Here is a 102210-nt window from a genome sequence, read left to right as displayed (position 1 = left end):
TTCTTGCGTGCTCTACAGACAGACCATACCATTCATAGAGAAGGAAATGATGAGAGAGTGCAGAATGTAGTGTTACAGTCACAGCTAGGTGTAGAGAAAGATCAACTTAATATGAGGTCTGATGGCAGCAGGGGAGAAGCTGTTCTTGAGTGGGTTGGTACGTGACCTCAGATTTTTGTATCTTTTTCCTCACGAAAGAAGGTGGAAGAGAGAACGTCCGGGGTGTGTGGGATCCTTAATTATGCTGGCTGTTTTGCTGAGGCAGCGGGAAGTGGAGACAGAGTCAATGGATGGGAGGCTGGTTTGCGTGATGGATTCGGCTACATTCACAACCTTTTGTGCTTTCTTGCAGTCTTGGGCAGAGCAGGAGCCAGACCAAGCTGTGATACAACCAGAAAGAATGCTTTCTATGATGCATCTGTAAAAGTTGGTGAGAGTCAAATTTCCTTAGTCTTCTGAGATATTATGATTTTGGGGAAATTATTGGGATTGAAGGCAGATAAATCTCCAGGGTTTGATAATTTTATCCCAGGTGATTAAGGAAATAGCCCTAGAAATAGCAAATTTTTTTGGTGGTCATTTTCCAAAATTCTGGTCCTTGGAATGGTTCCCGCAGATTGGAGGGTAGCTAATGTAAGCCCATTGTTTAAAAAGGGCAGTAGAGAGAAAACAAGGAACTATAGACCAATTAGCCTAATGTCAGTAGTGGGGAAGTTACTAGTGTCCATTATCAAGGATTTTATAGTACATCATTAGGAAAGTAGTGGTATAATCAGATAAAGTCAGCATGGATTTACAAAAGGGAAATCATGCTTGAAAAACCCACTGGAATTCTTTGAGGATGTAACTTGCAGAGTTGATCAGGGAGAACCGATGGATGTGGTTTATTTAGACTTTCAGAAGGCTTTCAACAAGATCTCACATAGCAGATTATTATGAAAAGTTAAAGCACACGGGATTGCGGGTAGTGTCTTGGGATGGATAGAAAGCTGGTTAACCAACAGGAAGCAAAGAGTCGGCATAAATTGGTCTTTTCCCAGTTGGCAGATAGTGACCAGTGGGGTATCACAGGGATTTGTGCCAGAACGCATACCTGTTTAGATTATATATTAATGATTTCAACGAGGGAACTAAATGTATTATCTCTAAATTTGCAGATGATACAGAGTTGGTTGGGAGGGCGAGCTGTGAGGAGGATGCAGAAATGCTTCAGTGTGATTTGGACAGGCTGAATGTGTGGGTATGTGCATGGCAGATGCAGTGTAATGTGGATAAATGTGAGGTTATCCACCTTGATAGCAAAAATAGGGAGGCAGGTTTTTATTTGAATGGGTGTAAATTGAGCGAGATGGATACTCAGCAAGACCTTGGAGTCCTCGTGCATCAATCAATTGAAAGTAAGTGCACAGGTACAGCAGACATGAATGAAGGAGAATGGTATTTTAACCTTCATAGTGAGAGGATTTGAGTACAATGATAGGAATATTTTGCTGCAATTGTGTAGGGTATTGGTGAGATCACACCTTGAGTATTGTGTGCAGTTTTGGTGTCCTTATCTGAGGAAGGGTGTCCTTGCTATAGAGGGAGCACAGGGAAGGTTTACCAGGGTGATTCCTGGGGTGGCAGGCCTGTCACATGAGGAGAGATTAAATCGGTTAGGATTATATTCACTGGAGTTTAGAAGAGTGAGAGGGGATCTCATAGAAACTTATAAAATTCTGACAGGATTAGACAGGGTAGATTCAGAAAGAATGTTTCTGATGGTGAGGCAGTCAAGAACTAGGGATCACAGTTTGAGGATAAGGAGTAAACTGTTTAGGACTGAGGTGAGGAGAAATTTCTTCACCCAAGAGAGTGGTGAATGTGTGGAATTCGCAACCACGGGAAGTAGTTGAGGCCAAAATGTTGTGTGACTGCAAGAAAAAATTAGATATAGCTCTTGGGGCTAAAGGGATCAAAGGATATGAGGAGAAAGCGGGATCAGGGTATTGAATTTGATGATCAGCTATGATCATAATGAATGGCGGAGCAGGCTCAAAGGGCCAAATGGCCTACTCCTGCTCCTATTTTCTGTGTTTGCTTCTACGTAAAGCAGATTTTGGTGCAAACAGCAATAGCCCAAACTTCCAAAATTATTGATCGCTCTTGGTTCATATAAGGACTCAAATATCTCTGAGCGCAAAGGCAAACAAACAAGATAGTTTACTTTCCTTTCATTGAAACATCCCAACATTGAGCAATTGAAAGATATTATCTTTTAGGTCAGCTTTAACTCCTCACTCCCATGAGGTTCAGAGCAGGTTCATCACCCTGTGCACTACCAAGCCATCTGGTGACAGCTACAGAATCTTTTAAGGAGTGAGTGGAGGCAATCAACGAGGGATTCCTACTCCTGATGACTAGTCAGTGACTGGTGCTGAAAATTACACTTGTGAGCTATAGAGAAGGGCAGGATTGGACTGCTGCCTTACACAGTTTGACAGCCTGGGAATGAAGTGGAGATGGTTAAGCGCTTCAGGTTTCTAGGTGTCCAGATCACCAACAAGTAACCTGGTCCCTCCACTCTGACACTATAGAGAGATTTTAGAGGGATATGGTCTCTGGAAGGGTAGGGGGTTTTATTTAAGTCAGGCAACATGGCCAGTGCGGGCTTGGATGGCTGAAGGGTATGTTCCTCTGTTGTAATTTTCTTTGTTCTTTGTGTAGTTGAGAAAACCCACCAACACCTCTACTTTCTCAGGAGGCTAGAGAATCTGAGCATGTCCATCACAACTCTCACTAATATTTACAGATGCACCATAGAAACCATTCTTTCTGGTTGTGTCACAGCTTGGTATGGCTCCTGCTCTGACCAAGGCCGCAAGAAGCTACAAAGAATGAAGCCCAGTCCATCACGCAAACCAACCTCCCATCCATTGACACTGTCTACACTTCCAACAGCCTCGGAAAAACAGCCAGCATAATCAAGGATCCCACACATCCTGGACATTCTCTCTTCCACCTTCTTCTGCTGGGAAAAAGATACAAAAGTCTGAGGTCACGTACCAACCGACTCAAGAACAGCTTCTTCCCTGCAGTTGTAAGACTTTTGAATGGGCCTACCTCACATTGAGCTGATCTTTCTCTACACCCTAGCGATGAATGTAACACTACATTCTGCACTCTCTCCTTTCTTCTCTATGTTCGGTGTGTTTTGTCAGTATAGCCCACAAGAAACAATACTTTTCACTGTATACTAACACATACGACAATAATAAATCAAATCAGTTCAAACTTTGAATTTCTCCTGTGAAGAATGGTCACCTCACTGAAGCATTGGGGTGATGTGTGGTCACACTACAGCAAGAGCGGATGGTTTCGAGAGGGAGAGAGAAAGAAAGGGAAGAATATCGGGAGGGAAACTCCCAAAGAGTGCAAAGAAAATCCAGTAAAAATTGCAGTTCAGCATCAAATATTGTGCAATGAAATTCATATGTATTTAATGGAACCGTGGATTGGATTCAATCCATCAAAACAATAAACTAAAGACTAATAAATGTTTGACCAGTGACTGTTCTGCTGGTGGATCCTCCATGGGGTAACACAATCAAGTTTTATCGTGGCACAGAGGCACTGCTGCCTCACAGTCCCAGGAAACCAGGTTCAATTCCCGGCTTAGGTCACTATCTATGTGGAATTTGTATGTTCTCCCCGTGTCTGAGTGGGTTCCCTCCGGGTACTCCGGTTTCCTCCCACAGTCCAAAGATGTGTGGATTAGATTGATTGGCCATGCTAAATTGAGCCTAGCGTCAGGGGGATTAGCAGGATAAAAATGTGGGGTTACGGGAATCGGGCCTGGATGGGATTGTGGTTGGTGCAGACTCGATGGGCCAAATGGCCTCCTTCTGCACTGTAGGGATTCTATGAATCTGTCCAACCAACACCATACACAATAAACAAATCTAGGGAGCACAGATTCATATTTTCTTTCCTTATTCTTCGTCCAGGCTAATATACCATCCAACCATTCCACCAACTGAGAGAAATGGTCAGCGGGATAAGATTAGAAGAATACCTACAGTAGGGTTCTGTACTGGTAGCTGTAGAACTGGATGGCTGTGTGTGATTCAGCCTTCAGGAGAAGAGTAGGCTTTCAAAAAGCACATCTTTTAATGGGTTACATCCACAAAGAGATAACTTCTTAGAATGGTTCCATTTTCCCTGTTGCTCTTCTGTGAAGGAGTTTGGAACTCTGAACTGTAAAGGCAGTTTTTAAAAAATTCATTTGTGGGATATGGGTGTTGCCGGCCAGCCAGCATTTATTACCCATCCCTAGTTGCCCTTGTTTAGAGGGCAGTTGAGAGTCACCCACTGTGGCTCTGTAAGCCAGACAAGGTAAGGACAGCAGATTTCCTTTCCTAAAGGACATTAGTGAACCAGATGGTTTTTTCCGACAGCCGACAATATTTCACAGTCATCAGTAGATTCTTAATTCCAGATTTTTTTAATTGAATTCAAATTTCATCAACTGCCATGGCAGGATTCGAACCCGGGTCCCCAGAACATGAGCTATGTTTTTGGATTAAAAGTCTAGCGATAATACCACTAGGCCATCACCTCTATATCATGCTAACTCAATTGTTAAATTTGAATCTGGAATTGATAGATTTTAAGGAATATAGGACAAAGGCAGACATCTGGAGTTAGGTCACGGATCAGCCACAATTGCACTGAATGGTGGGATTGGCAGACTGGTTAAACAGCTTCCTTCTGTTCCTCTGCTCTAGGAAGCAAATATCTCAGAGGTAGAGGTGGTCTCATGGTCCACCCAGTGGCACTGAAAGGAAAAGCAACTCTAATATCAAACTTCAAACTTGTGCCCCTCAACACTCGTCGTACTGTCAGATCATAAACAGACTCTCCCGTACGTCTTACAGTGCAGAAGGAGGCCATTTGGCCCATCGAGCCCGCACCAACGACAATCACACCCTATCCCCATAATCTCACTTATTTACCTTACTCATTGCCCTGACACTAAGGGGCAATTTAGCATGGCCAATCCACGTAATCTGCACATTTTTGGATTGTGGGAGGAAACCAGAGCATCTGGAGGAAACCCACACAGACATAGAGAGTTAATTTATTAGTCAATAATAGGCTTACATTAACACTGCAGTGAAGTTACTGTGAAAATCCCTTAGTTGCCACGCTCTGGCACCTGCTCAGGTACACTGAGGGAGAATTTAGCATGGCTAATTCACCTAATCTGCACATAGAACATAGAACACTACAGCACAAACAGGCCCTTCGTCCCACGAGTTGCGCCAATCACATCAACACCTACCAATCCATAGACCTATCTATAACCCCCAATCCCATATACTCATCCAGAAGTCTTTTAAAAGACCCCAGCGAGTTCGCCTCCACCACCACTGACGGCAGCCGATTCCATTCACTCACCACCCTCTGAGTGAAAAACTTACCCCTAACATCACTTCTGTACTTTCCTCCCCGCACCTTAAATCTGTGTCCTCTCGTAGCGACCATTTCAACCCAGGGAAATAGCCTCTGAGAATCCACCCTATCTATTCCTCTCAACATTTTATAAACCTCTATCAGGTCGCCTCTCAACCTTCGTCTCTCCAGGGAGGAGTCCCAGCTCCCTCAACCTATCTTCATAAGGCATGCCTCCCAAGCCAGGCAACATCCTTGTAAATCTCCTCTGTACCCTTTCAATAGCTTCTACATCCTTCCTATAGTGAGGCGACCAGAACTGCGCACAGTACTCCAAGTGAGGCCTGACAAGGGTCTTATAAAGTTGCAGCATTACCTCCCAATTCCTAAACTCAAATCCTCGATTAATGAAGGCCAGTACACCATACGCCTTCTTGACCACATCCTCCACCTGCGAGGCCGATTGAAGAGTCCTGTGGACCCGGACCCCAAGATCCTTCTGCTCTTCAACACTACTCAGACTTCTGCCCTTGATAGTGTACTCGTTCATCCCATTGGTCCTGCCAAAATGGACCACTACACATTTATCCGCGTTGAAGTCCATCTGCCACTTCTCCGCCCAGTCCTGCATCCTATTTATGTCCTGCTGCAACTTCTGACATCCTTCCAGACCATCCACAACACCACCGACCTTCGTGTCATCGGCGAACTTACTAACCCATCCCTCCACTTCCTCATCAAGGTCATTTATGAAAATGACAAACAGCAAGGGTCCTAGAACAGATCCCTGGGGCACTCCACTGGTGACTGACCTCCATGCAGAAAAATTTTGGGAAGAAACCGGAGCATCCGGGGGAAACCCACGCAAACACGAGGAAAGCATGCAAACAGACAGTCATCCAAGGCTGAAATTGAATCTGGGTTCCTGGTGCTGAGATAGCAGCACTAACCACTGCATCACCATGCTGCCACATTTTTACAGTGTGTCCTTGCTCAATGGATCGAAACAACAAAGTAATTAGTATTGAACTGATCATTCTTATTCACTGATGCCCAAGATGTAAACATCACTGGCATTTATTGGCCATCCCTAAATGCCCTTGACCAGTGATCCATTTAAAACTGAATGGGTTACGAGGCCATTTAAGAGTCAACCACATTGTTGTGGGTCTGGAGTCACATGTTGGTTAGTCTGGGTAAAGACAGCAGATTTACCTCCCCGGGGGATGGCGGGGGGGCATTTTTAAAATTCATTGATGGGATGTGGGCATCGCTCATCCCTAATTGTCCTTGAACACAGTGGCTGGCTTAGGCCATTTCAGAGGGCACTTAAGAGTCAACCACATTGCTCCAGTCACCTGGAGCCACATGTAGGCCAGGCCAAGTAAGGACGGCAGATTTCCTTCCCTAAAGGACACAGTGAACTCCATGCATTTTTTGTTACAACAATTGGCAATGGTTTCATGGTCAGCAGTATTTTTTTTAATTGAATTCACAACTTCACCATCTGCCGTGGTGGGATTCGAACCGACAGCATTAGCTGGGGCTCTGGATTATAAGTCCAGCGATTTTGTGATTGTTGTTAATGAGACCAACATTTTATTCCAGATTTGTTGACTGAATTTAAAACTCTTAAGCTGCCGCAGTGGGAATTGAATTCATATCTGTGGAGCATTCAGAGGATGATTAGTCCATTAACATTAGCTCTCTGCCTACATCCAGTAATCAGGTAGAATTAGCAATCCGGTTACATTTCTAGAAACACAGCAGAATGGAAAGGCTGATTATAAACTCACTACTTCCAATTGACGAGTGCAATATTTTTATACAAATAGGTTGATGTTATAGCTGTATGAAACTTTAGTTAGGCTGCATTTGGAATATTGTGTGCGGTTCTGGTCGCAACACTACCAGAAGAACATAGATGCTTTGGAAACAGTGCAAAGGTCTACCAGGATTTTGCCTGGAAGGTTTTAGGTACGAGGAGAGGGTGGATAAACTAGGATTGTTTTCACTGGAAAGACGGAGGCTGAGGGGGTGACCTGATAGAGGTTTACAAAATTCTGAGAGGTATAGACACTGTAAATAGTCAGAGGCTTTCTCCCCTAGAGTGGAAGCGTCGACTACGAGGGGGCACAGTTTTAAGGTGAGAGGTGTAAGTTTTGGGGAGACACGCGGGGAAAGTTTTTCATGCTGAGGATGGTGAGTGCCTGGAACACATTGCCAGTGGAGGTGGTGGAAGCAGGCGCCTTAGCAACATTCAAGGAGTATCTTGATAGACATATAAATGGGAGACTAACAGAGGGATAGAAACCATGGATTGGTGCAGGCTTGTTGGGCCAAAGGGCCTGTTCCTGTGCTGCAGTGTACTTTGCATACACACATAGATTAGAAGGGAGAATTGATTTCAAACCAATAAGAATAATTAAAACCTTTACCCTGCTAGATTCACAATGTCATAGGGATGCACAAACAGCATAAATTCATGTAGAGGGTACAAGACATCTTTCAGGTCACTAATGTATATCTTCAAGGCGTGCCCACTGTCAAAAATGCCCAAATAAAAAGACACAAGATTCTAGACAGAGTATAGAGGTTCATCTCCAAACTGAGCTGGAGATCCTACCTTGAGTCAAGCCTATTCACTAAGGATGGGTCATTATGGAAACTGAACCCAGTACTCGCCGAGGGGGAGGTGGTTATGGTTGTGGATGTGGTACCCGCTATGGCCCTGTAGGGTTCAGGTGTTGATAACCCTCCTCTACACACTGGGCTTATACTGTATCCATTATTAATGCACGTCTGGCCTTTTGCTTCAGGTAAGTTCTCCCAGGTGGGCCTTTGCACAATCCTGTGCTCACTTGCCACCAAATATTTGTAACACTTTAAATGCCAAAGCTATTGGTGGCCTGGAGACAAGTTGGGCGGAGGATTGTACATCCTTATTCCCAGGAAACGCACGAGACTGTTGTCCCCTGCTGTCCACTTCCCTCATCTGCCCATTACGAATCTGACAAACTTTATTGATGTGGCTCTGGTCAGTTTCATTCTGGTGTTGGTATTTTTGTAGTTTCTCTGCCTGAGCTTTCTCTTGTGAGTTACTGTTGTCCTGATACTGGATAGTCAGACCCATGACTGTAACCATCTCTCCCTTGGTGAGTACTGGCTCCAGTTTCCATAGTGACCCATCCTCAGTGAGGAGGTTTGACTCAAGGTCTCCAGCTAAGTTTGGAGATGAACTTTTGTACTTGGTCCAGAATCTTCTTGTGTCTTTTAATGGTGAGATATTCCAACTGGCTGTTTGTTGGGATAGTTTAATATGTAGTCTGCAAACACCTTTTTGCTTTAATTCTTGATGGTGGGCGCATGTCCTTTTTTTTAAAGGAGATGGCAAACACAACCTTTGGTAGGTTCTGGGACCATTAATAATGCAGAATGGATTCCCAGTTCCTAGCACCTTTGTAGGTAACACACCACGTTTGGCAACATTCAGGCTTAGTATTAGACATCTTATACTCTGACTCCAACACCATGGCCCCTTTCCTCAGTTATAGCACATTGTGGAGTAAGTCCCAACATGGAGAAGCTATGATAATACACAGATGGGCAACACACATTGTGCAAAATATAGTAACATTGTTGGACATCCTTCCTGTTGTCGAAGATAGAATCCCTACAGCACAGAAGGAGGCCATTTGGCCCATCGGGTTTGTACCGAGCACAATCCCACCCAGGCCTGATTCCTGTAAACCCACACATTTACTCTGCTAATCCCCTTGACACTACGGGAACAATTTAGCATGGCCAATCATCCTAACCTGCACATCTTTTGACTGTGGGAGGAAACCGGAGCATCTGGAGGAAACCCACAGAGACACAAGGAGAATGTGCAAACTCCACGCAGTCACCTGAGGCTGGAATTGAACCCGGGTCCCTGGCACTGTGAGACAGCACTGCTAACCACTGTGTCACCATGCCGCCAAAATGACAGAGTTCCAAAATGGCAGTGCTGGTGTCAAATCAATATTATTGCTGACATTAAAATCTACCCATGCTGCATAGTCCTGGCAGGTATTCACTGTGCACACTAAAGCCTTTACCAAAAAAGTACCAGCCCAGCTTGCACCAAAAGTGTGTACGCATGTGTGTCATGGATGCCATTTTGGAGTCACCACGGCACCTGAAACACCAAAAAAGAACTGCACCTTAATGAGCAGTCCAAGTGCTCTAACTAATCGTAGAAAAGGGCAGCACGATTGCACAGTGGTTAGCACTGCTACCTTGCAGCGCCAGGGACCCATGTTCAATTCTGGCCTTGGGTGACTGTTTGTGCAGACTCCACACATTCTCCCAGTATCTGCGTGGGTTTCCTCCAGGGGCTCCTGTTTCCTCCCACAGTCTAAAAATGTTCCGGTTAGGTGGATTGGGTATGCTAAAATGCCCCTTAGTGTCCCAAGGTGTGTAGATTAGATCAATTAGCTATGGTAAATGTGTGGGGCTATGGCAATGGGGCAGGGGAGTTATTCCGTGAGAGAGTCAGTGCAGACTTGAGGGGCCAAATGGTATCCTTTTGCATTTAAGGGATTGTATGCCTTTCCCTTTCTCCATGTTGGGGAAAGAGATCTTCAAGTGTCCAGCAAGACTGATGTCAGCACCAGGACAAGTGGCCAATCATATTGACAGATAAACAGGACATTAAAAGCACGGATTATCCTTCACTTTTTATTTAAAATTTCAGCAAAATAAATTATGAATGGATTAAGACAGGAGCTAAAATATCATAAATTTTAAAATACTATTTTTAAAATATGAAATGCATCATGGCAGAGACATTTGGCATTCCACCAACATAAAATTAGTTTTCAGGGCCAGAGAGGGTGTGTATCAGTAACTATGAAGTTGGGATGCTACGCTGTTAAAAATCCAGTTACATTTCAAGTCAAAAAGGTGCAACTTTTTCATCATGAGACTAAAAGCCCAAGTATGGGTGGAAGTTCTCAGCAATTCACCGATTGCTTAGAGATTGTACTCTGGGCATACACTGCAGCATACCCTCTGAAGAAGCATAGAATCACCGACAGAAACGTTTGCATTTCTCTATCCTTCTGTGAGGACTCCCAAAGTTCAGTGGAGTAATGACTGCAAACTCGGTGACGGTTTCCCTGTCACTGCCACCACTTAATGTGCTGTGACTGTGACCTCGCACTCACGTAGCTTTGCCCAGCTAAACAGGTCTCTCTAAATAAAAGCAAATTATACCGGTCGCTGGAATCTGAACCAAAAGAGCAAATCTCAGCAGGTCCAGCAGCATCTGTGAGGAGAGAAAAGAGCTGACGTTTCAAGCTCAGGTGACCTCTGGACCTCATCGAGTTCTGATGAGCTTCGACAAAGGGTCATCTGGATTCGAAACATCAGCTCTTTCCCGTCCTAGAAGCTGCCAGACCTGCTGAGATTTTCCAGGTTTTTCTAATGTTGGGCGAGTGGCCATCCTGTAGAATGTTTATGGAGTAAATAATATCCCAATTTTCTTTCAGAAGGAAAACCAGATTCAGATAAGATGCCAAAAGAGAAAGATGCCTTGGATCCTTTTGGGCTGTCAAGTGGGATGACAGACGTGTAGGTTTTGCATAGGTGGGTGAAAGGGTTTATCCGGTTTGTCTCTTACAAGCTGACAGTATATCTGTGGGAAAAAAAATCTCCCTGCGTCTCACAAGTCTGCAGCCCTAAAAACCAAGGATGCTTTTGAGTGGCTGCTGGAAGTCAAAGGTTGGGATTGATCAATTGTGGATAGGTGGGTCTCCGCCGGTGCTGACACCCACACCTCAGACGCTGGGTCTACAAACGTAAAATGGGATCAGCAACCATCACACAGGTGCAGAATACATCAGTGAAACTTCCAGCGACTGCGGGGCTCCTGTGAGAAAACGCAAATCACTTCTTGCTGAATATAAATCAGGTCTTTGAGAGATCGGAAGCCAGGTCGAAGCCCGCTTAAATGCACAGCATTTCCTTTTTTAAAATCTTTTCCTGTTCTCCAAGTTACAAAGCCGATGCCCAGAGTGGACCAGGTAAAACCCAAATCCATTCCTTGCTTGTCCCAAAACCCAAATTCAAAAGCCAATTGAATCCAATTCGTCGTCCCCCAAAAGGGGTACAAACGAGGTCCAAGCTGACAGGATGAGGCACTGCACCCCCATCTCAGGCTAGGATCTGACGCTTGGTCTTAGCCAAAAGGCTGAGAAGCCATAAACAGCATTCCTGGTTTCAAACCGGCTAATGTCTACGATGTGAATGAAATTGAAAATGTGCTTCTGAATAACAGCGCTGGAGCAAAAGTAAAACCCTGGGACAAATGAGCTCTCTCCCTGTAACTTAAGGGAGATTCATGCTCAGTTCCCTTTGTGGAATGATCTTATTCCAAGTCTCTTGTGGGTCCAATCAATATTCAACCAATCTCTGAGAAAGGAAATGCCTCCAGCCTTCTGTGACAATGAGATTGTTCTGTCGATGGAGGGAGGGCAGTGGAAGTGTTGCTGCTACAAGGGTTTAGAAAAAAAAGATTGCAAACAGAAATGCTCCACTGATCTACAGTCTGAGAGTAATCAGTATAGTCATGAGATACATGACAAAGATATTCCACTCTATGGCATTGCCACCCACTTGCACTGAATATACTGTGGTGTCTCCGTGGCATTTCAGTTTATTCAATATTCCACCCACACTTTCAACAAAAAAACATTTGCCAAATAAAGGATGTTGGTGTTGAAGAACGTTGCCCTTTCCATCTCAGGCACCCTGCGTCACCGCGGGGCACTGCCATCTCAGCTAGGACACAAAGTGATATTCCCTTTGCTCTGTTTGCAACTCCACAAGAACAGCTCCCGACTGCACCCACTGTGATACCTGTCAATTTCTCACACCGGCCCCTCTCAATGATGAGTGGGGGAATTCAGGGTGGTTTTAACTTGATAAGGGGCCCAACGCCCACAGGCACTCAGTTTAAAGTTGCAAAGACCCCAGGATCCTTGGTGCCCATAGGCAGATGTGGATTTCAATCTACCAGCCTGCACTAAATAATAAAATCCCTACAACACAGGAGGCCATTCGGCCCATCGAGTCTGCACCGACCCGAATCCCACCCTGGCCTTATTCCCACAACACCACTTACTTACACTACTAGCCCCAGCCTGCCACAGCACCCCACCCCACCCCACCCCCTCCCCCTCCCCCAACACTAAGGGGCAATTTAGCATTTAACCTAGCCAATTAACCTAATCTGCACATCTTTGGACTGATGTGGAGTTGCTGGCGTTGGACTGGGGTGGGCACAGTAAGTAGTCTCCCAACACCAGGTCCAACAGGTTTATTTGGTAGCACGAACTTTCGAAGCTTTTCCCCTTCATTAGGTGAGTCTGATGAGGGGGCAAAGCTCCGAAAGCTCGTGATACCAAATAAACCTGTTGGAGTTTAACCTGGTGTTGCGCGACTTACTTACTGTCTCTACCCCTGTCCAACGCCAACAACTCCACATCTGCATCTTTGGACTGTGGGAGGAAACCGGGGCACCCAGGGGAAACCCACATTGACACGGGGAGAATGTGCAAACTCCACACAGACAGTGACCCGAGGCAGGAATCAAACCCGGGTTTCCAGCGCTGTGAGGCAGCAGTGCCTCACAGTGCCTCTGCCACTGTGCCACCCTAAATGCCACCCCTGGATCTCAGAGGCGGAAGGCAAGTGTCGGAAGCACGGTAACACTCAGTCCCTAGCACAGCCTGCCAACTTGAAATAAGCAGCATTAAGCACAGCGGACAGAGCTGTTGAAATATTCCTAAGCAGTGACATGCAGGGATGGGTATGCTCCTTCACACACAGCTCTTCATTCCTGGGTGTCTTTCAGAGCACTCTGCAGTTCTGTGGATTCAGTGCAATGTTCCAAGATCTGGTCCAGATATTTGACAACCAGCTCTTTTTCGTCCACCGGCACTTCCTGGAGGCTTTGGACATGTTGAAAAGCCCTTTCCAACATCCTGACCCTGTCCTGGGGGCCAGCCTGAGTCGCCGCTTCATCAGCCTCCACCCCCGAGGTCACAAAGCGCTGGATAAAGGTTCGCATCAGGTTGCCTTTCTCCGCAATGCTCTTGCTGATGCAGGAGTGGTCTTCGGCAGTGATAAGTTGGAGGAGGTGCAGAAGGGTCTGGCAGATCTGTGTCCTCAGGCTGGCGCAGTACTTGAACTCCAGGAAGTCCTCTGTCTCCTCGCTCTTCTCCAGGGCCAGCACCAAGGCGTTCCAAATCTCACTGAACTGCTTCCTGTCCCCGTAGCGCTCACGGCTGTTGGGGATGGAAAGCGCCGTGGCCGATTTGATCCGCACTTTGAAGTTCTTGCAGGTTTTCACCACCGAGGTCAGGGCGCTGAAGGCCTGCGCTGCCCAGGGAGCTGCGTCTGCAAATAATAATCACAGTCAGACACATGGAGCTGGGCCAAGATGACACATCCTCATTTCACTGGAGACTATTTGCTGAAAGATACCTTTGGGCAATCTAGAATATGGGCTCCAAAACTGCAGGATTCCCAGCTTTAAGCTGCAGCCTGCTGCCTATTCATTAAAAATCTTGATACCAAGACACCCTCTCAGCAAAACGTTAAACTGCTAAAACACGCAGCAATGGCATGTGGATCTTATCATAGAATACCTATAGTGCAGGAGGCCATTCGGCCCATTGAGTCTGCACTATCTCCCTGACAGAGCATCTCATCCAGGCCCTATCCCTGTAACCCCACATATTTACTCCTGCTAATCCCCCTAACCTATGCATCTTTGGACACTAAGAGACAATTTAGCATGGCCAATCCACCTAACAATGTAGCTTTGGACACTAGGGGACAATTTAGCATGGCCAATCCACCTAACCTACACATCTTTGGACACTAAGAGACAATTTAGCATGGCCAATCCACCTAACCTACACATCTTTGGACACTAAGACAATTTAGCATGGCCAATCCATGTAACCTATGCATTTTTGGACTGTGGGAGGAAACCGGAGCACCTGGGGGAAACCCACAAGACCTTCAGCCACTATTCCTTGCATAGATGCTTGATTCACTCATGCATTTCTGAGCAGTTGGTGATGCAAATATAGTATTTGAAAGAAAGGAAAACGTGTGAGTGTCGGAGGTCTGAAATCTATGAATCCTCTCTCTTTAACAGGCTGCTTTTAATTGTGAGCAGACACTAGCCAACCAGCAAGACCATTGGTTCTAGACAAGAGATGTCACTTCAAACAGGAAAGGCCGATGGTTTTTGCGTGTACCACCAGGTGGTGCAGCTCACGCTTGCCAACTCCGAGCAAGGAAACTCTGCTTTTTAAATGCTGCAGAGGCTGGAATCGGAAACAAAAACAGAAAATGCTGGAGATGAAGGGTCATCCAGACTCCAACCATTGGCTCCATTCTCTCTCCACTGAGGCTGAGATTTTCCAGCATTTTATGTTTTTGTTTCAAGCTCCAGTTTTTCCCTTTGGAAGTTCCAACTCTCTCAGAAAGCTACACATCTGGTTCGAATCAAATGAACCGTCAGTTCTGTAACATTTTTGCGTAGGGCAACAAACAACGACGCGATTAAAGTTAATATGATTGGCGATAGAATCATAGAATCCTTACAAGGGCAGGAAGAGGCCATTTGGCCCATCGAGCCTGCACCAACAATACTCCCAAGCAGACCCTACCCCTATGACTCCATGTATTTTACCCTGCTAATCCCCCTGACACTAAGAGGCAATTTAGCATGGCCAATCCGCCTAACCCGCAAATCTTTGGAGTGTGGGAGGAAACCAGAGCACCTGGAGGAAACCCACGCAGACACAGGGAGAATGTGCGGAGTTTGCACAGTCACCTGAGGCCAGAATCGAACCCGGGTCCCTGGCGCTGTGAGGTAGCAGCGCTAACCATTGTGCCACCCATTAAAGCTAGGTGGAGCTGGGAACGCCACAGAATTGTAGGAGGGTTAACTGCACGGGAGTGGGGGGGCGGGGGAGAGCTATCTGGGTCTGTGTGTTGGCACAAACATTGGGCGGTACCCCCTGTCCTCTGAATCATTACTATCCGGCACTGAACCGGCAGCAAGTGGTGTTTGATTAATGTCTCATCTGAAAGCTGTCACCTCTGATACTGCAGCTCACTCTCGATCTGAAGTGGTCAGGTTACATTATGTACTCCAATCCTGGAGTGGTGCTTGAACCCATGACTTCCTGACTCAGAGGTAAAGCGAGCTCCCAACTGAGCCAACGTGCCGTGCCAGAGGACTAGCAACGTGGCACGTTAAAGATAAAATCAGTTCGGGGGAGGTGGAATATTGCAGCTCAAAGGCTGCCCGCAGGCCACCTGGAATTAGAAGGCCCAAGGTTCGCATCCTGACCTTAAAATAAAATTAGAAAGGAAGAAAAATAACTTAAAAAGGGACAGAATGGTGATTTTAAAGTAAAATTCTACTTCTAATGGCTTAGTCAGTAAATGGTGAGATCATCTACAGTTGAACATTGTGTGTTAAAAACACTAGGAAGATGCCCAGTTTAACTCCGTTTGTTAGAATCATCAAATCATATAGCACAGCCCTTCGGCCCATCAAGTCTGCACCAACACATAGGATACACCTGAGCTCCCACTTAATCCCATTTACCAACACTTGTCCCACAGCCTTGAATGCTATGATGTGCCAAGTGCTCATCCAGGTACTTTTTACAGCATATGAGGCAACCCTCCTCTACCACCCTCCCAGACCATCACCACTGACTGGATAAAAAAGTTTTTGCTCACATCCTCCCCAGACCTCCTGCCCTTCGCCTTGAATCTATGTCTCCTCGTGACTGAACCTTCAAATAAGGGGAAGAGCTGCTCCAGCCTTGGGTGACTGTCTGTGCTGAATCTGCACATTCTCCCCACGTCTGCGTGGGTTTCCTCCGGGTGCTCCGCTTTCCGCCCACGGTGCAAAGATGTATGGGTCAGGTTGATTGGACAAGGTAAATTAATTTTAGTGTCGGGGGATTAGCAGGGTAAATACATGGGGTTACAGGGATGGGGTGGGATTGTTGTTGGTGCAGACTTGATGGGACAGATATTGGCCTCCTTCTGCACTGTAGGATTCTATGATTCTACCTCCACTCTGCCCACGTTCCTGTTCTGAATTTGTTAATCTCGATCTACCCAACAATGAAATGCAACAATCAGCCTGAAAGATTCTCAACCAGCAACGGAACACACATTGTTCAGTGACGCCCTGACAGAAAGAGGTTGGACAGGTTCGGCCTCTACCCGTTGGGAGTTTAAAAGGAGGGGTATTGGAACATATAACATCCTGAGGGGTGTTGACAGGGTGAATACCTGGAGAATATTTCCACTTGTGGGAGATTCTAGAACCAGGGAACACAGTTTAAGAGTAAAGAGCTCTGGCAAAAGGTCATCCAGATGCAAAACATTGGCTTTGTTCTCTCTCCATAGACACTGTCAGGCCTGCTGAGATTTTCTGTTTCAGATTCCAGCATCTGCAGTAATTTACCTTGATTTTTAAAATAAAAAGAGTTGGAGATGAGGAGAAATTTTTGCTCTCATGGGATCGTTAACCTATGGAACTTTCTTCCTCAGAAAGCATTGGAGACTGAGTCATGGAATTTAAGGCAGAGTTAAAACAGATTTCTGATGGACAAAGGAGTCAAGGCTTATGGGTGACAGACGGTGAAGTGGAGTTGAAACCACAACCAGATCAACCTTGATCTCATTGAATGGCGGAGCTGTTTCAAAGGACTGAATAGGCTGCTCCTATTCCCAAGTCCTACATTGCAAACACTCACTATCCAATCTGACGTATGAAGAACGACACTTGGATATTTGTTTCCTCTTCACTGTGAGTTGTTAAGATTCAGAATGCACTGCCCAAAAGGGCCAGTGGAAGCTAATGCAACACTAACTCTCAGAAAGAGAATTGGATATTTGGAGAAAAGCAAGAGAATGGAATCAGTTGGACAGTTCTTTCAATGAGTTAGTACAGGCATGATGGGCCGAATGGCCCCCTTTTGTGTTATATCACTCTATCCTTGATTCTATTTGCATCATAGAAAATTACAACACATGTCCTGGCTACAAGAGGCAAACCAACCCCAGAGCCAAATCCCACAGAAAACAACACAAGAAATTGTTACGAGCTCCAAGGGTCAGGTGAATGAACCTAGAAGCTGGTCAAGGTCAGTATAATTACGTACCGAGTGGAATAGCTGGGTTTTTGAACATATTTCCCAGCGCGTAGCATGCATTCCACCGCACCTTCATGGTCACCTCGCTCTGAACGGTGCGGATTAAAGCTTGGATTGACTCCTCAATTCCTGGCTTGAACTGCGGCTTGGAGATGTGGTGAGGCTGCAGGAAGTGTAGTAGGTTTCCTAGAGCTCGCACAGCATTGCTCTTCACCTGTGACATAGAGCAAGAAAGATGTTCAGCGTGACAACACGATTGGGATCAGCCTTAAAACTGGACACAGGGGGACAGAGTACTTTGAATCTTGTGCCCTGTGAGACAGAGTGGTGGGATGGAGTGGGAACATACCATGGGAAGGTGATGGCCTCGTAGCATTACTGCTAGGCCATTGAGTGGACCATCAGACCACCTCTACCTGCAAGATATTTGCTTCCTAGAGCAGATGAACAGAAGGAAGCCGTTTAACCATTCCGCCAATCCCACCATTCAGTGCAATTGTGGCTGATCCGTAACCTAACTCCAGATGCCAGCCTACGTTCCTTAAAATCTATCAATTCTAGATTCAAATTTAACAATTGACTTAGCATGATACAAAGGTGATAGCCTACTGGTATTATAGCTAGACTGTTAATCCAGAAACTCAGCTCATATTCTGGGGACCCGGGTTCAAATCCCACCATAGCAAATGGTGGAATTTGAATTCAATAAAAAAAAAATCTGGAATTAAGAGTCTACTGATGAACCCATTGCTGATTGTCGGAAAAAAACTCATCTGGTTCACTAATGTCCTTTAGGGAAGGAAATCTGCCCGTCCTTACCTGGTTTGAACATAAGAACATAAGAAATAGGAGCAGGAGTAGGCCATCTAGCCCTTCGAGCCTGCCCCGCCATTCAATAAGATCATGGCTGATCTGTCGTGGCTCAGTTCCACTTTCCCGTCCTCTCCCCATAACCCTTAATCCCCTCTCTTATCAAAAACCCATCAACCCACGTCTTAAAAATATTTAGCGAGGCAGCCTCCACCACTTCAACGGGCAGAGAATTCCAGAGATTCACCACCCTTTGAGTGAAGTAGTTCCTCCTCAACTCCGTTCTAAACCGCCCCCCCTTTATCTTGAGGCTGTGCCCCCTAGTCCTACTGTCTTTTTTGAGCGGGAAGAGTCTCTCCACCTCTATCCTATCCATCCCATTCATCATCTTATACGTCTCAATGAGATCTCCCCTCATTCTTCTAAACTCTAACGAGTACAAGCCTAGTTTATTCAGCCTCTCCTCATAGCTCAACCCCCTCAACTCCGGCATCAGCCTAGTAAACCTCCTCTGCACTCCCTCCAAGGCCAAAATATCTTTGCGCAGGTGCGGCGCCCAAAAATGCACACAGTACTCCAGCTGCGGCCTCACCAATGCCCTATACAGCCGCAGCAAGACCTCCCTACTTTTATATTCAATCCCCCTCGCTATGAAGGCCAGCATCCCATTCGCCTTCCTGACCACCTGCTGCACCTGCAAGCTGGGTTTTTGCAACTCATGCACAAGGACCCCTAGGTCCCTCTGCACCGTCGCCTGCTGCAGTTTTTCACCACGTAAGTAATAATCCTTCCTACCATTATTCCTACCAAAGTGGACCACCTCACACTTGCCAACATTAAATTCCATTTGCCATTTCCTGGCCCATTCGCCCAGCCTATCTAGATCCTTCTGCAGACTTTCCACACCCTCCGCACAATTTGCCGTTCCCCCAATCTTGGTGTCATCAGCAAATTTCGACACCCTACACTCGGTTCCCTCCTCCAGATCATCTATATAAATGGTAAAAAGCTGAGGCCCCAGCACCAACCCCTGGGGCACTCCACTAGTCACCAACCGCCAATCCGAATAGCACCCGTTGACCCCCACTCTCTGCCTCCTATTTGACAACCAATCCCCTATCCACGCTAACACCCTACCCCCAACTCCATGTCCCTCGACCTTCTGCAATAACCTGTGAGGTACTTTGTCAAACGCCTTCTGAAAATCTAGAAAGACCACATCCACCGGCTCTCCTCTATCCACTGCCCTAGACACATCCTCATAGAACTCCAGTAAATTTGTCAGACACGACTTCCTTTTAATGAAACCGTGCTGCGTCTGCTCTATCAAGCAATTCCCTTCAAGATGCCTCGCAATTTCCTCCTTAATGACAGATTCATAGTTTGGCCCACATGTGACTCCAGAGCCACAACAGTGTGGTTGACTCTCAATGGGCAATGGGCCATAGGGATGCCCTAGGGATGGACAATAAATGCTGGCCAGCCAGCTGTGCCCATGTCCCATGAATTAATTTTAAAAAAATGCTCTTCAGAAAGAAAGCCGAGATGGGAAGAATATCGAAGGTAAATTCACCCCCCTGGCCATTCTCATTCATTCCTGACACCCACTATTACAGCAATTGTGGCAGAGACCTTGAAGCAGAAGCCAACTGTAGGCAAGCGTCAGGTCATTGATTCATTCAGATACATCACAAAGCTTGCATTTTTGCAATGCTGTGGGACACAGGCAGCAAATGGGCGTTTCAATGTGGAAACCTGCAGGCTATCACCTCACGGCAAATCCCACCTTCCCTACAATGCACCACGCAGTGACACCCTATAAGAAAAGGAGGGCGGCACGGTAGCCCAGTGGTTAGCACTACCGTCTCACAGTGCCAGGGACCTGGGTTCAATTCCAGCTTCTGGTGACTCCTGTGTGCAGTTTGCACATTCTCCCCATGTCTGCGTGGCTTTCCTCTGGGCGCTCCAGTTTCCTCCCACAGTCCAAAGACGTGCAGATTAAGTGAATTGGCCACGCTAAATTGCCCATTAGTGTCCTAAGATATGTAGGTTAGAGGAATTAGTGGGGTAAATGCATGAATTTACAGGGATAGGGCAGGCGGGTGGGCCTGGTCGAGATGATGAGTTGTTGCAGACTCGATGGGCTGAATGGCCTCCTTCTGCACTGCAGGGATTCTATGAGACGTTGCCACACAGGCCAGACTAAGGGTCCATTCAAGGCACAGAGTGAGAAGCCGGGCTCAGCAGCGAGCCACTAAAAATTTTTAAAAATGACCATATCAGGTAACCCCATGGTCACAAAAAATTCATCCCTTAAGAAAAAAGCCCATAGTTGAAAATCTTGTTTAGAATGGCTAAGAGCTGTACGGTGAGAGGGAGCAGGAATAAATGACTCACAACTCCCATTTCTGCCACAGTGATTCTAAATGACCTGCACTGAAGAGACAAATGTCAGTCCAATACTCAAACAGTCTCTGCAGCATCAATGGCAATCTTCAAATTTAATCTACTGTGAAGTAAGCTGCATGAAAACCTGAAGAGACATTTTTCAAACGAGCTCAATTCCTTTGTTTCTGTGAATATTGCCAGCATTTTACAGATACTTATTGTAAATTGGTGCAGAATTTTCCTCTAGTCACTTCAGAGGTTCAACTGTTGTCATTTTGGAATCCTCAACATTCCCCTCCCCTTCCTACCTCTTAGATTCATACAGCAGTAGACACAGAAGGTGGCCATTCAGGCCATCATTCTTGTGCCAGCCTTTTGACAGGGCTTTCCAATTAGCCCCACTCCTTTGCTGTTGCCTCATTACCCTGCATATTTTTCCTTTCGAGTGTATACATCATTCCCTTTTCAAAAGGGTAGCACAGTGATTCACACTGCTGCCTCACCATGCCAGAGACCCAGGTTCGATTTCTGAGTCGGGTCACTGTCTGTGTGGAGTCTGCACGTTCTCCCCGCGTCTGCCCGAGTTTCCTCCGGGTGCTCCGGTTTCCTCCCGCAGTCCAAAAGATGTGCTGGTTAGGTGCGTTGGCCATGCCAAATTCTCTCTAAGTGTACCTGAACAGGCGCCAGAGTGTGTCGACTGGGAGATTTTCACAGCAACTTCATTGCAGTGTTAATGTAAGCCTACTTGTGATGCTAATAAAAAAACTTTAAAGTTACTATAGAATCTGTGGGTAGGCTCTTTCAGACGCTACATTCCAGATCATAACAGCTTGTGCATGAAATAAATTCTCATCTACCCCCTCCTCCTTTTTCTAATTGTCTTAATTCAGTGCCCTCTAGTTACCAACTTCCCTGCCAGTGGAAACATGTCCTCCCTACTCACCCTATCAAGACCCTCATGATTTTAAATACCTTTAGTAAAGCCTCTCTGATCCAAGGAGAACAATCCCAGCTTCTCCAGTCTCTGCATGCAACTCAAGTCCCTCAGCACTGGAACCATTCTCATAAACCTCCTTTGAATACGCTCCAAGGCTTATCATTCTATCTAAAGTGCGGCGCCAGAATTGGACAATGATTAAGTTGAGGCCTAACCAAGGATTTACCTGGGAATGGCATGCCGGCACAGTGGTTAGCACTGCTGCCTCACAGCAGCAGGGACCCGGGGTCAATTCCAGCCTTGGTGGCTGTCTGTGTGGAGTGTGCACATTCTCCCCATGACACCATGGGTTTCCTCCAGGTGCTCTGCTTTCTTCCCACAGGCCAAAGATGTGCAGATTAGGTGGATTGGCCATGATAAATTGCCCCTTCATGTCCAAAGATGCATACGTTAGAGGGGTTAACTGGGTAGATACATGGGGTTATGGAGATATAGCCTGGGTATGGTTCTCTGTCAGTCAGTACAGACTCCATGGGCCAATTGGCCTCTTTCTGCACTGAAGGGATTCTACGATTCTATGATACCACAACTTCCTTTCATTTTGTGCTCAATGCTTCTGTGTATAAAACCCAGAATCCATTTTTTAATGAACAACTTTATCAACTTATCTTGACGCTTTCAAATATTTGTGTATGTGAGCCTCTCTGTACCCAAACTCTCTTCCAACATTTTAATCCGTAGCTGCATTTTAGAATGCTAGTTCTAAATAAAGCAGCACTGGAATTTCCTGTTTCAGCTCATGTTATAAACAGATGCCCTGAATATCTAGACTATGTGCTCATTAAAGTTGTCCATATTCCAAACATATTGTATTCATGAGCTAGAATATCAGAAGAACATGATGAACAGTGACCAGAGATATTCAGATGGCTACATTTGATTCTATACTCTGCCCTGATGCCCCTGATAGATCTCTCTGTCCGCGGAATAGCTTCTTGTTGTTTTTAAGGCAGGCAACAAACATGGCTGCCTTACCATGTGACCTAGGACAAGTCCAAAAAAGGTAGATGGCTAGGCCTATTGTAAATCCTGGATTTCCACAACTCGAGAGTTTGAGGCAGCTTGTGTCTTTGTATCTGAATGACCCGGTCAACTTGAAATTCTCCTTTTTGAATTAGCTTCATGGAAGAGGCATTGGGCAGGATTTTCCAGTCACGCTTGCCCCAGGACTGGAAAATCCAGTCCAAGGTCGAGTGACCTTTGCATGGCTCTGCCCTGCCTGCTACAATTTCACAGAGAGCTCAAGGCAGTCTGCTTTGGGGATTTTTAGGGAGGGATTGCTTTCTCTGTATCTGTCGCTCTGTCCGAAGTGGAGATTGGAATCTGCCAAGGAATAAGCCTTTTTCTCTGAGATTCTAATGTTTGAAGGTGGAGCTTTCTCCGGAAGTTGCTGCATGAGTATGAGAAGACGTGCCTGTCTGGATCATTCTCCAGAAGTGTCAGAAGGACGGAAATTTAGTACCTACATAAGCATCTTTGCTTTTTGTGCTAATTGGTTCTAAAGAAAGGATTCACATCTGTGGGGGATACTGCTATATCGGAACAATAGAGATAGCTAGCTATTAAGAACTGTATTTTATCAAGTTTAAGTATTTTAATTAGTAAAAGATATACTAATTCTTTTCATTATATTCTAACTGTGCACCTAAATAAAGTTTGCTTTGACAAAAGATACCTAATGAATCACTTGAATCATATCTTATGCTCATCCTAATGCCAAAATCAAATGTAAAAGTAGATTCTAGGCTAATTTCATGAAATACGTTGGAGTTTCTGATCCAGCCCTTCATATTTGTGATAAATGTATATGGTCAGTTTCCGTTATAAACATGAACACAGAAATTTATGATGGATGTAAAATTTTAATATGTTAAAGATGGACATATAGATTACCAGAACTCTTAGGCATTGTTTCACGCAAAACCCATTGAGGGAGATGGTGGCACACTGGTCATCCAGAGGACCAGGTTAATGCTCTGGGGACATGGGTTTAAATCCCACCATGGCAGCTGGGGGAATTCAAAGTTAATTCTTAAACTCTGGAATTGAAACTCGTTCCAATAATGGTGAGCATGAATCTATCATCAATTATCGCAAAAACCCATCTGGCTTACAAAGGAAATCTGCTGTCCTTGCCAGTTCTGGCCTACATACAACTCCAGATCTCCAGCAATGTGGCTGATTCTCAATTGTCCCCTGAAATGACCTAGCAAGCCGCTCAGTTCAAGGGCAATTAGGGATGGACAATGAATTCTGGCCTTGACAGCAAAACCCATATCCCAAGAAATAATAAATAAAATCAGATGTAGTACTGCATTACAAAGGCAGAATTGTTCGAGTAAGAAGGTGCTACATCATCGCTTCTCAGCCTTTTGGCTCAGATTAAATGTCAGATCCGAGCCCAGGATGGGGGTGCAATGCCTCATCTTGTCAGCTTGGATCTTGGTTGTCTCTCTTATGAGGGCCTTGAATTAGATTTAATTGGATTTTGAACGCACCAAGGAATGAATTTGGGTTTTGCCAGTCCACTCTGAGCATTTTAACAATAGTGTAATTTTAACAATAGAATAAAATTAAAAAAAACACTATGGGCCTGATTTTACCATCACATTGCGCCTATTTTTGGCCACGGAAACTTAGTAAAGTCGGGCAGGAGGCAAGTAGCGTGATCTGCGCCCATCTCCACACCAGTTCCCCCTTTACCAAGGCCCCAAAATGGCCACAATGGGACCAGGCCCAAAACAGGTGCAACAGCCATTTAAATGCATTTAAATTGGCTTAATGGACTGCATGCCCAACTTTACCGGCATTCCCACTTTACCACCATGTTTGCCCATCCAGGATTGGCGTGAAACAGACATGCTCCATACAAGTCCGATTCGAGAACTCCAGTTAGTGAGGAGGTAAGTGTCCAATGGCTCTCTGCTTGAGATCAGTGGGAGGCAGAGGTGGGTTCCGCTGCCACTCTGCCTGGGAGCAGGGGTGGGGGGGGTGAATCACTCTGCCTGAGATCGGAGGAAGGGGCCTGCAATTGGTCTGGGTGACAGGGGGTGGGGGAATAAGGTGGTCAGTAATATTGTGGGAATGGGGTAATGTCCGTGGGGGCCAGGGGGAGACATTAAATGATCCGGGAGGGATGTGACAGGGGAGCAACATTCTATCATTTTTTTCTGCGCATGTGCAGTTGGAGGCACTGATCAGGGCTGCAGGGTTTCTGGCGTATTAAGCCCACCCAGAGGCTTGTACGGCGCAATTCGGAATGGCTGATAATTTTGCAGGCAGAGCGCATTTGGCGGTGCCTCAGAACGGGTCTAAAAGTCGGATCTGAAACATCTCCAGCACTTAGAATCAAAATGGTAAAATAGGGCCCAATATCCCTTTAAGGCAGCAAAGTCTAATGGTAAATAAAGCTTCAGATCATGCTGAGTTCAACTGTTGCTGCATCAGAAAATTTTCAAACATGTAACGTGCATGCTAGGTTCAGGCGACAGCTGAAAATCATACAGCATTTTAAGATTACTTTGCATCTATAACAAGGTATTGCAGGACATCTGTGGTTTAACCTCTGAACACTCGGCCAATGAATTTTAATGCATCACTGGCTGATTTCCCATGGCATGGGTCATGCAGAGTGGGAGAGAGCGCTGGTTTATAATAATCAGGATGATATCGAGAGTGCAATGAGAAATGTAAACAGGAAGCCCACACAATGCACTACATTTTCTTATAACTAATATCCAGAGAAACAGAGAGAGGAATTTAGAAAAATAAGATGAGATCAAATTGAGATATACAATATGATAAAAGTTATAAATAAAATGGACATGGAGCAGATGCTGCCGCTTGTGGGACATTCTAGGATGAGAGATCATAGTCTTAGGATAAGGGGTAGCAAATTTAGAACAGAGTTGAGAAGAAACTACTTCTCCCAAAGAGTTGTGAATCTGTAGAATTTGCTACTCCAAAGTGCGGTGGATGTTGGGACAGTGAGTAAATTTGAGGAGGAGTTAGACAAATTCTTAATTGATAATGGGTTCAAGGGCAGGTAAATGGGGATGAGGAGCATATCAGCCACGATCGAATGGTGGAACAGCTCGATGGGCTGAATGGCCTAATTCTGCTCCTATATCTTATGAGCTTTTGAAGAAGCAGAGACAGAGGTAAAAATTGATAAAGAAAGACCGTGAATGCAAAAAGGATGGAATGCCGCTGTGGATCAGACTCTCACCTTGTCTTTATCATTGGACGCATGTGTAGCTGACTTCAACATCTTGAGTAGAAGAACATCTGAGAACTCCTCCTGGAAGCCCAGGCCCATGGATTCCCTGAGAGGGTAAAAGATAACACAAGTGAATCTTTCGCCAATCGGTCGGAGCCTTAAATATCCTCCTACTTGATATCCATCAACTCAAAACCTCGCTGAAGTTGTAGCCTCACTTCACTGTTTGTTTTGCTCTATATTTCAATCTCCTTCCTTTGGCAATTAAGACTTTTTTTTATTACTTGTATTATACATTTGCCTTAATTTCCAATGTCTGGATCCTACATGAATGATCTAACTTTGATAAGGCCTGATTATCCACTGATATCCATTATCCATCAGCAAGGTCATGAAACTCCCACTCTACATCCCAGTCTCAAGCTTTCCTTGACTTCACATGACATCATTGCTTCACAGAATCCCGACATTGCAGGAACAGGCCATTCAGCCCATCAAGACTGCACCAACAGCAATCCTATCCAAGCCCTATCCCATAACCCATGCATTTACCCTGACACTAATGGACAAGTTAGCATGGCCAATCCACCTAAGCTGTACATCTTTGCTTAATTCAGCACTCGCTGATTTGGTATCATTAGAAGGAACCCACATCTGGTGATTAACATCTTTGAATTGCTCTATCATTGGTGGCCATGCTTTCAGCCACCTAGGCCCTAATCTCTGGAATACTCTTCCTACACCTCTCCGCCTCTATATCTCACTTTCCTCCTTTAAAACCTAACTCTTTGACCAAAATGTCAGTCATCTGACCTAATATCGCCTGATGTGGCTTGGCATCATATTTTGTTTTATGAATGAACCTGTGAAGCACCTTGGGAGGTTTTGTCATGTCAAAAGGTGCTTTAAAAAATTACTATTGTTATCTGCTGGCAGTGCCAACGTGCTGGCTTGATTCTTGGCTTGTCAACAAATCTCAGCAACTGATGCCAGCTTGGTGCAGTTACCAAAGATACGTACATGTTTGCGATTAAGGTGTCTGTGAGATTGCCCAGTGACCAGGCTGCCTTGGTACGGACGTTTAGGGACTTGTCATCCAAGGAAGTCAGGATGGCATTCGCAGTGTCAGCTACAAACATCACATCCTGTTACGTGAAGAAGAAAGATAAAAGTTCAGTGCTCCTTCAGGCAAATCTGGCGGAAACTCCAGCTAATAAAACCCACATCATTCAAAATGGAACCACTTCATTGAAAGGAGGATTCCATTTTCTTATTGAGTTTGCAGAAGCAGGTTCCTTTTTAAAACTCAGAAAGCATGACTGTATAAATTGTATTCACTAGCTTCTCTTAGTGAGGCTGCCATTGCATGACAACTTGTGGGTAGATTCATACGAGATAATAGCCACGGCGCATTGGCTCCTCTGAGTCAGAAGATTTTAAAGCTTATTTATTATTGTCACAAGTAGTCTTATATTAACACTGCAACGAAGTTACTGTGAAAATCCCCCAGTCGCCATACTCCGGCGCCTGTTCAGGTACACTGAGGGAGAATTTAGCATGGCCAATGCCCCTAACCAGCATGTCTTTCAGAAAGTGGGAGGAAACCGAAGCACCCAGAGGAAACCCACTCAGACATGGGGAGAACATGCAAGCTCCACACAGACAGAGAACCAAGCCAGGAATCGAACCCAGGTCCCTGGCACAAAGCTGCAGTGCTAACCACTGTGCCACAGGGAGAACACGCAGATTCTGCACAGACACTGGCCCAAGCCAGAAATCGAACCTGGGTCCCTAGTACGAAGAGGGAGAATTTTTTTCAAGCATGGCCAACACACCTAACCATCATGTCTTTCAGACTGTGGATTCAAGTTCCAAGAGCACAAAATTTCAGCTGATACTCCAGGGCAGTACTGAGGGAGTGCTGCATTGTGAGGACCTGCCTTTTGGATGACATGTTAAACAAGTTTCAAATAAGGTTAAAAACAATCCCTTAGTGCTATTCTGAAGAAGAGCCAGAGAGTTCTTTCCTAGACCCTGCCCAATATTTACTCTTCAACTAACAAGACCAAAACCAGTTACTGGTCATTACCAGATTGCCATTGTGCATGCACAGGTTTGATGCACATCTTCCAATTGTCACTACATTTCAGAAGCACTTCACTGGCTATAACTCACGTTAGGATAGCAAGATCTCAATAGTGCTATATAAATGCAAGGTTTTTTCTTTATTTGTTCTCAACCTCAAATCCAAAGGGATTCATAGAATCATAGAAACCCTACAGCGCAGGAGGAGACCATTTAGCCCATCGTGTCTGCGCCAACAACAATTCCACCCAGGCCCTATAACCCCACACATTTACCCCACTGATCCCTCTAATTTACACGTCCCAGGACACTATGGGCAATTTAGCATGGCCAATCAACCTAACCTGCACATCCTTAGACTGTGGGAGGAAATCAGAGCATCCGGAGGAAACCCACACAGACACGGGGAAAATGTACAAACTCCACACAGACAGTAACTCAAGCCAGGAATTGATCCCAGGTCTCCAGAGCTGTGAGGCAGCAGTGCTAACCACTGTGCTGCACTTTGGGATTTGGGTGTAGGATGCCCAAACTCACTTTCTGTAGAGAAGAGAGATTTTCATCGCACCCAAACCGAGAACACAGAGATAAATGTTCAGTGTCTAACCTACTGCACCATTTGTTCCCTCTGATCACTTCTGACAGCAAACTTGCAGCTCAAGTTATTCAAAATATATTACTGCAATCTTGTGCAAGACTGCACAGGACACAACCACACCCACCAAGGGCAGTCTCGTGGAATAAAGCTTTGCCTACTGACCAGGGAGTTTCCACAGAGAAGGTTAAGCTGGACAAAAGGGGCCACCAGCAAGCCTTCAGCAAGAATAGGGAGAAGGAATTATAATGAGACTAAGCACAGTGAGAATCTCATTTAAGCTCATACAGGTCAAAGATGGGTTCAGAGGCCAAAATATTGCAGTCAACTAAAGCTTAAAGTTTATTTATTAGTGTCACAAGTAAACTTACATTAACACCGCAATGAAGTTCCTGTGAAAATCCCCCAGTCCCAACATCTAATGCCTGTCCAGGTACACTGAGTGAGAATTTAGCACGGCTGATGCACCCAACTAGCACGTCTTTCGGACTGTGGGAGGAAACCTGAGCACTCAGAAGAAATCCATGCAGACTCCACACTAACAGTGACCCAAGCCGGGAATCGAACCCGGATCCCTGGTGCTGTGAGGCAGCTGTGCTAACTGATGTGTTACTGTGCTTTGGTGAAGTACTACACCCAGAAGTATAGTTCATAATAGAAACTGCATTATACAGCAGCAAGGGCGCTGTCAAATGTAGATAATTTACCAGGCCATAACTTACATCATTAGTAATATATTATGAAGAGGAAAAATTGTAAAACAGTATCCATAATTTCAAAGGCAAATGCAGCTCTCATTAATTCCCATCACAATATCAGCATGTGTGCTTGAAACACTGCTAGTTTCATTACTCAAACACACAGAATCACATTTAAAAGTCTAGCAATTGTGTGCTCGGAGGGATGTGGAATGCATAACTGAAATCTATTATTAGTCCCGGGTTTGAAGTTGATCACAAGCAGCCGCTCACCAGCAGGTATTTTGTGTAGAATTCCTGTTATATTCTTGGCTCACCACATTTCTGTTCATTTTTCAGGTACCCAGGCTTTTATTTTTAAACATTCTGCTCCAATTTTCCTCCCAAAGAACGAAGAGTAGTACAGCACCAGAACAGGCCTTTTAGTCCACTAAGTCGGTGCAGATGCCTCTCTAATCTAATATTTTCTTGCCTCTATTCAGTCCATATCCGTCTATTCCCTGCCTATCCAGACGCCTCTTGAACATTGTTATAGAATCTGCTTCCACCACTTCCTCCAGCAGTGCGTTCCAGGCATGCACCATCCTCTGTGTGAAAAACCTGCCCCTTACATCTCTTTTAAACTTTCCCTCTCTCACTTTCAACTTATGCTTCCAAGTAATTGACCCTTTAATCCTGGGAAAAAGACTCTGACTATCCACTGTATCCAAGCCTATCACAATCTTGTGAACCTCTATCAGGTCCTCCCTCATCCTCTGACGCTCCAATGAAAACAATCTAATTTGTTCAACCTTTCTGCATAGTTCACATCCTCCAAACCAGGCAACATCCTGGTAAATCTCTTCTGCACCTTTCCAATGCATCAACATCCTTCCGGTAGTGTGGTGACCAGAATTGTACACAATTCTCCAAATGCAGCCTAACCAAAGTTTTACACAGCTGCAACATGATTTTCCAATTCCTATGCTCAATGCTCCGATTGAAGTCCAGCATGCTATATGCCTTCATGACCATCTTATCCACCTGAGTTGCCACCCTCAGGGAACTGTAAATCAGCATGCCTAGATTCCTCTGTATGCTAATATTTTGAACGGTTCTACCATTTATTATATACTTCCCTTCTGCAGCAGACCTTCCAAATCAAATCACCTCACATTTGTCCAAGTTAAATTCTATCTGCCATTTTTCAGCCCAGGTCTCCAGCTGATTTATATCCTGCTGTATCCTCTGACAATCCTCCTCACTATCCTACTCCATCAAATTTTGTATCATCAGTAAATTTACTAATCAGACCACCTACTTTTTCCTCCAAATCATTTATATATCACAAACAGCAGAAGCCCCAGCATTAATCCTCGCAGAAAATTGCTTGACACAGGCCTCCAGTTAGAAAAGTACCCTTCCACTGCTACTCTCTGCTTTCTACGCCCAAGTCAGTTTTGTATCCATCTTACCAGCTCACTTCGGATCCCAATATGACTTCATCTTCTGTATCAGCCTGCCCTGAGGAACCTTATCGAAGGCTTTACTAAATTCCATGTAAACAACATCCACTGCCCTGCCCTAGTCAATTTTTCTTGTCACTTCCTCAAAGAACTCAATCACAAAATCATACTGCCTATCGCTAATAAGTCTATTCTCTTCCAGATGCGAGTACATCCTGTCTCTAAGAATCTTCTCTAATAATTTCCCCACCACTGATGTAAGGCTCATAGGCCTGTAATTTCCCAGATTGTCTCTTTTGCACTTTTTAAACAAAGGAACAATGTTAGCTACTCTCCAATCCTCTGGTACCTTGCTCATGGCTAAAGAGGATAGAAAGATTTTGGCCAAAGCCTCAGCAATTTCTTCCCTTGCCTCTCTCAGTACTCAGGAGTACACCCTATCTCGCCCACCTTAATGTTTTTCAAAACCTCCAATACCTCCTCCCTTTTTATCTCAACATGACTTAGGAATTCAACTTCCTCCTTTCTACACTCACCATCCAACACATCCTACTCCTTTGTGAAAACTGATGCCAAGTACTTGTTAAGGACCTCACCCACCTTCCCTTTTCCTAAAGTTCCATAAGCAGCAGTCTCTCCCAGTCCTTCACCCATTACGTATTATCGTGACCATCTCAATACCTCTATGAACATTTGCAGTTTTCCTTTTCTTGCCAGCCCCCCAGCCCAGGTCAGCCCACCAGTCCATTTGAATATCAAATAGCAATGAACAGAATTGATCCCATGCCATTTGGTGCCACATGGACACACAGCCCATCAGCTTGTAAAGAAAAATTCCCTGAAGGTAGTAAAGCAGACCGTGCATCTAGCAGTGTAACGAGAGGATGTACTGACCTGTCGAAGTGAGGGGAAGAGGATATAAACACCCAGTGCCCGTACGGCAGCTGCCTTGACCAGGGGATGTTCACTGTGATTGAGTCCGAGCAACATAGTTATACACAGAATCTGCTTTTCATTCTGCCAAAACAATTCCAAAATATCAATGTTGAAATTCACAACTGAACAGCATACTCAGTTACACACACCCGAACTTAGCTATAAGCCCTGCATTTCTTCATAATTCCTCTCACTACCAGAGGACCACGATTCTCTCGCTGCTTTTTTTCAGCGCAGCTTTGCCAATGTTCTCTTCCCTAAAGGTATTGGGTCACGCTGGGTTAATGCTCCATAGAGGCTGATTGTCCTTGCCCCAGGTGGTTGTTCCACATGTCAGTCTAGACAGTCAGTTCCAAAAGGCTCTTCAACCACAGGGAGCATTTCAAGACAATCTTGTCTTCCTGCCATGCACTTTTCTGTACGTTCCAGTAAAGAGTGACTAGGAATGCGAGCTGTCAGCTTCCCTTTTTGGTGCATGAGCACAACAGCCAATTGTAGCATGCCCAACATAGTGCTGCCAATTTGGACAGTAAATAGTCCAAGTGTAAGACTGATAAGTCTCCGGTACATGCTGCAGTGACAAAGTGAACAGTACTTAATTGTATTTCATTCTGTTGTTGGTCTTTTTATGGGTGGATGCTGCTAGCCTTGCAAGTACCCATAGTTGTAGACATAATCCTTCCCCTTCTTTCATCCATTCAGGTTCCTCTGTGCTGCACAGTAGGACAGGTGAGTAACATATTGTCAGATCATTGCTATGTCATTCTGGAAATAGCCACTATCGCATTGGTGTGCAAGCCGAGTACAGATTAGCGGTTCAGGGAAATTGCGTGAATTTTCCCAAAATAGCAAGATGTGGGGCGAGATTCACTGGCCTCCCAGTCGTGTGTTTCCCACAGGCGGGAGGTGGCGCATTGCTTGCTAGCAGCGGGATTCTCTGGTCCCTCCACTGTCAATGGAAATTCCCCCATCACCCCACGCCTGCGGGATGCCATGGACGGGGCTGAACTACCAGCGGGACTGGAGAATCCAGCCAGCATGAACAGAAAATTCCGGCCATGGAATTCCAAAACTTTGCACTGGCACGTTTTCATACTTCACCCATTTCACTGGAAGTTTAGTTAAGTGAGCAAAGACAAAGGCAAACTGAGCAATCATCTAAACCATCTACAGCTTACCCAGCCTTCTTTCTACTGGAGCTAAAAAAGATGTTTATTTCTTTGGGAGGGTAGAAGAATCAGCTGGGCACAGGTGGTAACAGTATTGCTCTTACAATCTAGGCTTTCAGTTTACGTCCCTTTCCGGGACTTGAACTCAACATTAGCTGGTACTCCAGTGAAGGCCCGAGAGAGGGCCACATGGTCATGGATAAATCCTCCAGATATGACCTTAAGCCAATGCTTCTGCTGCAGGTTCAGGTTTAAGATGAAATCTCAATTCTTCCAGTATCCTGACCGACATCCTTTCCTCAGTCAACACCACCAAATACACATTAATTCACCTCCTGCCCCGCTATGTAATACAGCTACACTATTTACCTCCATAACAACAGTCACTGCACATTTGACTTGTTTTTTGCCACATGTATTAGCATACAGTGAAAAGTATTGTTTCTTGGGCACAATATAGGCAAACCATACAGTTCATAGAAAAGGAAATGAGAGAGTGGAGAATGTAGTGTTACAGTCATAGCTAGGGTGTAGAGAAAGATCAGCTTAATATATGGTGGGTCCATTCAAAAGTCTGACAGCAGTAGGGAAGAAGCTGTTCTTGAGTTGATTGGTACATGACCTCAGACTTTTGTATCTTTTTCCCAACAGAAGAAGGTGAATGAAAGAATGTCTGGGGTGTGTGGGGTCCTTAATTATGCTGCCTGCTTTTCCAGGGCAGCCAGAAGGTAGTTAATTTACATTTTAGAGAGATTTGTCAACACTATAAATTCCACTTAATGGGGATAGAACAAAGCCTTTATCCCAACATAACAAGGACTAACTACAAGGAAGGAAATGTAGCTGATTATATTTCCCAGCCATTCTTACCGGAAGACTGGGAAATGCCTCTGGTAAAATTGAGGAAACAGCGTCGCAGGTGCTGGTCTGGAGTGTTGGATGTTCATCATTCTGTAATGCCCCTGGCAAAGGACCACTCAACATCCTGGACCAAAAGGACACGACCTGCATTGGGAGACATTATCCCACCTCAGTGTGACAAAAAAAGGCTCTTGATAGGGAAAGCTTACGCACAATCTAATCAACGGCTGGTTTGGAAAAGCCACAATTAATGAACAGTTTTAAGCTTCATTCATGGAATGTAAGTGTCGCTGGCTAGGCCAGCATTTATTGCCCATCAATAATCACCCTTGAACTGAGTGATTTGCTAGACCATTTCAGAGGACAGTTAAGAGTCAACCACATTGCTGTGGCTCTGGAGTCACATGCAGGCCAGACCGGCAGATTTTCTTTCCTAAAAAGGAAGGGACACAGATGGGTTTTTACAACAAAAAAAAACAATGTTTTCGTAGTCATCTTTCATGGATATCACAGAGCTTTCAATTGCAGATTTTGTTTTATTGAATACAAATTCACTACCTGCTGTGGTGGGATTCGAATCCAGGTCGTTAGACCCTGGGTCTCTGGATTACTAGTTCAGCGATAACACCACTTTGCCATTGCCTGTCCAGTTTTACCTGACAAAGAAACTCTGAATAAAGAATTCCTCTGCTGCTGCAAGATGGCATGATGAATCCACATGCATCCCTGAACATAAGTTGTGTTATGCAGATTCTGTTTAGGTTAGAACCCAACTACATTGTGTGCTCTCTTTTGCCTTCTTTTTCATACAGATTCTCTAAGCTTAAGTTTATTTATTAGTGTCACAGTAGGCTCACATTAATGCTACAATGCAGTTACCGTGAAAATCCCCTATTCGCCACACTCTGGCGCCTGTTTGGGTTACACTAAGGGAGAATTTAGTAAGGCCAGCGCACCTAACCAGCATATTTTTTGGACAGTGGAAGGAAACCAGAGCACCCAGAGAAAACCCATGCAGACACAGGGAGAACATGCAAACTCCGCACAGACAGTGACCTAAGCCGAGAATCGAACCTTGGCGCTGAGAGGCAGTACTGCTAACCACTGTGCTGACAACACTTTGCCAAAATCTCCCCAGTTTTACCTGAAGAAAAAACTGAATGAAGAACATTGATCCTCTTGTGTCTCTGATCACAAGTTGTGTTATGCGGATTCTGTTTGGGTTAGGGCCCAATTTACACGCTGCCTTCTTTTTCATACAGGTTCTACAATAAAAATGTCCGTTTTGTTTTCAGTCACCCTGTGCCACGCAGTGATTTCAGTCATGCCGTCTTGCAGCAGCAGCAGGCAGTAGCTGAGCACTGCCCCACTCTAACAGAGAATGACAGCACTAGACGCAGACGTATCCCAAGCTAATCCTGCACACCGCACAGGAGCTGCTTAAAGATCAATACTGTTTGGCTCAATCCATGATTGTTGCTGAGTTCACTGCTCTGGGATAGGTGCTGCAAGATACAGGAGCACATTCGAAAAAGGAAAATCAGCCAGAATTTCCAATCCTGATGATATCAAATGGAGGTGACCATTTACGTGGGTGTCAGGCTGAAACTGGATATTGAACGTCAACTAGACGTGCAACAATCCAGGCTATCAAATGAATAATATTCAGCAAGTGCTGACGTAGGGGGTTTGGGTCCCATGGCCCCTCCCCACCTTGAAGGGAAGGTAAGTAATCTCACAACACCAAGTTAAAGTCCAACAGGTTTATTTTGTAGCAAGAGCTTTCAGAGCATTGTCCCTTCATCAGGTGAGGCTCACTCACCTGATGAAGGGGCAGCACTCCAAAAGTTCGTACTACAAAATGAGTCTGTTGGACTTTAACCTGGTGTTGTGAGACTACTTACTGTGCCTATCTCAGTTCAACACCGGCAACTCCACACCTTTGAAGGAAAGTCGGTACAATAGGCGATGGCCTAGTGATATTATCACTAGACTATTAATCCAGAAACTTAGCTAGTGTTCCGGGGGCCCGGGTTCGAATCCTGCCAAGGCAGATGGTGGAATCTGAATTCAAGAAACAATATCTGGAATTAAGAATCAACTGATGACCATGAAACCATTGTCGATTGTCAGAAAAACCCATCTGGTTCCTTTAGGGAAGGAAATCTGCTGTCCTTACCTGGTCTGGCCTACATGTGACACCAGAGCCACAGCTAAGTGGTTGACCCTCAACTGCCGTCTAAAACGGCCAAGCAAGCCAGTCAGTTCAAGGGCGACCAAGGATGGGCAATAAATGCTAGTCCAGCCAGTGATGTCCATGTCCCACAAATGCATAAAAAAGACAATACGGGTGGGTCAGGAGACAATTAGTCCAGACAACTTAGGGAGAGGGTAGCAATATTATAAAGAGAACATGTTCAATGGGGAAAAATACATCTTAATCAGTTTCAATTTATCCTTTATAGTAATTCTCTGTTAAATTGCCACAGCAAATAATTAAGGCAAACTGTAGCAAATTCTAACAATTACGAAATGAACATGATAACAGAGGCGGCTAGAGAAAGAATAACAACCTACCTGGCTGACCGATACTCTTTGATTGAGGGGTGTGGGCGAGTCCGGCTTATGTTGCTGCACGATCCCTGAACCTATCTCCTCCAGCAGCTGAAAGTACACAATATATTTATCATCGGGTTACGTGACCCTCGCAGGGCAACCGAAAGCAGGACAGGGTGTTTGGAGGTGGCTATATCCCTCCTGGAATTTAAAAAGGAAAACTTGAAGCAGATGAAGCAATGGTGTAAGGGGGTGCAGAATGGGAGGAATTCAGTCCTGATTTGATCTTTAGCAGATGGGACTGAATTTGCCCGAAACCTGCCGGTTGAGATGGGCTGTTCCCACAAGCAACCCCCATCACCCACCTGACCACCCAAGACCGCAAGAAACTACAAAAGGTTGCGAATGTGGCCCTATCCATCACGCAAACCAGCCGCCCATCCATTAACTCTGTTTACACTTTCCGTTGCTTTGGCAAAGCAGCCAGCATAATTAAGGAGCCCACACACCCCTGACATTCTCTTTTCCATCTTCTTTCGTTGGGAAAAAAGATTAAAAAGTCTAACGCCACATACCCTGCTGCTGTCTTCCCTGCTGCTGTCAGACTTTTGAATGGACTTACCTCGCATTAAGTTAAACTTTCTCTACATCTTAGCTATGACTGTAACACTACATTCTGATATAGATTTGGGGGGTGCATAGACTGAGGGAGGCAGGATCAGGGAGTGAAAGATGGGGGCACACTTTGAGGAGAGGGTGTATTGTGCCTCTCCATTGTGGCCCTTTTACTCCCTAATTTTTTTTCTGGGGTCCTGGGGATGACAGTTCCTTTGCTGTGGCGCAGTTCATGAGCAGTGGTCCCTTTCCAGTATTTTGGTATTTTCATTGGCAATGTTCAACGGTTAGCCTTGACAGATATCTGACGAAGGAGGATATCACTGCTAAACCTGACACTGTCATCAACAGAATACACGTCCAAGAGTAGAGCCACTGCACAGCAATCAGAATTTTAGATCATTTCTCCTTCCCTAACCCAGGGTACCGTAATTAATTTTCCAATGATTTTCTGGGTTCGATTTATTATTGTCACACAATTTGGGAGACAGTGATAGGAATTGTTTCTTGCATGCTATTCAGTCAAGATTTACCATTCATAGAGTACATATAGAAGAAGGAAAGGAGAAGGTGCAGAATGTAGTCATAGAATCCCCACAGTGCAGAAGGAGGTTAACCCACTCAGCCCATCAAGTCTGCACCAATCACAATCCCACCCAGGCCCTAATCTCGTAACCCCACATATTTACCCTGCTAATCCCCTGATACTAAGGGACAATTTAGCATGGCCAATCAACTGAACCCACACATCTTTAGACTGTAAGAAACTGGAGCACCTGGAGGAAAACCCACGCAGACATGGGAAGAGTGTGCAAACTCCACACAGACAGACAGTGACCCCAGGCCAGAATTGAGCTCAGCGCTGTGAGGCAGAATGCTAACCACTGTGCCTTCATGTTACCGTCGTAGCTAGCGTGTAGAGAAAGATCAACTTAATATAAGATAGGTCCATTCAAAAGTCTGATGGCAGCAGGGAAGAAGCTGTTCGTGAATTAGTTGGTACGTGACCTCAGATTTTTGTATCTTTCTCCCGAGTAAAGGATTGGCCTTGTCAATGCAGCGCAGACCAGGTGTCAGATCTGAACCCTCCCTGCCGGCCCACTTTCAATCCAGACCCATCTCAACAGGCAGGTTTCAGGCAGATTCAGTCCCATCTGCTAAAGATCAAGTCAGGACTGAATTCCTCCCATTCTGTCTCCCTCACATCACTGCAATGCTCCATCTGCTTCAAGTTTTCCTTTTTAAATTCCAGCAATGCCCAGTGCGCACACACATGCATCATGCTGACAGAAGCTTTATAGAACATGAGCAGATCTGCTCCACTGTTCCTGACAAGTAAAATGATAGACTGTTTTATAACAACATGAACATTTTAACTGCATAATGCACATTTTGCACTGGGGGTGGGATTAACTTTCCTAATAGCAGTAAATAAACATAATTTCAATTCGTGCTGGTGAAGGAACTTTGTACATTGACAGCTGTTTTCCACAGTATCATTGAATCCCTACAAATCAGAAGGAGGCCATTCAGCCCATCAAGTCTACACCGACTCTCTGACAGAGTATCTTACCCAGGCCCTCTCCCCCATCCTATTCCCATATCCCCACACATTTAGCATGGCTAATTCATCTAACTTGCACACCTTAGGACACTAAAGAGAATTTCGCGTTGCCAACCCACCTAACCTGCATATCTTTGAAGTGTGGGAGGAAATTGGAGTATCCGGAGAAAACCCACCCAGACACAGGGAGAACGTGCAAATTTCACACAGGCACATAGTCACCTAAGGACAGAATTGAACCCGGGTCACTATCGCTGAGAGGCTTCAGTGCTAATTGCTGTGCCACCCCAATTTTAAATTCATACCCCAAGTCCATTGAAACTAGTATGAAAAGAGTGCTGTACTCTTTGCTAAATATATCTGACACTTTGACATCTCAAGTATGAAGGACGTACAATAAACGCACGACTAGATTATCGAAGAGTGCATGAGGCACATTCTTCAAAGTAGCTAATTGGCTGAGAGAGACCTGAAAAGAACCAAGTTCCATCGTTAATCTGTGCCTAATTGATCTCAACTAGAATAGCAACGGAAGCATTGCAATTCCCAACTGGTTTGGGAGCAAAATAAGTCAGGCAGTGGCCTGAATCCTCATCAATTCCAGCTGGAACATATGACTGGTGAAGACAAGGCCAGATTTATCGGTGATAGATTGGTCCTCAAAATGGTCGCTAGCAAGGATCATGCAGATGCAATGGCCACCATGTGAGGTAGTTATGCCAAAAAATGGATTAATGCCCTCTGCACAGGAAGGGAGGAAATTGGACTGGAGTGACATTTTAAAGATTGGAACATTGAAATAGGAGTAGACTATTCAGCTCCTGGAGACCGCTCTGCCATTCAATAAGATCATGGCTGATCTGTGGCCTAACTCCATTGTACCTGTCCTAGGCCCATATTCCTTGATACTCTTACTCAATAAAAGATTGCTTATCTCAAAATTTAAAGCTAACAATTGAACGATCATCCATCACAGTTTGAGGAAGAGTGTTCCAAACCTCCAATGCTCTCTGCGTGTAGAAGTGTTTTCTAACATCGCTCCTGAATAGCTTGGCCCTAATATTTTTAGAGCCTTCATCCAGTGGAAACAGTTTATCCTTAACAGCCCTGTTCTTCCCTGTAAATATTTTGTAGACCACTATCAGATCACCTTGTGAATGCCAGAGAATAAAGGCCTAATTTGCCTTCTCTGTCCTCATAACTTAACCCCATGAAGTTCAGGTATCATTTTTACAAACCCTCCAAAGCCAAAATATCCTTCCTAAAGTATGGTGCCCATACCCACTCCATTCAGGCTGTGTGTGCAGGCTCCTATTTTGAGACTGGATTGTCCCATGGAATCTCAGCACAAATAAGACATGGGGCTGAACTGCAGTAATAATACTGGGGTGAGAGCCACTTATTATCTGCAAGGATCCTGCATGAAATGAGAATTTAACCATCAGTTTGCAGTAGGCAAAGATGTTGCACAGCACTGCTTAATCTGGTGGTCTCATGCAAAGAGGCCACACAGACAGATTTGGCATTGGAAATACGAACCTGGAACGGGGGCAGGTTGTTGGGACATCTGACCCAGTAACAACCCCGAAAAGAAAGTAACACTGAATTTTCATGGAGACTTTCCTGATCGTCTGTAGCAAATTGGCACACGGAGAACCATTGCAAATGGCCATTCGTTTTTTAAGCTGCTTCTCGCCCGAGTTTCTATCCAACTCACAGGGGAAGCTTGGGAAAAGCCCTACAGAAATTCCAGGCAAGTATCCCACTTCCTAACTCCATTATCCCTCACCTTGTTAAGAACAAGAAGCGCCCACAAATAGTAATGACCATAACAAGCAAGACTAGCTTTGATGTTCTCTTTACCCTGGCTCCATGTAGTTGAATAGATGGATCTGGTTCTTCCATACATTTACAAGCTACTTCTCCCAGCTCCAACAAGCTGGTTTGTGCCATTGTGAAGTAGCCTTTGACAAGCAGTGCCAATACCTACAGGACAAACAGAAAGAAAGCAGTCAAACCCTATTCAGATTTTCCACCTAACAGAACCTCAGAGAAGGCAGAATTCACTCAATGGCACTGCAAAAACAACAAGTGTCATGCCTTCTCTGCAGGAAAGCGTTCTAGGCTCTGCTTCCATTCCTATCCTTATGAACTGCTATCAATTTCTTTTACCAAGTGATAACTTAACTTGTGTCAAAAAACTGTTATTTTTAAAAGAAAATGCGGCACGGTGGTTAACACTGCTGCCTCACAGTGCCAGGGACCTGAGTTCGATGCCAGCCTTGGGCGACTGCCTGTGTGGAGCCTGCGTGTTCTCCCCGCGGCTGTGTGGGTTTCCTCCCACAGTCCAAACATGTGTGGGTTTGATGGATCGGCCATGCTAAATTGACCCTTGGTGACCCAAGATGTCTAGGATTATCCATGGTAAATATGTGGATTACAGGGATAGAGCAGTGGGCCTGGGTAAGACACTCCGTCAGAGAGTTGGTGCATATGGACCCAATCCTGCTTCAACACTGTAGTTTTTTTCAAAAGTTTATTTATTTGTGTCACAAGAAGGCTTACACTGCAATGAAGTTACTGTGAAAATCCCCGAGTTGCCACACTTTGGCGCCTGTTCGGTAGAGAGAGGGAGAATTTAGCATGGCCAACGCACTTAACCAGCACGTCTTTTGGACTGTGGGAGGAAACCCATGCATACAGAGAAAGAACGTGCAAACTCCACACATACAGTGACCCAAGCCAAGAATCAAACACGAGTTTGTGGCACTGTGAGGCAGCAGTTATAACCACTGTGTCACCCATAGGGATTCTACTCTATATGTTTTCAGTCACAAAGTGGATTAATTGTGGAACAGGTTAGCAGAATAGCTTAATTCAATTCCATAAAAAAAAAACACTTTTCTATAAATTAAGAAATTAAATATGTCACAGAGGGATAGGATAGCACACAACCCATAATGTACCTCCCCAACACCATACCCCAACCAGTGAACAACCTGTCACAGCCCTAGATGGGCACTAGATACATTGATGCGCCAATTGTTTGCACTTCCAGCTTTTTAACAGTTGCACAACTAAAACAATGAAGTGCCCAATCAGTAATCAGAGGACTGGAGAGCAGCCACCTCAAGACTCCAACCTGAATGAGGCATCAAGACAGTCTTTGAGAACTCAAGTTGCTGTAGAGAGGCGCAGGAACAGACCTTCAATCTGCCTCTTCCTCAGAAAGTCCATGTGCCATAGTGACTACAGCAAGGGGATTTAGGAGAAGGTCAGCAAAGGCTAAATATATTATAAAAAGCTTAGATTTCAAAATGAAAGCCAGTTTTGTAACATATCAAGAAGTGAGGCCTCACCTGAAGTGCTTCTACTCGCACTGGGGAGGGTTCGTACAAACTACTTGCTGCCCCTGTGTTGGTGTCACTGTCTGAATACGGGTCTTGTTTTGGTAAGGTGACGATGGAAACACACAACTGTATCAGCCAGCCCAGCTCGCACTGTGGACTCTCCAAGTTCTCCTTGTCTCCGTCGCGGTGTGCTGTCTGTTGAGGTTTTCGCCAGGATTCGGAGTCACTGAGGCGGTGAGGCGTCCCGGAGCCGCTACTTGAGAGGCCTGAGGAGCTGGGCTGCTGCAAGAGCAGCTGTACCTCGGGCAGAGGAGCCTGGACAGAAATGATTGCCCCAAGCAGGGTCAGGGTGCACACACGCACATTGACATCTACAGTTTAAAGAAACAAAAAGCGCAACAGTTGTGGAGATTAAAATCAGCTTTACCACAATGAGAGGCAGAGTCAAGGTTTGGGACTGATCGTAAAACTAAAATTGTCTGGAATACAGATATCTCTATGTTGTGTGATTTCAAGAAGAAATTAGATTTAGCTCTTGGAGCTAAAGGGATTGAGGGATATGAGGGGAAGGGCAGATCAGGATATTGAATTTGATGATCAGCCATGATCACAGAGCAGTATTGAAGGGCTGAATGGCCTACTCATAGAATCACAGAAAGCCTACAGTGCAGAAGGATGCCATTCGGCTTTGCACTGACAACAATCTCACCGCAAGCCCTATCCCCACAACCCCACATATTTACCTTGCTAATCCCTCTAACCTAAACATCCTGAGACACTATGGGCAATTTAGCATGGCCAATCCACCTAAACCTTGTTTGGACTGTGAGAGGAAACCCACATAGACACGGGGAGAACGTGCAAACTCTGCACAGACAGTGACCCAAGCCAGGAATCGAACCCAGGTCCCTGGAGCTGTGAGGCAGCAGTGCTAACCACTGTGCCACCGTGCCAACCCCCTGCTTCTAGTTTCTATGATAAGTTGTGCATTGCCAGTTCTACCCTAGCTCAGCGGGTAAAAGAACTCTGCAGGCTTCAGGTCAAAACTCTGGTAATTCAATGTAAGAGGCCACTAACTGCGAGCAAATCTGGATATTTGTCCTTTTGATGAGGGAAAATCTGTCAAGACTGACCTGCACACATGCGCTTCCCTGAGGAAGTCATTACATAGCAGCAACTAACAGAATTCCTGACTGGTTTGTATTGGCTCCATAGTTCAGTCCAGGCAGCGAGGACGCAACATTCGCTGTATCTGAATCTCAGCTAGGAAGGACCTTAAACAAAATGAAAAATCTGCTGGGGATTCATATTCTAATCACAATCCTGGGGTCTGAAAAATGTGCGAGAGAGTGAGGAATGCAACTGTGAAAATCCCACACAATAAAATGAGCTGCGCAGCCTTCATGCCTCAATTCACATGAAAAATCATCAGATAGATCACACATCATACCATGGCAAGAGTCAGGAGGCCAGAAATTCAATAACATAGGAGCAGTAGGCCATTCAGCCCATCACGTCCTGCTCCACTATTCAAACAGGTCACTGCTGGTCATCTAACTCCCATCCCATTTCTCCCCCATTAACCATCTATTCCTTTTAGTTATTACTATCAATCCCTGTCATAAACATGCTCAATGACTGAGCTTCCACAGCCCTCTGGGGTAGAGTATTTCAAAGATTCTTTCTCACTGTCATCACATTTTGTATAATTCCCTAGTTGAGATAATGGCCATGTGATCTACTCCCAGTCCTCCACCAATCCCAACCTCCAACTAACTGACAGCGCCTTTTAGTCATTTTCTATTTTTAGCCTCCCTCTCTATCTATCTTCCATACAGCTCACACCAGCTTAATTCAAAGCAGCCTCATTTGAGTGAAGAAACTCCTCCATATCTCAGTCTTAAATGGCCTTATTCTGAGGCTGCCCCCCACCCTCCTCCTAGACTCACCAGCTATCTACACCTACTCTGTCATACCCTGTGGAAATCTTGTACAATGAGATCACCTTGCATGTTCCTGGCATTCAAGAGTTTTTACTTTATTTATTAGTACGCTTACATTAACACTGCAATGAAGTTACTGTGAAAATCCCCATTCCGGTGCCTGTTCAGGTACACTGAGGGAGAATTTAGCATGGCCAATGCACCTAACCAGCTTGTCTTTCAGACTGTGGGAGGAAACTGGAGCATCCGGAGAAAACCCATGCACACACAGGAAGAATGTGCAGACTCTGCACAGACAGTGACCCAAGCCAAGAACTGAACCCAGGTCCCTGGCACCGTGAGGCAGCAGTGCTAACCACTGCACCACTGTGCCACCAAAGTGCAAAACGAGAAGCCAAACTATCCAATGTGGTGGGACATATGTGCTCATTATCTGTTGGAATTGTACCCCCACCCCTCACCTCAGCCATATCGGTAAAGGCCAAACTGGAGATACCCAGTGCCCCTTCCTGAAAGAGGGTCCTATTTTATGTGAAAATATATAATCTTTTGCCAGTTTGAGGCTATTTTTCAAAATTAGGCTGCTTTGAATGAAGCTGTAATTCAATTAAGGTGCGAGCTGTATCGAAGAAAGATAGAGATGGGAACTAAAAATAGAAAATGACTGAAAGGTGCTGTGGATAAAGCAGCTAGTTGGAGGGTGGGATTGGTAGAGGACTGGGAGTAGATCACTTGCCCATTATCTCAATCAGGGAATTATATAAAATGTGATGATAGTGAGAAAGAGAATCAGGATTAAATCCAAATCACCAGCAAAAGATGCATATGATAGTTTGTGGTGATGGGCTGGGGACAGCAGCGGGGGGTGGGATCTACACTTCTTTATTTTGTCTGTTTACGTGATAGTATTTTTCTGCATCTAAACTGATTGGTTCACGTCTCTGATTTTCCCACTGCTACTGCTGCGATAAGCAACTGGATAATTGAGGATTTAAAAGAAAAACCTTCTAAACTCCCTCTCAACCATCATAAGGATTCCCGGTCACATCCAGGGAACAGAGAGAAACAGCAACATACACTAAAGATCCTGTTAATTTCACATCTGATTCGCAAACTCTTTCATTTACTAGTACAACAGCAACATCCATAAAGTATTTGGTTACATACATAGATAGGAAAGGATTAGAGGGATATGGGTCAAATGCGGGCAATTGAGACTACAGGGAGGGTACCATGGTTGGCACCATGACTGGCATGGACCAGTTGGTTCAAAGGGTCTGCTTCCATGCTGTATTGCTCTTGACTCTACTGTTTCTCCTCCTCATGCCATCATTTGCCTACACAACACGTGGCTACCTCGCCAACATTACAAAAAAGTGACTAAAACTTCAAAAGTACTTCATTGCCTGAAAAGCCCTGTGTGACACCCTGATCCCTGTGAAGAGCACTATACAATCAATAGCTTTTCCTTTCTTTCCAGCTCCAGCCCATCATTCCAGTTGCCTCTTTGCCACTTCTTCTTGACCCTCAAGCACCGAAAATAAGCATAGAGAGGCGATGGCCTAGTGGTATTATTGCAAGACTACTAATCCAGAAACTCAACTAATGTTCTGGGGACTCTGGTCTGAATCCCACCACTAGTGGCAGAATTTGAATTCAATACAAATAAACATCTGGCATTAAGACAACCACGGTGACGCAGTGGTTACCACTGCTGCCTTACAGCACCGGGAACTCGGGTTCGATTCCCAGCTTGGAGTCTGCACTTTCTTCTCTGTCTGCATGGGTTTCCTCTGGGTACTCCAGTTTCCTCCCACAGTCCAAAGGTGTGCAGGTGAGGTGGATTGACCATGTTAAATTGCCTTTTAGTGTCAGGGGGACTAGCTAGGGTAAATGGGGATACGGCCTGGGTGGAATTGTGATTGGTGCCGACTCAATAGGCCAAATTGCCTTCTTCAGCACTGTAGGATTCTATGATTCTATGACCATGAAACCATTGTTGATTGTCAGAAAAATCCATCTGGTTCACTGATGTCTCTTAGGGAAGGAAATCTGCCGTCCTTACCTGGTTTGGTCTACATGTGACTCCAGGGCCACAGCAATGTGATTGACCCTCAACTGCCCCCCAAGGGCAACTAGGGATAGGCAATAAATGCTGGCCAGCCAGTGATGCCCATGTCTCATGAATGAATTTTTAAAAAAGCAGATAAATGAATATATACACAAACCTTTGCGGCGGTTGTACGGTTTAATCTGGTTCCAAACACGGGTAAGGAGTCCTGGTTTGAGGCGATTATATGGCACATTGGTTACCAGGTTAGCAAGGCACTGATTCAAAAATAGAAAAACAAAACTGGATATTAAAACATTAAACAGCAATTGGAAGTTGGCATCTCCTGTAATTTGGCACTTTGGAACAGCAATGTATGTGACATTGCGCTTTCAAGTCCTGAAGTTATGTTTGAACCCACACCTGTTAATCCGGAGGTGAGCGTACTGCTACTGAGGTAAACCATTAATTATCCACCAAACAAAATACAGCCAAGTAAGTGGCTACGTATGTGTATATTTCCATTTCCCATTTTGACCATATTAAATAAAACAAAAACAAGATCATTTAGCAAAAGTCAATAAGCTTTGAAATCTAAAAGATCTTATTAGGAATAAATCCATTTGCAGAATTATACTAAACAATTGTAATAAATGTTTACACCATAAAATGAGTTTTAAAATTTTCAAGTTTGTATATATATATATATATATATATATATACACACACACACACTGGTCAGATGTGCAATTGCTAGTATCTCCATGAGGTTCTGTCATACGAAAATGCGAGCAGATAAGTGGAGTCTACTGGACCAAAACACAAACACTGGCCCACAATTGATAAAAATAAAGGCCTTTACATCACAGAGGCTTTCTGAAAGCCAAATGTTCCGAATGAGACATATGGGAATTTGTGAAGTCTGAGGTCACGAATGACCTAGTGCTCTTGGCTGTAGAATGATGTGGAGATACCAGCTTGATAGCCAAGTTCCATATGCATGAGGACACCCTCAACCGGAATCTTGAGTTCATGTCACGTTAAATGTGGCCTGGGCTTGTAAAATCCTACTAACTGTCCTGGTTTGAGACAATTCACACCACTTTAACCGGTAATTATCCCTCCCTCCACTCGCACTGTCTGTACCTGTAAAGACTTGATTACCTGCAAAGGCTCACATTCCAACCATTGTCTTGCAATTGTGTCTCCGTCTGTATATGACGTGTTTGTGAACCTACCTCTCCACTCACCTGATGAAGGAGCAGCGCTCCGAAAGCTCGTGATTCCGAATAAACCTGATGCACTTTAAGCTGGTGTTGTGAGAATTGTTACTTGTTTGAAGGCGGCATAAATCTGCTTTACCTTAATTATCTGTGTAAGTGTCTGAGGGGAAGATTCTGCCACTAGGGCAATCAGCAGGCTTCTGTGAAGCTCCCGGATGCTGGAAGCCAAGGTTGCAGAGAAAGGTGTGAAAGCTCTCCGATGATCATTGGTATCCTCTGCGACAGACAGGAACTGCTTAGATCCTTCCAAGATGGCCGATAAGACTTGGAGGGCAGCAGCACGGACCTGACACACACAAAAACAGCAGCTCATGAATAGTTCTGTGATTGTAGATTTGGCATAGAATATATCTATTGAACCCCTACAATGCAGAAGGCGGCCATCTGGCCTGTCCAGCCTGCGCCAACTCTCTCTGAGAGAGTACCTTACCCAGACCCTTTCACCCACCCTACCCACATAAATCGACATATCTACCGTGGCCAACTCACCTAATCTACACATCTTGGGACACTAATGAGCAATTTAGCATGGCCAATCCAAGTAACCTGCGTACCTTTGGAGTGTGGAAGGAAACCGGAACACCTAAAGGAAACCCAAGCAGACACGGGGAGAACGTGCAGACTCCACACAACAGTAACCCGAGGCTGGAATCAAACCTGGATCCCTGGCGCTGAGAGGCAGCAATGCTAACCACTGTGCCAGCGTGCTGCCCACATTCAAAGCTTTTACCAATTGTGACGTACCTCAAGAATCACAGGTAATGTGCCAAAATTTCTTTGGAGTGGTAATCACTGTTGGATTGCCACTCCATACCCACTTACCTGCGCTAAAATTCTTAAGTGCCTGTCCCACAGACCTTCCTGACTCAGCCCAGGTGAAGGTCAAGCACTGCAGAAGATCAGAATGCGTCAGAGTGCAAAAGAAGCAGAGTGAAGGAGGACACACTCCCTTTTATAAGACACAAGCTATCTTAAAACAGGCAAGTTTAAAAGTGCCGTTGAAAATAACATGTCAGGGGTTGGGGGTGTGCAGGTCAGTCAGGGGCAGCTGAGGGGGCAGTCTCACGTGGAGACCAGTCTGGGTCTTTAAGATGGTTATACTGAAGTAAGAAATGCTTTTATTCCTTTGAACCCTTTCAGAGTAATAAAGTAATGGTGTAATTGGGCGACACGGTGGCACAGTGGTTAGCATTGCTGCCTCACAACGCCAGGGACCTGGGTTCCCAGCTTGGGTCATTGTCTGTGTGGAGTCTGCACATTCTCCCTTTGTCTGTGTGGGTTTCCTCCAGATGCTTCAGTTTCCCCCCCACAGTCCGAAGGTGTGCGAGTTAGCGGATCGGCCATGATAAATTGCCCCCTAATGTCAGGGGAACAAGCTAGGGTAAATACATGGGTTTATGAGGATAGGGCCTGGGTGGGATTGTAGTCGGTACAGACTCAATGGGCTGAATGGCTTCCTTCTGCACTGTAGGATATGATTTTAATTGACAGGAATGTCTGAAGTTGGCCATTTCAATCGCTTTGTTGGATGGTTCCCAGCACAACGCAATTGTTCAGGAGAGGTTAGCGCTTCTGAACAATTGCCGGTTACACCCTTACCTGGGAACTTGCGGGAGGCATTACCCAGCACATCTTTGGGATACTCCCCAAATCCGATACTGGGAAGCCAGGACCAATATTGAATTTTCTTTTATTCTTTCCTGGGATGTGAGCATCACGAGCAAGGCCAGGATTTGTTCCTCAATCATTAAGTGCCCATGAGAAGGTAGTGGTGAGCTGCCTTCTTGAACCATCGCAGTCCCTGTGGTGTAGGTACACCACAAAGAAATCCCACAACACCAGTTTAAAGTCCAAACAGGTTTTTTTGTAGCAAAAGCCTCAAGCTTTCGGGACTGCTTGTCCCTTCGTCAGGTGGCTGGGAGTTCTGATCACACCCACAGAGCTGTTAGGGAGGGAGTTCCAGGATTTTAACTCAGCAACAGTGAAGGAACAGCAATGTATTTGCAAACCAGGATGGTGTTTTAAATCGACCTTTCCATCAGTTTGGATCTATATGACATTGTTGATGTGAACCAATTTTTGGATATTCTAATTTAGGATTTCTCCATCAATGAAGCAGCAGCACTAAATTAATCAATCTCAAATTTCCAAGATATACAAAATTCACAAGGGGCAAACCGGCAAGTAAGAAATGCAAGTACAGAAAGGATATTGAGCAGGCCACATTACCAAGGTTCAGGGGATGCAGACCAGAAATCTGCCAGTATAGGGGAATTTCACAGTAACTTCATTGCAGTGTTAATGGAAGCCTTACTTGCGACTAATGAATAAACATAGATGGAATTTTATCAACACGTCTGCCCAAGGTTCGTATGATCCCACCGAAGGCCAACAGAGAATGTCATTCTCCGACCTTGCCCACCCCTGGAATCGGGGCAGGCATGCTGGTAAAATTCCGGTCTTTGGGCGGGATTCTTATGGCCGTGTTCATCCGAGAAACCATAAAATCCTGCCCAAGGTCAATAGACCTTCCTATGGTCCACTCTTCACCCAATCTGATTCCCATGTCGGGCGGGGCAGTAAAATTTCAGCTATGTGAACATGAACGAGGTCGGTCAGGGTCAATGCTTGGTTTCCTAAATTAACTGATGTCTGTCGCTCAAGGAGAAAATCAAAGTTCCCCTCACTCCTGAGCATCATCCAGTGATCCCTGGCTTAGCCCTCAGGCTAGTACAGCAAGACAATTACTCCCTCACTGCTCTTCATAGCTTGGAATCTAACAACAGGATTTAAAGACAATACAGAAATTAAGAGAATAAATTCCAAAACATACGATATTGTTGTCCAACAGAAGGATATGCAGAGCCCTTACCTTTGGTGATGGATCTTTCAAAGCAATGGTCATCAAAGATACGGCTTGTGGACCTCCAATGCCAGGGGCATCTGCAATGAATGATGACCAGTATCCGTACAGAACTTTCTTCTCTACCGATTTTATTGTTGAAAGGAAACAGGCCAAAGCCCCCTGGCGGACCTTGGCTTGAAGTGATCTATAATCAGAATGGAAAGTTGTAGGAACACGCTTCTTATGTTTCTTCCTCCTCTCTTCCATAACTTCCCATGACCACTCCTCCCCACTAAAGATGCAGGAAACTCTATGGGGCACGCGCTGGACATTCAGCTGTACAATGCAGCAAATTGTCTGGCATGTGCTTTCAGCTGGCATGGCTCCTTGTCAGCAAGGCAAAGCCAAAAAATGGTCCCATTCATTTTAATGATTAGCTAAAGTAGCCCAGCAAATTCAGTGCTAGAGGGAGGAGGAAAAGCAACATGAATTCTCGCTTAGGATCCGGTCAAACCACAGCAGCAACAGAACAGACCAGACCAGCAACTTGTATTCATATAGCTTCTTAACGTATTAAAACATCATAAGGAGCTTCACAGGAGCAATATAAAATAAAGTATGACCCAAGTCATGTAAGGAGATAATAGGTCAGATGACTAATGCGGGTAATTGGGACTAGCTTTGGGGTTTAAAAAAGGACAGCATGGACAAGTTGGGCCGAAGGGCTGTTTCCATGCCGTAAACCTCTATGAATCTATAACTAAAAGCTTTGTCAGTGGCAGGTGTTAAGGAGGTCTCAACGAAGGAGAGCAAGGTGGAGGAAGGGTGTTCCAAAGGTTTTGATTCAATACCGAATATATGAAGAAAAAAAACTGACCTCAGTTTGCTCTGGATTCCTCCCTCAGTATCTGAATACTCGGAGTCAGAACTATTTATTTTTTTCCAACTGGGATAGAAGGAATTTGAGGGATCTTTTCCATCTAAAGAAGGCACCGTCTTGTCCGAATAGTTCTTTGGAAGCTGGAGGAGGCTGAAAGTTGAGTCGCCTCCTTTCTGCCTCCCACTCTCTGCTCCATGGAGTGGCTCTGGCTGTGCTGTCTCTCTGTGGTCTTCCCTTTGGTCCTCGGATTGTTCCTTCTTGCTTTTTGATCGGGATTTCTTTTTCTTCTGCTCCTCGGAAGAACAGGAAATTTAAAATTTATATTTAAAAAAACAAAGCAACACTTTCTGCGCCTCGTTAACCGCTCATTCTTAAGTATATTTCCTCATCAGAAAACATCATTTTTCAGCCAGATTGCAAACCCCCAGCTGTGTATTTTGTCTTTCTTGGAGGTGGAAAATGCTCACTAGGGTACAAACAATCCTCTGAGAGATCATTCTTCATTTATAAGACTTTACAATAAGCATTAGAGGCATGTTCAACTCTTATAGAATCATAGGACAGAATCATAGAATCCCTGCAGTGCAGAAGAGGCCATTCAGCCCATCAAAACTGCACTGACAATACCCATCTAGGCCCTATCCCCGTATCCCCACATACTTACCCTCTAACTCGCATTTATTGTCCATCCCAGAGGGCATTTAAGAGTAAACCACACTGCTGTGGCTCTGGAGTCACATATAGGCCAGACCAGATAAGGACAGGAGATTTCCTTCCCTAAAGAACATTAGTGAGCCAATGGGGTTTTCCAACAATTGACAATGGTTTCATGGTCATCACTAGACTTTTTTAATTCAAGATTTTTATTGAATTAAATTTTCACTATCTGCTGTGGTGGGATTTGAACCTGGGTCCCCAGATCATTACCTGTGTCTCTGGATTACTAGTCCAGTGATAACACCACTGCGCCACTGCCTCCCCTATAGGCCCCCCACCTCCCCAGATGTATGTCATGTAAAAACAGAGATGACATTGGTTGAAAAATGCAGGTCTAGGTTGTGGGATGCTGCTCTCCATTTAGGGACACCATAATACCCAAGATCGATCCTTCCCCCTCAGTTTCCACAGAACCCACCCGGGGCCCTGAAAACGCTGTTTGAGGGAAAAGAAATACTAATATTGATGTAGTGCCTTATTAATGTTTCTCAGAAAAGCCTCAAGCGTATTTCACATACAACATTTGACTAGTACAGTCAGCATGGTGCGCAGTGGTTAGCATTGCTGCCTCACAGTGCCAGTGATCCAGGTTCATTCCCAGCTCGGCTCACTGCCTGTGTGGTGTTTGCACACTCTCCCTATGTCTGCATGGGTTTCCTCTGGGTGCTTCAATTTCCTCCCACAGTCCAAAGATGTGCAGGTTAGGTGGATTGACCATTCTAAGTTGCCCCTTAGTCTCAGGGGGAGTGGTTAAGATAAATGCATGGGCTATGGCAATAGGGTCTGGGTGGGATTGCGGTCGGTGTGGACTCAATGGGCTGAATGGCTTTCTTCTGCACTGTAGGATTCTGTGACACACTGCCTGACGGTGTAGACATATAGGGGCAGCAAGGTCAGAAAGTCAGCAATGAGTGACCTATCTTTTCTTTCATGTCTTAGGCTGCACTCCTGTGATTTGAGATGTCAGCTGGACATTTTAGCTATAATTTCAACTATCAATGATGGTCTTATTGTATTAAGACACAGGAGCATGATAAAACAAAGCATGACACCAAATCATATAAGGAGATAATAGGTCAGATGATTAAAAGCTTAGTCAGAGGTAGGTATTAAGGAGGCCTCAAAGGGGGACAGCGAGGTGGAGGGGTGTAGGGAGGGTATTCCAAAGGTTAAGTTCTCAGTGACTGAAAACCAGATCACCATTAAAATCAGGGCAACACGGTGGCACAGTGGTTAGCACTGCTCCCTCACAGACAGTGATATCATGTTAACTACCCCTTACACATGGCATTCAATTCTCCTCTTTGTGAAGAAATGGGAAGAGAAAATTGGCACGAGTCTGTAACGGGGAGGCGGTTTAGAACGGAGTTGAGGAGGAACTTCTTCACTCAAAGGGTGGTGAATCTCTGGAATTCTCTGCCCGTTGAGGTGGTGGAGGCTGCCTCGCTAAATATTTTTAAGACGCGGGTTGATGGGTTTTTGATAAGCGAGGGGATTAAGGGTTATGGGGAGAGGGCGGGAAAGTGGAACTGAGCCACGACAGATCAGCTATGATCTTATTGAATGGCGGGGCAGGCTCGAAGGGCTAGGTGGCCTACTCCTGCTCCTATTTCTTATGTTCTTAAGTAACCAATTCAACACCGTCCATTACTTGCAGCTAAAATTATCACTGTTCATGAACTGCTGCTTTACAACAGGGAGATCCAATGCAACAGTCGCCACTTGCTAAGTCCAACAAAGATATCTCAAAATTTGTGGGATCTTTCATCCTTAATCATATTATCAAGAATGTGTTATTACCCCCACTTGCTTTGAAGAATTTGCAGCACCTTCTGCTTGCTCCTTCATGGGTGAGCTACCTTCATACTGCGGCAGAGGAGCTGGGTAAAGAATGACAGGAACTTCAATGTTCACACCTGGAAAACCATAGAACATGTATGTCTGGGAAGAAATAAACACAAGAAAAGTAAGACACATGGTTAGGAGATACAGTAACTATGGAGTGAACATCAAAACTAAACTTCATTTTGCAAACATTCAACAGAGTTTAAAGCTAAGATGGACATCTCTATATTCACACTCCCCCAGGATTCTGCACCCTTCAACGCTTCTGAACAGAAAGACATCAGGGATCCACCTTAACCTGGCTCACTCCAATAGGTCACCTCCACTAGGGCTACAAGGTTCTGTGGCCGAGTGGCCATTGGCTTGAACAATTAGGCCCAACATAAATTGGACATTTTAAATTAGAATAACCTGACTTAACCTCATTAGGCGCTGTGACCCCTGCCCTGTTGCCCCACTGACTGAAACCCACATTCCAGAAGGGCTCAGAGGGGGATAAAAACAGACATCTTAAGACAAACCCCAGCAAAGACTCAACTAGCCTACTGTGACTCATGACAGAAGAGGGTGTGCAAGATCCACCTTCGTACCAAGAAAGTCCTGAGTTCAGCTACCTCTGCCTTGGGAAAGCAGAGCATAGTCAGGGGCCCCACGCACACTGGACATTCTCTCTTCCGCCTTCTTCCGTCAGGAAAAGGATACAAAAGTCTGGGATCACGTACCAACCGATACAGCTTCTTCCCTGTTGTTGTCGTCAGACTTTTGAATGGACCTACCTTATATTAAGCTGATCTTTCTCTACACGCTAGCTTTGACTGTAACACTACATTCTGCACCCTTGTTCCCTTCTCCCCTATGCGTTCTATGAATGGTATGTTTTATCTGTATAGCAAGCAAGAAACAGTACTCTTCACCGTATCCCAAATGTATGTGACAATAATAAATCAAAATAAAGTTTTAAAGTTAAAGTTTATTTATTAGTCACAAGTTGGCTTACATTAACAGTTCAATGAAGTTACTGTGAAAATCCCCTACTCACCACACTCCAGCACCTGTTCGGGTACACCGAGGGAGAATTTAGCATGGTCAATGCACCTAACCTCCACGTCTTTTGGACTGTGGGAAGAAACTGGAGCACCCGGAGGAAATCCATGCAGACACGGGAAGATCGTTCAAACTCTACCCAGACAGTGACCCAAGCCAGGAATCGAACCCAGCCTCTGGCACTGTGAGGCAGCAGAGCTAACCACTCTGCTACCCATTCAAACCAAATCAAGTGTCGATTCGAGCTCCGTGAATTAAATCCAACAGCCCGATCAACTTCACTAAAACGGTTAGCATGTATGTGTTTTGCAGGCAATCAGCCTAGTTCAGAGAAAAGTTAGCTTAATCATAAAAATCATAAAATCCCTACAGTGCAAAAGGAGGCCATTCGGCCCATCAAGTCTGCACCGACCACAATCCCATCCAGACCCTATTTCCGTAACCCCACTTATTTACCCTCCTAATCTCCCTAACACTGGGTTCAATTTATCCTAATCAACCTAACCCACACACCACAGACAGTGACCTGAGGCCAGAATTGAATCAGGGTCCCTGGCACTGTGAGGCAGCAGTGCTAACCACTGTGCCACAATGCCACTCAGGAACCTGTCTAAGAGTTACATTTTTAACTTGCACGAGTTTTTAATAAAGCCAAGTTCAAACCACAGCCCATTGTCTGTCTCATAAAGTAAGACCAACTGGATAAAGGCATTTTGAGTAATAAACTGGTCAAAGTGTCTGTACAGCATATTTCACAGGGAACAGTTCTTGTTTAAATCATGCATTAAACAAAGTTCATGGTCCATGGATAAGTACTGGCCAGCAATGGTTCTTCACTAGATTTATCTTCTCTGTTGACAAAGAGGTTGTTCAATCATGAAAACAAAATTATACTGTTGTTAATTTACATCCATTTACCTTTAAAACTGCCAGCAGAGACCCCAGTTGATCAGTTTGTGTCAAGTTAATTCTCCCTACGTTCAGGACGGAATGGATGCCCTTCAGTGCATTTTGCAACAACTGAAACAAGAATTACAACCAAATAGTTTGTCCACTAAAGAATATATATGATTCAGAATCTTTACTTAGATACAAGAGGTGGAAAACAGTGGTATGGTGAGTTGCAGCACTAACACGCAAAGTTTAAGTTTATTTATTAGTGTCACAAGTAGGCTTACATTCACAGTGCAATGAAATTACTGTGGAAATAGCCCAGTCGCCACATTTCAGTGCCTGTTCGGGTTCACTGAAGGAGAATTTCACATGGCCAATGCACCTAACCAGCACTTCTTTTGGACTGTGGGAGGAAACCGGAGCACCTGGAGGAAACCCACACAGACATGAGGAGAATGTGCAGACTCTGCACAGACAGTTACCCAAGCCAGGGATCGAATCCAGGTCCCTGGCGCGATGAGGCAGTAGTGCTAACCATCATTCAAGTGCCAGGGCGCTGGGAAACATATAGTCAGTTCCAACAGTGCTACATTTCAAATCTTTAGCTACACTAAATGGGAAAGCCAAATGTCACTCATTGAGAGTGAAAACGTGGAGCAAAAATCACCAAGCCATCAATCTCCAGGAAAAAGAAGCAAATTACTGCCAATACTGGAATTTGAAACCAAAAGAGAAAACGCTGGAAAACCTCAGCAGGTCTGGCAGCATCTGTAAGGAGAGAAAAGAGCTGACGTTTCAAGTCTGGATGCCATTTGGCCGTTCACACCCTTTATTCTCTCTGTGGACAGCCATTAGCAATCTTTTCTCTTGGTTTCTGTGGCTGCAACTCATCTTTCATTCCCTCACCCTGCAGTGTAAATATCTCCCACTTTCTATCTCTTTTAACCTTGACAAAGGATCATCTGCACTCGAAACGTCAGCTATTCTCTCTCCTTACAGATGCTGCCAGATCTGCCAAGATTTTCCAGCGTTTTCTCTTTTGGTTTCAATCTCCATGAAACGTCAGAGACCCAAGGCCTGTGGAAGGAAACAAACCTGTGAGGCAAATTCACAAAAAAATTCCTGCTTACAAAGCCGCAGCGGAAGTCCTTTCAGGATCCCTTCAGTGGCTGGTTGGATAGATGCATCATATGGTGTAGGACCGGTCAATATAAACAGACTAAAGAGCAGCAACAAAAAAAAGCCAGGTTTCCACCTCCTGATCACTCTCCAATGGCCCCTCTTGGAAAATGCACACATTATGGTCATTGGACAAGGAAAGGATCAGGCTCACACAAGCTTTGGTAACCATTACTCTTTTTTAGAAGTTAAAATGACGTAAACCTGAGACTCCATTTTTAATCGCTTTAAATTTCCTGATTGCAAACTGGACATTCAGATCACAAAGTTTGTGGAGAGTGCCAGGGTTACTAAAAGCCCACCATTGACTTGGTTAAGTTTCCCTTTCTCTGCCCCTCTCCAGAAGAAACTGACTCTTTGCAGCTCAATTGGTATCAGATACCTTCCAGTTTCTTCTCCCAAGTTGCTATTCTCTGTGGGAGACACTCTCACTCTTGCTCTCTCTGGGCTTTCGCCACCTAACTGCCTTCTTATGTTTTAAGTATTAACCAACAATGACTTTGATGGAGCTCCACCAAGCTGCCCTTCACAAGTGTTGCCAAAATTTGGCATGCGTGCAGAAGAGATTCATGGCAGAGTTGTTGCTGAATTCTTTCACAGACTGAATTCTGCTCAACAGGTCAAGCGCACTTTCATCAACCGCAAGGAACAACTTAGCCCAGTCCTGGCGGCTCGCTCCTCAAAAAAGTTACTTTTTCTGTCAAGCCATACAGCATAACTTTGTTTAATAACAAATTCTGTCGTTCGAATCCTTGTGCATATCAGCATCCACATGATACACTTTGAAACATTATCATAGACTAAAGGCTTTTCATCACCTCATGGGCACTTCCCTCAATCTATGGGAACAGAAACACTGTGACCTGATTCAGAATGAATACAAAGTAAGGGAGTTAACTGAGGAAAGTGCTGGCTGTTGAGGCAGCAATTCTGAGAAACAGCAACACCAGCTCAAGCTACCAGTCTCTGCCCAAGACCACAAGAAACTACAAAGGGTCATGAACAAAGCCTAATCCATCACACAAACCAGCCTCCCATCCATTGACTCTGCCTACACTACCTGCTGCCTTGGAAAAGTAGCCGGCATAATTAAGGACCTCACACACTTTGGACATGCTCTCTTCCACCTTGGACATGTTCTCTTCCACCTTTTCCCATCAGAAAAAAGATACAAAAGTCTTGAGATCAAGTACTAAGATAAAGTGTAGCTGTGCTTGGTTGAAGTCATTAGGTTACATTTTAGCTTCATCTGAAGCAATTTTTAAAAGCGGCATCTAGGCCTTTTGGCTAAGATGCAAATGAGCTCAAGCCTTGGAGGAGGAGCTATGCCTACTGTAATCAGCTTGGATTGTGTAGATCAAGCCCAAGACAGGAGGTGAGAGCCTTGTCTTGTCAGCTTGGATCAGGAATGTCTCAACTCGGAGTTGATTTGATTGAAATGGAATAATGAACAAAAACAAAAATAGCTTCTTCCCTGCTGCCATCAGACTTTTGAATGGACCCACTTTATATTAAGCTGATCTCTCTCTACACCCTAGCTATGACTGTAATAATATAGTCTGCACCGTCTCCTTTCCTGCTGCTCTACGTACTCTATGAATGGTAGGCTTTGTATAGCGTGCAAGAAACAATACTTTTCACTGTATCCCAATACATGTGACAATAATAAATCAAATCAAATCAAAGCGATTTATCACACGGTGAGCTATCTTAGCAAAGCTATCGTAGTGAAGCAATGAGCAGAGTCAAGCAACATCTTTTAGAGGTCTACAAAATAATGAGGGGCACAGATTTGGTAGTCAATATCTTTTCCCAAAGGTATGGGAATCTAAAACTAGAAGGTATAGGTTTAAGGTGAGAGGGGAGAAATGCTGGTGGGTTCAAAGAGGCAATTTTTTCACAGACGGTGGCAAGTGGAACAATCTGCCAGAGACAGTAGTAAAGCCGGGTACAATTTTGACTTTTAAAAAGCATTTAGACAGTTATATGGGTAAGATGGGGTACAGAGGGATATGGGACAAACACGGGCAACTGGGAGTAAGTTGTTAAAAAAATGGGCAGGATGGACAAGTGCCGAAGAGCCTGTTTCCATGCTGTAAACCACTATGACTCTAACATCCCCACTGGAACATAGGTTCGGCCACCTACAAACAGTCAGCTACCTGGTGTGTCTGAGTGGCCTATGGGCAAGCTGTGGCACTGGGAGCATTGGAAGAAAGCACAGTTCACAAATTATTTCAAGAGGTTTAATCTTTTCTGCTGTGCTAATTGCCTGAAGCTGGTAGCTGTAGAATACAATTCACAGCAAACAATACCCTATGTTATACAGCAGGTTGTCCCCAATCATGAATCAGACTCTGGGGACTGTGAGATCCCTTTCTTGCCATTAAATTGTGAATGTTTTGAGAGGGCAGACACAAGCTTTCACACTCATTGCTGGCTCATGTCTGTGATTTCCCCAGATGGAGAGCTCACAATCTTTGGCATTAGGATAAAACAGAGACATGTATAAATATAGTGGCTTTCACAACCTCAGGACATCTCAAAGCACCTTACAACCAGTAAAGTATTTTTGAGGTCTACTTATTGTTGTGGCGGAGAAAGTGCATCAGCCATTTTGCACAAAGCAAAATCCCACAAAACAGCAACTAAACATGTGAGCAGTTTATTTGTCTTGCTTGCTCGTTGAGGGATAAATGGTAGCCAAGGGCACCATCTTGCTCTAGTTTGAATCACGCCATGAAATCCTTTACTCTAACCAAGGCCTTAGTTAATGTTACATTGACAGGTGGCAATTCCAACAGTGCTGCACCTCCTCAGTACTGCACAGGCGGTGCTCAGGTCTCTGGAGTGGGATTTAACCCCCACAACACTGCTGTCATGCTGAGGCATCAAATGGAAGCCAGGCACTTTCCTTCCAGGAAAGTTTATTTATTAGTGTCACAAGTAGGCTTATATTTACAGTGAAATGAAGTTACTGTGAAAATCCCCTAGTCGCCACATTCCGGCACCTGTTCGGGTACACTGAGGGAGAATTTAGCATGGTCAATGTGCCTAACAAGCACGTCTTTCGGACTAAGAGAGAAAACCAGAGCGCCCAGACGAAATCCACGCAGGCACAGGGAGAACATGCTGACTCCACACAGGCAGTGAGCCAAGCCAGGAATCGAACCCAGGTCCCTGGTGCTGCGAGGCTGCAGTCCTAACCACAGTGCCACCGAACAGAAGGAAAGGTGAGAAGGCAAGTGACCCTGGCTGTTTAATACATCTCCCAGCGATCAGCAACAGCAGCCAAACTCAACTGAGATTAAAAATACACGCGTAACAGCACCCTTAGATGTCTACTGGCATATCTCACATACATACCTTACAAACCGTAATATCATCGACCTCAGGAGACTTTGGGTTCTTCATCACAACAAGAAAGGTCTGCAGAGACACAGTTTTGTACTGTTCCTCCAGGTAAGGCTGTCCAGGTATACTAGCAGCAAGAAGCAGTTCATGATGATCATTATTGCTTGATATGCATTAATAGTTGGCATACATCACAGGTATACACGCTCAGTTTACAATAAACCTATGTTAGTGTGAATTTATTCCTTTCTTCCTAAAGTGGGAGAATGGTTTAAAGTGCTCTGATATTATGCTCTTGCTGATGAAGACACAGGTGGAAAGTGTATGTGCCTTAAAGGGATTGCAACAAAGATTCACAAGACTGACTCTTGGGACAGCGGGATTGCCCTAAGAGATTGAGATGGAGCCTGTAATCTCTAAAATTCAGAAGAACAGGAGGTGATCTGATTGAAGCAAACACAATTCTTAGAGCCTTGGCAAAATAGATGGAAGGATGGATGTTTCCCCTGGCTGGGGATCTAGAACCAGGGGACACAGTCTCAGAATAAGGGTTAGGAATGGGATGAAGAGGAATGTTTTCACTCTTAGGGCGGTGATGGACACAGAGGTTGACAGATTGCTACACATTAAATACATCAGGGGATATGGGGATGGTGCAGGAAAATGATATTGAAGTAGAATATTAGCCATGGTCTTGTTGGATGTAGGGTCAAGGGGCCAAATGGCCTACTCCTGCTCCTATTTCCTGTGTAATTTGCAATGACAGTAGAGATAAATCTGCCAAATTTACTATGGCCAGCTGCCAAGAACAATTAAGGCCCAAGTTTTCCCTAACCCTGAAGGGTGTTTCTACTGTGTATCAGATGGTGGTGGTAGCAGAGGAGCGAGGTCCATGAAGTTGGAATACAGGGCTCTGCCTGGCCTTCATCCACTACATAACGAAAATTGAACCAAACTGAAGGAATGACGATCAATGTTGATTGCAAAAGTGGATTTTCTAATCTCTATCAACACAAAGAATACTGGTGAACCCTCTTCCATCAATGGCTTAACATGGCAGCAGTGTGTAAGATCTATAAGGTGCACTGCAGTGACTTGCCAAGGCTCCTTCAACAGTACAGAACCTGTGACCTCCACAAAAAGTAAAATTTTATTGTCACAAGTAGGCTTACATTAACAGTGCAATGAAGTTACTGCAAGTGAAAATCCTCTAGTCGGCACACTCCAGCACCTGTTCGGGTACACTGAGGGAGAATGTAGCATGGCCAATGCACCTAACCAGCACATCTTTTGGACTGTGGGAGAGAACCGGAGCACCTGGAGGAAACCCACACAGTCATGGGGAGAATGTGCAGACTCTGCACAGACAGTAACTCAAGCCAGGAATCGAATCCAGGTCCCTGGCGCTGTGAGGCAGCAGTGCTAACCAGTGTGCCACCCAGTGCTCTTCACCACCATGAAGAGCAACAGCAGCAGGCACATAGGAGCACCGTCACTTCTCCAAGTAACACACCATCCAGACTTGGAAATTTAAGGCTGTCCCTTCATCGCCACTGGGTCAGAATCCTGGAATTCTCTCCCTAGCAGCACAATGGAAGAATTTTCACCACCATGGACTGCAGTGGACAACTCACCACCACTTTCTCAAGGCAGGTGGGGATGGACAATAAGTGCCGGCCTTTCCAGCAATGCCCAGATGATGGGAATTAAATTAAAATTGCAATGGCCTGCCAAGATACCGCAAAATTTCAACCTTTTGTCATCAAGCAATTCTCCACTTTGACCACTAGACAGGAAGCTGCATTTGAATAGGACTCTGTGATAAACAGATAGCTTCATTCTGCTACAGATTAATCCTCTGCAAACCGGGGAGATGCTTTGACGATGGTCTTTGGAGAAGAATTCCATTCCTCCTTCACTTTGCAAAAATAGCAGCGAGGAAAATGGTTGATATAGGGTGCGATAATTGCTACATCTTGAATTGATACGCGCCAAAATTGCTTAAGATTTGAAAGTCTACCCAAGACAAAGATTGGCCATGCAGTACACAGCAGCTCTCCGCAGGTCCACATCTGGCTGAGTCGGTGCGCTTAGCTGCAGCAAGATTCCTTTTTTCCCCAGTAGGTCTGGAAGGAACTGAAAGAAAGCACAAAAATAGAAAACACATCTCGAATGTGTCAGCATCCTGAACTGAATCAAGTTACCAACCTCAGCACTGACAGAAATTAAAGTACTTCAAACCACAGTACATGAGACACAAAACTGGGAATGCAGAAAGTAGGCACATTAGAATTTGCAAGGTGAAAGGTCACAGAAGACTACAGTGCAGAAGAGGCCCTTCGGCCCATCGAGTATGCACCAATGCATGAAAGGTCCTGACCTGCCCACCTAATCCGACTTAAAAGAACGTAAGAACCAGCAGCAGGGGTAGGCCACCTGGCCCCTCGAGTCTGCTCTGCCATTCAATAAGATCATGGCTGATCTTTTCGTGGACTTAGCTCCACTTAACCTCCCGCTCACTATAACCCTTAATTCCTTCAAAATTTATCTATCCTTGCCTTTAAAACACTCAACGGAGGTAGCCTCAGCTGCTTCACTGGGTAGGGAATTCCAGAGATCCACAACCGTTTGTGTGAAGAAGTTCCTCCTCAACTCAGTCCTAAATCTGCTCTGTCTTATTTCGAGGCCATGCTGCCTAGTTTTAGTTTCACCCGCCAGTGGAAACAACCTCCCTGCTTCTATCTTAACTATTCCCTTCATAATCTTATGTGTTGCTATAAGATATCCCCTCATTCTTCAAATTCCAGTCAGTATAGCCCAATCTACTCAGTCTATCCTCATAAGCCAACCCGCTCAACTCTGGAATCAAACAAGTGAATCTCCTCTGTACCCCCTCCAGTGCCAATATATCCTTTCTCAAGTAAGGAAACCCTTTCTCAAGTAAGGAATCTAGGAACAAAAGATATTCCCTGAGGGGTACGAGGCAAGGAACTCTGTCAAGACCTATGGAAGCATTTGAGACAGCCAATTCCATTGAGTTCCCACTGTATTTAATTTGTATAGAAAATCCAAATTTGGAACACAAATACTTCATCCCCTGTCTTTCTTCATGCCCTGGTAGCAGTTTTGGAAGAGTGTCCAAGACTCTCTGTGAGCACTATCAGGATTACCTTCAGATAGGCCCAGCCACAGGGTACCTGCTGAGAACTCCAGTATCGCTCCATTTCTCAACAGCCCTGTCTCTTCAGGGGAAAAATCGAACAGAAATTCCCAATGACCTGGTCCTAATGTTGCCCATCTCAGAGTACCATAATGTTTCTCTGGGTTTCTGCTATCTTCACAGAGCTAGGGACCCAGGAACCTGTCCTATTTTGGCTAAGCGACCCCAAGATCTGGAATAACATCACCATTGGAATTTAGCAGTGGATAGAGGTTCCACCTCAGCTCATTTCATACGGCACGACCACATCGTGAGATCTCTGGACATCTATGATTAGGCCAATTTCAGATAAATGGCTTCCTCCCAAAACATTAACCTGGCCTTCTTTTTGAATGCTGTGTATTTCCAGCATTTCCTGGGTGTTCAATTTCTTCTTCCATTTCCATGGCAACACAAAAACTGACTGAAAGGCAGTTCAACAACACTGCTTATTAACATGACCAGGTAAGCTAAAATCGCAGCATTCAAAATTTTCTCTTAACATTTTGTCAAATTTCCCCCGTTCTCCTCCTGTCCTAAATATGACCAAATGAACCATACAGCCCAGAACAAGGCCAATTGGCCCAATGAGCCTGTGTCAGCTCTTTGAAAGTACCGTCTGATTTGCCATGCCTATGCCCTGCACACACCCCCAACCCCTGGCAAACCCAGCTCATAACTCTCGCAATTTGTTTTCCTTTTTTAATTACGTATCCAATTCTTTTTTAAATATTATGACTTAAACTGCTTCAGATCTCCCGATCCAGATCCTGACCACTCACTGTTTAAGGTCGTAGAATCCCGACAGTGCAGAAGGAGGCCATTCGGCCCATCAAGCATGCACCAACTGTCCAACAGAGCATCCCACTCGGGCCCTATCCCTGTATCCTCACATACTAACCTCGTTAATCCCCCAACCCCACACATCTTGGGACACTAAGGGGCAATTTAGCATGGCCAATCCGCCTAACCTGCACATCTTTGGACCGTGGGAGGAAACTGGAGCACCCGGAAGAAACTCATACAGACACGGGAAAAATGTGTAAACTCCACACAGTCATCCAAGGGCAGAATTGAACCGGGGTCCCTGGTGCTGTGAGGCAGCAGTGCTAATCCCTGTGTCACCGTGCCACCTCATGGTCAATACACCTTATTGCCCCTCTTTGGCTCAACAGAGATCAGGAGTCAAACCTGCTATTCGCCTGATTTAAAATGTATTTATTAGTGTCACAAGTAGGCTTACATTAACATTGCAATGTTACCGTGAAAATCCCCTATTCATCACTTTCCAGCACCTATTCGGGTACACTGAGGGAGAATTTGGCATGGTCAATATACCTAACCAGCACGCTTTCGAATTGTGGGAGGAAACCAGAGCACCCAGAGGAAACTCATGCAGACAATGGCAAAACGTGCAGATTCCACACAGACAGTGATCCAAACCAGGAATCGAACCCGGGTCCCTGGCACTGTGAGGCAGCAGTGCTAACCACTGTGCCACCGTGCCACCCATGGTCTGCATGGTTCTGCTCCACACTGTCTAAACTAACAATGAAGGTCTGAAACACAACATGTCTCTTAAACAAATAGAAAACCCCAAACGTACCTTCTGGCACCGTGGCCCATTACCGTAGACGAGAGCAGCCACCGCCTGCAATATTTCTACATGAGTCCAGGAGTTGCACTGCTGCAGCGCTCGAATGCAGTAGGAGAGAAGGTGGTCCAAACTCTGCTCGTCCACTGTCACCTTAGGACACAGCAAGACTAATGAGTTCTCCAACATTTCTCCTGCAAACAACTGCTCTGAAAACAGACTTGCTGATCACCTGTCACACACATGGGCAGCTCTCTGGAAGAACTAGCCACTTAGTCCCTACTCCATACGTTGAAAGTGAAAAATCTTAAAAGACTTCCCCACTTCCCTTTTAAAAGTTACAAAGGAATATTAGTCCATCACGAGTTCTATTAGGACATTTCTTGCCTTAACAGCCAATTAAAGAAAAAAAATCTTCTGGCTTCTCCCCTTTAGGGAACTGATGTTCCCTAGTTACTATTATCACTAGGACAAATATGAGCTGATCAGAGAGAACCAGTAATGGTTGTAGTCACATCTAACTAGCTGAATTTTTTGACAAGGTTACTGAAGTCATCAGGCTAAGACACTATCCTTGGATGTTACTTATACTGACACCCAGAAGGCATTTGATAAGATTCCAACCAAAGAATGTTTGCAAAAATGAAAATGCACTAGAGACAACCTTTTGTCATGGATAGTGTAAAATGTACCATTTTTCTTCCAGTATTATTGTGGCATGTCCCATGTGTTGAACATCTGCCTCCTGAAAGCACTAACTTGTACTTGGAATATGCTTCTGCAGATACCCTCCTCATAGATACTTCTACCAAATAGAATCAACAATGCAGGATGTCATTCCACCCCTCAGGTCTGTACCAATTCTTGCCCCTCAACCTGCATATTTACCTCACTAATCCACATAACCTATATATCTGAGGGCAAATTTACCATGGCCAATGCACCTAACCTTTGGACTGTGGGAGGAAACCCCCACAGACACAGGGAGAACATGCAGACGCCACACAGTCACCCAAGGACGGATTCGAACCCAAGTCGCCAGCATTATGAGGCAGCAGTGCTAACCACTGTGCCACCAGCTGCTCCATTACGTCCTACCTAATATTCATACACACTCTCCACTAGGGTTCACTGGAGCAAATTTTTCCCCCTTCTCCTCAGTCCAGGGTCTAATTCTAACTTCAGCTGTCAGTGTGGTAGAAACTAGCCAACTCAACACAGTGGGAATTGGATCTCAGACTTTGCATTTCAAGATAGCTTAGTTCCACCAGCCATTCACCAACTAATCCATCATGGTAGCCTTCGATCTCCATTCATCATCACAGGAAGAGCTCCTTAAACTTATTCTGCCATTCAATGACAGATCAGCATCCAAACTCCATCCACCCACCTTGGCTCAATATCGCTTTGGTCCATTGGCTAACTCTGTCCATTCCATATTCACTCCTGTTAGCTGTGTAATATTGGCATTTACTAGGTCTCTGATACAATCATAAAATCAGAGAATCCTACAGTGCAGGAAGAGGCCATTTGGCCCATCAAGTCTGCACCAACCACAATCCCACCCAAGCCCTAACCCATAACCCCATGTATTTACCCTAAATAGTGCCCCTGACACAATGATGCAATTTACAAAGAACAACAAAGAACAACCCAGCACGGGAAACAGGCCCTTCGGCCCAACGAGCCCGCGCCGCCGCATCACCCTACACCTATTCTACCCTGCGTGTCTACGAATGGAACCCCTAACTTAGCCAGATTCAGGGGAGAATAGTGTCAATTTGGTAAAACCAATCAGCCTAACAGCACATCTTTGGGGTGTGGGAGGAAACCGGAGCGCCCGGAGGAAACCCACGCAACCACAGGGAGAATGCGCAAACTCCCACAGACACAGGCCCAAATCCATGTATCTGCACAGCTAGCAGCGCTAGTCACCGAGCTGTTGCGGCGCCCGTCTACCGGTCCAGGATCAAGCACACACACCAACACGAAGTACTAGGCCACTCCCGGAACTTCCAAGAGCAGCCCACGCACGACCCACTGTATGCATGCCCCTCGTTTGACACGAGGTGGACCTCCACCCGCGGAATTTAGCATGACCAATCCACCTAACCGGGTGGAGTGTGGGAGGAAACCCACGCAGACATGGGGAGAATGTGCAAACTCCACACAGACAGTGACCCAAGCCAGGAATCGAAGCCGGGTCCCTAGCGCTATGAGGTAGCAGTGCTGACCACAGCGCTACCCTAACGAAACAAATAGAATTTTTGTTTGTGTCAGCCAGTTCAAAAATGCATCCAACAATCAGTGACTGAGAAGAGGGTGATTGGCAGTGAATTATCAAACAGTTAAACATACAAAAAAGAGGGGGCTAGGTTTATAGTGTACTGGAAGTAGCAGTGACTGGTTTTATTTACGTTCGTACCTGTAATCGGTTGAGCAGATGGTGAATGAGTTGACACATTTTGCTTACGAGGTGCTCCTGGTTCAACTGGACAAGTCGACAAGCTTGGACGAGTAAGGAACATACATGCTGCAATTGGAAAGGAGACAAGGGAAAGATGAGATCACTGAAACTTCGCAAAGCTCGCAGTTCAGCTAATGGAGGTTTCAATTCATTCATTCTCACAGTCATTGGCTCATTTATAATTTGCACTGATATAGATTCGGAAACCTACCGCAATAAAGATCAGGCTTGATTAAACAGGCCTGTACATCAGTCCTGTTTAGGGCTTCTTGCACCTTCCAATTATATTTTTCTGGCAGCATATCGTGATAATTCACATTATTTGCCTTTCAGCAGCTTGCACCAATAATCTAAGGTCATAATTTAAACAATGGGGCGGCATGGTGGCATAGTGCTTAGCACTGCTGCCTCCCAGCGTCAGGGACCCGGGTTCAATTCCAGGGGTTGAGGACTGAGCAAAAAGTAACTGGTAAAGACAAAGTGATCTTTGTCCAATTGGAATGTTGTATATATAATATTAGCTGCAGTGCTGTCCATATATTCTTCACTCAGTTGTTTATTTCTGTCAGTCTCCCTTCTTTCCCACCCTGAATGTCATAGGGCAGCACGGTGGCACAGTACCTAGCACTGCTGCCTCACGCGCCAAGGACCTGGGTTTGATTCCTGGCTTAGGTCACAGTCTGTGCTGAGTCTGCACATTCGCCCTATCTCTACGTGGGGTCCCTGCAAGTGCTCCAGTTTCCTCCCACAGTCCAAAAGACGTGCTGGTTAGGTGCATTGGCCGTGTTAAATTCTCCCTCAGTGTACCGAATGGGTGCCGGTAGTGTGGCAACTAGGGGATTTTCACAGTAACTTCATTGCAGTGTTAATGTAAGCCTACTTGTGAGCCTAATAAATAAACTTTAAAACTAGTTCATAGTTTTCCAATTTAAAGCAAAAAACCAAGATACACCAAGTATCTTGTACCAAGTCCTCAAGATGCATTACCTACACTACAGAGGCACAGTTAGGTGAGGCCATTTACCAGGGGTTATTGATAGTTAAATCATTTACTTTTGTATTGGTTGCAGTGCTAATGCAATCTTGAAAGATGTAAAAGGAAGACAAGCAAGAACAAATTAAAATTTTAAATGTCTGAGATATAAAGAAAATTATTGATAGCTGCTATGATATCAGACTGACTGCATGGTAAAATCTCAGTACTGTTCTGCACTGCAACAAACAATAAGAAGCCTGAATCATATACCTCCCTCTGAGCAGTCACCAGCTCACCACCATCTGCTTATCAGAACACTGACTTAAAGACTTTAGTTAAAGTTTATTTATTTATCAGTGTCAGAAGTAGGCTTACATTAACACTACAATGAAGTCACTGTGAAAATCCTCTCATCACTACTCCCCAGCACCTATTCGGGTTCACTAAGGGAGAATTTAGCATGGCCAATCCACCTAACCAGCACGTACTTCAGACTGTGGGAGGAACCAGAGCACCCAGAGGAAACCCACGCAGACACGGGGAGAATGTGCAGACTTCGCACAGTGACCCAAGTCAGGAATTGAACCTGGGTCCCTGGCACTGTGAGACAGCAATGCTAACCAATGTGCCACCCATTAAAGCGCACTCAGATTTAAAGGCATACGGCAGGAAGGCACAATGGAATAGAGGGATAGTACGGTGAGTACAAAGGAGAAGGGAAGGGATTAGTGACTTCAATCCCAATGCTTATTTTGCCAATATTGAAAACCATCTGAAATCCTTATAAACGAAACTGTCCATACTTCAGAACACAGAAGTTACCTTCAGGAGAGCGAAAGGGGAAGGGAAAAGAAATTATGGCAGGTAAAATAAATAATAACGCCAGGTTTCCAATTCATTCTTCAGTTGGCTGTAATTATCCAAGGCTGAACTGCAGGCATCACGAGATAAAATAGTTCATTTTTTTTAAAAAAAATACATTCTAAAGCTGCAAATTTACTGTACCAATGTTAGCCAAATCCCAGATGTTATTCTCTGCAGAATGAGATCCTGTTTTTGCACCTGTAAGCTGAATTAATCGTATAAGCCAGCAAGTATGGGACATTATGATAAACTACATAAGACCCAGCACTGCACTGACTCAGTGAAATTTAAATAAGGCCTCCTGTCATGCTAGGTAATCTATAAGGACAGTACAAATTAGTACAGAGTTCTTACAGAAATAATGACAGGGTAATGATTCTACCTAATGGTAACCTAACTTTAAGGCTGATTTATTGCCACAAGAAGTAGTGACTGCTTGGGCAATGTCTAAATCCATTCATAAAAGTCATTAGGGATGAGACGTGGCAGTAAATCTGAGTAGTTAAAAATATCAGTTGAAATAATTATTCTTGGAGGTAGGCAATTAGTCATGTAGCCAATTCCAATGATTATATTATCATACTTTATTGGAGTTATAGCTCACAACTGGACCAGGATGGAAGTCATACCATCTCCGGTCTAACTACTTTCTTTTGGCATTCAATCGTACACCACCATCATCCTGGAACTCACCACTGACCAGAAGCTTAACTGGATCAGCCCCATAAATATTATGGCTACAAGAGTAAATCAGGGGTGAAGAATTCTGAGAAGAGTAACTCACCTCCTGGCTCTCTAAAGCCTGTCCACCATCTACAAGGCACAAGCCAGGAATGTGATAGAATAGTCCATACTTACCCGGATGAGTGCAGCTCCAACAACACTCAAGAAGCTCAATACCATCCAGGACAAAGCAGCCCACTTGATTAGTGCCCTACTCACCATCTTCAACATCCACTCCATCCACCAAGGGCCACCACATCTGCAATGTCTACCATCTGCATTAAGGCTCATTAAGGCTTCTTCAACATCACCTCCTAAACCTGCAATCTCTAGCATCTAGACGAACAAGGACAACAGATGTGTGGAAAGACCACCATCCACATAATGCCCTCCATGTCACACACTATTCTCATTTGGAACCATATCTCCGTTCCTTCACTGCCACTGGATCAAGACTTTGGAGCACTTGAATGAACAGCCCTGTTGAAACAGATGCATCACACAGACTGCAGCAGTTCAAGAAGGTAGCTCACCACTATCTTCTCAAGGGCAATTAGAGATTGGCAATAAATTCTCACCAGTCTCCAGTGACAAGCACATGCCACGAATGTATGAAAATAAAAACTGGCTTCCATTTAGGGATGTTTCACTGGGTGATGTTCTGGACTAAAACCAACACCATCACAAGATAAAACGAATGATGGCCCTACAGTCAGCTTGAAGGAAAGTCAAGAAGGAAGATCAAGAAGGATATCGTGGAGAGGTTGTCAGTTTTCCAATTGATTGGCACTCCAACAAACTCCATTAATTGTGCCTATTCCTGTATTATGTGGTTCAATTCTGTCAGCATTCTTGGACTGGGTGCTGGCACCAATACTGCTAGTGACCAGATTATACAAAACACATACTCCTCTGCAATAAATTTGGTATGTCAGCTACGACTCTCACCAACTTTTACAGATGCACCATAGAAAGCATTCTTTCTGGTTCTATCACAGCTTGGTATGGCTCCTGCTCTGCCCAAGGCTGCAAGGAACTACAAAAGGTCGTGAATGAAGCCCAATCCATCATGCAAACCAGCCTCCCACCCACTGACTCCGTCTACAGCTCCCGCTGCCTCGGCAAAGCAGCCAGCATAATTAAGGACCCCACGGACCCAAACATTCTCTCTTCCACCTTCTTCCTTCAGGAGAAAGACACAAAAGTCGGAGGTCACGTATCATCTGACTCAAATACAGTTTCCTCCCTGTTGCTGTCAGACTTTTGAATGGACTTATCTTGCATTAAGTTGATCTTTCTCTACACCCTGGCTATGACTGTAACATTACATTCTGTACTCTCTCCTTCTCTATGAATAGTAAGTTTTGACTTTATAGCGCGCAAAAACCAATACTTTTCACTGTAAATACATGTGACAATCATAAATCAAATCAAATATAGTGGTGAGCGTGGGGGAGGGGAGGAAACAGGATCTGCAGAGGCAGCACAATGGTTAAATGGTAAATCAGTTGGACTTAAACCTGGTGTTGTCAGACTTTTCACTGTGTTTACCGCAGTCCAACGCCAGCATATCCACATCATAGCACTGCTGCGCCAGGGACCCAAGTTCAATTCCGGCCTCGGGGTCACAGTTTGTATAGAGTTTGCACGTTCTCCCCGTCTCTGCGTGGGTTTCCTCTGGATGCTCCGGTTTCCTCCCACAGTCCAAACAAAATGTGCAGGTTAGGATAACTGGCCAAGCTAAATCGACCCTAGTGTCAGGGGAATTACCAGGGTAAATATGTGGGGTTACGGGAATAGGGTCTGGGTGGGACTGTGGTCGGTGCAGATGCGATGGGTCAAATGGCCTCCTTCTACACTGTAGGGATTCTATGATTCTATGGAGTAGTTATTGCTGCACTGCATACCATCATAAATGTTAAGAATTTGTTTTCATATTAACTCTGTGTCCTGTTCCCTGTACAATGACATTGCTCCATTCACAAAGGGACCAGTGGTGCTGTCATTAATATTTTGATGAAGTTTATTTAGCTAAAGAATCAGGAACGCCTCTGTTCATTAAAAACCTGAAACCGGCTAACAGCATAGGCATCAACCATATCCTTCTGAATTGAGCGCATGCAGAAATTCGGGAATTGGCATCCAAAATCCGATACTTTGATGAGAAAGACTCTTTCCGAACCAAAAGCACTCACCGACTACTGGAAAATTTGTATGCAGGAGAAATTAAGCCGTGTAAATTTTCAGTGCTCTGTTGTTCGAAAGGGTGGGGGGTACCTATTTTAGTGGACAAATTAATATCATGAGATGTCAGCACATCTTTTAACCCTGAAAACTGCTTTCCATCAATAAGGGTGCCACAATGGTTAGAGCTGCTGTCTCACAGCACAAGGGACCTGGGTTGGATTCCAACCTTAGGTGACTGTTAGTATGAAGTCTGCACATTCTCCCCATGTCTGCATGGGTTTCTTCTGCGCGCTCCTGTTTGCTCCCACAGTCCAAAAGGCATGCTGGTTAAGAGGATTGGCCAGGCTAAATGCCCCTTAGTGTGCAAAGATGTTCAGGTTCGGTGGATTGGCCATGACAAAATGCATGGGGTAACACGGCTAGGATGGGCGGTGGGGAGGGTGGACCTGGGTAAGGTGCTTATTCAGAGAGTTGGTGCAGACTTGATGGGCCAAATGGCCTCACTCTGCATTTCAGTGATTCTATAGTTCAATCCAAAAGTTCTGCACTGTATGATTCCAAGATTTATCATTGGGAAGGATTAGTCAAAGTGTGGTGCTGAGAAATAGTGAGACTCGCTGCTTGTCCCTGGGTCCATCACAGACTCTTCTTAATGGACAGCAATGGTTCAATTCTAATACAAAAACATAGGTTAAAATAAACTGTTTACCGAATTTAATACTGAATTTGATTTCAACTTGATGGATACTATAAATATCGCGATCATTTATTTCTAAAAATGAGAGTCTTACATCCAGCTGTTGCTTTTGAATTGAACCATAGAATCACTGAAGTGCAAAATGAAGTCAATTGGCCCAGCGAGTCCACACCAACACATTAGAAATACCTGAATTCCCACCTTTTCCCATCTGCCAGCACTTGATCCATAGTCCTGAATGTGCCAAGTGCTCATCCAAATACTTTTTAAAGGATGTGAGGCAATCCCCCTCTACCACCCTCCCAGGCAGCGCATTCCAGACTGTCACCACCCTCTGGATAAAAACATTTTCCTCACATTCCTCCCCCCTCCACAAACGTCCTGCCCCTCACCTTGAACCTATGTCCCTTTGTGACTGACCCTTCAACTAAGGGGAACAGTTGCTCCTTATCCACTCTGTCCATGTTCCTCATAATCTTGTAGATCTCAATCAGGTTTCCCCTCGGTCTTCTCTGCTCCAACAAAAACAACCCAAGTGTACATAACATCTGTTCATAACTTAAATGTTCCATCCCAGGCAGCATCCTGGTGAATCTCCTCTGCATCCCCGCCAGTGCAATAACATTCTTCCTATAATGTGGAGATCAGAACTGCACACAGTACTCTAGCTGTGGCCTCATCAAAGTTCTATACATCTCCAACATGACTTCCATATTTTTGTAATCTATGCCTCGATCGATAAAGGCCCATATGCCTTTTTCACCACCCTACCAGGGGAATTGTGTAACGTTATGAATGTCACACAAAAAGCTCTTCCGCTTTCAAAGATCTATGGTCAAATGGCCTCTTTCTTCCACAGAACTTCCCAGTTTCCTACCATTCAATGAGTACTTTCTTGTCAAGTTACACCTTCCAAAGTGTGTCACCTCACACTTTTCAGGGTTAAATTCCATCTGCCACTTATCTGCCCATTACATTTATATCTTCTTGTACCCAAGACACTCTGCCTCACCCTTAATCACCCGGCCAACTTTTGTGTCATCCACAGATATAGAATCCCTATAGTGCAGGAGGAGGCCATTTGGCCCATCGAGCCTGCACTGACAATCCCACCCAAGCCCAAATCGCTTCAACCCTATGCATTTCTCCTGCTAAGCTCCCTGATACTAAGGGGCAATTTATCATGGCCAATTAACCTAACCTGCATATCTTTGGTCGGTGGGAGGAAATTGGAGCTCACGGAGGAAACCCATGTTCAGTATAGCTGGATGACAGCAACTCACCTGAAGGGTGAAGAAACAATTTTCATCTTGAGATTGTACATGGAGGAAACCCACTGTGACTGCCCAATCAGAGGGAAGTATGTACAGGTCAAATGAAGTTGTTATATCTTCACAAGGGACACCCTCCATCTGCATTAGGTATTTTCATTACTTGGGGAAGTTTTTGTTGTGGTCGTGTCAATGGATGAATAATCAAGAGGGTCTGTCCAGTGAGCAGGATTACAAGTAGTTGAATTCAGTTTGAAAAATCTCAAAATCAGATATTTGGCATCAGAGAAAATCACCATAAGATTGTGGCATTGTCATCAAGACCCAAGTGGTTCAGTCACATCTGCTGGGGAGTGAAATCGATCAGCCTCACCTGGTCGGGCATGTATGACTGACTCTTACCTGCCCTCTCTGCAGTGACAGTACAAACAACCCAACTGTCTCAAACCTACCGACGTCAATCAGTGACAGACATTCAATGCCAGCCTCAGCTGTGAGGTTCATATCCCAACATAAAAATTACATTTTTTTTGAAAGAAAACATGATGGTTTTAGGGAACTGTTTTTAAATGTCACAAGTAGGCTTACATTAACACTGCAATGAAGTTACTATGAAAATCCCCGAGTCGCCACACTCTGACAGCACCTTTTCGGGCACACTGAGGGCACACTTAATTTTGGTGTTAATGACCAAAGGTTGTGGCTTACAAGGAAGATAGCAGAATGTGTCAGTGGCAAAACTTTTGCTTCAGGGCAACAGCAATCGGCAGCCTGGTGGCACAATGATTAACACTGCTGCTTCATGGTGCCAGGGACCAGTGATGGGGGAGGAGGGGGTGAAGGAGTGAAGGAGGGCAGTGACAGGGGTGGGGTGGAGTGAACAGGGGCAGGAGGACAGCAGAGTGGGGGTGGGCAGTGATGAGGGGAGAAGGGTGTGACTGGGAGAAGGGGCAGTAACCAGTCACTCGCACACTGAGGCTGGGGTGGGAAGGGATAGCAGTGACTGTGGGGAGGGGGGAGCAGAGGGCAGTGACTGTGGTGGTGGGGAGAAGGAGAAAGTGACTGGGGGAGGAGGGGGACAGAGGGCAGCAATTGGCAGGGTGGGGGTGGAGGGCAGAGGGCAGCGGCTGAGGGAGATGGAGGGCAGAGAGCAGCCACGGGGGGGGGCAGGGGGCAGCGACTGGTGGAGTGGAGGGCAGAGGGCAGTAACTGGGGGGTTGGAGAGCATGACTGGGGGGGTGGAGGACAGAGGGCAGTGACTGGGAGAAGAGGGGGGGGCAGTGACTGGGAGAAGAGGGGGGGGCAGTGACTGGGAGAAGAGGGGGGGGCAGTGACTGGGAGAAGAGGGGGGGGCAGTGACTGGGAGAAGAGGGGGGGGCAGTGACTGGGAGAAGAGGGGGGGGCAGTGACTGGGAGAAGAGGGGGGGGCAGTGACTGGGAGAAGAGGGGGGGGCAGTGACTGGGAGAAGAGGGGGGGGCAGTGACTGGGAGAAGAGGGGGGGGCAGTGACTGGGAGAAGAGGGGGGGGCAGTGACTGGGAGAAGAGGGGGGGGCAGTGACTGGGAGAAGAGGGGGGGGCAGTGACTGGGAGAAGAGGGGGGGGCAGTGACTGGGAGAAGAGGGGGGGGCAGTGACTGGGAGAAGAGGGGGGGGCAGTGACTGGGAGAAGAGGGGGGGGCAGTGACTGGGAGAAGAGGGGGGGGCAGTGACTGGGAGAAGAGGGGGGGGCAGTGACTGGGAGAAGAGGGGGGGGCAGTGACTGGGAGAAGAGGGGGGGGCAGTGACTGGGAGAAGAGGGGGGGGCAGTGACTGGGAGAAGAGGGGGGGGCAGTGACTGGGAGAAGAGGGGGGGGCAGTGACTGGGAGAAGAGGGGGGGGCAGTGACTGGGAGAAGAGGGGGGGGCAGTGACTGGGAGAAGAGGGGGGGGCAGTGACTGGGAGAAGAGGGGGGGGCAGTGACTGGGAGAAGGGGGGGGGCAGTGACTGGGAGAAGAGGGGGGGGCAGTGACTGGGAGAAGAGGGGGGGGCAGTGACTGGGAGAAGAGGGGGGGGCAGTGACTGGGAGAAGAGGGGGGGGCAGTGACTGGGAGAAGAGGGGGGGGCAGTGACTGGGAGAAGAGGGGGGGGCAGTGACTGGGAGAAGAGGGGGGGGCAGTGACTGGGAGAAGAGGGGGGGGCAGTGACTGGGAGAAGAGGGGGGGGCAGTGACTGGGAGAAGAGGGGGGGGCAGTGACTGGGAGAAGAGGGGGGGGCAGTGACTGGGAGAAGAGGGGGGGGCAGTGACTGGGAGAAGAGGGGGGGCAGTGACTGGGAGAAGAGGGGGGGGCAGTGACTGGGAGAAGGGGGGGGGCAGTGACTGGGAGAAGAGGGGGGGCAGTGACTGGGAGAAGAGGGGGGGCAGAGAGCAGAGACGGGGGTGTGGGGGGGGAGGGCAGAGACGGGGGTGTGGGGGGGGAGGGCAGAGACGGGGGTGTGGGGGGGGAGGGCAGAGACGGGGGTGTGGGGGGGGAGGGCAGAGACGGGGGTGTGGGGGGGGAGGGCAGAGACGGGGGTGTGGGGGGGGAGGGCAGAGACGGGGGTGTGGGGGGGGAGGGCAGAGACGGGGGTGTGGGGGGGGAGGGCAGAGACGGGGGTGTGGGGGGGGAGGGCAGAGACGGGGGTGTGGGGGGGGAGGGCAGAGACGGGGGTGTGGGGGGGGAGGGCAGAGACGGGGGTGTGGGGGGGGAGGGCAGAGACGGGGGTGTGGGGGGGGAGGGCAGAGACGGGGGTGTGGGGGGGGAGGGCAGAGACGGGGGTGTGGGGGGGGAGGGCAGAGACGGGGGTGTGGGGGGGGAGGGCAGAGACGGGGGTGTGGGGGGGGAGGGCAGAGACGGGGGTGTGGGGGGGGAGGGCAGAGACGGGGGTGTGGGGGGGGAGGGCAGAGACGGGGGTGTGGGGGGGGAGGGCAGAGACGGGGGTGTGGGGGGGGAGGGCAGAGACGGGGGTGTGGGGGGGGAGGGCAGAGACGGGGGTGTGGGGGGGGAGGGCAGAGACGGGGGTGTGGGGGGGGAGGGCAGAGACGGGGGTGTGGGGGGGGAGGGCAGAGACGGGGGTGTGGGGGGGGAGGGCAGAGACGGGGGTGTGGGGGGGGAGGGCAGAGACGGGGGTGTGGGGGGGGAGGGCAGAGACGGGGGTGTGGGGGGGGGAGGGCAGAGACGGGGGTGTGGGGGGGGGAGGGCAGAGACGGGGGTGTGGGGGGGGAGGGCAGAGACGGGGGTGTGGGGGGGGAGGGCAGAGACGGGGGTGTGGGGGGGGAGGGCAGTGACGGGGGTGTGGGGGGGGAGGGCAGTGACGGGGGGGTGGGGGGGGGGGCAGTGACGGGGGGGTGGGGGGGGGACGGCAGAGGGCAGTGACTGGTGGGGGAGGGCAGAGGGTAGTGGCTGAGAGGGTGCGGAGGCAGCGACTGGAAGGGGGGTAGTTGGGAGGGGGGTAGTTGGGAGGGGGTCAGTTTCTGGAGGGGAAGGGGGAAGGGGGCAGTTACCCTGAGGCTGGGGGGGGGTGGGCGGTGGTGGGAGGGCTGCTGCTTACCTCGCGGCCGACGCTGGAATCGTTGAGGTAGTTTTCCGAGATGAGCTGGTCAAAGACCAGGTTGACCTCGGTCCTGAAGCTCTCGTCATCCGACGGCCTGAGGGTGAAGAGCTTGTTGTAGAAGCGGTGGAAGTCGCAGCCTGGAGCATGGGGATCTCTCTCTCTCTGGCCTTCCTCAGCAGCAGCAGCCATGGCTCTTCCCCCATTGACTGACTCACTTCCTTCAAGCTGAGCTCCTCTCCATGGTAACCCTCCACACAAACAACTGCTTCCTCCGGGTAAAGGGCACAACAATGGGCTGGACAAGTCCTCTATATGTGTCGGGGGGGGGGGGGGGGAAGGCAGGAGCAATTCCATCCTTATAGTGCATTGAAAATAAATCCCCCCTCCCTGTCAGAGTGAATTACCAATTTGAGATTATTTATGGAGGTTTTTTTGACTATTTTCACAGCTTGTGACAAAGAGGATTTAATGTGAGTTTTCTAGTTTTAAGGTTGTGATGGTTTTGGAGTGTGTGAATAAGGACAGATTTTTTTTCCCTCTCTCTCTGGTTGGGAGCCAGTGGCAAAGGTTTATTCATTTTTAACTATTAGTGTTCTCAGCAGAACATGAAAAACTTCCCACGATATAAGTTTATTTATTAGTGTTACAAGTAGGCTTACATGAACGCTGCAATGAAGTTACATTTGATTTGATTTATTATTGTTACATGTATTAGTATACAGTGAAAAGTATCATTTCTTCAGCGCTATACAAAGCATATCGTTCATGGAGAAGAAAACAAACGAGTACAGAATGTAATGTTCCAGACATAGCTAGGATGTAGAGAAAAATCAACTTAATGCAAGGTAAGTCCATTCAAAAACCTGATGGCAGCAGGGAAGAAGCTGTCTTGAGACAGTTGGTATGTGACCTTAGACCTTTGTATCTTTTTCCTGATGGAAGAAGGTGGAAGAGAGAATGTCCGGGGTGTGTGGAGTCCTTCATTATGCTGCCTGTTTTGCCATGCTGACACTATAGTTAAGAAAGCCCACCAACACCTCTACTTTCTCAGAAGATTAAGGAAATTTGGCACGTCAACTACGACCCTCACCAACGTTTACACATGCACCATAGAAAACATTCTTTCTGGTTATCACAGTTTGATATTGCTTCTGCTATGCCCAAGACCACAAAAAACTACAAAGGTTGTGAATGTAGCCCAATCCATCACACAAGCCAACCTCCCATCCATTCACTCTGTCTACACTTCACTGTGAAAATTCCCTAATCGCCACACTCCAGCACCTGTTTAGGTACACTGAGGAAGAATTTAGCATGGCCAATGCACCCAACCAGCACATCTTTTGGACTGCGGGGGAAACTGGAGCACCTGGAGGAAACAGAACCAACAGCTGCTGATGGAAAACCATCACCCAGTAATTAGTTCAGTTGCCATATCGCTGGCTGAAAATAGTATAATACTGAATACTTCCATGGCTAAAAAAGAGAAAAATGAACAGCTGTCAAAATCCCAAAAGAAGAAATTGCAGACACGGGGAGAACATGCAGACTGCACAGACAGTGACCCGAGCCAGGAATCAAACGCAGATCCCTGGCACTGTGAAACAGCCATGCTAACTACTGGGCCACTGCGCCACCCTTTATTTCTATAGGTTTGAAACATTGGGAGTATTTTCACTGCAAGTGCCTTAGAGGATTTGATACGAGTTTTCTATTTTTAAGGTTGTGATGGTTTTGGAGTGTGTGAATGGGGCAGACTACTTTTCTTCTCTCTCTCTGGTTGGGAGCCAGTGACAAAGGTTTGATCATTTCTGACTATTACTGTTCTCAGCAGAACATGAAAAGTTTTCCACAATATAAAATAAGAGCAAATGATTGCAGATAAAAGCCAAATACTGTGGATGCTGGAAAACAGAAAATGCTGGAAAATCTCAGCAGGTCTGACAGCATCTGTGGAAAGAGAATAGAGACAACATCCGAGTCTGGAACAGACTCGAAATGTTGGCTCTATTCTCTCTCCAAATGACTGGGGATGCTAGAATCTGAACCAAAAACAGAGAATGCTAGAAAATCTCAGCTGGCCTGACAGTGTCTGTGGAGAGAGAATAGAGCTAATGGCTGGAATTTTCCAGCCGTTCACACCAGCAGGATTTTCTGGTCCTATTGCAGTCAACGGAGAGTTGGCTAAGTGCCAAATTCTCCAACCTTGCTTGCAGCAATGGCACGGTATGAATGTGAACGGGGCTAGTGTTTCAAGTCTGGATGACACTTCATCAGATGAAAAACTTTCTATTTGCATGATGGCAAACTGGTTCTCTTTTTTTCAAGTTTTAGTTCCACAAGTGTATTCTGTATTTTATAATTCCAACTGGTCACTGGTTACAACATTTCACTCCTAGTGTACATCATTGCCATATGTTACATCAAAGTGGCGTGTAAGTTTTACTGGGAGACTGGGGTTGTGGATATCTCTAGATGGAGACAGTGGTGTTATTGTGTATTGTGTTTGCTCACTGTTACAGTGTACCAGACCTGATAGAATTGGGTTACGCTTCCAGAGCTCTGACTGTTACTTTGTTGCAGCTGAGATGGAACGCGTCCAGGTGCTTGAGAAGTAATTTATGTTAATACTTTGATGTGTCAATAAACTATTGATCGTACATTGGAAGAAAGAGATCTGAATAATTGGCCCTGCTGGAAAATGCATTTTTTTCGCAGATTTGGCTTTTTTCCCTAGCTGCCTTAATCCAAGTTGCAAACTTGTTTTGGCTTCGAGGCCACTTCCTTACTTTTCACTTCACAATTCCAGCAAAGATGTACACCCAAAATGTTAGCATGTCTTTTCATAAAATAGCATCTACAGTGCAGCAGAAGACCACTTGAGCCTGCACCAAAGACAAGCCCAGCCAAGCCCCGTGTATATCTGCAACCTCACTTATTTATCCTGCTAATCCCCCCTGCAGAGTAAACCCATGCAGACACAGGGAGAATATGCAAACTCCACACAGTCACAAAAGGCCAGAGTTAAACCCACTTCCCTGCTATGAGGCAACAGTGCTAACCACTGTGCCACTGTACATTGGCATTTTTACAAATCCCGATAGACCATAAGACATAGGAGCAGAATTAGGCCACTCGGCCCATTGAGTCTGCTCCGCCATTCAATCATGGCTGACTTTCTTCTCATCCCCATTCTCCTGCCTTTTCCCCATACCCCCGATCCCCTTATCAATCAAGAACCTATCTATCTCTGTCTTAAAGACACTAAATGACCTGGCCTCCATCGCCTTCTGTGGCAAAGAGTTCTACAGATTCACCACTCTCTGGCTGAAGAAATTCCTCCTCGTCTCTGTTTTAAAAGACCATCCCTTTAGCCTGAGGCTGTGCCCTCTGGTTCTAGTTTTACCTACTAATGGAAACATCCTCTCTACGTCCACTCTATCCGGGCCTCGCAGTATCCTATAAGTTTCAATAAGATCCCCCCTCATCCTTCTAAATTCCAGCAAGTACAGACCCAGAATCCTCAACCATTCCTCATACGACATGCTCTTCATTCCAGGGATCATTCTTGTGAACCTCCTGTGGACCCTTTCCAAGGCCGGCACATCGTTCCTTAGATATGGGGCCCATCACTGCTCACAATACTCCAAATGGGGTCTCATTAACGCCTTATACAGCCTCAGAAGTACATCCCTGCTCCTGTATCCTAACCCTCCCGACATGAATGCTAACATTGCATTTGCCTTCCTAACTGCCAACTGAACCTGCACGTTAACCTTAAGAAAATCTTGAACAATGACTGGCATGTTTCAGATTTCCTAAGCACTTTCCCAATTAGAAAATAGTCCATGCCACATTCCTATTTCCAAAGTGCATAAGCTCGCACTTTTCCACATTGTATTCCATCTGTCACTTCTTTGCCCACTCTCCTAACCTGTCCAAGTCCTTCTGCAGTGCCCCCGCCCCCACTTCCTCAATACTACCCGTCTCTCTACATATCCTTGTAGATACAGATAGATTCTGTAATTCTAACAGTTTCTGTTGTTCCAAATCTCCAGAAATTTGAGCTTTTTCCCCCATTTTGTCAGCCTGCCTTTCATTAATGACACTAGTATGTAAGTTTTCATCATCTTAACTTGGGGATATCTATCACTCCTGCATTGTTGTTGGGCCAGCATCCTGGAACTACCAAAGTTAATGCCATCATGGGTACATCATCAGCGAAAGGACACCACTGACTCGAAACTGACGTTCATGAGGTGCTGGGAGCCATCAGCAGCAGAATTGGATTCCTCCAGAATCTGTAACCATCATGGTCTATACCTAACTCCATCATTACCAATGGAACAACTCTGCTTCAATGAAGGGCAGCACGGTGGTTAGCACTGCTGCCTCACAGTGCCACAATTCTGGCCCGGGGCCACTGTCTATGTGGAGTTTGCAAGCTCTCCCTGTTTCTGTGTGCATTTCTTCCGGGTGCTCTGGTTTCCTCCCACAGTCCAAAGATGTATGGGTTAGGTTGATTGGCCATGATAAATTGCCCCTTACTGTCGGGGGGTTAGCAGGGAAAATACATGGGATCAAGAGGATAGGGCCTGTGTGGGATTGTTGATGCAGACTTGATGGGCCGAATGGCCTCCTTCTGCACTGTAGGGATTCTATGATTCTATGAAATCAGGTGAAACTCTTTACTGACTGGAACAAAGAAGATGCCTGTGGTTGTTGAAGGCCACAGACTCTCCTTAGAATGGTGTTCTAAGTCCAACAATCTTCAGCCACTTCACCAATAGCCTTCTCTTCAACAGTCACTGATGTTTGCTCATTGTTCAGTTCAATTTACAGGTAATAACGCAGTCCATGTCCCCAGGCAGCAAGACCTGGACAATATTCAGACTTGTGCTAATAACTGACAAATAATTCATGCCATACAAGTGCTAGACGATGGCTTTCTCTGACAAGGGAGAGTCTACACAGTAAGAAGTCTCACAACACCAGGTTAAAGTCCAACCAGTTTATTTGATAGTAAATAATAAGAAAATGATGGTGGGTTTACTATCAAATGAACTGGTTGGACTTTAACCTGGTGTTGTGAGATTTCTAACTGTGTTTGCCCCAGTCCAACGCCAGCATCTCCACATCAAGGGAGAGTCTAACCAGCACCCAGGGATATATCTGTTACTGAATCGCCTGCTATCATTACCTTGAGAGATACTGTTGACCAGAAACTTAACTGGAGCATCCATAATACTACGGCTATGAGAGCCATCAGAGTCTAAGGGTTCTGCAGTGTGTAAATCAGCTCCTGACTCCCAAAAACCTGTCCACTATCTACAAGACACAAGTCAGGAATGTGATAGCATTCTCTCCATTTGCCTGGATTAGTGCAACTCCAACAACAATTGGAAAGCTTGACACCAACCAAGACAAAGCAGCCCACTTGATAGACGCCCTATCCACTACCTTAAAGATTCAATCCACTGCTCCACTGGTGAAATATGGTGATACCCTGTACCAACTCACCAAGGCTTCTTTGACAGCACTGCCGAAACTATGATCTCTGCCACCTAGAAGAACAAGGGCAGCAAACCCAGTTTAAACTTTATTAGTGTCAGAAGTAGGTTTACATTAACACTGCAATGACATTACTGTGAAAATCCCCTATTCGCCACACACAGCGCCTGTTCGGGTACACTGAGGGAGAATTTAGCTTGGCCAATGCCAGCACGCCTTTCAGACTGCGGGAGGAAACCCAGACAGATGCAGAGAAAATGTTCAGACTCCGCACCGACAGTGACCCAGTCAGGAATCAAACCTGGTTCCCTGGGGCTGTGAAGCAGCAGTGCTAATGACTGTGCCAAAGGAAAACACCACCATCAGCAAGTTCCCCTCAAAGTTACGCACTATCCTGACATGGAAATATCACACCATTCCTTCATTGTCGCTGTTAAAATCCAGAAACACCTCACCTAATAACATTGAGGGTGTCCCTACACCATACAGACTGCAGCAATTTGAGAGGTAACTCACCACCATCTTCTCAGGGGCAATCAGGGATCAACGATTTGTCAGTTCAGTGATGAGGGCCTTACTCAGAATTGCTCACATCCCAAGGGCATGTTTTTGTAAATCAAAGCAGTTATGTTTTTACTAATTATTCTTGGCAAAACTTCCATTGAGGCATTTGAGTAATTTTCCTCAGCTATAGCATTAACGAGTAAACTTCAATTTGCTCAGTATATCCCCTCACCCTCTGTAGGGAGAGGGAATTTGGTGCCACTTCTAGTGCCAACAAGTACCCTTTTATATATGGGCAATTGATAAGGACAGTGGAATGACCTCTGATGCCATTGAGGTTAGCTTTTTGGTGTATGAACTCTTTGATTGAGGTAATGATTGCCTGTCCACTCCGCATTCTAATTTTGGACTTGCAGTATTCTTAGGAGTGAAATTGAGTTTGTGAATGGGGAGGTGATGGCCTAGTGGACTTATCACTAGACTATTAATCCAGAAATTCAGCTAAAGTTCTGACAACCCGGGTTCAAATCCCACCATGGCAGATAGTGGGATTTGAATTCAACAAAACATTACTGGAATGGAGAATCTACTGATGACCATGAAATTATTGTCGATTGTTGGAAAAACCCTTGTCTTGTAGGGAAGAAAATCTGCCATCCTTATTTGGTCTGGCTTACATGTGACTCAAGGGCCATAGCAATGTGGTTGACTGTCAGCTGCCCTTGGCAACTAGGGATGGGCAATAAATGCTGACCAGGCAGTGACACCGATGTCCCACAAATGAACTTAAAAAAAAGGGAATCTGGTGAAGGGACACCTCTGAGGAGCTATTTCAGACATCATTGAGTTTAGCTGTGACATCCCATATAGCTAAGTAGCAATCATTGAGTATGTTCACAGATGGGATAACCATTTTAAGTTAAAAACACAATATAAGAACTAGGAGCAGGAATGGGCCATTTGGCCTCTCAAGCCTGCTCCACCATTCAAAAAGATCATAGCTGATCTGATTGTGGTCTGGCTCAACTCCATTTTCCTGTCTGTCTCCCTCAACCCTTGATTTCTTTGAAGATAAAAATCTAATTAAATCAGCCTTGAATATATGAGGACCCAGCCTGCACTCCCCTCTGGGGAAGAGAATTCCACATAGACTAACAACTAACTAGAGGAATTTCACAGTAACATCATTGCAGTGTTAATGTAAGCCTTATTTGTGACGAATAAATAATTAAAATCATCAATCCTCTGAGAGAAAAATTCTTCTCATTTTAGTCTTAAATGGGAGATCCCTCATTTTTAAACTGTAACCCCAGTTCTAGACTGTCCTACAAGGGGAAACATCCTTTCTGCATTCACCCTGTCAAGTCCACTGAGGATCTTATATGATTCAGTAAGATTATATGATTAATTTCTTGGGCATAGACCCAACCTGCTTCACCTTCCTTCATGAGATAACCTTTTTATCCCAGGAATCAGTCAGGTGAACCCTCTCTGAACTGCTTCAAATGGAATTATGACATTTCTTAAGTCAGGACACCAAAACTGTAAAAGGTACTCCATATGCATCTAATCAACAATCTGTACAGCTATAGCAACACTTCCCAACTTTTACATTCCATTCCCCTTGCAGGTAAAAGCCAACATACCATTTGGCCTTCCTCATCACTTGCTGTACCTGCACAGTAACTTTCCGTGATTCATGTATCAGGACACCCAGATCCCTCTGTATTGTAGAGTTCTGCAGTCTCTCTCTATTTCAAACAATACACTGTTTTTCTATCTTTCTGCTAAAGTGGACAAGTTCACATTTTCCCACATTATATTCCATTTGCCAAGTCTGTGCCCACTCATTTAACCTATCTAAATTTGTGGACTCTAGGCCCTCTTGACAACTTATTTTCCCACCTATCTTTGTGTAATTGGCAAATTTAACAACTATGTAATTGGTGCCTTCAGCAAGTCATTGATTGACATGGATTCTAGGTAGCTGAGGCCCTAGCAGTGATCCCTATGGCACTCCACTAATAAGAGCTTGCCAATCTGAAAATGACTCATTCATCCCTTACTCTGCTTCCTGTCAGCTAACCATCTTTTTCCCCATTCTAATATACAATTCACCACACCATGAGCTTTTATTTTGTATTATAAATACTGGACTGCTGTCGGCAACTATGGAACTGTGTCCCAGAGGGTGTCACCTTCTTCAGAAAGTGTTATAATATAGGTCAGAAACTCCACGGTGTTTTAGGAAGTCCGCCTGGATCATAAGCTTTGTATTTTGAATTTGGCTAGGGTAAGCACGAGCTATTTCATTTCAGGTATGATTCAAATGACACATTAAGGAGCTTTTAACCAACAAAGTTTATTTAAGAATACAGTTCACACGTATAGAAAGAAAATTAGCAATAACCTTTATCTGTTACAAACAAGAATAAAAGTCAGGATATTGTACAACATTTGACAGTTACACACTGTTCCAATGAAACAAATCCCACAAACAAAAACCTTTGCCACAGATTTAACACAGCAAAGACGAATGCTTACGTGATAGTAGAATTTAGTCCTTTGGTTAGATGCTGCAGTTCTCTTGAGGCTCAGAGTCAGAACAGCTTCCCAAAACACCAGGGAGAGAGAGACTCAAAGCAAGCCAACCACCAATAGCAGATTTTCTAATCCAGGAAGGCCAAGAACTTTACTTCCAGCTAACAGCAGATTCTATAGTGCCAGAGAGAGAGAGAGAGAGAAAGAGAAGCCTGCTTTCGACCTGATGTCCACCCTCTTCTAAACTAAAATTGAAAATGAATCCTCAGATCTTTTTCCCTGGGGAGGAACCACCTGACCTTAACTTGTCAATCAACCTTCCCTTTCACAATCAAGGTCATAAAAAATCCCAGAGTAAAAATAAACACAACCCCATTTAAGCCATTGAAGTAGAAACTAGTGGACGGTCCAGCCACAATGAGAAATAATAGACTGAAAAAGTCTGCTTACAACTGCAGAGAACATGATTCAAAAAAGATTTTTTAAAGATACACTAACATCACAAAGGGAGCACCAAAATTTGAGAATTGAGGGAGCAGAGTTTTGTCAAAATCTGAGTAAAGTTATTCATAGAGTCCCTGCTGTGCAGAAAGAGGCCATTCAGCCCATCACTCTCTGAAAGAGCATCTTACCCAGGTCCACCATTCCACCCAATCCCCATCAGCCCTCACATCCATCATGATTAATTCACCAAACCTACACATTTGTTGGACACTAAGGGACAATTCAGCATGGCCAATCCACCTAATCTGCACATCTTTGGACTGTGGGAGTAAACCAGAGCTCCTGGAGGAAACTCCACAGTCATGGGGAGAACATGCAAACTCCACACATACAGTCACCCAAGGCCGGAGTTAAACCCTGGCCCCAGGTGTTGTGGGGCAACAGTGCAAACCACTGTGCCACCCATGAACAGCACCATGTTTAAAATGTAGTTATGAATTTATAATCAAGACCATTGACTTACGGAAATTGAATGAATTAAATTCCATTTTATTGCATGGAATTCCAGGATTTGAATCAGTGTATTGGAATCACAGTACACAGTAAGTGGGTGTCTGCAGCCTGCTCTGTGTTGACTGTAAGTACAGATTAGATTCCTGTATCAGTGAGGTATGGAGCATAGAGACAAATACAGCTATTTCACAATACCATATTGATGTATGTTGCTGGGACCATGAAAGTTGTTGAGTTCAAACTGGCTAATGTGTTTCCAGTACGGGAGACCTTGATAACTTGAAGAACCTCTACAATTTTGCAGTGTCATTTTGTGTAAAATAAAATCGTTAATGATATCATTTTATGTTAGATCATATCCAGACTGTGGCTCCGCAAGTTTACCCACTGAGTAATTTTGAGTCATACAGTCCAATACCGATCCCTGATTTCTGCTGCAACGGATCATACCTGGTTGGGAAAAATTGGCAAGGGTTTTTACTCCTTCTTGCTCTCAAAAAATTCTCTCTTGCAGGTACATAATTGTAGATGTTGAATTGGAACAGGATCTGCTTTGGCAAAACCATAAGATGTAGGAGCAGAAGTAGACAATTCAGCCCATTGATTCTGCTCTGCCATTCAATTAGGTCATAAGACTTTAAAATGTAGGAGCAGAATTAGGCCATTCGGCCCATTGAGTCTGCTCATCCCCCCATGATTGATCTGATGTGTTAATCCTCAACTCCACTTTCCTGCTTTGTCCCCATAACCATTAGATCCCTTACTGATTCAAAATCTGCCTATCTCAGCCTTGAACAGACATAATGCCCTAAACGCTACAGCCCCTGGCAGTAAAGAATTCCACAGATCCACTCCCCTGTGAGAAAAGAAGGAATTCCTCTTCATTTCTGTCTTAAATGGGTGACCCACTCACGCTGAGATTATGCTGTCTGGCCCTAAACTCACACACAAGGGGAAACGACTTCTCAGCATTTACCCTGTCAAGCACCCTAAGTATCCTATATGTCACATATGTCCATAGTTGAGCTTCCTGCTGACTGCCATTGACACTTAGTATCAGTGCTCACATTTAGAAGAACAGCAACTTGGATGAAATACTGTAGGGTAATCTGCTCTCAGTGCACCGTAACCCATCAGTGCACCAATACCTGCAAGAAAGGAAAAGCATTCATGGACAAAATTAGTACTGAAAAACACAATTTTCTTTCCTTTTCACCTATTCTGTTCTGAATGTCTTTAATGTTGTTCAGACGGTGTAGTACTATTGGTGTGATCCATCCTCTTCTTTTTCATTCATTTACAGGATGTGGGTGCCACTAACAGCCTAGTTTTATTATCCATCCCTGTACAATCTTTAGTTTACTTGTTTATTAGTGTCACAAGTAGGCTTACATTAACACTGCAATGAAGTTACTGTGAAATTCCCCTAGTCGCCACTGTCCGGCACCTATTTGGGTCAATGCATCTAACCAACATGTCTTTCAGACTGTAGGAGGAAACCGGAGCACCTGGAGGAAACCCACGCAGACACGGGGAGAACGTGCAGACTCCACATAGACTCAAGCTAGGAATTGAAACCAGGTCCCTGGTGCTGTGAAGCAGTAGTGATAACCACCGTGCTACCATGACACCCCAAAATCCCCTAGTCGCCATATTCTGGCACTTGTTTGTGTACACTGAGGGAGAATTTAGCATGGCCAAAGCACTAACCAGCATGTCTTTCGGACTGTGGGAGAAAACCAGAGCACCTGGAGGAAACCCCGTGCAAACATGGGGAGAATGTGCAAAGTCCGCACAGACAGTGACCCAAGCTGGGAATTGAACCCAGGTCCCTGGTGCTGTGAAGCAGCTGTGCTAATCACTTTGCCACCATGCCGCCCCTTCCCTCCCCCCGAGAGGCTTCCTAAGTGGTCTTAGAGGACAATTAAGAGCCACATGTTGCCTAGACTTTGTGATTTTGTAGACAATTGTTTTGATTTAAAAGACAGTAGTGAACCAGATGATAAAGTATGTCAGTTCAAATGAGATCAAACGTGTCCTCATTCATTGTCCATGTTTCTCGACAAAGATTGTGGGATGGTTGTGAAAGCCTGACTGATAGCTTTTTTTTCTCTCCATCCCGCAACTCAAGGGTACAGATGTCGATTACAGATCTCCTGTTTCCTCTGTGACTGAGAACAGATAACTCACCAGAGCAGCACAGTGGCACAGTGGTTGGCATTGCTGCCTCATAGCCCCGGGGATCCAGCCTCTGGTCACTGTCTGTATAGAATTTGCACAATCTCCCCAGTTTCCTCCGGGTGCGCTGGTTCCCTACTACAGTCCAAAGATGTGCAGGTTAGGTTGATTGGCCATGCTAAGTTTCTCCTTAGTGTCAAGGGGACTAGCTAGGGTAAATGTGCAGAGTTGCGGGAGCGGGGCCTGGGTGGGATTGTGGTCGGTGCAGACTTGATAGGCTGAATGGCCTCCTTCTGCACTGTAGGGATTCTATGAATGATGATTGAACCTAGAAACTAACCTGGTTTGGTTCTGACCAGAAGATCATCAACCTGTAACTTCAACTCTTGTTACGCTCTGCACAGGTGCTGCTGGGCTTGCTGAACATCTCCAGTATTTTCTGTTTTCAGCAACTCAAGCTTTTGCCCTACCTGGCCTCTATTGGTGGTACAGTTATGCACTAAAGCATCAGGCAGTTCCTAAGTAATCTTAACATCCTATTTTGTTTTTTGAAGCCCTTGCTATCTGAATTACAATGGCAAGGCTGCATTCGATGTTCACCCCCAGTTATCCTAAGAAGCTGATGTTGGGATTGGGGTTGGATTGCACATGGGTCCCTCTTCTCAAACTACTGAAGTCCTTGCAGTGATCATACTTCCATGATGGTGTAAGCTAGAAAATTCCAGGATTGTGATATATTGCCATTTTCAAATAATGTGTGACTTACAGGGAGCTCTGAGTGTATAATGGTTCCCATTGACATTAGCACTGCTGCCTCACAGCACCAGGGTCCCTGAGTTCAATTCCGGCCTTGATTGACTGTCTGTGTGGAGTTTGCATGTTCTCCCTGTGTCTGTGTGGGGCTCCTCTGGGTGCTCCAGTTCCTCCCACAGTCTGACACTATAGTTAAGAAAGACCTCTACTTTCTCAGAAGACCAAGGAAATTTGGCATGTCAGCTACAATGCTCACCAACTTTTACAGATGCACCACTGAAAGCATTCTTTCTGGTTGTATCACAGCTTGGTATGGCTCCTGCTCTATCCAAGACCGCAAGGAACTACAAAAAGTTGTGAATAAAGCCCAGTCCATCACTCAAATCAGCCTCCCATCCATTGACTCTGTTTATATTTCCCACTGCCTCAGAAAAGCAGCCAGCATAATTAAGGACCTCACGCACCCCGGACATTCTCTCTTCCACCTTCTTCCATTGGGAAAGGGATACAAATGTCTGAAGTCACGTACCAACCGACTCAAGAACAGTTTCTTCCCTGCTGCTGTCAGACTTTTGAATGGACCTACCTCACACTAAGCTGATCTTTCTCTACATCCCAGCTATGACTGTAACACTACATTCTGCGCTCTCTCCTTTCCTTCTCTATGAACTGTATGCTTTGTCTGTATAGCATGCAAGAAACAATACTTTTCACTGTATACTATTACATGTGACAATAATAAATCAAATCAAAAAAATGTATGGGTTAGGTTGATTGGCCATCTTAAAGTGTCCCTTAGTGTCAGGAGGATTAGCAGAGTAAATATGTGGAGTTACAGGGATAGAGCCTGGGTGGGATTGTTGTCAGTGCCTGATGGGCCAAATGGAGTCCTTCTGCACTGTAGAGATTCTATGATTGCTGCTCTTGTCCTTCACAGTAGTGAAGGCTGCAAGAGAGCAAGATGCCATCAAAGGAATAATATTATGTTACAGCAGTGTATCTTTCCAATCTCAAGGACTATAGCCACAATCACCAAGTGATGAAGGAGCTGGACATTTTGTTTTAATTATTCATGGAATGTGGGTCAGCAGTTATTGTCCATCTCTAATTGCCCATAAAAAGGGCAATAAATCCTGGCCTAGCCCACATCCTGTGAATGAATCCAAACAAAAACGTTGACTGGGGTACAATCAAATGAACTGAATGGTGTTGAGCATCTTCACCTTAGTTGCTGCTGCACTCATCCAGGAGGGTGTTAAATCTTGCTGGTGATGGGTAGGCTGCCAGATGTCGATATTTTAATCATTTGTTGAAGATACCCAGGCTCTTGTGATCCCTGAGATGTTAATAGTAGAGGACTCAGCAATAGTGGTGTCATTGAAGGTCTTGGAAGGATGTGCTGGCCTTGGAAAGAGTCCAAAGGAGGTCTACAAGAATGACTTCAGGAATGAAGAGTTTTTGTATGAGGAACAGTTGGGGACTCTGGGTCTGTACTTGTTGGAGTTTAGAAGGATAATGGGGAATCTTATTGAAACTTACAGGATACTGTAAAGCTTGGATGGCGTGGACGTGGAGAGGATGTTTCCACTAGTAGGAAAAACTAGAACCAGAGGGCACAACCTCAGGCTAAAGGGACGATCCTTTAAAATAGAGATGAGAACGAATTTCTTCAGCCAGAGAGTAGTGAATCTGTGGAACTCTTTGCTGCAGAAGGCTATGGAGGCCAGGTCATTGAGTATCTTTAAGACAGAGGTAGATAGGTTCTTGATTAATAAGGGGATCAGGGGTTATGGGGAAAAGGCGAGACCAGCCATAGTCTGGCAAAGGGTTGCTTCACTGTTGGAGGAGTTGTGAATGCATCTGAATACTGATGTCAGCCATTTTTCTCTTTATCCAATGTTGTTTATCCCTCGATGTCCAGGGTTCTCTGGATTTGTTGGTCCCACCTTTCTTTCTGTATTGGGACATGTTGCCCTTGTACTCTCCCTATTTCCTTCTTGAGTGCACCCCGCAGTTCCATCACAGATATAGCTAAACGTTTCTGCTCCCAGTCCACTCTGGCCAAATCATACCGGATCCTATTAAAATCAGCCTTCCCCCAGAATGGAACTTTGATTTCTGGCCCATCCTTGTCCTTTTCCATAATAATCTTCAAATTTTCCTTGGAGCAGAGGAGACTGGGGAGGGGAATAACTGAAATATATAAAATTATGAGGAGCATAGATAGAATAGACAGGAAAAAAACTTTTCCCCTTGGTGAATGGATCAATGACTAGGGGTACAGATTTAAGATAAGGGGTAGAAGCTTGAGAGGGGATGTGAGGAAAAGGTTGTTCACCCAGAGGGTAGTGGGAGTCTAGAACTCACTGCCTAAAAGGGTGATGGAGAAAGAAACCCTCGTACCATTTAAGAAATATTTAGATGTGCATTTGCAATGCCAAGGCTATAGTTGTGTGGTTTGGCTTTGACTGGTGCAGACGCAATGGGCCAAAGGGCCTTTCTCTGTGTTCTAAATATCTATGACTCTATGATAAATCATTACCATTATATCTGGTGATGTTTCTGTCATGCCAGTCTACACTGAACGAAGCTTGATAAGAACTAGGAAGAAGCAATTCAGCCCCTCGAGCCTGTTCCACCATTCAATACCATCATGACTGACCTCATCTCAGCCTCAATTCCACTTTCCTGCCCATTCACCGTATCCCTTCAATCCTTTACTCATTAAAAAACTGTCCCTCTCCTCCTTGAATTTCCTCAATGTCCAGGCATCCAATGCACTTTGGGGTGGTGAATTCCATAGATTCATGACTCTTTGAGAGAAGGGTCATCTCCTCATCTCTGCTTTAAATCCGCTACCCCTTACTCTAAAACTATGACTTCTTGGTCTAGATTTCCCCACAAGAGGAAACATCTGCTCGACATCTACTTAGTCAATATCTTTTATCTTCTTATGTACCTCAATTAGATCTCCTCTCATTCTTCTAAACTCGAAAGAGTATAGAGTCATAGAGGTTTGCAGCATGGAAACAGGCCCTTCGGCTCAACTTGTCCATGCCGCCTTTTATTTTTTAAAACCACTAAGCTAATCCCAATTGCCTGCATTTGGCCCATATCCCTCTATACCTATTGTACCCATTTAACTATCTAAGTGCTTTTTAAAAGACAAAATCGTACCCATCTCTACTACTATCTCTGGCAGCTTGTTCCAGACCCTCAGCACCTTCTGTGTGAAAAAATTGCCCCTCTGGATACTTTTGTATCACTCCCCTCTCACCTTAAACCTCTGCCCTCTAGTTTTAGTTTGCCCTACCTTTGGGAAAAGATAGCGACTATCTAGCTGATCTGCGTCCCTCATTATTTTATAGATCTCTATAAAATCACTCCTCAGCCTCCTACGCTTGAGAAAAAAGTCCCAGTCTATCCAGCCTCTCCTTATAACTCAATCCATCAAGCCCCAGTAGCACCCTAGTAAATCTTGTGTTCACTCTTTCTAGTTTAATAATATCCTTTCTATAATAGGGTGACCAGAATTGCAAACAGTATTCCAAGTGTGGTCTTACCAATGTCTTGTACAACTTCAATAAGACGTTCCAACTCCTGTATTCAATGTTCTGACCAATGAAATCAAGCATGCCGAATGCTTTCTTCACCACTCTGTCCACCTGTGATCCACTTTCAAGGAGCTATGAACATGTACCCCTAGATCTCTTTGTTGTGTAACTCTCCCCAGTGCCCTACCATTAACTGAGCAAGTCCTGCCCTGGCTCAATGTACCAAAATGCATTGCCTCGTATTTGTCTAAATTAAACTCCATCTGCCATTTGTCAGCCCACTGGTCCAATTGATCAAGATCCTGATGCAATTGGAGATAACATTCTTCACTGTCCACTATGCCACCAATCTTAGTGTCATCTGCAAACTTGCTAACCATTCCTCCTATATTCTTATCCAAATCATTAATATAAATGACAAATAACAGTGGACCCAGCACAGATCCCTGAGGCACACCGCTGATCATAGGCCTCTAATTTGAAACACAACCCTCCACAACCACCCTCTGGCTTCTGTCACCAAGCCAATTTTGCATCCATTTGGATATTTCACCCTGGGTCCCATGAGATTTAACCTTATGCAACAACCTACCATGCAGTACCTTATCAAATGAGGGGCACAGATCAGTATAAGCGTAAACTGCTCAATTTCTCTTCATAAATCAATCCCTCATCTCTGGAATCAATCTACAGAACCTCCTCTGAACTGCCTCTAATGCAACTACATCCTTCCTCAAATAAGGGGACCAAAATTGTACACTATACTCCAATTGTGGTCTCACCAATGCCTTGTATAGTTGGAACAACACTTACTTATTCCTTTAGCTATAAATGCCAAATTTCCATTTGCTTTCCTTTTTACCTGCTGTATCTACTAACCAGTTTTCTGCAACTCATGCATGAGATACCCAGATCCCCAGCACCAAAATACCCTCTCCATTTAGATAATAAGTTTCCTTTCCATTTTTCTCACCAAAATGCATAACCTCATACTTATCCACGTTAAAATCCATCTGCCACATTTTGGTCCACTCACCTAACCTATCTATATGCATCTGTAAATTTCTAATTTCCTCATTGCAACCTACTATCCCATCTATTTTAATATCATCTGCAAATTTAGCTATAGTACCTTCTATCCCAGATTCCAAGTCATTAGTATAGATTGTAAATAGTTGGGGCTGAACCCTGTGGCACCCCATTAGTTACATCGTGAAACCAGAAAAATACCTATTTATCTCGACTCTCTGCCTTCTATCTGTTAGCCAGCCTACTTTCTAAGCTACCCCATACCCCATGTGGTCTTATCTTGTGTGTTAACCTTCTATGCGACATCTTATCAAACACCTTCATGAAGTCCAGATATACAACATCTACAGGATCTACATTATCCATTCGGCTTGTTACACCTTCGAAGAACTCTAGAAAATTAATCAAACATGCTTTACCCTTCATAAAACCATGATAATTCTGATGGATTGTGTTTTGACTTTCCAAATGACCTGTTGTTACTTTCTTAATAATGAACTCTGACAATTTTCCAACAGATTGGTCTATAGTTTCCCACTTTCTGCCTCCTTCCCTTTTCAAATAAGGATGTTATATTAGTGTTTTCCCAATCCACTGGAATCTTCCTCACATCCAGGGAATGTTGGAATATTATAACTGTTGGATACACCTCTGCTGCCACTTCCTTTAATACTCAAGGATGGAAGCCATCAGCCACTGGGAACTTTTCTGTCTTCAATGTCAATAGCTTGTTGAGTATCATTTCCCTATTGATGATTGTTGTTCTAAATTCCTCACTTTCTATTTCCTCTGTATTGCCTGTTACTATTGGGATGCTACTAGTGTCCTCCACCATGTAAATTGAGGCAATATTGATTTAGTATATCTGCCCTTTCTGTGTTCCCCACTATTAATTCTCCTATCTCATCCTCCAAGGGACCATGATTCACTTTGGCTACTCCCTTCCCTTTTATATAAACTTCTGGAGTATATACTAGTTTACTTACATAATTGACCTTTGCACTTTTTATTAATTTTTTTTAGTACCTTTTATTGATCCCTGTCAGCTACGTGGATGAGATGGGTATAGAGGGATATGGGCCAAACACAGGCAATTAGGACTAGCTTCAGTGTTTTAACAAAGAGTGGCATGGACAACTTGGCCAAAGGGCTTGTTTCCATGCTGTAAACCTCTATGACTCTGTCTTGGTGAGAAACAGAAGCTGAGTAATGTTATGCTATGGATGTTAACAGTTGTAGTGGTATACAGTTCACTGCTGATGATCCACTATCCTTGGATGGACAGTTTTGGACTCCACGATGTGGACTTTTCCCCTGTAAATGGACCAGACTCTGGATTCATATTGGATATATTACTTAGTTCTTTAGCACATTATGCAGATTGAGTCTGGCAGTATCTCCAAGGTTTGACCAGCAGTGGTATCACTCTTGGTGAATATTGAAATTCCATCCTTATGCATGTTTTTGCTTCCTCAATTTCTTCAACATGGAAGAATACTTTTTAAATACAATAGCCCCTCTGCCATTGAAATGGATCATGGCTGATCTAATCCTTAGTCCCACATACTCTTACCTTCTATACAAAAGAGCTGCCCTGCTAAATTCCATTCATCTGAACAACCAGTCTTTTAGAGGGGGGATAATTCCAGCTTTCTATTATGCTGTTTGGGTAATAGGGGAATTATAGTGATAATGTCATAATATGGAATTGAGGATTTTCACAGTACCTTCATGGCAATGTTAAAGCCCACTTGTGTCGCCAATTAGAACATAACAGCATAGTACAGGCCCTTGATGTTGCACTGCCCTGTGAAAAACCCTAATCTAAAGCCTATCTGACTTACCTTTTATTCCTTCCTAACCAAGTCATTACAGGTTTTAAGGGCCAAATGGCCTACTCCTATTTTTCAAGTTGTACAGCAAAAGTTCTTACTGATTTCTCTCCTAAATAGCTTAACTCCAAGTTATGAAACTCAAACTAGTGTTGTAGGTAGTAGCAGCAGCACTACAAAAGGAAAAGATAAGTGCAATCAAGATTGTAATTAAACATATAATAATATGGGCATCAATCAGGCAAATCATCTCCTGCACCCCAGCAATGTACCTCCAATTTGAGCTTCAAGGAATGGTGCCTATGGGCTGGGCAAAGAGAATCAGAAAAAAGTCATTCCTGTTGGTAACAAAACAAAAAACCAATGCCACTTTTCTCTTATGCACCCTTAGCCTAATGCTGTGGAGATGGTGCTTAATTTGCTTTTCAGGGTATCTTATCAGACCCAGAATGATTGCATTTAAAGATTATAGTTCATATTGATAAAAAAAAATTACAGTGAGTGCTAATGCACTAGGGAGTAATAACTAGGAGAGTTCCACAGAGGGCAGTCCTACATCTTCTGCTTTCTCCTCATCCAAGAGCTGCAAGTCAGGTAAAAGGCAATCCACATAAAACAATTTGTTACCATATAATCTGAACTCAACCCAATAAGTAACTTTAACGTTCATGGAGGGGTGCACATACGCCAAATATTAGTTGGTTGACATTTGAAGTCCTCAAACTTATTCACGTCCCACCATCGTCATCGCAAAGATGGGTCCTCTCCCTTTACTGGCATTTTGCAAAATAGCAACGCACTTTTAAAACTCCTAACAAATCTTGATAGCCAGTGAGGGAAAAAAAATAAGACATCAAGACAACTTGGGTAACTGACAGAGGTCTGACACTTTCCATTTATTGGCAATTACATTAACATTTAGCTTATTGACAGTATGAACCAGGAGTGAAGCTATTCCATGCTTTAATCACAAGCTATGTAGTCTATGTACATACACAAAAACCAGTATGGGAAATCAAAAAAAATTTGTTTTAGACATCAGTAGGGAAGAAAAGACGGAAGACTAGAAATCACTATAAGCACCTTTAATAAAGTATATTGTTTGCTTATATTAGAGGATCAGCTTATAATCTTTAAATGAGCTAATGGTGTTGAGAAGGGTTTTGAAAGACAGAATACATCAGACACCTCAGTGAACAACATGCAAACAGAAAAACTGCTCAGGATAGTGTACAAACTGCCTGGTAGCATCTGTACATTGACAGCAACTTCAGCTGTTGCTAGTTTGATAATGACCTTGCACAGAATTACAAGTATTGTAGGTTTCCCCACTCTTAGCAGGTTACAATACAGTGGGGGAAACCAATTTGCTCTGACCTGCTTAAGGTGCAATCAAACCATCATGACATTCTGGTATGCCAGCCTTTTCATGTTTCTATGTAGCGGATTTTATTTTATTTTTAAATTAAATAAGTTTTACTTGTGAATCAGTTCCAATTACTTCAATTATAAAGGGAAAATGCAACAGAACTGACTGCAATAGCAATTTTGCTATTAAAAAGAGAATTAGCTTAAAAGAAAGCCGATAAGTATTTTACACCCAACATTCGCAGCACAACCACCCTCTCTTCCAAGTAGAAAAGAACTGATGTGGAAAAATAGGATTGGGCTTCTGAATAACAAAAAAAATAATTGCTTCTGTGGAGAAGTTCAGTGATCCATTCTTCAAGTAGAACCATTCCAGTTTATTATTTTTAAAGGCCACTGTTAAACATTTATCCATTTCAGTGCAATACAAAAAAGAAAAAAGCCTTTTTGGGCAACTAAAGCAAGTTTACTGCTACATATACACAAGATAAAGTCCATGCAGCTGTTTAGCCATTAAAGGGACTGTGGCTCCAGCCGTCAGTGCATTAGTTCATTTTTATCCCCTTCTTCGTTTTAGCCAGACTTGAATAGAAGAATTGCAACCTGACCCAGGTAAAAATAGATGAAGTGTTTTGTCTCATGTGTGACGTAACTACCGAAGTTTCTGCCAACAATGCAGTGCCATGTTGGATTGTATTTCTTGTCAAACTCCTGTCGAGGGAAGAGGAAAAAAAGTGACAAGATCTCAAACCACATTCAAATTCTTTCCTCCCAACAATGGTACAATGATGGTGATACAATAGGGCAGCAGTGATTAGCACTGCTGCCTCACAGCACCAGGGACCCAGGTTCACTTCCTGGCTTGTGTGCAGATTCTGCATGTTCTCCATGTGGGTCTCCTCCCAGTCTCAGAAGTGCTGGGTAGGTGCATTGGCTGTGCTAAATTCTCCCTCAGTGTACCCAAACCAGTGCCAGTGTGGGGCAACTAGGTGTTTTTTTTTTTAAACAGCAACTCCATTGCATTGTTAATGTAAGCCTACTTGTGACACTAATAAAGATGTAATGTCTGCAGTAAACCCAAGTAATGCTATGGAGACATTTATTGAATTAGTACAGGTTGAAGGGGCAAGCAGGCTACAATTACCCACAATAAACAGAGGCTCAAAATACAGACATGAAATTTTCCCTCCTGAAAGAATTTCTTATTGGCTCCATTGGGGACGGGTGTTAAAAATACCTTGGGTGACATGAAGGTGGTTTTAAACTCCAAGAGATGGGATAAAAGGATAGCCTATAAAGCCTTTCCCTCCCAATCAATCATTCTGGGCACCCCATGCTGAGTGTATTTATCACATCCAGGACAGATTTCTGTTCCTACACATCACAACAGGCAATTTAAAATATAAACCAAAACCAAAGTAGTGAACTCTCTATTCCTTAAAAAGTAGGCAGGCACTGATTGTAACATTGAGGTTGGGAAATCTCGTGACTTGGGTGCCAAAACTGTTGGGACCTTGAGACCATTACCCAATGCTAGACAGGGAGGCTACAAATATCCAGAAGATGTGCAGATTATATGGATTGGCCATGATAAAGATTCCTTTATCATATGGGTGTAGATTAGGATGGATTAGCAGGGCAAATACATGGGAATAGAGCCTGGGTAAAAGAGTCCCCTGTTGGAAAGTTGGTGCAGTCTCAGTGGGCTGAATGGCCTCCTTCTGCACTGGAGGGATTGTGAAATTGGTTACAAATATAAACATGATTAACTATTTGTAAAAGCCCAGACAAGAGGCAGAGTTCTTGCAGGATTGGGTTGTTAGGAATCAGATCTAATCTTTATAATTGGTTTTCAATAACAGAATGAGTTTCCACTTCAAGGACTCACTTGTTGAATAGATGTTAATAAAAGAAACAAACTATTGGAACAGAAAAAATAAAAGATGCATCCGAGCAGTAGGTGTTGCATTATAACACAATGGGACAAGTATCTTTTGAGAATGACTGCCTGGACATCGGTGGTCCTATATATTCCTATAGCTTTAGCAACCAACATACTAAATCTTCTGAGGGAGATTAGCAGGGTAAATACGTGGGGTTACAGGGATAGAGCCTGGTCAATCCAGGCTCGATAGGGATTCTACGACCATCAATAACAGTCCTGTTAAAATGGCGAAGGAAACGAACGTGGAAAAAGGGTACCTTTTTGATAAAAGCAGCAATGTCCTTTTCAATGTTGTATTTCTCCATCGCTTGTGTTGCACAATCTACTGCATCTTGCTGCATATCCTCGGACATGTCAGCATTTTTGATCACAGCCTTCCGATCCGACATGGTGACTGCCTTGAGGAGGGGGGGGGGGGGGGGCGGGGGAAATAAACCAAAAGAGAAAAATTGACCATTTTGTATAATAAAAAATAAATGCACAATTGGAGATCGGTGGCCTGCCACTAACACCAGCAGCACAAACACAGGCACGAAGATGTGACTATAGCTTAAGTTTCTACATCCTGAGATTTAGCTGACGCCTAGCCCCGCATACACACACAGACAGCATATTATTTCCAAACTTCGCGCTTTTTAAAGAGAAGGTAAGCGCTCGGCACGGATACAGTTCATTCATTAGGGAATTACAGCGCCCTCTTCTCATCATTCACGCTAGACTAGACGAGAGAACCTCCATTTGCAAAGGGGGGGGGGGGGCTAAGAACCATGGTAAGCTAGAAAATTATTTGTCTCCAGTTCTGAGAATTCTTTAAAAAAAAATCACCTTGTCATTGAATGGCAATTACATTTTTCAGTCGTGTCTCAATGCAGATTTTTTCTGAAAAGACCATTTGCAATGAGGCATGCACACAAGGGGGGGGGGGTGACGAGAAGCGAATGCACAAATCAGCCTGGAAATTAAAAAGGCCAGAATTTTTAAAACAGGGGAAAAAAGTAAAGGTGCTGCATTGCATTTCAAGGATTACTTTGCAATAATCCTTGGCTCCTCCCAGACCCAGGGTCATCTGCGATCTCTATAAATAACAAAAAAGGGTGCTCGCTTTCGATGAAACAGAGAATTCTTGGAGATTAAGATATCGTATTTGAAAGGTGGAGCCCACATCTCTGCAGCGAACCCAAATTTCACCCCCCCTCCCCCAAATCATTATTATAATAAACCATTATGGGATTTTAGTAACCGTGGCGTCCTCTGGTTCAGATTAATGAAATAATCACAGTTTGCACCAATGAATCTAACTCTTCCAATTTATACTATTCACCCCCCCCCCCCCGAAAAAAAATACTAAGTACTTGGAGGGTCACCCAATGCAAAGTAAATCATGCTTCTTCTAAGAAGAAGGTTTGCCAGCACAGATCTCTTCCCACACCCCACTAATCGAAGCTGCAGTAAATACGTGCTTTAGCAATGACACCTTGGAAACGTTGCCTTTTTTTAAAAAAGGGGGAAAAAAAAATCAAAACCTAGGTCATTTTAAAGGTACCCCCCAAAAAAAAAATCAATCGTAACGTTGATAGAGTGGGAATTCCTTTTAAAAAACAGTAAGCATAAACTAAACAGATATACCTTGCAAGATGCGATCTTACCTTCTCGACGTTAATCTAGTAATCTCTCCAGCAAAGCTTTATCTTTTTTCCCCCCTGCTTCACTCCCTCTTTCCCCCCCAGTAACTGCTTTGCTCCCCGATCTGATCCGCTATTTTGTGACGCCCCTCCCCTCACTGCTTCCTGAAATACCGCCCCGTCCCTCCGCAATGGCTGATCTGTCTGCCACGTCCATTGGCTCATTGCAGCCTGCTCTCTCACTCTGTGCAGTTTACCCTTGCTAGAGTGTTCCCACATCCTATTTCATCCCACAATGCAATGAGGTCGGGTGAGAGAAAAAAAAACTCCTCATGAAATTTACTTGCCAGTGCTACAAGACACATAGAGGGAGAGAGAGGGAACATCCCAGTAACAAGATACAAACAGCCAGAGAGTGAGTCCCAGCAACACACATCCAGAAGAGAGAGAATATCCCAGTAACAACACACACACACCCAGAGAGAGAGAAACTGACTTTCCAGAAACAACACACACACACACAGAAACTGACATCCCAGTAACACCCAGAGAGAGAAACTGACTTCCCAGCAACACACATCCAGAAGAGAGAGAATATCCCAGTAACAACACACACACCCAGTGAAGGAAAGTAACATCCCAGCATCACACACTCAGAGAGAGAGATACTGACATCCCAGTAACACCCAGAGAAACTGACTTTCCAGAAACAACACACACACACACACAGATGGAGACAGACAGACAGACACACACACACACAGAGATAGAGACACACACACACAGAAATAGAGACGCACACACCGACAGAGAGAGATAGAGACAGACAGAGGCACACATACACACACACACAGAAACTGACATC

The 102210-nt window shown here is 45.0% G+C and overlaps 2 protein-coding genes across 3 annotated transcripts; both read right to left on the bottom strand.

Moving 5' to 3' along the window:
- Positions 1-12879: 12879 nt before the first annotated feature.
- heatr6 (HEAT repeat containing 6) lies at positions 12880-77737 on the bottom strand. The gene is made up of 20 exons (XM_080210725.1): positions 77549-77737; positions 67222-67329; positions 64809-64949; positions 62024-62139; positions 60016-60130; positions 55495-55596; positions 53488-53628; positions 50968-51257; positions 50118-50295; positions 47325-47531; positions 46141-46240; positions 41979-42340; positions 40483-40605; positions 36462-36548; positions 33894-34028; positions 31813-31935; positions 27116-27240; positions 26105-26201; positions 17691-17895; positions 12880-13878 (listed from the first exon to the last, which is right to left on the bottom strand). Exons 2-20 carry the CDS (start codon positions 67258-67260, stop codon positions 13313-13315), a joined length of 3252 nt encoding a protein of 1083 aa, XP_080066851.1. The 5' UTR covers positions 67261-67329; positions 77549-77737; the 3' UTR covers positions 12880-13312.
- A 19541-nt stretch (positions 77738-97278) lies between these two features.
- On the bottom strand, positions 97279-101471 carry LOC145357434 (dynein light chain 2, cytoplasmic). Of its 2 annotated transcripts, none has more exons than XM_080210764.1 (3): positions 101370-101471; positions 99981-100121; positions 97279-98489 (listed from the first exon to the last, which is right to left on the bottom strand). In XM_080210764.1, exons 2-3 carry the CDS (start codon positions 100110-100112, stop codon positions 98352-98354), a joined length of 270 nt encoding a protein of 89 aa, XP_080066890.1. In that variant the 5' UTR covers positions 100113-100121; positions 101370-101471; the 3' UTR covers positions 97279-98351. The 2 variants fall into 2 exon arrangements, with proteins under 2 accessions (XP_080066890.1, XP_080066891.1); XM_080210765.1 differs by having other exon boundaries at positions 99981-100117.
- Positions 101472-102210: the final 739 nt, after the last annotated feature.

The sequence above is a fragment of the Carcharhinus amblyrhynchos genome, chromosome 23, assembly GCF_965287045.1.
Source record: "Carcharhinus amblyrhynchos chromosome 23, sCarAmb.v2.hapA, whole genome shotgun sequence".
NCBI lineage: Eukaryota > Metazoa > Chordata > Chondrichthyes > Carcharhiniformes > Carcharhinidae > Carcharhinus > Carcharhinus amblyrhynchos.
The sequence above is the reverse complement of the archived record's forward strand: the minus strand, read 5'-3'. Positions and strand labels throughout refer to the sequence as shown.

Bases quoted from the DNA above. Each gene is read 5' to 3' on its own strand.
- LOC145357434 (XM_080210764.1), bottom strand. From the start codon at position 100,112: ATGTCGGATCGGAAGGCTGTGATCAAAAATGCTGACATGTCCGAGGAT. The intron at 98,490-99,980 runs GTACCCTTTTTC...TTCCCTCGACAG, and splicing joins TTGCTGCTTTTATCAAAAAG to GAGTTTGACAAGAAATACAA.
- heatr6 (XM_080210725.1), bottom strand. From the start codon at position 67,260: ATGTGTCAACTCATTCACCATCTGCTCAACCGATTACAG. The intron at 50,296-50,967 runs GTCAGTTTTTTT...TTCTGATTATAG, and splicing joins GGAATCCAGAGCAAACTGAG to ATCACTTCAAGCCAAGGTCC. The intron at 13,879-17,690 runs GTACGTAATTAT...TATTATTTGCAG, and splicing joins AAACCCAGCTATTCCACTCG to ACGCAGCTCCCTGGGCAGCG.